Source organism: Drosophila navojoa, chromosome X (assembly GCF_054131105.1).
Source record: "Drosophila navojoa isolate 15081-1374.11 chromosome X, UAZ_NAV_1.0, whole genome shotgun sequence".
NCBI lineage: Eukaryota > Metazoa > Arthropoda > Insecta > Diptera > Drosophilidae > Drosophila > Drosophila navojoa.
The window spans coordinates 18,495,134-18,637,521 of NC_142895.1; the positions used below are offsets into that span (position 1 = coordinate 18,495,134).

At 44.0% G+C, this 142,388-nt stretch overlaps 14 protein-coding genes across 18 annotated transcripts; 6 read left to right on the forward strand and 8 right to left on the reverse strand.

The window, feature by feature from the left end:
• Positions 1-1,754: 1,754 nt before the first annotated feature.
• Positions 1,755-3,265, forward strand: Scsalpha2 (Succinyl-coenzyme A synthetase alpha subunit 2). The gene has a single exon (XM_018109969.3). It carries the CDS (start codon positions 1,892-1,894, stop codon positions 2,900-2,902), a length of 1,011 nt encoding a protein of 336 aa, XP_017965458.1. The 5' UTR covers positions 1,755-1,891; the 3' UTR covers positions 2,903-3,265.
• A 10,460-nt stretch (positions 3,266-13,725) lies between these two features.
• LOC108657388 (27 kDa hemolymph protein) lies at positions 13,726-14,946 on the reverse strand. The gene has a single exon (XM_018109970.3). It carries the CDS (start codon positions 14,912-14,914, stop codon positions 13,943-13,945), a length of 972 nt encoding a protein of 323 aa, XP_017965459.1. The 5' UTR covers positions 14,915-14,946; the 3' UTR covers positions 13,726-13,942.
• Positions 14,947-26,754: 11,808 nt separating this feature from the next.
• LOC108657389 (cysteine-rich venom protein 6) lies at positions 26,755-27,269 on the reverse strand. The gene is made up of 2 exons (XM_018109971.3): positions 27,110-27,269; positions 26,755-27,043 (listed from the first exon to the last, which is right to left on the reverse strand). Exons 1-2 carry the CDS (start codon positions 27,264-27,266, stop codon positions 26,838-26,840), a joined length of 363 nt encoding a protein of 120 aa, XP_017965460.2. The 5' UTR covers positions 27,267-27,269; the 3' UTR covers positions 26,755-26,837.
• A 7,653-nt stretch (positions 27,270-34,922) lies between these two features.
• LOC108657384 (uncharacterized) lies at positions 34,923-48,817 on the forward strand. Its single transcript, XM_018109966.3, has 5 exons — positions 34,923-35,117; positions 39,296-42,533; positions 43,302-44,964; positions 45,923-46,650; positions 46,720-48,817. The coding sequence occupies exons 1-5, from the start codon at positions 34,980-34,982 to the stop codon at positions 48,519-48,521; spliced, it is 7,569 nt and encodes a 2,522-aa protein (XP_017965455.2). The 5' UTR covers positions 34,923-34,979; the 3' UTR covers positions 48,522-48,817.
• A 3,663-nt stretch (positions 48,818-52,480) lies between these two features.
• Miox (Myo-inositol oxygenase) lies at positions 52,481-53,912 on the forward strand. Its single transcript, XM_018109856.3, has 4 exons — positions 52,481-52,640; positions 52,731-52,905; positions 52,965-53,541; positions 53,613-53,912. The coding sequence occupies exons 1-4, from the start codon at positions 52,623-52,625 to the stop codon at positions 53,719-53,721; spliced, it is 879 nt and encodes a 292-aa protein (XP_017965345.1). The 5' UTR covers positions 52,481-52,622; the 3' UTR covers positions 53,722-53,912.
• A 230-nt stretch (positions 53,913-54,142) lies between these two features.
• Positions 54,143-59,692, reverse strand: su(w[a]) (suppressor of white-apricot). The gene is made up of 7 exons (XM_030388232.2): positions 59,095-59,692; positions 57,897-58,069; positions 56,874-57,085; positions 55,717-56,806; positions 55,401-55,655; positions 55,176-55,304; positions 54,143-55,118 (listed from the first exon to the last, which is right to left on the reverse strand). Exons 1-7 carry the CDS (start codon positions 59,382-59,384, stop codon positions 54,283-54,285), a joined length of 2,985 nt encoding a protein of 994 aa, XP_030244092.1. The 5' UTR covers positions 59,385-59,692; the 3' UTR covers positions 54,143-54,282.
• Positions 59,693-59,754: 62 nt separating this feature from the next.
• On the reverse strand, positions 59,755-61,120 carry LOC108657295 (gamma-butyrobetaine dioxygenase). The gene is made up of 2 exons (XM_018109854.3): positions 60,525-61,120; positions 59,755-60,458 (listed from the first exon to the last, which is right to left on the reverse strand). The coding sequence occupies exons 1-2, from the start codon at positions 61,118-61,120 to the stop codon at positions 59,825-59,827; spliced, it is 1,230 nt and encodes a 409-aa protein (XP_017965343.1). The 3' UTR covers positions 59,755-59,824.
• On the reverse strand, positions 60,960-62,022 carry Rpp21 (ribonuclease P protein subunit Rpp21). The gene is made up of 2 exons (XM_018109861.3): positions 61,696-62,022; positions 60,960-61,632 (listed from the first exon to the last, which is right to left on the reverse strand). Exons 1-2 carry the CDS (start codon positions 61,863-61,865, stop codon positions 61,218-61,220), a joined length of 585 nt encoding a protein of 194 aa, XP_017965350.1. The 5' UTR covers positions 61,866-62,022; the 3' UTR covers positions 60,960-61,217.
• A 209-nt stretch (positions 62,023-62,231) lies between these two features.
• Cdc45 (cell division cycle protein 45) lies at positions 62,232-64,706 on the forward strand. The gene is made up of 2 exons (XM_018109852.3): positions 62,232-63,472; positions 63,538-64,706. Exons 1-2 carry the CDS (start codon positions 62,544-62,546, stop codon positions 64,352-64,354), a joined length of 1,746 nt encoding a protein of 581 aa, XP_017965341.1. The 5' UTR covers positions 62,232-62,543; the 3' UTR covers positions 64,355-64,706.
• On the reverse strand, positions 64,672-66,322 carry LOC108657296 (mitochondrial tRNA-specific 2-thiouridylase 1). The gene is made up of 2 exons (XM_089265006.1): positions 65,455-66,322; positions 64,672-65,390 (listed from the first exon to the last, which is right to left on the reverse strand). Exons 1-2 carry the CDS (start codon positions 66,112-66,114, stop codon positions 64,908-64,910), a joined length of 1,143 nt encoding a protein of 380 aa, XP_089121132.1. The 5' UTR covers positions 66,115-66,322; the 3' UTR covers positions 64,672-64,907.
• A 374-nt stretch (positions 66,323-66,696) lies between these two features.
• LOC108657294 (uncharacterized) lies at positions 66,697-90,199 on the forward strand. 2 transcript variants are annotated; one of them, XM_089264091.1, is made up of 7 exons: positions 66,697-66,823; positions 67,007-67,094; positions 87,360-87,626; positions 88,218-88,929; positions 88,987-89,130; positions 89,217-89,426; positions 89,589-90,199. In XM_089264091.1, the coding sequence occupies exons 3-7, from the start codon at positions 87,624-87,626 to the stop codon at positions 89,753-89,755; spliced, it is 1,236 nt and encodes a 411-aa protein (XP_089120217.1). In that variant the 5' UTR covers positions 66,697-66,823; positions 67,007-67,094; positions 87,360-87,623; the 3' UTR covers positions 89,756-90,199. The 2 variants fall into 2 exon arrangements, with proteins under 2 accessions (XP_089120217.1, XP_017965342.1); XM_018109853.2 differs by having other exon boundaries at positions 66,706-66,895.
• Positions 84,095-85,178, reverse strand: LOC108657299 (uncharacterized). The gene is made up of 2 exons (XM_018109859.3): positions 84,493-85,178; positions 84,095-84,401 (listed from the first exon to the last, which is right to left on the reverse strand). The coding sequence occupies exons 1-2, from the start codon at positions 85,037-85,039 to the stop codon at positions 84,352-84,354; spliced, it is 597 nt and encodes a 198-aa protein (XP_017965348.1). The 5' UTR covers positions 85,040-85,178; the 3' UTR covers positions 84,095-84,351.
• A 3,607-nt stretch (positions 90,200-93,806) lies between the features above and the next one.
• On the reverse strand, positions 93,807-94,861 carry LOC108655846 (uncharacterized). The gene has a single exon (XM_018107669.2). The coding sequence runs from the start codon at positions 94,700-94,702 to the stop codon at positions 94,139-94,141; it is 564 nt and encodes a 187-aa protein (XP_017963158.2). The 5' UTR covers positions 94,703-94,861; the 3' UTR covers positions 93,807-94,138.
• A 22,876-nt stretch (positions 94,862-117,737) lies between these two features.
• On the forward strand, positions 117,738-122,150 carry c(3)G (crossover suppressor on 3 of Gowen). Of its 4 annotated transcripts, none has more exons than XM_089264460.1 (9): positions 117,738-117,890; positions 118,991-119,125; positions 119,847-120,124; positions 120,194-120,404; positions 120,468-120,644; positions 120,713-121,222; positions 121,278-121,419; positions 121,500-121,738; positions 121,799-122,150. In XM_089264460.1, exons 3-9 carry the CDS (start codon positions 119,910-119,912, stop codon positions 121,883-121,885), a joined length of 1,581 nt encoding a protein of 526 aa, XP_089120586.1. In that variant the 5' UTR covers positions 117,738-117,890; positions 118,991-119,125; positions 119,847-119,909; the 3' UTR covers positions 121,886-122,150. The 4 variants fall into 4 exon arrangements, with proteins under 4 accessions (XP_089120586.1, XP_089120585.1, XP_089120587.1 ...); XM_089264459.1 differs by having other exon boundaries at positions 121,278-121,373; positions 121,439-121,738; positions 121,799-122,149; XM_089264461.1 differs by having other exon boundaries at positions 119,952-120,124; positions 121,278-121,373; positions 121,439-121,738; positions 121,799-122,149.
• The last annotated feature ends 20,238 nt before the right edge of the window (positions 122,151-142,388 follow it).

A 142,388-nucleotide genomic window follows, 5' to 3' on the forward strand; every position in this document is an offset into this window, starting at 1 on the left:
GCGCAAATATATTATTCTCTACCTCTCTATCTCCCTCTCTCTTTCTCTCTCTCTCTCTCTCTCACTCTCTGGTTAATGCAATTTGCATTTAGATTAAAACTGTGCAAAAAATGGAGTTTTTAGCATCAATCATATATAAAATGTTTCTTTTTTTTCACATACATATATGTATATACAGATCCAGCTCCTGCTCCCCCTCCTGCCAGCCAGCTATAAATTTCCTGTTCATATTTTGGCTATTTAAAGAATTCTCGTTAAAAAAAAGTTGAGTGAATGAGTTGAGGCCGTGCCTCCCTGGCCAAACGAAATACTTTTGCATTCATTGAGGAAAGCGCGATGAAGATTAAGAAATAACAGCCGCATTCCTAGCGGGCATCATGAAGCCACAAAGGGGGTTAATTGCGGGGGTGTTCAGCTGGCAGCGCATTGCTTCGCGCTTTTCGTTTACTCTCGCCGTTTTTTGTGTTTTTGTTGGTTCAGGTTTTGGCTTGTTGGGTCAGTTTTGCATACTTTTGTGCGGGGCACAGGAAAAAAATTTGCATTTTCCATTTCAGGGCGGGCGCTCGCGTCAAATGAAAAGCGCCACGGCAGCTCCCTCGAATTTGGGCGCCAGCCAGCAGAACCGCTACAGATAGCCCGCCCAGTCAATGAATGAGCGCGCGGGCGGGCGGTCGCTCGGTCCGTGCGGGTCTCTGTCAAAGAATGGGCGTGGCGCAGGTCAGATGCAAACTGATGATTTATTACGCTTTTGGCATTATTGATATTTTATTTGTGTGCGTTGAAGTCATTTAGCTCCACTGCAAAGGCAATTGCAACTGCACCGGAATCCCCAGCAGTCTATCTGCCAACAGGCTAACGACTCAGCCTGGACAGGCATAATTAATTCTTTGTTTGACATCTCAGCAGGGGCTATACATATGCAACACATACATAGGTGCGCATGTGTATGTGCATATTCGCACTGAGCCATAGGCGAAGCAAGAGAAGATTAAGTTAAATCATTTAACTGCATTTCACGAGAAATTCTCTGGCACTTTGCACTCTTAACGATATACTCTATACGGCTCGATAATCGAGCATTGTGCACCTGAAAATAGTATTCGTACAGCTGCAGGCATGACCTCTTCTACTGAGCATATTTTCAATTAACATTTATGGGAATATATTTAGGAAGACTGGAGAGGAAAAGAAACAGGTTGTTTAACTCTAATCGTTAGCTATGCAACACGTATGTAGGTGGATCATCTCGGGCAAACCTTTTGCACTGAGCTCTATTCAACATCGTATTTGCTCGGGCTCCATATCAATGCACTCGTACCTCGACTGAGGTGCACTATTTGTGTTTGCTTTCTGCTCTCTTCTCTCCGCTCTCTACTCTCCACTCTCCACTCACTGCTCCATAAATGATATTACTTCTTCCCCAAGAGGTGGCTTTTATTCGTTCAACTCAACTTCGTATTTGTTCAGGCTTTATTTATACTTGCGGGCGATCACTCCACTCGATTCGCGTCTGACGTTCCTCTGTAAACAATGTATGCTTTTTCTCTGCGGTCCGCTCTCTACTGTCTGCACTCTGCTGTCCACTATCCGCTCTCCACTCTCAGGACCTGCTAGTTTCTCTGTTCACTCTCATCTGCTTCCCACTTTTCCCCGTCTCTCACTCTGTCACTTTTCGACATTACTAAACACTTTGTATACTTTATTCATCGTGTTTTTCCCAATCAAAGCAACTTCAAAGCAGACGACTACGGCCAGCTTTCATCGTAGTTGGCTCTGGGAGCAGAGGCAAGCAGTCTCAGCATTTGGTTCAATAGAACACACTTATTTCGATAGCTTGGAACAAAATCTGTAAATCAAACGCCGTAAAGCATTTAAATTAAAAACCAAAAAAATGTCCTTGTACAATTGGACTCGTTCCTGCCTGAAGGTCCATCGCCTGGCGCTCTGCACCTCGCATCTGCAGCGCCTCAAGTCCGACTACTCGAAGACCATTTGCAATTTGAAGATCAACAAGGAGACGAAGCTGCTGGTGCAGGGCTTCACGGGCAAGCAGGCCACCTTCCACGCCGAGGAGGCCCAGAAGTATGGCACTACGATTGTGGGCGGCACCTCGCCCAAAAAGGGCGGCACCACCCACATGGACCTGCCCGTCTTCAAGAACGTGAAGGAGGCCGTCAAGGCCGTCAAGCCGGACGCCACGGTGATCTTCATTCCGCCATCGACGGCAGCCATCGGCATATGCGCCGCCATTGAGAACGAGGTGGGACTGATTGTGGCCATCACAGAGGGTATTCCGCAGGTGGACATGGTGCGCATTCTGCAGATGCTGCACAGCCAGGAGAAGTCGCGTCTGCTGGGACCCAACTGCCCGGGAATCATATCGCCCGAGCAGTGCAAGATCGGCATCATGCCCGGCCACATCCACAAGCGCGGCTGCGTGGGCATCGTCTCGCGCTCCGGCACCCTCACCTATGAGGCTGTGCATCAGACAACGAGCGTGGGCCTGGGACAGACCCTGTGCATCGGCGTTGGCGGCGATCCCTTCAATGGCACCAACTTCATCGACGCCCTCAACATATTCCTCTACGACAAGGAGACCAAGGGCATCATACTCATCGGCGAAATCGGCGGCTCCGCCGAGGAGGAGGCAGCGGACTTCCTCAAGGCAAACAACTCGGGCTGTGATGCAAAGCCAGTGGTGGCATTTATAGCCGGCGTCACAGCTCCGCCGGGACGCCGCATGGGTCATGCTGGCGCCATCATATCCGGCGGCAAGGGTGCCGCCTCCGACAAGCTGAAGGCCCTGAAGGCCGCTGGTGCCTTGATCGCCCTCAATCCCAACCACCTGGGCAGCATACTCCACACGGAGATGGTGCGCAAGAAGCTGGTCAGCCCCAAGTAGTGGGCAGCCGGGCACCACCCTACGGACGGCCGAACGATGCGGCGAAAAGCTATCAACTGATGTACCATTGAATTTCATTGCTGATTCGTGATTCTGGTTTTCCACAACGTTTAATTCTATACGAGACTTCCAAGCACATTTTCACACATTTCATTGATTTTCACAATTGGCCCAAAGGGCATCCAAATTAACTAAAGCAAACAAGCCAAGAGAAATGAAAAAAGAACGCATATCAAAAATACGATTACAAAAATACTATTTAAATAATGTTTTAAGGTTGGTAGAACAGCAATGCAATTGCCATGAAATTTACATATTCTGAGTAGTATACGAAGCCATATAATAAAGCTATTATATCACGTTCCCAATGCTGCATGACTGCTTGTAGACATACAGAAGGGTATAGAACATCAAGTGATCTTAACTGAATGATGTCGACAGCGAGCAGTTGTGAGAAAGAGACAGGGCGAGTGAAGTATATGCAGCTTTAGGGGATATATATTAAGTCAAAATCTGATCTGATCCGATGTCTGTCTATATGCATGGCATATGACAGATATAGTATATATGTTGAATATAATGTGATTTGATACTGCAAAGCTTACAGCAGAGTCTAAGAGCAGCGTGTGAATGAGATAGAGATGGAGCGAGGGAGTGAGAGGGAGAGAGAGAGAGAGAGAGGTACAGAAGTAGTATTTGTGAGAGACCGCCTGCTTGCGTAGAACTGTAAAAATATACACTTTAATTAGCACTCTCTGACTGAGTGAAAGAGCGAGAGAGAGAGAGGGAAAGAGAGTGAAAGCGCACAAAATAGGCAATGCTTAACATAGTCTCGGATGTTGCTGAGAGAGTGAGAGTGAGATGCCCTTCGAGGTCAGTCGTACAGAGTCGTTGTGATTGTTAGTGGACGCAGGGAAGAAATGACCTTTGATTTTTATTTTTAATCATGTATTTAATTTTTTTATTTAACGAATTTTCTGCTCAACGCGACAGACAGGAAAATCAGAATAGGAGGTTTCTAATTTGGCAGCCACACTTTCCTGCCTGTTATAATCAATATTCTGTATTATATTGTATTACTTATAGAACTTATTGACCACGTAGATTATTTTAAAGTTGAGTAAGCTGCGAGCTGCTTTCAGATTTTTCCCACTTTTGTTGATCAAGATTTGTTTGATTACGACTAACCCATTATACCACAACGTCTTTTGAGCACTCGCCGTTCTATGTGATTCTCATGAATCTCAGGACTTGCTAATTTCTTTGTTCACTCTCTCCTGCTTCCCACTTGTCCCCGTCTCTCACTCTTACTCTTGTTATATATGTATCTTCTCAATATGCGTTAAATAATCTATATATTGTATGATCCATATGGCATCTCATTATTATTATACATGTATATTCACCATATTCCATAAATATTCCATACATAAGTCATATCATCACATCAGCTGACTTTAGCTCATGTTAGCTTTATCCTTAGTTCAGTGGGTCAAAATTAATTGCATAGCTCTTGCGCCCATTGCTGGATAGGCTGACCTATAATGGCTTTTACTATATATTATTCTACTATATGTTATCTATATCACATATCTATCTCTCTCAGGATAGCCTGACCCACCCGAAGTGCTATAGTGACTTTAATCGCCTTTCTTATACACATGTATTACCTCTATAGTCTATATCATATGTACATATGCCATCTCCAGCAATAATTCAATTAAATTAAAGCGCGCTTTAAGCGTGTGCATCGTTCCAGCCAGTTCAGTGGGTCAGTCAGCGCGGCGTGGATTGCGCTAGGATAGCTCGACCTGCAGCTTGGGGCAGGCAATTACACGAGTTTCATTTGCTTTAGAGCCAAGTTCAGTCAACTTTTGGTGTTATGTCTGTGCGCCAAAAAGCTAATTTTGTTACGTTGTCTGTTTTGTTGCTGTTGTTTGTGTGTGTGTGTGTGTGTTGTGTGGGTGCTACAACCACCTTGCCTGTTGTGGTGTTGTTATTGTTGTTGCTGCTGCTGCTGCTGCTGCATGTCATGTCGTGGCGCTATTTTTCCGTGTTTTGCCTAACTGCCGGCTATAAACTAATTACCGCACACTTTTTGCAGTGCTTTGTTGTTCTTTGCTTTCTTTGCTGTTGTTGTTGTTGCTGCCAGTTGTGGGTGTTACATTCGTGCTGTCTGCGAACTGCGTCCCCGCCAACGATTATGTTGATAATTGGCGTTGGCGTGTCGGCATCACGTGGCGTATGCGCAACGTTGCCAGCTGCAGCCAGCGACAGCTGCTCCCTGTTGGCCAAGTTGCCAGCTACCTGGCCATCTACTTGACAAATATTTAAATCATTTGCTGTCAGGCAAAAGTCAGGTACGTGTGCATGTGTCTCTGTGTGTGTGTGTGTGTGTGTGTGTGTGTGTGTGGCAAGTATGTCTCTTATCCAACTGGCGCATAATTTAACTAAAAGCAATTCAAAAGGCAGCTCGGCAGCAGCAGCAGCACAAAGTGAAGCCAAGTGTAGCCGAGCTTCAGCAACTGCTAAATGCCAGCAGCCATGTACCAGCCACGCCCACCATTTGTGTAGCGACAGAGAGAGAGAGAGAGAGAGAGGAGGGTGGGGATGGGGGTGGTGCAAGCACACACTTGAAAATATACGGCAACGTAAGTTCTTGGCACTGTTTCTGTCGACGGCTTTAAAGTATTTGCCCGGCTTTCTTTGCCAGCTGCTTAGGTGTCAACGGCGCACTCGAGCAGCGTGTATTCCAGTGAGTTATTCCTTTCCAAGCTCTTTACCAAATCCCACAGCATTGCATACACAGAGCGGCTAGACAAGGCACACACACACTCACACTCACCTTCATTTAGCAGTTGGAGCAGTTGAGTTCCCAACAAGTGCCGCACTTCTATGGACGAGTGTGCAGCACAAATGCATTTTCCTTATTAAAAACCCATACACGAGCTTGTGTGCGTGTGTGTGTGTAGGTGTGTGTGTTTCATTTAAATTAAATAGTAGGTGGCAAGTGACAAGTGGGCGGGGCGCGGGCTGGTGTCCAAACAGGGCCAGAGAGCTAGCCAAGCTCTTCAAAAATAATTTTGGGTTTGCTGCGAGGGTCACTCGACCGCAGCTACAGTGAAATGCAATTACAATTGCAATCGAGCTGACAAAGCCACCCACAGAGCTCCTTACCCCGAAATGCATTTCGATTTTTGATTGTGTGAGAGGTGAGAGCCCGGCCCCTGCGAGCAGGTGGTAATTGCTGCCTGCGGTCACTGCGGTTATTAAGCATGTCTCCAGCCAAGCTTGACATTTGATTAAACGAGACTCGCATCGAGTGGAACACTAAAGCCTCAGCATTTTGTGTCACCTCAATTTCGGCAAAAGAATTCCTTCCCATCGATATCTGCTCGAGCGAGTCGTGGAAATTGTCAAAGGGAGCCGAATTCACACAAAGCGATTATTTGCATAATGCAAGCAAGCCCTCATCGATGTGAGACCTAATTCAATTATTGATTCACTCAAGACTCGACACTCGACATTGTTATTGGCTCTGCTCTGTCCATTAAACCCAATCATGGCATTGCTGTGCCATCAACCACAGTTCTACAACCACTCACTGGGCGGCCACATATCAAACTAATTGAAAACCGAAGCCTGCACTGGCTGAGCCAATTCGAAAAAAGCGCAAGACGGACGCACACACACACACACGCACACATAGATGAGCTGCTATGACTACAAACAGAACCCTAAATTGTTGCATTTAATTGGGACGATTGGAAGTTTTGTCGTTTCATCAACAGCAGCGCCTCGCCCAGCCACGCCCCACTTCGCCCCTGGTACGTATGTATAACAATTGTAACCGCATTTTTGTTCACAAAGCCAAATTGGTTTATTTTCTTGCCAAATTCTCGTAGCACAAAGAGAGAGAGAGAGAGAGAGAGAGAGAGAGAGAGAGAGAGACATGGCTGGCACATTGGAAAAATGGAAAAATGGGAAAATTCATGCAAGGCATTTATCCTCAATAAGTCGGAATGAATTTGTCAATTTATGTAGAGGAGCATACGAGAGGAGCTTGAGCCGAGAACATTTACAGAGCCCACCAGATCCACCGCACCCACCGAACCACAAACATCAAGCGCTGAGCCACAGGTCTCAGCAGGCCAAAATAATGTTTTGGCCATTGGCGTTCGTTTCTGTTGTATTCCGAATTTGGCAACGCAACGGCAAACAGCTGAAATGTTGCACGTGCCACGCCCACTCGAGCACAGCTGGCAGCTGTCACTGGATTGACAATTACGAAAATTGTGATTTTATTTGACAAAGTTTCGACTGGGAGACGATTGCGATTGAATGTATTCAATGATTACTAACGATGATGATCGAAACGTTGAACTTTTGCCGCAATTAACGTGGCTTTGACTGCGCGCAAATCGATTTGAATATTCAGCTTATTCGCAATACGCCATTGACATTCGATAGGGCAACTGCCGACTGTAAACTGTAGGCAATGCAATGAATAGCCGAGCAGCTCGTGACACGACCTCTATTTGTTCGCCAATCACTTCTATATGCATGGATATTTATTCATTGCGAAATGCCATATGCATATTTGCTACAAGCAAATAGAATTTATTATATGTGTATATATGCACTTCATCAACTATATGTATATATATAAAAAAAACACGCATTCCTGGCAGACGCCAGCTCTGCTCTCCCCTCTCGCCTGGCTGCAAACTATGCAAATTTGCCAGCACATGGTTAAAAGCTGTCAACTTTTATGCTTAGCGCGCAAATAATTAGAAAAGTTCGTTGACTGCTGACCAAAAGCCCGCAAAGCCCCATAAAGATAACAACAAAAACAAGAACAACAACAACAAACAGCTGAACATCATCATGTGCGAGAGGGATTCAATTAAATATGCAAAAATAAATTTTATATTAGACTAAAAAAAAAAAGATTTGGCTAAATTACAGCCGATAAATACTCTAGTTTATGATAATTATACAATAATAATATTTATTTTATTTAAATATTTGATTTTCTATTTATATATATTTAATTTAATTATTAATTATTGATTTATTTTTATTTTATATTTATTTATTTATTTACTTAGTTCTTTTTGCTTAAACATTTATTGTTATTTATTTGTTATTTATTTATTTTTTATTTTAATTTTTATTATTTTTTTTTAAATTAATTTTTAAATCGTTATTAATTTTTAAATTAATTGCTTAATTTTTATTAATTTATATTTATAAATGGCATATATTTAAGTTAATGTGTAATTAATTAACTAACTTTTTTAAATTAATTTTTTTATTGTATTCATGAATTTTTACTTATTTATTTTTTAAATTTATTATTTATTTATAGCTTACTTATAGATTTATGTATTATATATTTGTTTATATTTGGCATTTAAATTATTTATTTATTTATTTATATATTTACTTGTTTATCTCGAAAAGATCAACAAAATATTTTTGTTTTTTTAATAAATCGAAAATAATAATAATAAAAAAAATAAATTCAATAAGTGCTTTAAATTCACTTGCAAATATCGTTGATATTCAATTCGGATGCCGTTTCCGATTCGCTTTTGGCGCCTGGGGTACGATTCGCCGGCACAATTATATACTCTTTTATAAATATTTCAAGTGTACAGGGTAAAAATAAAATAGAAACGAGAAAAGGGGGAAAAGTAAACATCGCGCGTTTTAATAGTTTCAAGGGTTGTTGGGATTGAATTAGGGACGCTTGCGGCTGCAAACTTCACTGTCGCAATTAATAAAGTTTTGGCCCCAGCGCAAAAAACCACTGAAACAATATTAAAAAAAAAAAAACAAAAAAATAGACAACTACATAGTAAAAATGGCGTACAGCAACAACAATAACAGCTGTGAGAATTTTTGCAATTTGTGGGAAAATGGCTGACATTGCGTATACGCCGCATATGACGGCAAAGCTATTGCCAGCTGCCCCCCTCGAAGGCTGGCCTCTATGCATACATCATTTGCCGGCCAACCCCACGCAAGCGCCGACCACAAGGGATGCCATATAACCTCATCACGATTGTGTTGTTGATTTTATTTTTATTATTTTACCACCATGTTGTGGGCTACCGAAAGCTGTATCTGAATACTGTCAACATATTGATTACGCAGCTTTAATCAAATTACGAGCAGCCAGCCATCTAGAAACAGATGACACAAGCTTCACATATCAAACTGGCAAAAAGTTTCATTTCTCCTCGCACAAATCGATTGAAATATGCATTTTGTGCATTTGCTGAGCAATAGAGATATTTGCTGTCGAAACATGTTATATATTATATTAAATAAATATATTGTTTTTGACGATCTGTTTTCGTTCAATAAGCAACAGATATGCATTAAAAGTTCTGTCTCATAGCACACTGTCTTTCGATCTATCTGAGAAGACTCTCGATATAGTTTTGTCTCTCTCTCTCTCTCTCTTCTGATCACTCTTTCTGTAGATATACTCTCTCTCTATATCTTTGTCTCTTTCTCTCTCTCTCTCTCTGTCTCTCTCTATGTCTTTGCTTCATTCAGCATTGCATTTCTTTGTTTGTTCGCTCAGTCAGCGTCTTTTTCTCTTACCTGACTCCGTCCCTCTTTCTCTTTATCGCTTCCTCTTCTTCCCGCTTTCTCCTTATCTCTACCTCTTCCTCTCCCTCCCTCTCTTTCGCCCTCTCTCTCTATATAGATTCGTTCTCTCATTTTGTTCCCCCTCTCAAATGCTCTATTGCCCTTTCTGTCCAACTCTCTCTCTGTCTCCTCCCGCTTTCTCCCACATTTTTGCTCACTCTGCATTTGTATGTATCCATAAATCCTTGCTAATGACCTCATATCTGTTAACGATAATTATAATTAGAAAATCCAGCGACAACCAACGGCCAATTACTATAGGAATGTGCAGCACATGTTGTGGCCAACACAAAGTGCTGTTATAGCTTATGTTTTATTAAACAATTGGCAGCACTGGCCACGTCGCGTCGCGCCATGGCATCCACCTGCCATATGGACGACGCGACGTTTGTGGCTTGGCCTGCAAATATTTCGTTTGAGACAACTTTGTGTGGAAATTCTTTTGCAAACTTTACGCAATTAAACGCTCTTCAAACTGAGGGCATACCTAGCTGTATGTGAGTGTATGTGTGTGTGTGTGTGTGTGTGTGTGTGTCTGTGGTGTATGTAACGTGGTCAACTGACCGCTGCAACGGGCTTTTCATCCTTTGCTTTCTCTTCCACTTCTTTTTTTTTGGCTAGAGCGCGATTCGACAACACGAAGGAGAATCAGCAGAAGTTGCAAAGTGCATTGGTTACTGTGGCAATAACACTCAGACTTTGTGGCATGCTGAGACTTTGCGGTTTTTATGCTTCACTAAATGACGCTATCCAAAAACGTGAACGTGTGCCAGGCCAGCTGTGTTGGTGTGTGTGTGTGTGTGTGTGTGTGTGTGTGTGTGGGCCAGTTGAGGTGTTTAGGCGAAAGTTTTGTCGACATCTTAATTTCTCACTTGTAAATTGAGCTGCGCCAGCAACCGCAAATTAGACCCCAAAGTATACGTACTTTGTGGATGCCAAATATGGCCACACACACACACACACACGCGCGCGGGCGCACCTAGACAAAAACAAACACACACACACACACTCATGTGTAAAACCAACAAGCACACGCATGTCGCCTCACACGGACACAGACAAAGGCGCTTACACACACACACGCAGCTTTGCTGTGTAACAAAGTTGAAGTGAAACAGGAGCCACACAGAGACAGAGAGAGAGGGGGAGGGAGAGGGAGAGAGCAGGACAGACAGAGAACTGTATTGTCCAATGAAATGCGATTGAATTCAGTTGGAATTTGTGATCAGCCGCGCGCAGAGTTGAAATAAGTTAAATATAATATAAATAGCCTTGTATTAATTGCAGATGCTCAAAGTACAAGCACACACACACACGCACACAGACACACATGAGTGAGCTCTAGATAATTAATGATTTGCTGGCGATTGACAGGTGATTCTCTGCACAATGCCGAGTGACTGTCCGTCAGTTAAATGCCATTTAACGTTAAGCTGAACCAAAAACCTATTGATGATTATGTTAATTTGCATAGAATGTCCATTTAGTATTTATGTATTTATATATATCTTATCCATCATCTATTATCATTAATTTGAGTTTCTTTTTTTTTTTTTTAGCACTAATTTGCTGGCAATTACAAATAGATAACATCGGGCTGGCGTTGGGTTAAGAACCTGTCAATTTGCCAGACGCGCATCGCTGAAATTTCCCAGCGGGCGGCGGCAGGCAGCCTCAGCCTCACACTCAGTTGGGGCAGAGAGAGAGAGGGGGGAGGGAGATACACTCACACACACACAGTGGCAGACAAACATGTTGGCGCTCATTTCACACCGCACACGTAGACAAACATTTACAAATGAGCGCTGAAGCGTGGGACACCAGACGCCGCAAATGCCTCAGGTGCCATCAGCTGGGTCCCACTTGAAGTGCACGCTGCCATGCACGCCCACTGGCCGCCCCTTGCCCACTCTGAATGCCATTTCCATTCTCGCTCGCTCGCTTTCTAATGCGTGCACAATTAGAGCCAGTTGCAGGCAAATTGTGATATTTAATTAAACGTTGGCCACACGCCGAATCTCTGTGTGTGTGTGTGAGCGCTATATTCATGTGAGAGTGCTTCCCATTTGGCTGGCGCAGCTCAGTCGAAAGTTAAATCCGAACTTTGTTGGCCTGCCCGCGGCCCCCATCCCCCCTGGCGCAGTCAATAATTTGGCCAATGACGTGCAATTATTTGCCCAGCCAAGTTTTGAGACAACTCAGCCTCTGACACCGCCATCGCCGCCAAAGTCGCACTCCCAACCCATCTCTGCCAGCAGCCAACACTCTCTGCCTCTGCCCCTACCTCTAACGCTGCCTCTACCTCTGCCTTTTTGCAGTTTCTCTGCATTCTTGCTGGCAACTGCTCGCGCGGCACGTACAAAGTTTGTCTAGTTCGGCCAATGCGGAGCTGAAGCTGAAGCTGAAGTGGAAGTCGCAGTCGAAGTGGAAGTCGAATGATTCATGGCCGCTGCAATTTAGCTGCCAACTCGCGAAAAGTACCGGAAACGCATTCATTTTCCGCATTTTTCACATCAATAATAAAGTGCAACCAGAACAGCGCCAAGCGCCAGCCAATGTCCATTGAGTGGCCCTTTCCCAGCAGACTGCAGACTGCAGACTGCAGCAGAAGCTGAGAGCTGTGGGCTGAGAGCTAAGAGCTGCGCGCTGCCTGAGACAAGCCTAATTAAGTTTGCAACATTTATGACTTGTTAGCCATTGGCCCAAACACTTGGCTAACTAACCAACTGAGCTGAAACAGTTGCAACTGGAGCAAAGCCTCAATCAGCAGCCGCACCCCCGGCCCATCCACAGCCTCGGCCGATTGCAATTTCGGCTGAGTGTAAATGAGAAATGTTGAATCTAACTAAAGAAACTCAATTCATTTACCAAATGCAATGGACAGTTCGTCATTCCGAGAATTTCAATTAAAATTTGCTCCATTCCGTTTTGTCTCGTGCCCAAGTGTTCCAAGGAAACTCAAATTTATTCATTCCAATTGGATAAATAATTAGTTATTCATGAGCTATCCGAGAGAGGAAAAGGAATGCAACGTAGTTAACCTTTTCAATTTCCCTCATTTCATTCTCAATCATTCCTAGCTAAGCTCAGCAATTTCCTTCCGTTCCATTTTAAGCCAGGCAATGCCATTTGGTTCCACAGCTCAAAGTCGAATTGATATTTCTCTTCTTCTCAATACCTTGCCAGTCCTGTTCCCAGTCCCAGTCCCATTCCATTCCATTTCATTTCATGCCACAGCAAAACCTTTTAATTCTCGTTCCAGTCAGAGAAGAGCGAAAAACTACGTCCATAAACTGAACTAAGCCAAGTAAAACTCCATTCATTTCACGCTTCGCCTGCCAGCAAATGCCCGACCCAAAAGCTGTCGGCGTCATCTCCTTCCCTATTCTCAACCTCATCCTCATGCTCATCCCTATTCGCAGCCACATCCGTATCCTCGCTGTCCAGCTGCTACAAGTATTGAACTTTCCTGTACCGCAGTTGTCTCCGTCGACGGGGAAACGATGACAGTTGCGCTTTTTCTTCTACGCTTAGATTTATACGCAATTTTTTATGATTTACGAGACGGACTGAGCCACAGGCACAAGCTCATTTCAAGGTAATCTTTGGGCTGGCCAGCTGGCGGCTGGCCGGCTTAGCTGCCAAATCAATTTGCTTGCCAGACTGATGAGCTGGTCAAAGTCCATAGTGCGCCTCACTGGGCTAAACCTTTTCACATTTTCCAAGCTGTTCTCCTGCTGCTGGTGGTGCTGCAACAGCTGCCCGCCACCTAGTCAATCCCAAGCCCATTCACATTGTTTTGCCAGCGAGTCGCTGATAAGACACCGGCCCAGTCAGCAAACTCAGCGGACAGCGAACGACATAGCGCAGACAGAGAGACAGAGAGACAGGCAGGCAGGCAGCCAGACAAACGAAGAGACAGAGAGACAGGCCGACAGCCAGACAGCTGACCCGGCTGCTAACTACCCGATAAGCGCTGCAATGTGCGGCTGCTGCTGCTGGTGCTGCTGCTGCCGTTTCCTGCTACTGGTGCTGCTGCTGCTGCTCGCGCTGCTCGGGCTGCTCGGGCTGTTCATATTTCAGAGTCGTGTTTATGCAGCTTTGAACTCAACACTTTGCGACTTTCAGCTTGCTGGCGGGCATTAAAAGCGAAGCCGTTAAGCGGCTTAAGAGCACATTGCGCATACGCAGCGTGGACTTTATTAAGCATAATTATAAAATACACTGCAAAAGGAGTAATGCAATAAAAAAAAAAAAAAAACACATGCACTAAGAAATAAAAAAAAGAAACACAAGAAAAATGTTATGGGAACAAGCATTAGCAAAAGTTTGTACAATGCACCGCATTTGAGATAATCTTTAGAGCTAAATTCACTACATTACGGCCAGGGCCAGAGCCAGGGTAATCGCTGCCGCAGCTGCTCCCGCTGAATGGGTCCAGCTGCGCGCTGCGCCAGCGCGCTGGGTGAGCGCCTGGCTGTGGTCCCGGGTGACGCGATCGACGATCTGCTGGCAGTTGGACTCCTTGCGCACGTAGCGGAACATCGACTCCACGATGTTGCTGGGCGTGATGTTGGTGCAGTTCTCCAGGTGGCGCACCACACAGCTCTCGAAGTCGTGCAGCTCGGTGCACTGGCGCGAGCCGAGCACCAGCTCGGGCAGCTCCACCGTCGATATGTTCAGCTGGCTGGGCATATAGTGGCCAAAGGACTTCTCCAGGCAGCGGCCCATGTTGTCCTTGTGCTGCTCGAGGCACTCCGGCCCCTGCTCGGCTATGAAGAGGGCAATCTGGTCGCCGTTCTTGTAGCAGACAAAGTCCAGCAGCTTGCCAATGATGCGCTGCATCACGGCATTGTGCTGGCGCTCCTCGCGCGTCAAGCAGGGCAGCAGCACCGCATTGAAGTCCGTCAGGCACTGGCGGGCCTGGGGCAGGCGCAGGCAGTACTTCTCGAAGACGACGTCCAGGTCGCCCAGCGGCCGCGCCCGCTCCACCTCGTCCAGCACGACCGTGATGTTGGCCAGCCCATTGAGGCACTCCATCAGCTTGCCGCCGGCCTGCTGAATGTCATCGCTCAGCTTCGTCGCATTCACCTCGCTCGCCGGCAGCGCGGCATTCGCCTTGGCGCACTTCTGCTCCAGCAGCCGCTGCAGGTCGGCCAGGCTGACGTTGGCGGGCCCATAGCCAGCGGGCAGGTAGTGGGCGCCCAGCTCATTCAGGTCCTTGATGTTCGACGCATTCGGCAGCTGCAGCTCGGCGGCGGCCAAGGAGCAGCAGCAGCAGCAGCAGCCAATCAGCGCCACGCACAGTGCGAGCAGCCGACGCGAACCATTCAACGTTGTCTCCATGACTGCCAGCTAGCAGCCACTCCGTCCGCGCTCTCACTCCCAATGTCAATCTCAATCGCAGTCGCAGTCGCAGTAACAGTCTCACAGTCTCAGTCTCAGACTCTCTGGCCGTAGCTATGTACATACATATGTTGCTTATCTTATCAGCGGCCAGAGCCGACACACTTAAGAGGCTTCGCCTTAATGCGACTGCGTCTCGCGATTAGCTGCGCTGCGGTCAATGTACGAGATTATCACGTTGTTCGCGTCAAATAAACACGAGTGAGCAGTACAAAACTATACTCAATATATATTCCATACTCTATGCTCTACATGCTACTGGCAAACAATTGGGCAAAGCAGAGCCACAAAATTTTTTGGGGGACCAACGCAGATTAGGGCTGAGCGCTGGAATGTCGAGCATGGGTAATCGAGGGGGAGACTGAAATACAGTTGGTTGAAATTAGAGTTTCTGTGGTACAAAATAGAAATTGATAAGCAATTAATTGGGTCTTCAAATCCAGCCCGTAAATGTAGTCCCCTCTGGCAAATCGAGCAATAAACAATGTGCTCCAGCTGCGATAAGCAGCAGTCAACGTGATCGAGCATTTATAGATTGTATTGTTTTTGTTTCTTTTCTTGGGATCGAACTTGATCCATAGTTCAACTCTCCAAATCAAAGCTGATAGCCAGCAGCCCCTCGATTGCCGATCGATTATCAGGCGAAGCGAGCGAGCCAAGCGATGCGACCTTAATTCTGATATGCCTTCCGATTTCCACGCAGGGCTGGGCCACTGTGCGCGCGCGATGTGGAGCTGAAATTTGAGCTGCAACAGCTGCGGGCAGAGCTCGCATTGGGAAACGCAACACTAACTAACAACAACAGTGGAAACAACAACAACAACAACAAATGGCAAAACAAAAACCAAAAAAATTTAACAATTTATCTTCGTTTGTAACGGAAGTTGCAACGCAATAAACAACACGGCAACAGGAGCGAACGAGCGAGCGAGCGAGCTAAAGCGAGAGGCGTTACCCAAGGAGGCGTGGCCGTCGAGAATGTGCCAGGAAACTTTCGGCTGCATTACACAAAGAATTTTCGGGTTGCTGAAATAATACGGCAAAATTACAGCTAACTGCGCCTCGAGACGATTTCGCTGCAAGTGAATGAAGCGTACGAAAAGGATTCTAAAAAATGATGGCAATTAATTGTTGCTGCTGCAGCTGCCTGGGCGTGGGCGTGAGCGTGGGCGTGGCACTGAATGGGATGGCTTAGCGAGTGTTGCCTGAGCAATTAGTGCGCTGGCATTTCTCAGAATGCGCAAATTTGCATTTATCACAGCCGCAACAGCAAGCGGTGCGAGTGGTGCAAGTGGCGGCAGTGGTGCAGCGGTGCAGCGATGGAATGTTGCTATAACTAAAGTCCTTTCAAATTCCACTTGACTTGGGGCGTGCATTGCTGCAAAGCTAAGAGCGAAACCTCAACTTAAGGCTGAGCCTGACTTCAGCTGCAACAGTAGTGGCCAAAATAAAGTGCATGCTTGACGCTTGACTTTCATTGCTAGTAATTGAAGTGGCGCGACCATTGTAATGGCTAAGCAGCTTGACTAGCTGCAGTGGCTGCTGAAATTAAGTGCACATCAAGCTCAAGTTCGCAACGGCTGCACAGTGGATCAACGTAACGGCTGCAACTGTGCTGCAGCTGGAATTCTCATGATCCGACACACAACAGAGATCAAACATGTCGAGCTGATATCGACAATGGCCGAGTGAGCTCCAACCATGGCTACCGTAATAAAGTATATGCTTGACTCTCAATTACCTTAAAGGGCATCCAACTGACTAGCAACACTGGCATCCCAAATAAAGTGCACACCAGACTCAAGTCAGCAACGGCTGCACCTAATAGCTGCAACTGGGCTGCAGTTGCAATTGTGAACTGATATTGTCAATATCCTAGTTAGAGTGGCTGCCAATATAGGTGCATGCATGACACTCATTTAGTCTAACCAGCAATCCATCGCTAGTAATTGATTTATGCCAACAATCGCCATCCCACATTCAACTGACCAGCAACAGTGGCGGCCCAAATTAGGTGCACACTCAATAAGCTCTGCTGCAGCTGCAATTATCATGATGTGAACCATCCACCACACACGCAACACAGATCAAACATGTCGAGCGGATATCGGCAATGGCCGAGTTAAAGTGAGCTCCAACAGTGGCTGCCGAAATGAAGTGCCCACTCGCTCACTGACTCTCGACTCTCTTGACTGGGCCGCACTGTGGTTCGCCGGCGGGCATCACGTTTGCCTTCGGGCGTAATGTCATAATTTTAATGCTCAACTGGCACTGTAATTGGCGTGGAACAAGTTTGCCAAGTCCCTCGGCTGCCCAGAATCGGAAGTGCGGCCAACTAATTGCAGCTGCCAATAAATTGCAACTGTGCAGCCGATTCGGCAGTGGACGTTGCCGTCGCCGTCGACTTTGGCGTCGGCGTCAGCGTCAGCGTCACCATTTGCCAATTGCTTTTTCAACGTTTCCGTTTCCGTTTTTGCAGTGCGTGCAATGCCATTTAGAAGATTACGATGATGATCAACGCTGATGAGCATTTGGCAAATGAAGTTGTTTTATTGTTACGCACACAATTACAGCAGCTGCTTGTTTGCCTCAGCTCTGTCTCTGTCTCTCTGTGAGTGTGTGTGTGTGTGTGTGTGTGTGTGTTTACGTTGGCTAAATGGCACCCGTATTAGCATGTATGTGTGTGTGCATGTACATATGTATCTGTGTGTGCATTTCAAAGCAAATATTTCATTTTCATAATCAAGCGACGCCTGAGCAGCAAATTGAAGCTCATGCAGAAATTCTATTATATGTGCACATATGTATATGTACATAATTAAATGCACACACACACACACGCACACAGCTATGCACACATACACCTGTCTTATATTAGGCCAATTAAATGCTGATTATTAAGGCACTCGAAAGCACAAACTCTGCGCAATTAATTAGCCCAAATTTTGAAGCTATTAAACCAATGCTCGAACGAAATGCAGATGGCCAACTATATATCTATACATGTACATATATACGTATGCATATAGAGAGATACATAAATATTTCGCATGCTTTTCTCTCCTCCATATGTGAACGAAAGCCGAAAGCCAAATGAAATTTCGTTGACAGCATTTTAAGAAGTTGGCCGGAGCACGACGTGGCTTTTATTGATGGCCGCAATCGATGCACACTGTCCAGGCGGCAACAGCAGAAATCCATTAGGCAACGCATCGCAATTAAATTGAATACAAACCGCAAACACAAATTCCAAATGGCAAATGGCAAATGCCAAATGGCAAATGCCAAATTTGGCCCGCGATGCAGATTATCGTAACGAAAAACAGGCCTGGGCAACTGGAAGGACAACTGGGGCGAAATTTTATCGCCTCAACTGCGCTGCAATCGAAAACGAAAGCGAAAACTATTTCGAGTGAATCGATATCAATGAATAGATGGAGCAATAGTCGCCATTCGAGCCGCAGCGCATTTTTTGTTGTTGCCATCAAAACAAACGGAAAACAAGTAAGAAGGCTATAGTCGAGACTGCTCGACTAGGAGATACCCTGAACCCTTCAAGCTGATATTCTAATCATCCTGCACTTCTATCTAATTCAAGCCTCTAGCTCTCATACACTTTTGAGATCGACTCAGCTCGTCGCCCTGATCAAGAATGTATATACTTTGTGGGGCCTGCCACGCCTCCTTCTGCCTGTTACATACTTTTATCAAAACCATTATACCTCGATTTCCCATTGAAAATGGGTTCAGGGTATAAAAAGTCAAAAATAATAATAGAAAACAATCAAGCAGACGTTCGATGAGCATGGTCAACTAGCAGAATACCCTGTAGGAAAAGCATACCATATTTTCATGCTGCACATATATTGCAGCTTAGCTTTTACATTCCCTGGAACTTAAGTGCCCAATCTAAGTACTGTAGTATAAATTAATATTAGAATATCGGGGAAAAACTGTTAGTTAACTTTAAAAAAAATAAAAATAAAAATAAATAAATTTCAATGAGTTCATTAAGGAAATTTCCCTTATATAAAATAATTGCTTAGGACTAAGACAACCTTCGATTTTCTTAGATGATTGAGATGCAAATGATTTTCTGATTATGAATATTGATATTTATTAATTTATTAATATTAAACATTTATTTTATTATTGAATTAGTTCTAATATACGATATACTTATAACGACGATGATAATATTGATATGCATGCATAGCAGATATCCTCTTCTTCAGCCTTGTCGTGCTCTTCCCACTAGAACGTGCTGCAGCATCAAAGGGCACAAGCGCAAGCAGCATTAATATTGATAACAATATCCAAGGCATCAAAGCAGTTTAGCCAGCTATCACGCCCTCTTCAATCCGCACTCTGTTCACGAGGGCATCCAAAAAGACAAAAATAAACGCATGACAGAGACGAGCCGCATGCAAAGTGGAGGCGGCGGCTGCAGCGGGTCACGCCCATTCACGATAGTTGAGTGCGCGTGACACGAAAGGGGATCAAAATCCAAATCAATAAACTGCCAAACATTGTGTCGAAAGGCTGCGTGCCACAACTATCAAAAAAAAAAGAGAAAAAAAGAAGAAAAACAATTGCATTTCACTTGCAGCAGCTTGAAAATTGCTTGCAACATGAGAGAATCAATGCGAAGTGGAGTGGAGTGGAACGTCTCCTCCTTGCCGCCCTTCGACCACAACCACCATCCCATCCACATGCCCCCCCACTCTGTGTCCATGTCTTTGTGTGCGACAATGGCGTGTGTCAAATGCCATACAACATGATATCTATCAAATTGCTGGGATTTTAGCTTATGCTGCTTTCCAACAGCAACAGCAACGACAAGAGAAACAGCAGCAGCAGCAACAACAGCAACAGCAACAGAAAACAAAAGCTGCTGTGCTTGGCAATCATTATAATTGTCGCTGTCATCAATCGTTGAATGATTATCCACGCCTCCGGCTGATCCTCGTGGTTGGGACATTGATGCCGCTTGCTCCCGCTTGCTCCCGCCATGCTTTACATGCGCCAGCCGATCCGATGCGAGGTGTCTGCCGCAAACATATTGGCCCCATCAATGCATTGCGATGCTGCCGTACAGACCAATTGTGGCACTGCCAGCAGCTGACACGTTCAGCACATCCAGTGGCATTGACATATATGTACGTACGGCTGCAATGAGGCTTACAATGATGAGGCTACACCAATGATACTGGTAGAGTACTTTTAATGGTGATCAGGATAAATGGCTGAAGTCGGGACACTTTCAAGCTAAATTAATATAATTGCATATATACAAAAGTATATTAGATACAAGTATTTACAGACATAAAATTGAAATCAAGCCAAACACATGCGCGGATACCGAGTTAACGCTAAAACAATGATAGCTCATTTCGTTATTTTTTATCGATAGAAAACTTTATCGGAAATCAGTCAAAAAATTATATCTTCTACATCTTTAAAGCTAGAGTCTCCATATATTAAATATGTTTTGTTGAGCTTTGGTAGAGCTTTCTTACTTCCTTTATTTTCATTTTATTTGCAATCTTACAACTAAATTGTACATTAAATAAGCAAAATTTATTAACAATAACTAAGAAAAGGTCAGTCTATACAATTACACATTTACATCTACTCTCCGATTGACAAGTCCAGAACGTGAAATCCTTTTAACCGCCATCGGTTATAATTTTATTCTCTAGGAGTCGTCGCACTGGTCATCTAGCCTTTTTTTTATATATGCCTCTGTGCTCCTCTCATTGGATGCCGAAGTTTGTCCAATACCACAAGGGGCATAACGCTGGTTGACTTTACAATTTGCCAACAGATCAGATGAAGCCAATAGAAAATCTTTGGGGCATCTTTACTCAATGGTCTTATCCAAACTGAAAGCTATTTCCTAATGAAACTGTATTAAAAAAAAATTTCATTAAGAATTGGAACAATTAAACATCCAAATACTATAAATAATAAACCATTCTAAAATACAAATAAATAAAATAATGCAGTAAATTTTCAATATGTAAGTGTTTTATTTTCCAAATTAAATTTCAGTCAAATGTATTTCTGTGAACTGTGTTAGTCAGCGTGTGTCTCCATATCCACATCAATATCCATATCCATGTCCATGTCCAAATTCCAGGTAGTTGGCTCTTTTGTTATATCTGTTACAAGCGTTCAAAACCTCGTCTTTATGAACAGCTGTTTACAATTTAAGTATTGCCGGAAACAGCTGGGCAGACTTTGTAATTGAGTCGATCACCAACCGCACAAAATAAACATCCAGAATTTTCAAGAATATTTCAATGATAGTTCTTGCGACAATTTAAATACAGAATATATTAAATACTTCTTCCACTCAAGTCGACACATTGGTCCCCAAAAGCTGTCGAGCAAACCCTCCATAAAAAGAAAAAGATGAAGAAGGATAAAATAACGACAATGTGAATGTAAATAAACAAAAAATATTCGATCGAACCAATAGAGTATTGATTTGGTAAAACAACAGATGTAATTGTAGAATAATGAATTTTAATTTTAAACACGACTTCGAAGCCCCCAACTAATATTGAGAAACAAGCAGCTAATACATAGAATGCTTAAACACCTTGACCTCCCACCGGAGGACCGCTCTTCACTTTTACCATTATAAAAAGAAATGTGAATAGACTTTTCTTAAGTCCCGCTGGTGGCATGCCTTCAGTGAAAATATTCGAAACCGACACATCAAATGCAGAAACAGAGACTGTCAGCATACTGCAGGAGATATTAAACAAAATTGTCACACAGGTAAAAAAAAAAAAAAAAACATCTTCGAAAACCCCGACTAAATTGTTGATTTGGTCACAACAGCTTCCACTACAATTGCACACACGTACTCAAAATAGTATTCTATTTCCAATGGATAAATTTATACTGCAGTCTATTGGAAATTTATGAATACCTTGAGCGTGGTGCAATTCCAAAAAAGTTATCATTATTATTACAATAATGAATAACAAAGAGTAGAAGTTGTCACAAACCCAATAGGATGGTAAACCTGGCTAGCAAAACGAAGCACAGATTTAAATGTTAACCATCTCATGGCTTGAAGCCATTCAAGGGGCGAGATCTCGACGACTCTTTGGTCTGAGATACTTTTAACAAAACACGCTTATTTCAAAATAAATAAGCAAATCGCCCAAAAAAAAAAAAATGGCAAAAAAAAACCAACTTCCCCTCCCGCTAGCGTACACAAAGTGTAAGATGGGACGGCCTCGACGCTATGGTCGGCTATTATACATACTTGTTTATAATAAATAAACAAGCAAACCGCCAGCACAGTCGCAAGACTGTATGTGGCGGACCTCGACTCGAAAGTCGAAATAATAATCACATTATACATGTAATTACATAATAAGCCGCCCGAAAAGCCAAAATTTTATCTGCGTTACCATCGACGGTGAGCTAAAACCATTTGGGAATTCGAAGGCCAGCACTTGAAAAACCACAGTGAGCTGCGTGTTGCCTACTTTTGTGCGACGAATGTAGAAAAATCTAGATTCAGTTACTCAGCAGTTTTTTTATAGCCTGAACACATTGAAAATGGTAAATAAGGGTATTTATTTAATTTAATTTTTAAATATTTGTTTATTTAATTAAATGAGTTTTCTATTTCTCTTATATTTTTTAATACATCGAAATTTTAATTTTAATTTAATTTAATTCTTGACTAGAGTTTTCTTACTTGTTTCTTTTTTATCCCTGAACCCATTGAAAATGGGAAATCGGGGTATAATGGGTTTGTTGAAATGTATGTAACAGGCAGAACGAGGCGTGGCAGACCCCACAAAGTGTATATATTCTTGATGAGGGCGACGAGCTGAGTCGATTTAGCCCTGTCCGTCAGTCTGTCCGTATGTTTGAACGCGTCGATCTCAGAAGATATAAGAGCTAGAGACTTGAACTTTTTTTAGAATGTCCGTATATATCGTGCGGATATCGAGTTTATCGCTAAAAAACGATGACTCATCCCGTTTTCGAAAATCAGTTATAAAATGATATCTACATACATCTTTCAAGCTAGAGTCTCCAAATTTAAAATACATATTAAGATGCATTTTGTACACTATTGATTTTTGTTAAAATTTACCCCGCACCCAGAGACTACATACGATTAAGCATTATGATTACGTTCTGAAAGTTTCATTAAGATTGTACGTATAGAAATTAAATTATTCAACAAATGAATTCTTATAAAATTGCCAGCACTGCAGCGCAGCCCAAGCGCAGTCGTCTGTGTGTTTGTGTGTGCGCATTATTATTGAAATATCAGTTGCTTCAAGGGTTCAGGGGATCTCGTAGTCGAGCAGTCTCGACTAGAGCCTTCTTACTCATATAGCTGTAATATGCTCCAAAAATAGGCGAACAGCCTCCGCTGCCCTCCTAACAGCTATATTTCGCGAATGTGTGTTGTTGGTAATAAAAATACTTGAAATCAAATTCAAAAAAATTGCGAGCATATTAACAAATGCATTATATTTGCTTACACAGATATTGATGCAGAGCACAACAATGGGGCCAAAATATGTGCGTGTGTTTGTTTTGGCCATAAATCAACATTCTATCGCATTGTATTAAAAACTTAGCATTGGGCACATTCTGCACCCATTTCAATGCCAATCGTTTGACTGCCAGCCTCCCAGATAAAGTCGAAATTATATGAGCATTTTATGGCCAGGGCCCCAGAAATCAGTCAGTTGTGAATTGAAACGTTGCACGCACCAGGAGAGTGTGAGACCGAGCATCTGCCGCCACTTCACTAGCAGAGGAACGGGTAGAAGCAGAGCCAGAGCCAGAGACAGATATAGGGGCAGAGGCAGAGGCAGAGGCAGAGGCACAGGTTGGCCCTTTATGCTCAAGGACTGAATGTCGATGAATACGATATGATACGTTTGATGCGTGCGTGTGTGCGTGGGTGGAGGGGGCAATGTTTGTCGATGTGTCTCTCTGTGTGTGGGTGTGGGCGTGGGTGTGTTGTTGGTGTGCATGCGAGAGAGTGTAAATATGTGCGTTATATAGCAAACGCAAGACTATTACACTCGGGCAAAAGGAGGAGCATTTCAAACAGTTGAATATTTGGCTTACCGAATTTATTATATTTAAGCTTTTGTTGGAGCAGTAAGAGACAATTTAGTCTAATATAATAGGCATATTTAGCAATTCAAAAGAAAGACAAACATAGGCTAGTCGGAAGCTTAGAACTCAAACTGCTATGTTGCTTAGGCTAGATCTATATATAGCAGAATGTCTTATTATATTGAGATAGAATGAAAGAGACATTATATTTTTTTTTTTTTTTCGGCATAAACATATCAAGAGCTATGTCCAAGCACATAAGATTAGTTTAGTGCACTGATACAGACACTTGCCAGACGCGGATGATGTTGTCGGATTAGCTGGCGAACTCATCAAATATGAAGACACATCATATATGCACAGTGAACGATATATTTGCTATAAAGATATTATACGGATCAAAGATATATATATATATATATATATTTATTTATTTATTTATATATCTATAGCGCATATACCAATCCAGTCATTGATCATTCTCCAACTAAGCGTGTATTCGAGTGCTTTTAAGGTCTCACGCATACATATATCATCTATATCATATCGAAGAGCAGTCAAGGACCGGCGTATATCATATTGAACCACTTGATAGTAGTGAATTGTTTCCGGTTCGCTGTTTTTGGTTTATTCGAGTTTTGGTTTTGGTTTTTTTTTTTTTTTTTCATTTTCTCTCTCACTCGTTTTTTTTTGCCACTCCCTTGAGTTTTTCATGTTGATTGCGTTTGAATTTCCGCTAGCTGTTCCGATATACTATGTAGCTATGCCTGCCATTCATCGATGTGTTTCTTTTTCATTTTTTTTACTCTCGATTTTTTTCCTCTTTTGCGAAATTCAATGAATTTGAGGAATACACAAATCTGAAGAGCGCGCAGCCACGCTGCGTCTTTGACACAGTCACACGGGCGCAAATAGACAAGCAAGGTGGGGCGTGTGGGGGGCGAGGGCGTGGCTGTTGCATGCACGATGATACACAGCATGCGGTATATATGGTGTATATACATATATGGTCTATGGTGTGCGGCATACGGTGTATGCTATACGTTGTATGGTATATGGTGTGCGCTGTATGGTATGATGTATGGTGTATATGGGCTAGCCGTGCTGGTACAAACATGTTTGCATTTCAAATTCGACCGTCAGTTCCTTTCAGAGCGACCGTAGGCAGCATGCGAAATTGGAGGCCACATACGAATACGACTACGAAAACGAATGCGAATGCGAAAAAGGCCCAAAATAAACGCAATCACAAAGAAAGAAGATGGAGGAGAGCGAAGGGCTGGCTAAATGTCTGGCTGACTCTCTGACTGGCTGCCGTCGTGTTTGCTCCTGTAAATTGAGCACCCCGCTCAGTGGGCGGCTGACGTGAGTTTATTAACGTTTGGTTTGGGCGCCAGCCAACATTTTCGACTCAATGACAGCAAACATTTACATTTTGCATGTTGTCAGCGCTCGATTCACTAACGCCCCCATTTTGGGCAACCCATTCTGAGAAGGCTTTCCACTCTGCCCACTCTATCACCCAGCCTCTCACCCTCTCGCACTCTCTCTCTCTCTCTCTCTCTCTCTCTCTCTCTCACTCTGTGCTTCTCTGCCCTGACCCCTTTTCACTTTTGAATTCAGAGCCTTTGTAACTGAGGATTTACTTAGCATCAAAGTTCTTTGTTACTTTTGCACCTTTCTTGCTGCTGCTGCTGCTGCTGCTGCGGCTGCTGGGCTGTCAATTGATAAGACTCAATGTATATATGTATATCAAAGCCAGCCAATATTTATTCAGGTCTAGTCAAGCGGCAACTTTATGTGAACAAAAAAATAAAGTTTTAACAAAAATGCTTAACATTTCGTTGACTAAATGGAAAATATTTGTTTGCATTTGAATTCTTAACTGAGGCAATTTATTGTGTTTTCAGAAGAAAAGAAAACCAATTAAAACAATGACATCAAACTAAAATATAATTAAGCGAAATCTTTGGTAAAATTAATTTATAATAGTATAAAGTATTATAATCTTGTTCAGTCTGAATGTCTTACAATTCAAATACTCTTAAGGCTTATATAACGTCATTCGACTGCAGCTCAATAGCCAAGACACGCGCCCTTTTCGATCTCAGTCAAGTAGCAAAGCTTAAGCCTATGCACAAACCACAGCCAAGACATTAGCTCAGTTTGATCTAGGTCGTCATAGCTGAAGCCTGGCCACGAACCACAGCTAAGACACGAGCCCACTGATCAGAGCAAAATGAAGAGAGAGCGCAGAGCATGTCAAACTGTGGCTTGCTCTTGTTAGCTTCAACAAAGTAACAACACAACTACTGATATACTACTGATACTCAACACAAACTGCTGATATGCCTATCTTCCGCTTATCAAGCTTATGAAGCTTGCCCCCATAAAGCTGTGCTCTTCACAACTGAAACAAAACTGAGGCCGTCAAGCTAGTTATCAAATCAGAAGATTTTTACTGGAAAAAGAGCGCTAACTAATTAGACTTATATACAAATATTCACATATACATTCATTTATATATATAAACATATATAGATCTGTATCTGTATTAAAAATGCATTTTTGATTACTCAGATGTTGATTGTAATTAAGCCCCACTTAAGAGCCTATAGAGCACTGTTTAGACTCATAATTAAATCGCGTCATGTGCCTAGCAATAAAAACAATAACACGCTCAAGTAAATAAAACTCAGCAGCTGTTTATCGGATTGGGAATCTTTTGTCATCGATTGAAGTGTGTTTAATTGGAGTAGGAGCCACGTCTGCTGCACTGGGCGATGGGAATGCAGGTGCCAGCGGAGTCGCGGGCAAAGCCTTTGTTGCAGTAGCAGCCGTCGGGGCAGCGAATATGCCTGATCAGGCAGGGCTGGTTCAGCGTAGCGCACTCCGTCTGGCAGCTGGGACCGCAGGGCAGAAATGTCTCGTTAGCCGGGCATGCGCGAGGCGCTGCAAAGGATTATCAATCGTTACGCATTAGCATTAGGCCAAGCAATGCGCCGCTCACGCACTTACTGATGGGCACCTGGGCAGCTACCAAGGCCAAGAGGCAGACACCGAGCAGCAGGCACTGAGCACTGAACACTTTGCACGCAGACATCTTTTGGGCTTCTCTTGATTTCCTGAAATGCTTCCAGTCGCAAAACTCGTTGGCAACTGAACTGATTTGCATGAGTCGAGCGTGTTTTAATCAAGATGTTTAACCAAGATAGTATTGAGTTGCTCGCTGGGGAAGCACCTGGCCAGACAATGACTCATTTTAATCATTTTTATTGTACCGAGCCCGCAAAGTATGCTACAAATCAGAGAAATATACATTAAATTTATATAGGTATAAATATATTATATATAAATATGTATAGATATTTTGTATATTTGTATATTTTTGTTAAACAAGTGTTCTTCTACGTTTATTTTTACATTTAGTGGAAAGGATCTGAGTTAATGTATATAGAAATATATTAAATTATAGTAATATATATACATAGAGAAGAATTATTATTATATTTGCTAAAATTGTTCTATATATTATAGGCAGATCCACTAGATGGACAGTCTGCTTTTCCCTGGCTTGGTAGTCAGATATCTGGCTAGACCGTTACGATGATAGCTGTGTAACATCGTCCACCTGATATACTGATATATTATATTATTAGAAATTTGCTTTAAGATGACTAATTGACTAATTTTTTCTTATTTTATTTTATATAATATTAATTTGATTAATAACATAATTTTCATAATAAATAATATATTTTTAATAGTTTATTCCAGTTTTTTTCAGTTCAATTTATTGCAATTTCTAGTCTTCTAGGCTCACCTTTGCTTCAAGCCTTCAATTTTGCGCCTGTTCGTACCTCAATTCTATTTTTACTGCCTAAAGAGAGTTTGCTGAGGCCCGTCAGCATTACCTTCATTATTAGTAGTTTCTAGAACAATGTCTGTCCACCTGCCTGAAAAGCTGAATTCATGTATGCTAACAAAATCAAAGAGATAGGCAGAAGTACAGAAGTAGATGGAACTGACTGGTATTATTGGTAGGCAATATTATTGCTATACCCTTCAGCAACTCCCTCTTTGATTTGCCATAGGAACATAGATCATAAGATCTTTCATACATACATATTCCACTCTACGATTACAAAGTGCAACTTGAAATCGAATATTCACTGTTATCGATCGTCGTTTCTCTCCAGCAATCTGGCTACACTGAGTGCTGCCAGATCAGCGCCAAATCGCACGCATCTGGCAGCGTCAGCTGAGCGACTCGAACAGGTAAACGGGTCGCAATACTTGTTATAGCTCTGTACCTGTTTTTCGTTTCGTTTTGTGGCGCTCTCTCGCTCTGTTCGCGAGTCGCCGTCTCCTTCTTCGCGTTCGCCTTAGTTGAGTTTTGCATGCGGCGCGTTCAACAACGAGGCAAAAAGCGTAACGCGATTCGGTTCATTTTTTTCATTAATTTTTGTTGTTGTTTATTTATTTACTTACTATTTTTTTTTTAATTTGTGTTCGGGCATCTCGACAACAACAACAACAACGGGATATAAAGTGAATATTTATTTGATTGTGCCGTGTTCTGTGTGCCAAAGCGTGAGTTGCCTTCGCCAAGCCAAATCTCTGACATGGCCGATGTAAACGGTCGATAGTGCTAAAGAAGCGATCAACGGACCTTTGCGGCCTTTGAACTCTGACAGCTTTTGACATATGTTCAGAGCTTTGCTCGCCCACTCTTTGCGAATCGTACTTCTTTGACTCGCTGCTCATTCACACACTCTCTTTCTCTTTCTCTACATCTGCCTCTCTCTCTCTCTCGCTCACTCGCTCTCTCGGCGTCGCTAGCTAAGTCCTTCTCTGTCACTCAGTGGAGTGCTAACCAGGCCATGCATTTTTCTGTTTTCGCAACAAGACGTCAATGGCCAAAGGCGCTGCCAGCATCGTCGCCGTCGCCGTCGCCGTCGTCGTCGTCGTCATTTTTCGAAACGTTCTCGCTTTGTTGCATTCCAAAGTAAATGCTACTAATAACAAAAAGGCAACAACAACAACTATATAGTGGTAGTAGTTGTAGTAAAGAGAAAAAGGAAGGCAATCCAAAGCGGCGGCCGCTTCCAATAAAATGAGGAAAAAATAAAAAAGTTGCCTGACTTGTTTCAGCCACGATTGTGAGAGTGTGTGCGCATGTGTGTGTGTGTAAAGAGAGTGAAATACCACATGTGTATGCATGTGTGTGTGTGTGTGTGACTGTGTGTGTGTGTGCATTGGTTTAAGGCGGTTGGCTCTGGGCATGCCCAAATGCCTTTGTGGCCAGCTCAAAGGCTAAAACCAAATTCGACATCGACAGAAATTTAAGCAACTTAAACGCCAATAAAAATCAACAATAAACTATTTAAATATTTTGCCAATAACAATTTAAAAAGTCAACAACAATTTGAGGCAATTATTTATTATTATGCAAAAACTTTGAAAAGCCAATCGAATATTTGAAATTAGTGAAATTAATGCGGCCATTAGAGTGTCTCTCTCTCTCTCTCTCTCGCACTCTTTCTCCCTCTCTCTTTTACTCTCTTTCTGTGCGTGTGTGTATACAACAAGTTCGTTGCCTAAGTCATTTGTATGATAATAAGCCAAGCAGCAACGACTGCAGTTAATCAAACCAAATCCCCACGCAGCTGGACGTACAGTAGACAAAGAGAACAACAAATAGATGCGAGGCATTAAAAAGTCATCAGCTGTGAATCGGACACAGAATCGAATATATATATGTATATGTATATGTATATACATATATGTATAGCCTAAGTAAATTGCAAGCTACATCTATATATTATAATAAGCAACTGTAAAATCTCACGTCAAGTCTCGGGCTGATCGCAACCCAGAAACCTAAACAAATTAAATACCAATACAAATACACATATGTATATACACACACACACACCACACACACACCACACACATACCTTAGACAGCAATTTACGACGAGGCGTCAGCGACTCCAGTTCGGGACGCTGTCGCCACATTCCACGGCAAGTGGAGGCCATAAATTGTCAGTGAAAATTTGTAGCCCGAAAATGCTTAAACATGAAATTTATTAGACAAAGCCAGGAAAATTAAAAAAAAAGCAAAAATCCAACAAAAACGAAAAGAACCAAAATTAATATGCGCCGGCCCGGTGCGGCGCATAAATCAATTGGGAGAAAACCCAAACGCACAGCATCAATAAAACTAAATAGATACAAACATATATATGCTAATATATATGGGTATGCCTCTGCTTTTCAAGCGATTTGCATAGATTAAGGGCGCTGGGAGCTGGGAGCTGGGCTTCGGGAATCGGGAATTGAAAATTGAAAATCTCGCCCGGTTAGTGGCCGATGCGGTGGGTCAATGCCATGGCATGGCTTGGCTTGGCCTGGCCTGGCATATGAGAACGGTTAGCGCTGATAACGGGTCTTGCGCGCTGGCCCGCCATCCCCCTCGGTGGGGCAGGCCACTTTCTAGCGCTCCTTTTGGCTGAGCTGCTCTGGTCGCTGTTCGCTGCTCGCGCTTTAGTCTAATGATGTCAATTACATCGTGCCACTCGCATTGTGGGCAACAACAAATGCATGCCAGCTTATATGGCAGCAACAATGTGGCCAACAGCAGCAGCAGCAGCAGCAGCAGCCGCAACAACTAGCAACAAGTGTCTCGGAGTCGGCCTCGGTGGCTACAACTACAGCGACGTTTGGCTTCATTAAAATTGCTTTTCATTTTGGTCCACGACTCTCACACAGATACGTTTTGGGTTTTCTTGCACGGCTTGTTGGCTGAGCAGCCGCCGCACCACCAACAGCAAAATGGCCAAAAAATTTTAATGAGATTTAATGAAATTGTACGAGCGAGCGTGTGGCCGGCCATAGACAAGTTGCCAAGTAAAGGCCGCAGTGACCAATCGCAGCAATAACCGCAAGCAAAGATTTCATTTCATTTCAGCTCATTTCATTTCGGTTCGGTTCGGTTCGGCTTTGGCTCGCCACAGACACAAACAAAAGACTTAGGCAACGAACTTGAACAAATCCATTGCTCTTTCATGCACAGAACGAGCACAGCGCGAACTGAGCTACAATTTCAATTGCCTTGAGGCAACACACACACACACACACACACACACACACACACACAAACACACATACTTGATGCTCAACAAATTGATTGCTTTGTTAAAGTCTTTTTTCTTCTCTGCCTCTTCAAGTGCTTATCAAATAGTGCGCTTTGAAAAATATCACCAAATACTTAAGCACTCAAGCATAAGTAGCCGCACATAAATACTTTGTCGCCCCTCAGCGCGGAGCCCGCGCTGCTGCCGCTGCCACGGTGCATCCGCAGTGCGCTTCATGTTAATCAACTTGAAATTTATGGCTCAATTTTTTGGCTGTGCTTAAGCAAATTTTTTTTGGGGCTTGCAAAAGAAATTGTTGCGAAGAAAAACGAAAAAAAAAAAAAAAAATGGACAACAAGAAGAAGAACGTAACAAAATCACTTCACGTCACGCCCACGTTTCTGACTTAATGAGCCTGGGCTGGGCGGCAAAGGACAGCGGACGAGTAGCAAGGGCTGGGGGCAGAGGCAGGGGCAGGGGCAGGGGCATCCTTTTCACTTCGACTGTTTACGCCCAATTTGTCACACATTTCAACAGGTTGCGAGCAGGCATCATCAAAAAGCGAACGGTGATGAGGACGATGACGAAGACGATCAACGAGCCTCCTGCAAGCGGCGACTTGGCTCCAGCTTGCGAGGGGGCTGCCCGTGCTGGGGATGGGGCCTTCTCTCTCTCTCTCTCTCTCTCTGTCCAGCCTGGGTCGGGGTAGGCGTTGTCTTGCGGAATTTTCGGGCATGCCTCACGGGCGTCTGAAGCGTGAGGAATTTCTTTTTCGTCGTTTGCTGTTGCCTCCGCCTCAATCGTTGTTCTCTTCATTGTTGTTGTTGTTCTTGTTGTTGTTGCTGTCCTCTCTAAGTGAAAAATTATGCAAAAGTGTTTTATTTTAATAGCGGAAATCATTTATAGATGTTGTAATAAAGACCCAGATCGTTCGCCCGGGCTCTGCTTGCGCCAACCAATTCCATGTTTTGAGGTTCTCCGCTGCCGCCGTTGCCCAGGGCTGTCTCTTGTGTGCTCGTTGGACGACCGCCAACGAAGCAGCCAAAGCGCAACACTGTTGCCACCATTCTCTGATTCTCCGAGAGACTCGGCCTCAAGTTTATGAGGGTGGACGACTTCTAGTCCGCGTTATATTCAGGTGATAGTTGCCAGGGCTGCAATCAAGTTAACTTGAATGAAATGCATTGGGCATTGTATATTAGTATGTGCATATGTATATACATATATTGATATGAAGAATGCTTTGCTCTGATGACGCACAGTGTAAGTATGCTGTATGTGTATGTATATATATATATGTACACATATACACTGTGTGTCATCAGGGCAATGCTCTCTTTGAAAACTCCTTAATTTTCAATATTTTTAATATTTTAGTTAAAATCTTGAAACTTATTATTTAGTATACTCTGTTGTATATTAATTTAAATCAAGCTAAGGTTGAGTAACTATTTTTTTAAATTTAAAAATCCCTAAAGAGATTGCTAAATATTCCAATGTGAATATTTTGCTCAATAAGTCAACAAGAATATCAAACATATTGACGAATGTCTCAAAATTGATATTAGCACATATTATAATAAGATATGCAGTAGTGGAAATTCAAGATTCAAGTTTATTTCGTTTCTCGGCTATTTGAAGCAAAAATCGCTATAAAAGCTGACAAACACTGCAAAACTTTTATGTGTTTTCTCACACACACCTAATCGAAAGTCGAAATCAGTAGATTAGCAGACATTAGCTCTAAGACATTGTCTTGAATAATATAGTATAATAATAGTAGTATATAATACAACAATGAAATAACATGAAGGAAACTCTGTTTATATAGAGTATGCATTCGAATTCTTTAAGATGAGAGCTAAACCTTGCTGTGAGCATAAATGACTTTTATGCTTAAGGCAAAGTCTAATTCACATGCTCAAGTTTCAGTGCCGAGCAATTCCATATATTATAATTAACTGCTTTGGCTCTGGTGGCAGTGCGATTTCGATTCAAGTGCTAACAATGGCAATGCCAAAACCAAATAAAACAAACAAAATAACATTAAATTAGGCATTGAAAGTGAGATTTATGGCATCGTTGTGTGTGCCTAAGAGCCGCCATTTCCCGTATGACTTCATTTTTGCACGTGAAGCGCACGAGCAAAAAGAGCATCGGAGACCTGAACTCGATCGGCGCTCTGGCGGAGGCAATCAAAGAACGCTCCGCAATCGTCACAGCGCGCTTTGGTCGACTTGGGTTAATATGAGAGCAGGGCCATAAAAACGAGCGGACGGGGCACAATTATAAAGCCATTAATGTGGCTAAATTAGCTCATTTGTAATGAAACCGGGCTTCATAATCGTTAAAAAATGTATATGTACAAATAATGAGACAAATATTACAGTAAAAAAGACAAAATAAATGCCAAAAGGCGGCCGCACACACACACACACACACACACACACAGCGAAAAGAAATAGAGAAGAAAAAACAATCAAAGCAATAAAAGCGCAATTGATAAGCACTTTACGCCGATCTCATAAAGGCGGAACAAACAAAGTCGGCAACGTTTAATATCTGCCGTGATTGCGATTCTCCAGCGGAAACAGCCGGAGCGCAAGAGAAGCAGGCAAAATCAAAGAAATGGTCCATTAGACAGTGTTTAGAAAACTGGAATCTGAATGTCATTCGAGTAGCTGTTAGCATATGTGAATGTGTGTATGCAAATGGACTCTCTATGACATAATGTGGAATTAGAATATCGATGCCAAGCCCTTCTTGGGCATGGCATTAGGAGGCAACCGCAACGAGTTTTGTGTCGCCAGCTTCTTTGTGCGACTTGCGGCATTTCAGGTTTGTCGCCTAAGTCTTTTGTCATCGTGCGTAACATTTCAATTAATATTAATGCTAATGCTAATGCTAATGCTAATGCACAGCAAGAATGCGCACACATTCACCAATCTCGGCATATGGCTTCAGCTCAAGCTGCGGCTTCGGCATGGTGAGCGTGAAACCGAAGCCAAGCAGCTGGCAGCATCAATTTCCGCTGATTATGACAATGGAGATGGAATTGATTTGGCCAATTTTACATTGCGGCTGCTGGGCTGAGTTTTTTTTCCTCTTATTCTTTTTTTTTTTTTTTTAATTAAATTGGCTAATGTAAACTTTCTCTAAAAACGTCGATAGCTACTGCCGAACCCAATTAAATGATAACAAATTAAATACACAATGCACAGCCGCAGCCACAGCCTCGATCGACCATCCAGAATGAATGGGGAACTGGAATCGAGTCGAGTCGAGGACTGCGCACTGACTCAATGCTTGCGATACTGAGGCGCCGCTGGCGTGCTGAGCGGCGGAATTCGCACCGCGCTGCTGTGGCCACGGTGCCGCTGCTGGTGCGGACGACACGTCTCAGCTCTGGGAAATTTATGGCCACATTCAATTGTCAAGTTTATGTGACTGCGGCCAGGCCTAAATTTGCATAAGAGCCGTTGGTCAACAGCAGCAGCAGCAGCAGCAGGCAAACTTCTCTAGAATTCTCTTGTTGAGGCATTTGAAAGTTTTGTTTCACATATCTAGCTGCAGCGTCTCTCTCTCTCTCTTTCTCTCTCTCTCTCTCTCTCTCTCTCTCTCTCTCTCTCTCTCTCTCTCTATCTCTCTCTCAGTACAAGTCTTTGTTTCATTTTTATTTAACTCTGATCTTTGTTTTGTTTCTTACAGATCGCAGCATGCTGAAGGCGCATTGATGGTCCTTGCATACAAATGACGAATTATGAGAATCTTATAAATTTGCCATTAAATTTTAATGCAAATAATCATGCAAATAATAATGAGAACAATGGCAAAATTGCTGTTGGCGAGCAGCTATTGAATAAGATGTCGCAGCGGGACTTCTCCGAGGTGAGTCTGGGCATGGGACTTAGAGGCGAGTGTGAATAGAACTCAAAGCAAAGAAACGAGAGAAGTAGGTGGATTAACATGACTAAAGCCGGATCAGGGCAATTAAGAGTGCTATCAGTCAAGCACTGCAGTTGGCAATAACATAAACGTCGCTCTGCCTTTATCTCAATAGCCATTCACCGAGCGCTGATCATGTTTGCATGCATTTCAAGTTCCCAATTTATGCATCATGACAATTATTTATGGCCTTCATGGGAACTTAATCATCGAGTGCGCTTGAAAATTAAGACGGATAACAACTGCAACAGCTAAAATGAACAAGAAAACGAAAATCAGCAACAGCAAGAAAAAGAGAAGTGGATATAAAAAAAAATAAAAATGAAGAAGAAGAAACAATCAACGAAGCCAGCGCTAATAATCAAAAAGATGGCAAAATGATTTCAATGTTGATTAACTGAGCGGCGAGACAACAAAAGGTTTAAGCAACAGCAACAACAGGGACAACAACAACAACAACAATGAAACACACGCCAAATTAAACAAAGCGCAGAGATAAAAACGCCAAACACACAAACCCTTTTTCAGCTCCGACTACACCCTAGGCCCTTTCATCATATTCCGCGCTGTCATGTCATGGGCAACAGCGACGACAATGTCGAGACTTGGACTGGGACTGGGACTGGGATTGAAACTGAGGACGACAACGTCAACAATGTTGGATAAGTTTGTGGCGCATGTTTAGTTGCTGCCCGCTGCTGTCTCACTAGTTGTCCATTGTGTCCGTCCGTCCGTCCGTCTGTCTGGCTGATCCGCCTGGGCTGGCAGCCGAGCTGCTAGATGACAGCCAATTGAATCTGTGCATTTTGGGCTGCTCAGCTCAGCTCAGCTCAGCTCAGCTCAGCTCAGCTCAGTGGATAATATCTACATCTCGCCCTAAGCTCAGGCGACAGCAGCCGGATAACGACAGCACGGATAACACAGTAGGCCCGGGTCGGACGGGCCGTGAGTGCAAGAGCAACAGCTAATTATTTTATTACGCGTTAAATTGCAATAAAATTCTTGACTTGAGCGCAAAACATGCCAATGTGCGCCACAAGCAATCGTGAAATTGTTAGCATTCCAATGCGGCGACCTTATCGATGGGACCGGGGGATGGCACGGGAGCGGGCATGGGATGGGGTGAGTGCGGCGCGCTACTGGCTCAGATATTACTCTGGCCAGTTGGCACTTGCCGCCTGCCACAGCCCGCCCAGCACCACCCCGCAGCGCACCGCACCACCACTTCACGCACATTAACATCGACATGTGGTGCATGTGGCATGGCAGGCAACAACCTGAAGCCTGATCTGCTGCGGTTGCATCTTTGGGTGCTACTCCTCCCCACCCCTCCCCTGCTTGTACACTGTTGTCCGCCCAGGCAGCCAAAGCACGACCAGTTCTCCAGTTGATGCTTTTTTATTTTCTTTAAGCATTCCTGCTCTCTCGCTGACTCTCTCCTTAATCTCGCTCCTCCTCCTCTCTCTCTCTCTCTCTCTCTCTCTCTCTCTCTCTCTCTCTGTGTGTGTGTCTCTCTTGATACAAGATTCTTGACTATTTTTCTAAATAGAGAAGGCTCTTTGACTGGTGTTGCTGCTCTTGTTGTTGCTTTAGCTGGAATCGTTCGAGCAGGACAGCAGACGTATCAGCTTACATGACTGCTCTATGTGGCATTTGGGCGCCAATCCCTAAATTGATACACAGCACAGTTGAATGCAATGGGCTCGCAACTGTCCCTTTGACAAGCCAAGCAAAATGTTTATCCGCACAGTAAGTGCGGAAAAGTGTTCAAAAAAATAGAAAAGGACTATTCAAAAGTATGCCAGAGTCAGTCCTACAAAGATTTAAAATATATATATATATGTACTTATCATTTACTTAGATCAACTAAATTGGCTAATTGCTTGAGGATTATACACAGAACTTATCCAAATCTATCCGTGGCCTATTAAGTCTCTTTCTAAATCCAATAGAAATGCTAAACTAAGAGCCCCAACTTTGCCTGAGAAGTAGAATCTAGACAGCTGAGACTACTTTAAAGTTAATGTAGTTAAGAGTCCCTGGAAAGTTTTTGGCATGCAACAGACACATTATACAAATCGTTCTTAGTTTTGGTACGTTTGGCTTAGAAGATTTCTTTTAAGATTCAGCTTAGACTAAGGTTGGCTGATTTTGCTGAAGGTTCGCCTTGGCAGCAAGCAGAACAATAAAAGTCCAACCGATTCATAGACAGCTGTCTGGCTCGATTGTAATCTGAAGAGCATTTGCCGCTTATCCAAACTTATCCGGGGCACATCGTTTGGCTCGGATAAAGGCTAAGGCCCAACTCTTAGCTGTTAGGTACGCTCGCAGCGCGCTGCCAGTTATTATTTTTAGCTGGAACGATAATATCAGCTAATATGAAACGGCGCTCCCTTCCGCTCAGCTTGGCCTTAGACGACTGATCTCTGTTCGCTAGCCCGCTCCGTCCATCCGTCCGTCCGTCCGTTCGTCCGTCCGTTTGTCCGCCTGCCTTTGGGTTAGCCTGAGCATGTTGGATGCGTGTTTATTTGACTTTGACCATTGGGGCTGGCTGTCTTGGGCCAATCTGTTTGCTGTGATCTGCGCCAGCAACGCCAACGCTGTGCAAAAATTTCATTTTGCTAAGTTATGCGAGTGGTTTTTAAAGTTGTTCGACGTTTCTCTCCATCTCTCTCACACACACACACACACACTCTCACTCTCCCTCTCTCTCTCTCTCTAGTTTTGCGTGTATTTGCTTTTGTTTTTAGCTTTTGATTGTTTTGTTATATTCCGCTTCATCTTCTTCTTGTTGTTCATTGTAACGCCCACTCCATTTGGCTTATCGCCTGGCTGTGGACGGGGGCAGGGGACTGGACGGGACGGGACGGGACGGACACGAACACGGGCTTTAATGGTTGCATAAAACATAAATTTCGTTCTGCATCTGTCAGATACACTTTGTGGCTGCCACTTGTGTGAGTATCTATGTGCACGTACATCTGAATAGCTGCATGTATCGACGAGTTGATTTATTCGCATTAGCTGGACCCCAAAAATAAAAGAGAAACAAATGAAAGGAACTAGCAACAACAGCAGTCATAAGAAGACGAAGAAGAAGCAGATGAAGAACGGACAGCGCAAGCCAGCAGGCTAATCTAAGCACGTTATCCGTAGCCCACGCCCCAACTACCCCTTGCCACCCTGCTGCCACACGCTTCACTCTTCGACAACGGCACTTGGCACTTGGCACTTGGCATTTGGCACTTGCTGTGCACGTTTTCTAGGAAAGAGCTCAACGCTCTGCTCTCGCTTGGTTTTGGATTCGCCTTTACTGCGCTGCTGCGACTGTGGCTGTGCTAGTGCCAGTGGCTTTTGTGTCTTGAAGCTGGGCTAATGCATTTGCATACTCATTCCATTTAATTGCTTTGAAAATATGTAAAAACTCTACGCTCTTGTCACGGCCTCGTCCTCGTCCTCGTCCTCAACCTCAACCTTAGTGGCAGCCGCGCCGATCCCGTTGCCGTGTTGTGTTCGCAAAGGCTGGCCAGCCTGCTTGTCTTCGCCTGGCTTATGCCAAAAAAGGCTCAGAGAGTGAACACTTCGCCTGGCCAGTGGCTCCCTCCGTTGGCTGCACAGCTCTTGGGCCACGAATTCGTGGAATTGCTTCCGCATTTGACGAGCCGAGCTGCTGCGGCGGAACAGCAACTCGATGTTGGCTGCTCAGCATTCGCCAGTCGCCAGTTGGCAGTTGGCAGTTCACCGGGAAACGTGACTCAGTGCTCGCATACCTGTAGCCATGGATCTGAAGTGGAACTGCGACGGCGATTACAGTGGCGGCAATTTAACGTAATTACAGCCCAGTGCATGCAGGTAGAGGCAGAGGTAGAAGCAGGGATAGAAGCGGGAGCCGTGTGGCAAGTAGACAATGCGCAGTGGAGCACATCTAAACAGCGCTAAATATGCAAACAATATGGAAAGGATGTCCCCTAGGGATACCACAGAGGCACAGCTGGCAAACTCATGGAGTTTGTATGTATTATTATATAGCAGGCTCTCAAAACTATTTAGATCTACTCCAGCTACAATTCAATCAACCCAAACACATATACCTAATAACGCGTACCATGCTTCGCTTACAGAACGAGCCGGAGTGCACGCCGGAGCTGCCCGCTGCGAACCGAGCGCTCTTCTTGGAGAAGGTGCGCCAGTCGAACGCCGCCTGCCAGAGCGGCGACTTTGCCACCGCGGTGCTGCTCTACACGGACGCACTGCAGCTGGATCCGGGCAATCATATACTCTACAGCAACCGCTCGGCGGCGCGGCTCAAGCAGGGACAGTTCGCGGCGGCGCTGCAGGATGCGACGCAGGCGCGTGAGCTGTGCCCGCAGTGGCCCAAGGCGTACTTCCGACAAGGCGTGGCGCTGCAGTGCCTGGGCAGGTACGGCGAGGCGTTGGCCTCCTTTGCCGCCGGCCTGGCCCAGGAGCCGACCAACAAGCAGCTGCTGGCGGGCCTGGTGGAGGCCTCGCTGAAGAGTCCGCTGCGCGCCGCCCTGGAGCCGACGCTGCAGCAGCTGCGCGCCATGCAGCTGCACGAGTCGCCGTTCGTGGTCAGCTCCGTGGTGGGGCAGGAGCTGTTGCAGGCCTCGCAGTACCAGGCGGCGGTGGCCGTCCTGGAGGCGGCCCTGCGCATCGGCAGCTGCTCGCTGAAGCTGCGCGGCTCCGTCTTCAGTGCATTGAGCTCGGCGCACTGGGCGCTCAATCAGCTGGACCAGGCCATTGGGTACATGCAGCAGGATCTGGCGGTGGCCAAGTCCCTGGGCGACACGGCCGGTGAGTGCCGCGCCCACGGCAACCTCGGCTCCGCCTACTTCAGCCAGGGCGCCTACAAGGAGGCCCTCACCGCGCACCGCTACCAACTGGTGCTGGCCATGAAGTGCAAGGATACGCAGGCGGCCGCCTCGGCCCTCACCTCGCTCGGGCACGTGTACACGGCCAGCGGCGACTACCCCAACGCCCTGGCCTCCCACAAGCAGTGCGTGCAGCTGTTCAAGCAGCTCGGCGACCGGCTGCAGGAGGCGCGTGAGATCGGCAACGTGGGCGCCGTCTACCTGGCGCTGGGCGAGTGCGAGGCGGCCCTCGACTGCCACACGCAGCACCTGCGGCTGGCGCGCAAGCTCCACGATCAGGTGGAGGAGGCGCGCGCCTACTCCAACCTCGGCTCCGTCCACCATCAGCGGCGGCAGTTCGGCCAGGCGGCCGCCTGCCACGAGCAGGTGCTGCGCATAGCCCAGACCCTGGGCGACCGGAGCATCGAGGCGCGCGCCTACGCGGGACTGGGACATGCGGCGCGCTGCGCCGGCGATGCGGCCGCCTCGAAGCGCTGGCACGAGCGCCAGCTGGCCATGGCGCTGGCGGCACGCGACAAGCTGGGCGAGGGACGCGCCTGCTCCAACCTGGGCATCGTCTACCAGCTGCTGGGCGCCCACGACGCGGCGCTGAAGCTGCACCAGGCGCATCTGGGCATTGCGCGCGCCCTGGGCGACCGGGCGGGCATGGGGCGGGCCTACGGCAACATGGGCAACGCCCATGCGGCGGCCGGCGCCTACGAGGCGGCCGTCAAGTACCACAAGCAGGAGCTGGCCATCAGCCAGGCCGTCAACGACCGCAGCGCCGAGGCGGCCACCCACGGCAATCTGGCGGTGGCCTACCAGGCGCTGGGCGCCCACGATGCGGCCCTGGCGCACTACCGCGCTCACCTGGCCACCGCCCGCTCGCTGAAGGATGCGGCGGGCGAGGCCTGTGCGCTGCTCAATCTCGGCAACTGCCTCAGCGCTCGGCAGATGTACGCCGAGGCGGTGCCGCACTACGAGAGCTACCTGATGCTCGCCCAGGAGCTGGGCGACGTCGCTGCGGAGGGCAAGGCCTGCCACCTGCTGGGCTATGCCCACTACTGTCTGGGCAACTACCGGGCCGCCGTGCGCTACTACGATCAGGATCTGGCCCTGGCCAAGGACGCCCAGCACCGGCCGCACATGGGGCGCGCCTACTGCAATCTGGGCCTGGCCCACCTCGCGCTGGGACACACAGCCGCCGCCCTGGAGTGCCAGCAGCTCTTCCTGGCCGTGGCCCACGCAACGGGCCAGCTGCCGGCCAAGTTCCGGGCGCTGGGCAACATAGGCGACATCCTCATCCGCACCGGGGCCCACGAGGAGGCCATCAAGCTGTACCAGCGCCAGCTGTCGCTGGCCAGGTCGGCCGGCGAGCGCGCCATGGAGGCGGCCGCCTGCGGAGCTCTGGGCTTGGCGCACCGCCTCCTGCGGCGCTGGGACAAGGCGTTGGGGCATCACACGCAAGAGCTGACGCTGCGCCAGGAGCTGGGCGATCTGGCCGGCGAGTGTCGCGCCCATGGACATCTGGGCGCCGTGCACATGGCGCTCTGCAGCTGGACGCACGCCGTCAAGTGCTACCAGGAGCAGCTGGAGCGCGCCCAGGAGCAACGGGACGCAGCTGTCGAGGCACAGGCGCACGGGAATCTGGGCATTGCTCGACTCAACATGGCACACTATGAGGCGGCCATTGGCTGCCTGGAGGCGCAGCTGGGCACCTTGGAGCGCGTCTCGCTGCCCTCGACGCAAGCGGATCGCGCCCGGGCGCTGGGCCACCTGGGCGATTGCTATGCCGCCCTGGGCGACTACGAGGAGGCGCTAAAGTGCCACGAGCGGCAGCTGCAGCTGGCGCTGGGCCTGGCCAGCCATCGGGATCAGGAGCGCGCCTATCGCGGCCTCGGACAGGCGCGACGCGCCCTCGGCCAGCTCTCGGCGGCGCTGGTCTGCCTGGAGAAGCGTCTGGTCGTCGCCCACGAGCTGCACAGCCCCGAGATCAAGGCGCTCGCCTATGGCGACCTGGGCCATGTCCACGCAGCGCTCGGCAATCATGCCCAGGCGCTGAACTGCTTGGAGCATCAGCGGGAGCTGGCGCGCGGCCTGCAGGATCGCGCCCTCGAATCGGATGCGATGTGCGCCCTGGGACAGGTGCAGCAGCGCATGGGACACTACGCGGAGGCGCTGCAGCTGCACGAGCAGGATCTGCAGCTCTGCACGGAGCTGGCGGCGCCGGCCTTGCAGGCGCGCGCCGTGGGCAATCTGGGCGCCGTTCACGAGGCGCTGGGACAGCAGCAGGAGGCGCTCAAGTGCTACGAGCGCCAGCTGGCGCTCAGCACCGATCGACTGGGCAAGGCGCTGGCCTGCGGCGCCCTGGGGCGGGTGCACCACCAGCTGGAGCAGCATGCACAGGCGGTGGAGTACCTGCGGCAGGGATTAGCCAGTGCGCAGTCCATTGGCAAGTCAGAGGAGGAGGCCAAGATAAGACATCAACTGGGTAAGTGATGCGGCTGAGATCGCTCGCTTTCTCTCTCTCTCTGCCTCTCTCTCTCTCTCTCTCTGTCTGAGCCCTGTCTTTGGAGCATTATGATGTAGCATATAGTAGATAAGAACGAGTTGAGTTGATCTAGGAATATCCTTTCGTAGCAGAGCTGAATCAACCCTCAACCGGGTCCAGGCAACCATCAATTTGGGGGTAGCTTTCTTCACTTTTTTTCGATTTTAAAAGAATCTTTCATACTTTCGTTTGCATACCTTCTAATCCGCCCCTTGACCGCACGTCGAATGTGTGAACGCGTCGATCTCAGCATCCATAAGAATGAGAGACTTGAATGTTTTTTTATAGCTCCTTGTATAGCAAGCGCAGATGGAGTTTATTTTCCAAGAGCCAATAACTATCGGTGTTTACTTTTATGTAAAAAGCAAATCGAAATCCATTTATAAAATTCGATTTTTTATTAGAGTTTGGATACCAGCTTAAAATGCCCATTCTCTCCCATTCCCACAAATTAGCACAAATATCAGAATTATACATACATATGAATGGCTTTATCACATTCTTAAAGTTTGATATGATAAGTCCATTTTGTTAACAGTTATTGAGCAAATAGTTGCCTATAGTAGAGCCCCTAACAGCATGTATAGAAGAAGCGTAAAAGTATTGGTGTATAAGCTCTTGAGAGTAGTCTCAACTAAATGATTTTCACTTGTCATGCTCTGTGCTAACTCTCTCTCTCTCTTCCTCACTCACTCTCCTCTTCTGCAGGTCTTGCTCTGCGTTCCTCTGGCGACGCTGAGGGCGCTCGCATACAACTGGAAACGGCGGCACAGCTGCTGGAGTCCGTACGGCAGGAGCAGCGCAGCCCGGAGGCGCGTCTCGCCCTCTACGAGCTGCAGACGAGCTGCTACCATCTGCTGCAGCAGCTGCTCGTGGCGCTGCAGCGCAGCGAGGATGCACTGGTCGCTGCCGAGCGCTGCAAGGCGCGCAACGGCGCCGACGCTGCAGTCGGCTGTGATGGAAAGGGCACTGGGACAACGGCGAACGGCACGGCGGACATCGAGGCCATTCTGGAGGCAGTGAATCGGGGCCGCATGCCCGTGCTCTACTACAGCCTGGCCGGGGAGCAGCTCTATGCGTGGCTGCTGCAGCCACAGGCGGGCATTGTGCGCTTCCATGCGGCGCGCATCGATGCGCAGACGCTGCAGCTGCCGCTGTCGCTCAGCGAGTGCCATGAGGAGGAGGAGGAGGACGAGCAGCAGTCGGAGCAGCAGAAGCAGCAGCGTGAGGACGATTCTGAACCAGCGGGCCAGCAGCTGCTGGAGCGCTATGTGAACATGGTGCGCGACAATCTGGGCGTCAACTCGCAGAACCTGCTGCACGAGGGCGACGGCAGTGGATGGCGCGCCAGCAGCGAGCAGCTGCTGGAGGATCTGCCCGGAGCAGGGGCCGGCGGTGGCGGCTTTCTGCGCATGGTCAGTCGCAATCAGCTGCTGAACTCGTCCAACTACTCGCTCAGCTCGCTCTTCTCGCTGGGCTCCGTGGCCAGCCTCCAGGGCTCCACACGGTCGGTGGGCAGCCGCAGCTCCCGGCGAGCACCCGCGCCGCCCGCCTGGCGCGGCCCCGCCTGCCTGCACACGCTCTACAACCTGCTGCTGGCGCCCTTCGACGATCTGCTGCCCAGTGGCGCCAGCGTCTCGCGGCAGGGCAGACGCGAGCTCATCCTGGTGCTGGACAGCGCCCTCTACCTGGTGCCATTCGCCATATTGCGCGCAGCCGGCGACGACGGCGAGTATCTCTCGGAGCGCTGCGCTCTGCTAACGGCGCCCTCGCTGCAGGCGCTGCGCGGCCGTTCCAGGAGCCGGCGCGATCGTGGACGCCCGCCCACGGCGTTGGTCGTCGGCGGACCACGCGTGCCCGCCGCCTTGGCGGAGCGCTGGGGCTGGGCGGGCGCCGAGTCACCGGCGGCATTGCAGGAGGCCGCCATGGTGGCGGACATGCTGCAGGCCAATGCTCTGGCCGGCTGCAATGCCACCAAGGAGTCGGTGCTGGCCGAGCTGCCCGGCGCCGAGTGCGTGCACTTTGCCGCCAATCTCAGCTGGAAACTGGGCGCGGTGGTGCTCAGCCCAGGCGATGTGGTCACCGCCGAGCAGCAGCAGCAGAAGGAGCCGCACGAGCCGCAGCTCTCGGACTTCACACTGGCCGCCTCGGAGCTGCGCCACCTGCGCCTCGGCGCCCGCCTGGTCGTGCTCAGCTCCTACCAATCAGTGGAGCCCATAACGGGCAGCGGCGTTGCCCAACTGGCCGGCGGCTGGCTCCTGGCCGGCGCCGGCGCAGTGCTCATCTCGCTCTGGCCCGTGCCCGAGACGGCAGCCAAAATCCTGCTGCGCGCCTTCTACTCGGCCCTGCTGCAGGGTGCACGAGCGGCACGGTAAGTTCAATTATTGATTTATTTACATATTTTTAGTATTTTATTTATTCTTCCTATAAAAATATTATGTTTTTCTCATATATTTTTTATTTATATATATAGTTGTTTATTTAATTATTTATTTTCAATATTCAGATTATTAATTCTTATAATATTATGTTTTTCTCATATTTTATTTATTTATATATTTAGCTATTTATTTCATTATTTATTTTCAATATTCAATTCTCATAATATTATTTTTTTCTTATAGCTTACTATTTTCCAAATATAATTATTTATGTTCCTTATCTGATTTGGACTCAACGTTTTTTTTTATATTTTAATTTTAATTTATTTTTTATTTTTTGTTAATATCTGACTCATTTACTATTGTATGTTTTTCTTATTATTACATAATTTATTTTATAATATTTTTTTATTCGCCATATTAAGTTTTGATTATTTATTTTATTTTTTTATTTACTTAAATCATTATTTTTCAATATTTCTTATTCATTTCCTATATTCTTGTTTTATTTAAAGCTTTTTCTTTTATTTATTTAATAATTTATTTTTCAGTACATAAATTATTGCTCATAATATTAGGTTTAGTTTGGATTTTTTTTTTATTTATTTAATTATTTATTTTGAAAATTTGATTAATTTTCCGTATTTTAATGTTTTATTTAATACGATTTATAATCTCTATCCAAATAATTTGTTTTTCAATATTTTATTTATTACTCATTATTATTTTATGTATTTATTTAAGTAATTATCTTCAATACCTTATCTATTTCCCCATATTTTTATGTTATTTATTTATTTATTTAATAATTTATTTTTAAATATTTTACTTATATTTTATATTATTATGTTTCGCTTATAGCATATATTTTTCTTATTTAATTATTTTTGATTTATATTTTATTTATTTGAATGATTAAGTATTTATTTTATTCTGTCGCCCTCACAGCGCCTTGGCCGAGGCCATGCAGACGGTGCAGCACACAAAGCACTTCGCCCATCCCGCCAACTGGGCCGGCTTCCTGCTGGTGGGCGCCAATGTGCGTCTGTCGAACAAGGTGGCTCTGTTGGGCCACGCCCTGTGCGAGCTGCTGCGCACGCCGGAGCGCTGCCGGGATGCGCTGCGCGTGTGCCTGCATCTGGTGGAGAAGAGTCTGCAGCGGATACATCGCGGCCAGAAGAACGCCATGTACACCACCCAGCAGAGCATTGAGAACAAAGCCGGGCCGGTGGCCGGCTGGAAGGATCTGCTAATGGCCGTCGGCTTTCGCTTTGAGCCGGCCGCGAATGGGATACCCTCGAGCGTGTTCTTCCCGCAAACGGACCCGGAGGAGCGACTCTCGCAGTGCTCGGCCAGCCTGCAGGCGCTGCTGGCCCTGACGCCCGCCACGCTGCAGGCGCTGGCCAAGCTGGTGAACAGTGCGGAGCACGCGGATGACATTATAGCCGTCGTGCGCAACATCCTGGCCCAGTTCCCGGCCAAGCCGGAGGCCGAGGCCTGCATCGAGATGCCGTTGAGCGTGCGGCTGTGGCGCGTGGCCGGCTGCCACGAGCTGCTCGCCTCGGTGGGCTTCGACCTGACGGAGGTGGGCGCGGACCAGGTCATCTTGCGCACCGGCAAGCAGGCCAATCGCCGTCACTGCCAGTTCGTGCTGCAGGCGCTGCTCGCGCTCTTCGGTAAGCTAAGCGGATCGGCCATTGGCGCCACTCAGCTGACACTCAACTGCTTCTCCCCATCCTTTGCAGATACCCATGAGGCGCCCAAGAGCCTCAGCCTGGACTCGTCCGCCCACAGCAGCAGCAGCAGCTGCGAGTCCCTGGCGGAGCCGGAGCTCACCACGCCACCCGTGCAGCCGGCCGCCTCGAATGGGAACAGCTCCACGCCGGCCACGGCCACCAGCTCCACGCAGTCGCCGCTGCCGCTGCATCCGCGCAGCGCCTTCATCTCGTACGTGCGGCGCCGCGGCGAACCGGATGGCGGCGGCGGCCTGGACTCCAGCCTGGCCAACACCACGGACAGCGAGCACTCGCTCTCCGACGGCTATGCCACCCAGGCGGGCAACAGCCAGCCGGCCCCGCGCCTGGGCTATGCCAGCCTGCGCGGTCCGGTGCGCGTCTCGCGGCCCGGCGGCGGCGGCGAGAGCGATGCGGCCTTCACGCCCAGTCCGCCGGTGACCGATCCCAGCCTATCGCTGGCCTTGGCTCACCAGACGCGCATCCGCTGCCTGTACGCCCAGCCGAGCGCAGTTGCTCCCTCGACTGCGCCGCTGCCCAATACGAGCCGACGACCCGACAGCTCCAGCTCAGCCAGCAGCACGACCACGGACTGGGAGGGCTCCGGGCATGCAACAGTGCTGCGCCGTGGAGCCGCTGCTGGCGCCCAACAGCAGCATCAGCAGCAACAGCAACTGGCGACGCAACAGCAGCAGCAGCAACCGCCGCTGCCGCCGCCCCGCCCACCCGTCTATCATAATTTGGGCGCGGGCGGACGCAGCAAGCCGAAGATCAAGCTGGGCAGCGCGCAGAGCTCGCTGGCGGCACGAGTGAACAAGGAGCACGCTCTATTCATGGACAGACTGAGCGTGCGCACCGAGCTGAATGCTCCAGCGGTGGCCCATGGAGCAGCGGGCGGAGTGGGTGGCGTCGCCGGCAGCGGTGTGGCAGTGGCCGGTGGAGGACAGCGCAAGACGCTGACGCTGACGGAGGAGGAGGCTGCCAGCGTGGCCTTCAATCCGTCCAGCCTGTACTTCTCGCCGGCCGACAGCGAGCTGCTGGGCGAGCCCAAGCAGCCGATGGAGGAGACGCCGGTGAAGCCGAGCGCCAAGTGCATCCAGGACAGCATCATGCGGCACATGAATCGTGAGCTAACGCCCAGCATCTCGGAGCTGTACCATGAGCGCAACTTGGGCCTGGGCCTGGCGCCGCCGCTCTCCAAGCTGCTGCTCAATCCCAACTACGAGGAGCAGGAGGTGACCGCCATGGTCGAGGCCAACAATCCATCCGCTGGCAATGCGGCCGCCATCAAAACCCTCGTGGATGCAGTCAACGAGCTGGAGCTGAGCGGCAGCTCCTCCGGCGCCACAATACCAACCGTGGTCGGTGGCGGCGTCGGCGGTGGCGAATCGGAAACCAATCCAGTCTCCGGCGTCGTCGACACCGAACGCTTCTGCTCCATCTGCGGCGAGCACGCAGACGTTGTCTGCCGCTGCAAGGCGGCCACCATGCAGAAGAAGTCCACCCTGAAGCCCTGGCTGAGCAATGTGCCCGCCAGCAGCCTCGTCCAGGCCAGCGAGCTGACCACCGCGGACATACTGGAGCGCCGTCTGGAGACGGTGGCAGCCACCAGTGCTGCCCCCTTCACCGCCGAGCTCTGTCGCCGCGACGAGGGCGACGGTCGCTCCGTGGCCGACTCCCAGTGCAGCAGCAACTACAAACGCGTCCTGGCCACCGCCGGCGCCGTCGGCCTGGTGGTTGGCATCGGCGCTGGCGATGCGGAGGCCCAGAACACGACATCTCCGGCCACCTGCTCAGCGGCGCGACTCGTCTAGATGCCAGAGATACCCCAACCCACCACTTGCCACATGCCACATGCCACATTCCGCTCTTCAACTGATATTAGATTCTAGCGTACATCTATCTATAGGCTTAATCGGAGACACCCTGTACTGATCATCGTAGCGTTAGTTATTGCATTTTATTTATTTATTTATACAGAATATGCGTCAGCATTAGCTTAATAGGGCCTGCTTAGACACACACACCCACACACACACACACACATGCGTTCTGGCATTTGTAATTTGTAATGTTTCAACGAAGCCACAGACTAAATTTTATGCATTTATGTGAAACGTATCTTAGTAGAATCCATTTGTATAGTTCAGCGGAGATATCTATGATTAAGTGCAAATAAATATGAATTTACATTGAAGTTGTTCTACTGTTAACCAACTGTTATACGATGGTCATACCAATGTTATACAGCTCTCGCATGAGTAAAGTGTGACTGTTATACGCTGAAGGAAACTATTAGTGAATTCGACAAAAAAAAAAAACGATTAATTCTGTCATACAGTTTTCATACATTTGATATACGGCTGTTATACGTTGAAAGCTAAAGTGAATGATTTAAATGCGGACTTCAAACTAATTATGAGAGGAATAAGCGTATGCCTTCAATGTATAACAGTAGAAATAGCAGTATAACAGCCGAATTCTCCAATACTGCTCTCGCTCAACTGTCATATGATTGTTCCTCAAATAGCCCTTAGAAACGATGATATGGCACACTGTTATACAGATTTGTAGAGCTTGTAGAACTCTCCTGCAACTGGTATACAATGAAAGCTAAATCATATGCCTCAAATATGATTTAACCACATATAGCAGTACTGTATAGCAGTGTGTTATACAACTGTCATACAGCTTTCATAAAGCGGAAATACAGATCTAACTTTCCGTCGCGTACAACTATCACTGACCAGGCTGCGACCTCAGCTGTCAGACATAGCCCTGGCATGAATTATTGCAAGCATGTGCAAAAATCTCACCGAGAAAAACATCGAAAAAATTAAAAATACATTCCACACAAACAAGCCGAGTCGAAGAGTTCGACGAGCAGCCAGCAGAATGAAAGCAGACGAGTATGATTTATTGCTAATATACTAAGTATGCTTGGGCCTTGCGTGAACCTTGATTAGCACAGTGAAGAGTGGCTATGACACACCGAGCTCAGCACCGACACGCGAACCTCATGCAAGGGGGGCACACTGTGCGTGCCTGCCAAAGATCTGGCGTTGACCCTCTTTTCCCAGCTGCCGGCAAACCGATTGACGCTTCTCGAATTGCATCAACATCGTGATTCTCGCTTTGCTGCTCCGCCTGTGAGTGAGCCGCGTGCGCTGCTGGCCTTTGACCCGTGCGTGTGATCTCTCGTTAATATCAGCGCGCACGTATTTATGACCATCTAATGAGGCATGCCGCATTCATTAAAGTGATTGATATGGCTATGGCAGCGAAACGAACCCGAAAATTAGCAAAACTCATTTATAGACTTGACAGTCGAAACTGTTATACGTATTTATAAATAGATGTTTTTGTCTTTGAGTGTTAATTTGATTATTAATGAATTAATTATTTATTTGATTCACTTTAATCTATTTACTTATCAATGCTGATTACCAGAATACAAAAATATCTACATATACCATATTATACAATACATACATATATGTAATTATATTATATTACATATTTTTGAGCTGGAAATCACAAATTTAGATCTTTGGCTGTCAATTGAATCGATTGCTTCAATAACTTATCTATTATTGTACCTTGGCAGGCAGTTGAGTAATCAAAATAAAAATAGTCCGCTTTTATACGAAAATGTCTGACTGGAGGATACCCTAACCCTTCCTTTGCATACTGCATGAAGAAATACCAATAATAATGGTATATAGAGCATATACTTATTAGGCCTTTATGTTGATATGCAGATGTGTATATTTAATTATCAATTTTCTACACTTATTGGTTTATGAGATTGGATCAATACTCTATAGAACCCGTAACGCCTCCTTTTGCCTATTATATACATTTTCTACTTTCAGAGTATTATACTCTGAAATCCCACTTACAATATCTATAGGGTATAAGCAACTACTATTAATATACTCTTATTGCAGTCGATCGATTCATACTTGGGCGTTTAATGGATGCTATTTGAGTTTGCATCCCAATCTATATTCAGTGCCGTTGCGTTTCAATGGTGAACGACAACAACATCGTATACAAATATTATGAAACATTTCCATTGACTTCAACACCCCAAATATGTACCTATTTAATATTGCTCGGACACACTTCGTATTGTTTGCAACAACACAGCACAACAAACGATAAGAAAATGGGCATTCTAAAGAGAACTGAATACTATACTAATTAAATGAATACAAATAAATATTTATTCTCTCAAACTATGAATTTGACTCTGGTTTCATATTAATTTCGAGCTTAATTAATAATTTCGTTACGATATTCTGTCGTCTAGTGTACTCGGTGGCTGGGGGCACGTGTCTATTAATTGATAAGATTTATTGACGCCCAGCACTCGATCGTTACAACTTGACCTTTTTTTATGATCACAATCGTGCCAGCGTCGTACTGCGTCGCAGGGTAACAACGAGCCCCTCGCCCAGGCAGCCCGGCCGTGGAACAGCACGGAATCACGCACAGAATCCGGAGACGGACACCGACGTCATTTCATATGGTGTGTGCCGCTTCGGCTGACTGATAACTTTTCTCTGGGCAATCCCCCCCTTGATGGCACATTAATTTCGCGTTCGATGACGATGTACCCAGATTAGACGGCATTATTGCGATTTCGGCGTTACGCCGGAACGCTCGAATCTGGAGCGCTTGCCCTTGCCTGCGATTTGCTCAAGGCCAAAAGCTATCGTAGTCCATGGCATTCGAGGCTCATAATAACAGCAAAACTAAATAAATACATTTCAAGCGAAACCAGAACATCTCAGAGTTACACCAAATAGTCTATGAGATAATACTAAAAAATTTAAAAACGTAATAATTAGATATGAAAAATAATAGACTAATAACAACAAAATGTGAGCGGCTAATCAGTTTATAGATTTACTACCCAAAGTCAAAGTGATCTTGGAAGATTCCATTAAATTGGAATTAACGCTAAACAGGCTTATCTAATCTTGTAAGCCCTTATGCAATTGTCTCACCTCTACTAAACTAAAGTTCCTAACTCATACCATATCTATACTAGACATAAAATAAAAATTACGACGTAGGCTTATTTCAAAATCAACGTAATTTAAAGGCAGACAAACAAACAATAAAACTAGAAATCAACAAAAATAAACAAAAAATTGAATTTTCGTAAATAATAAATACTCACATATATAATATATTATATGAATAAATGTTCACAAAAAGTAATATAACTCTTTCTCAAAAGAAACTATGTTAATAAGCTTAGAGCAGTTTCGCGTAATAAAATTTGATATATTGGTTTCAATTTGAACGGACTTGCACTTGCTCCAGTTAAAATTCTTATCGGTCAAGTGCAGCCTTTAGTTGAATATAGTATATACAAAATAATATATGTACATAAATATTAAATATATAAATTATATATATGCTATATATATAGAGACAGATAAGCGAGCACGTGTTAAGGCAATGCTCGAGTCGCGGATATGGCTCAGACTTGAGCTTCAGATATATAACTTTGGGCATGCACTTACGGGACTTCATGCAGCCGGAACGTTGAGTGAGCCCGAATCAGACGTATTTCCTACAGCCACAACTTCTATGGGCGATGATTTAAGTGGGGTCCCACATTGATAACTGATTAGGTATATATATTATATATATGTATATATAAATTTATGTGAGTGTATTTGCTTTGAATAACAACAAAAGTGCTATAAATCATATAGTATACCATAGAAGTACTGTATGTACCCCAGATGAGAGCAACATATAGCTCGGTGATCTATAAAAGTGTGCGCCCGGACTAGCTGGCGATTCAATAGCATCTTGTTCGGCCAGCCGTACGGTACTTGGAGCCGACAATTTGAACTTTATTAGTTTTTCGAGCAGTTTCTATTGTTTCGAAAATGAGAATCTTAAAAGAGGTAGTATAACTTAGAATCGGAGTAGTGTTTGCTTCTATTGAAATACTTTTATCTCATTTTCTCTCTCTCTCTCTCTATGTTCTTGCTTAGCATGAAATCTTCTTTCTGGATCCTTCGGAGCTGCTGCGGCCGGAGCCCACATTTGCCGATAAGAGTCCATCGCAGTTTCGAGACTACAGCGTCGATACCGAGGACCCGCTCAAGGAACGCGTGCGCCGCACTTACCGTGAGATGCACCTAAACCAAACTGTGGACTTCGTTATGGGTAATTGCGATCCTTAACTGCATCGCAAGTCATTATTCAAGCATTGTTTCCTTGCACAGGACGTCGTGAGCACTGGCTGAAGTTCAACACCATTAAGATGACGGTGCGTGAGGCATTGGAGAAGCTCAATGATTTGGTGGACGAGTCCGATCCTGATTTGGATTTGCCCAATATCATACACGCCTTCCAGGCAGCCGAGAGGGCACGCTCCGAGTTCCCCGAACACGATTGGCTTCACTTGACGGCGCTGATCCACGACCTGGGCAAGATCATGGCCTTCTACAATGAGCCCCAGTGGGCCGTTGTGGGCGACACCTTTGTGGTGGGCTGTCGCTGGGGCGACAGCATTGTCTATCGCAACGATAGCTTTGTGGGCAATCCCGATGGCGACAATCCCAACTACAACACTGAGTACGGCATGTACGAGCCGAACTGTGGCATCGACAATCTGCTCATGTCCTGGGGCCACGATGAGTACATGTACTCAGTGCTCAAGCACAACAAGACCAAGTTGCCCGATGTGGCCTGCAATATAATACGCTTCCATTCGTTCTATCCCTGGCACAATGGCGGCGACTACAAGCACCTGGAGGCGCCAAAGGACGCAGAGACCAGGAAATGGGTCTTGATTTTCAAGTGAGTCGAATAGTTACATTAAGCTATTAATATATACATTACTATATTGGTAAAATTTGTTCTGCCCACAGCCGTTACGATCTCTACACAAAGAGTGAGGTGGTACCCGATATTGAAGCTCTATGGCCCTACTACCAAACACTTATTGATAAATATTTGCCTGGCGTCTTGGAGTTTTAGAGCTGTCCCTGTAAATTGTGTACATTCAATCAGATATACATATATACAGTTTACTATTACTATTAACTATATTAACTACTTTGTAATTCCCCCTACTACTACTATTATAAGAAAGCCTTCATATACTATACCAAATCTACAACGAATGTTGCTTATGATAATGCAATGCATTGTATCTATAACTAATCTCCAAAAAATACATACGTTAGCTATATGCATAGAACAACTATTATAATATAAAGATTTTTTCCTAGAGGACTTTTCTTTTTCTTTACTTATAATCAACGAAATGATGCAACAGACCTCGAGCAAGTACTTAGAACTCCAGAGTCTTTAACACATTTCCCTTTAGTCCATGTTTGGTTATCCTTCCAATAAGATAGTCTCCAACTTAGCAAAATATCTGAACTCATGTGAACAATTTTGTTTTTATCTTACTCTCAAATTTTATTATTGACGACCAATACCGCCATCAAAACAATTGCTGAACATTAAAAAAAAAGAAGGAAATGTACACTCATTAGAACTTAGACCCTAGTATACTTAAGACAATGACACAGTTCATGGGGAAGCGGAGCCGCAGCTGCTGCGTCGGCGTCGTTTGTGCCGCTTGTGACTCTTTTTGGCCGGATGGCGCTGATGATTTCTTCGCCGCGATGCGCTTTCCTCCTTATCCCGATGATGATGATCACGATGACGACGTGAGTCCGAATGGCTGCTGCTACGACTGCGACTGCGACTACGACTGCGCGTCAAACTGCGACTGCGACTGTGACTGCGACTGTGACTGTGACTGCAACTTCGACTGCGACTTCGACTTCGACTGTGTCGACGACGTTTATGTTTTGCTATGGAGCTAGCTTTGCGGCTGTGCCGCTGCCGATGCAAGCTACGACTACGACTGCGTCGGCTGGCACTGCTGCTGGATGAGGTCACTGAAGCATCATGGGATGTGGAGCTGCTGCTGCGCCTGCTGCGACTCCGACTCCGACTCCGAATCCGAATCCGACGGCCCGTCTTACGATGCCGCACACCCAATGATGATGACACCAGCTGCACATCATCGTCATCGGAAAGCAGAACGGACGCTGTTGCTGCAGCAGCAGTCGGCACTGCCTTGCTGGTGAACGTATTGGTGCTATCATCGTTTAGCAGATTGTATTTCTCCAAATCCCCGTCGTCGTCATCATCGTCGTGCATGCGCGAGCTCTTTTGCGCCCCGACATCATTTTCGTCATCGTCGTCGTCATCCTCATCAGGTCCAAAGTAAGTGATGGGTATGGAGCGTACCGAGTCGTTGGAGTCAGTATTTACGCTGTCAGCTGTCACAACCGATTCATTATTTGATGCAGCTGTCGCATCCGATCCAATTGCCTTGCCAATGGCACTGCCCTCAGCTAAATGCCAACACAGAGTTATAGACGTGGGTATTACATTTTCTATTGCTAACTCACATTTAATTTGATTGAGAAATGCCATGGCCTTGCGCTTGCGTTCCAGCTGCAGTTGCTTCTCGCGCGAGACCATGCCATTCAGCTTGTCTCGCGCGATCTGCGCCAGCTTATCCTTTACACGCTCCTCAGCTGTAGTGGAGAACGAAATTAAATCACAAATCAGTGTCTCTCTCTCTCTCTTTTACTCGCCATCTCTTTCTAATTGATTCGATAGCCCATACACACCTTGACGTTGCTCTTTGAGTGGAGATGGCGTTGTTGCTGCCAAGCCTGCTGTTGCGCTTTTTGACCCGCCCGTTCTAGCTAGCAACTGCGTCTCCACTTGCTTGATGGCACGTTGCACGCTGTCCGGCATGCCCGGCCGCACTTGCTCGGCACTCGATTTGGCCTTTTGCTCATCCTCATCGCTGACTTCCTGCGGCAGTGCCGGGTGCAGGGCTGTGTTCTCATCTCGGGCACGTATAGCGAAGCTAACGTGCGCTGCAAGAGAGAAATTGTGCAAATGAGATGGATTTCTATATATATAGAGCAACATACGCACCCTTCTCACTAGTGCTGGCAGCAGCAGCAGCTGTGCCGCCGCCCAGACCTTTTTTGCTGATCAGTGCAGCGGCCACAGCAGCTGCCTTGCGAGTCTTCTCCTCCTTGGAAGCGGCGTCCACGTCGCCAGTTATTTTGTACATATAATACGCATAGTACTTGTGCTCTGGAAGCAAGAAACTGAAGCGTTCGACGCTCTTGGTGCGCAACGTCTCCTCGAACTGGCGGCCATTCTTAATGACATAGGTGGCCGTCTTGTCTATGATATGACGCAGCGTCTCTTCGGGCATTGGAAAAGTTAGCAACGGTGGTGGTGCCAGCACCGCAGCGGGTTTCGTAGTGGCGCTCGTTGTAGTGGTGCTGGTCGTAGTGGTGCTGCTGCTGCTGCTCGTAGCGTCTGATTGTGTGGATCGTTGTGACCGTTGCTCAGCTGTGTCATCGTTCTCATCCTCCTCTTCGTCACTGTCCGAACTGTAGTTTTGAGCTAGGGCCAGTGCGCTGGTGTTCTTCAATAGCTCCACCTTGGGCGGCGCATCGTTGGCGTTGTCCTCCTCCGCTTCGTGGGCAAATGTGCTACCATTGTACTGGAGCAGGACAGGCGTAAACTCGCCATTGGATGCTGTGGCGGTAGTGCTGCTTTGGCTGTGGCACTCTGACTTGGCGCTGGGCGTTGGAGAGGCAGTTCCGGCGGAATGCTGTGATGCGGCGTCATCGTCTAGAACTGTCTGAAGCGGCACCCCTTTGATTTTGCTAATGAGTTGTGTGTAGGCGCAATTGGCCGACGGTTTGTATTTGATGGTGGGCACCGTAATAACTTGCTGACTGCGCTTCGGACTTTCGGATGCCGCGTTGGCGTCGCTTGTGCCGTTGCCTTTGTCCAGTGGGGTCTGCACAGAAGCCGCGAACTTGCCCTGCTTGATGGCGGCCAGCAGATGGCGATAATATGGCTGCAGCAGACTGCCCTGCGACAGGAAGTCAAACTGTGCATTGTTGGCCTGCTTGGCTTTAATTAGGATCTCCATCTGAGCGCCCTGGGTGGCAATGAATCGTGCCGTCTTCTCAATAATCGCATGCTGTTTCATTGTCTCCGGCTGTCCGATGAGGGTAGAGATGAGTTAGAATATATAATGTAATCATATTCGACTATTGCCGGCTTACCAGCTGCATGCCCGGAGCGGGCGGTACGAGAAGAGTGGGTGGCAGTGTGTAGGGCAACTCGGATTCCTCAGTGAGTGTCGAGGACTCCGATGTTGGCGAGGTTGCATTGTCAGCACCGGATGAGCTGCATGTGGACTGGCCATCGTAATGGAAGTCTACTTGGCTATAGTTGCCGCCCGATGTCTCCTGCTGCAGGCGCTTCAGATCCTCCTCTGTAGGTGAGTGTATGTTCATGATGATTGCGGTTGTGTGAGTGTGTGCGTGAGTATCGGCGTGTGTCAGTGTGGCAATATGAGCATATGAGTGTTGGCAAAAATAAGAAAACACAAGACAACGTCGTGACTTTAGTACAACAATACCAGTGAATATCAAAAAGCGCGAGCCACTAGGGCAGATTAACGGAATACTCTGAGTCAAAAACTTATGAGATTCATAGATTGAGTTTCTGGAGTTTTGGGGGCTTTTCATTTGATTTAAAGCTTATTTTTATGCTGCTTTTTTTTTTTTTTTTGCTCTTGACTTTCACATTTTGTTTGCTCTCTTTGAGAGTTTAATTTTTGTATATGGAGGCTCCAAAGAGTGGAACTTATTATTATAAAGATAGAGGGCGATGTAGAGTCCCAGGTTGCGGAATCTGTAAAAAATGGTTTAATTTGTTAAATGTCAAGTGGTTGCTATTTACCTGAACCACGGCGGTACCACCCACAAGGCATTGGTCGAGACTTACGTTGATATACGCATTAGATGCGGCTGTTGTCGTTGGTTTTTTGAATATTGGTGCTACTTGCTTTTCATATGATTTCTATTTTTCTATTCGATCGTATTCTTGTTTATATTTTGGGCTTGAATTAAGGTCTTGATTTTTTTGTCGTTTGTTTGTTTTTTTTTTTTTTTCTTTTCTTGATTTTGATCTTTTTTTCGTTTAAATATCGGTATTTCTTGGCACTTAGAATTTAAATAGTAGTACATTCAATTTGCATTGAGAGTAAGCTTTGCATACGCAATGCCGGAGGCTGTACTTACCTTGCTGCAGCCGTAGCTCTTCTTCGTTGTTGTACAGGAACAGGTAGCGCTCCTCTTCGCACAGCTGTTCCGCTCGCTGCTCGTCGGCGCTCAGGTATTCCAGACGATTGCCGTAGCCCCCGGGTGGCGCCTCGTACGTCGATAGATCGCACAACGCTCCACGCACGTCATATCTATATACACACATATATATAGATGTGTGTGTGTAAGTGTGTGCGTGTATGTGTGAATGCGTGTGGGTGGGTGTCCAAAGAAAAGAATAAGAGAAATATAAACGGGAAAAAGAACGTTGTTAGTTGACAGCATCGACATCGATGAGAAGGCGCTTATCACTCTCAATCACACGTAAACACGCATACATAGACGCACAAACACATACACACACGCACGCACGCACGCAAGGACACAGTTGAAATCAAATCAAAAAATCAAAAGATCTGTCGATCTTTCGGAACCGAAAAGAAATTTGCATCTCGATCAAATTGCTTCACACAGTTGTTAAATAAATTGGTATTGGTTAAATTAAATGTCTATAATTATGTATATGTATATATATATTTTATCAATTATTAGGTAGGTCTTAATCTTTCATACATACCGCTCCGGTTGCTAAAAAAAAGTTAATTGTTTGACGATTACAGTTCAAGAATTTGTTTAAAATTATATTACAGTTTGAGAAGCACTGAAAAGAGCTGTTATTACAATGAGAAAGCTTTTACAGTTGCAAGGTCTAGGGCTAGGTCAGTCAGGTCTCCCTTCCTACTACAATATATTATTTATATACGTTCAGAGTTTGGCTAAAGGTCGTCGTCTACGAAAAGGGTCCTGGACTCTAACCGAAGAAACAAGAAGAGAAGCAGCTGTCACAATTTTTCGTTCAGTTGGAGCCCTACGGTTCGGGTCTCGGTCGGCGTCTCTGTCAGGGTATCGGTTGGGCCGCGCTTATTTCCGTCGTGGGTTGCTTCATAACTAGGTGTGTGTATATTGTTGAGTAAGTATGATAGTTATGGACGGCTAGTGAACTGAGCCAGTCGTTGTGTTTCTCTCTTCTGCTACATAAACATATGGGATCCAGATGTAACATACATATATGTATATATATATATACACACATACAAGTAGAATATGTATGGTTGTATAGTGGCATTATATTAGATATATATAAGCTGAGAGCCGCCGGCAGGCAACAATTATTAACCTGTCTATTTTGAGATTTACATCGCCCATCCAGGGTATCAGCTGTTTGCCATGATCCATCTCACGCGCCTTCTCATCGTCCCGAAAAATCTTGCACGCGTAGCCAAACACCAGCAGCTCCAACGGGGGCTGGCGGGGATCGGCTGCCACGCCATTTGGGCCCATGCCCAATGCTGTTGCCGATGCTGTTGCAACGCCTCCCGTTTTGCGCAGAATGCCATTGATGCTGCCGCCAGCGTACTCACGTACCATTGCGTTGCTGCCGCAGGCACGCATATTGTAGGGCATCATTTATTTTGATTTCGCAACGTGCCTACACACTTATAGATATATACACACACACGCACTCCCACTTCGATTTGGCTTAAGCACTTTAATTTGTTGCAATTTTCATTTTATTTTTGCCACCAAATGTGTTTTTCTTGTTGATGTTGATATGCATGTGCCAGACAAGGGTTAAATGGAAATATATCGATGTATTCGCTGTGTCGATAGTTTCCAAAGCAGTTCTTTACAATGGCACAGAATGGTCTAAATGTTTACGGCCGAGAAATATCGATATCGATATAAAATTTTTTGGGCTATGTCAAAGCGGGTTTTCCTTTTCAAATCTAAAAATATACTGAAATGCCAAGCAATGGAAACTTTTCATAGTCAGATGCATATAAAGAAATACAAAACTTTATTTTATCAAGAAGTATTTTACTAAACATTCAATCATAATAAGGTGTCTAATTCCTTGGATTTGGGAACTTAAGGGTACGTAACTTTGAGTAAATAATATCCCAGTCGACATAGGCTCCTATGAGATGCCGCTTATTGTCTGGCGAGTCTTCGTACGCAGTACGACCGTGTAGCATGCGAAGATTGTTAAACACAAAGACATCGCCCGCACGAGTCTTGAACTCCACAGCTTCAGCTTGGGCCAGCTGAAGAAACTTATCGTAGGCCTCGTACCACAACATGGCCTGGTCCAACGGCACAGTAAAGCGACTGTCGCGCTTAGTAGTGTTCTGATTGATCCGCGCAAACTGGCCATCAACGTCCAAGCAGATGACGGGCGCACGCCACAGGCTGTGGAACGGCTTGCCCGCGTCACCATCGTGTCCAATGTCGAACCAATTCACCGGAACGGTGCGCAATATCTCGTAATAGTCTGGATGCTCGCGGCGCATCTTATCGGCAATGAAGAATCCATCGGTCATCATATTGGCTCCACCCGGTGACGACGATTGAACCAGTGTATGCAAAATATTGATGCCCGCTTTGTACTCATAGTAGGGCATGTCCGTGTGGAGCGGCAGCGGGGTCATCAAATACGCGTAATTCTTAGCATTCGGCTTCGACTTCACCTCAAACACATCCCTTGTACAGACAACAAACAGATTGCAATTGATTTAGGGAATATTGAATTGAAATGCAGACTCATACCCATAGGTGGTGCGCTTTATGTGGCCTATGCGTTCGGCCAGGTGCCGTGCGACTTCCGTATCGTGGGGCGCACCACGTAATAGCGCGAAGCCCTGGACGGCCAATGCCTCGAGCCAGTCGCGCAAAACTGTATCCTTCTTGAGCACATCGTCATAGGAAAACTCGCGTGTCACCTCGCCAAACTGTGACTTGCCCCAGAGCTGAGCCGGCGGCTTGTAGACTTCATTTAGATATCGTTGCCTCGACTGCTGGCCAAAGTCGCGCTCCTGTAACCACTCCAAGTCATAGCTGGAGTTGTGCGCATCCTCCCAGTTGACAATCAGCTGTTGGCTCTTCTCGTCATAGCTCACGCGTTTCGCCTGAACGTGCAGCGGACCGCGTTCCCAGTGGCTTTTGCGTGCTCTAGTCTCTGCATGGAAGCATTCCGGGCACTGACAATTGTCTCGCAGCCAAATGCTTGGGTACTTCAGCCTTTGTCCATCGGCCTTCGCCAGCTCCACGTATCGCTGGTCCAACAGCTGGGCCGTAATGCCGCTGGCATGGCGCTGAAATTGTCGAGTTAGCAGCGGACCAATCAAATGCTTGCAACTCAGCATGTTGACAAATACTAAAGAGTGAACAATGAACCAGGAACAGCCGATGGGTGATAGTGTTCATCGCTTATCAACAAATGTTGCTGCACGTGTCATCCGCTTATCGCTGCTCTTGAATTACTTCGCTCTCTCCCTTATTGCCATCTGAGTCCGTTTGATTGGCCAGTTGTATTACATGGACAATCGCCTCAGCACGTTCCGGCCAGCACTCATTGCGTGTGTCGACATGAAACCGACGATTTGCACCGCACAGACCGCACTCCATACTCAACTGGGTTTTCTCATCTATGCTGACAGCGGGTACGGATTTTTCTGAATTAACGGCGTTCGCATCTTTGTGGCACTTGTTGCGCTTCCCACGCAACCGGCGATGGCGTCGTTTACTGGAACTGGTTGCTGGCCTCTCCACTTCTTTGGGAGTTGGCTGCTGTTGCCCAATCTCTAACGTGGTGTTAATGCCCGGTAGCAGCGGCAAGGAACAGCGCCTGCAAAGCGTGCGTTTCACTCCCGGTGATCTAGAATTAAGAATGAAACTGTTATTAGCTATCATATATACACAATATCGGCTTGGAACTCACATCTTAATCAGCGCCTTGGTGCCCACGTTGCGGCAAAGCTTGCCATAATAGGCGGCCAGCGTGTTGTTGTTGCTGTGCGCCATTAAATTGGACGCCTGGTACAAGAAATTCATTCTGGAGCAAACGTGTTGCTGGGACAAAGTTTTTCGATTGGCCTTGTTGTTTCCCATGACGGAATGAACTTTAATTCATATAACTTTTGAACTGCTAATTTTTTTATTCAAAAGAAGCGATTTTAATATTTAACCCTAGTACACACGAGACGATATTAGATATTCGAACTGTTAATCGTGGTCACTTTCGATGTATTGACTAATCGATCAATAAGAATAATCGTTTTTATACATTTTTAACAATAATTATATACAATATTGAATATTAATAATGTTGAAGTGTAATTATTTGTTAATACTGATTTTTATGACAAGTATGCAAAATAGTGAATTCACAACTTATAGACGCCATCCACAAGTGGCAGCCCGCAAAAAGAAGTTGCCACTCACAGGGGCTCGCAGACACAGTGAACAGCTGTAAGTTTCCCGCCTTAATTCGATCCCGCAGCTGTGGGGCATGCAGTCCACAAAGACCTGAATGCGAAACTCTGTGCGAAAGAGCGATCAAAAGCTAATTCAGCAAAATGCAACGCGCAATAAAAGCCAACTAAAAGCCGAAAAAGCAACAGCAATTAAGTGAAACGCCGCTGAGCACCGACGCGTTTAGCGATTCGGCCTTTTTAATTATTTATTTGTATAATTTGTTATAGTTTTTTTTTTTTTTTTTTGTGTCTCTGTACCGATCGATTTGTTACTAAAGCCTCGCGCTGGGGGTATATTGTGCGCGCAGCAAACATGTTCATACAGGACTTGAAGAATGACTTTTATAGACAACTGATAGGCAAGCGTATTTTGATTATTGTCAACTATGACGTCGACGCGATCTGCGCCAGCAAAATCCTGCAGTCGCTCTTCAAATATGATCACATGCTCTACACTGTGGTGCCCATAATGGGCGTGACGGGATTGAAGCGCGCCTACTCGGAGCACCAGAGCGACGTTAAGTATGTGCTGCTGATCAATTGCGGCGGATGTGTAGACATTGTGGAGCTGCTGCAGCCAGCGGAGGATGTCACCTTCTACATCTGCGACTCTCATCGACCGCTGGACGTTTGCAATGTCTACAGCGATCGACAGGTATGCATTCTGGGTGATCCAGCTCTGGAGGAAAACATACCAGGATTTGACAGCATATTCTACGATTCGGACGGTGAGGATGACGACGAGGACGACGACGATGAGGATGAGGATGCGAATGGTGATAGCGGCGCAGGCGAATCTGATGACGGCAATGGCGACGGCGATAGCTCCGAGAGGGTACGCGCTCCCAAGCTCAGCCGAATGCAGAAACATGAGCAACGCATTCTGCGCCAGAGAGCCAGACGTCAATGGGAATCGGAGCGGGATCGCATCATGTTCGACTACACACAATTCAGCTATTATGGCCGATCGACGGCGCTGTACATTTTTGAGCTGGCCTGGAAGCTGTCCAAGGACAACATGGATCTGCTCTGGTGGGCAATAGTCGGCATCACTGAGCAGCTGCTGCTGGGCAAGATCGAGAGCGCCGCCTACACACTCGAGCTGGAGAACATACAGTCGCACGTGTCGCGCCTCACCAACAAGACGAACGATCAGAACACAATGAGTGCATCGAAAATCAGCTTCGAGAACGACTTACATCTGGTGCTCTACAGACACTGGACGGTAACCGAGTCCATGCGGTAAGTGTAGCCAGTAGAGAGTCATAAAATCCTCGATTGGACTTAAATATTATTTTGATTGCCAGCTACTCTCGCTATTCCGCCTGTAAGCTCAAGCTGTGGACCCTGAGGGGTGAGAAGCGTCTCCATGAGCTGCTGGTCGAGATGGGCCTACCGCTGGTGCATGCGCGACAAACGTACAGCGCCATGGACTTGATTTTGCGCAAAGAGTTCTACTCCATGGTGGAGCAGCTGGCCGAAAAATATGGCATACCCGACATCGTCTATGGCACCTTTACGCTCAGCTATGGCTATCGTAGTCGGTATGCAGCGGCCGACTATGTCTACGCGCTGCTGGCCATTCTGCAGTCGGTGAAGAAGCATAAGACGCCAGAGGATTGCTTTATGGAGGCATCCGATGCACTGTCGCGCCAGCACAAACAGCTGCTCAACGTGGGCATCGACAATGCCAAGCTGCTGCATGCTGCCATCTTCCGGCAGGTGCAGAGCTGCCTGGAGGCGCATCAGGTACACTCGACTGGCTCCTTCTTTTACTATGTGCTGCAGGAGGAGCATGCGTTCTTCTCGTATCCATATGCACTGGCGCTGCTGGCCAAATTCGTGCTGCATGGCCATGTGGCCACGACGAGAGTGCGTCAAGCTCCGGATCTGCCACTGATTGCCACCTGTCCACTGGATGCGTCGCAGGGCATGTGCCTGCTGGTGGGCATTGCGCCGGTGCGCGAGGATTCCCCAAAGAACTTCTTCGGCAAGGCTTTCGATCAGGCGGCACAGAAGAGCAAGACGAACCTACTCCAAGATTTCTTTGAACCGTCCATTGTGCAACTGCGCCAGAGCGACTTGACCCGATTTCTAGATGCGTTGACCGTGCTTCTGACCTAGGCACAAATGCGCCACCCCACAAATATAGCCTAGTTTAGCCCCTAAGACAGTATATCCATCTAACGTAACCCCAGACCAGAACTAATTTAAGATAATCTAATTTATAAACAATTGTTTTTTTTTTACTAGCATAGCAATTCTGTTCGACATTGCCTTTAAGACTACTCATAGAAAATAATTATAAAAATTGTACATCGATTGTCAATAAGACTATGTAAACTATGTTAAGCCGACCTACAAATTGAATATATGGAAATAGACTTAAGCTATGCGTTTGTGGCATCCGATTTGAAATTGTGTAAAACAGACAACAAATATATAATAATAATAGCACATGTGTTTACTATACAAATTGGATGTTTTCTTATATTTATATGTATATGTATTGCTTGAATCTCAGACGAGATTTTCGTCTCTTCCGTCTGGCAGTTACCCTATCAAAAGTTATAAGCTTTGTATTCCATCTATGTAAATATATGCACACATTCATATAAAATATAAATATATTCATATAAAATATATATTATACATCATCTAACTATCTACTTAGCTACTATCGCTCCATGGCCACTTGCTGCTCCAGGCACTGCAACGGTTCGCCATGCAGAATGCGCGCAGCTCCCAGGCAAGCCACGTCGTCATAGAAGACAGCGTATTGACCTGGTGTGATGGCGCGAAGTGGTGCATCCAGCTGCACCTCGAAGGGTCGCAGCTGGCAGTCGACGAGAGGCTTGGTGTGCTGGAAGCGGAAGCGGCAACGCAGGCTACCTTCAGTGGCCAGCTGCTGCCGTGCCCGGCTGCACAGCCAATTGACTGCATCAATGTGAATGCGGGTGCTGTGCAGCGCGGGATGCTCATGGCCGGCGGCTACATAAATGATATTGCTGGCTGCATCTTTGCGGGCCACAAAGTACGGCTGCAGATAGGAACTGAGACGACAGCGCTGACCCACGGTCCACTGGTGAACGCCCTCGTGGGTGCCCACAATGCGGCCGCTATCGATGTCCACAAAGTTGCCCGGCTTGGAGGTAATATACTATTTGCAGAGAATAGGAATTGTGAGTGAATGCATGGAATTACTTGAGTATAAAAGTATTTACCTCCCGTATAAATGCCTTGAAGTCGCGCTTGCCCACGAAGCAAATGCCAGTGCTTTCACGCTTTTCGGCTAGCCGCTGCAGGCCGATGCGACGCGCTAATTCCTTTACGGCAGTCTTCTTCAGTCCACCCAGCGGGAACATTGTACGTCGCAGTGCCGCCTGTGCTATGCCGGCTAGAAAGAAGGTCTGATCCTTAAATGTGTCGGCGGGTATGAGCAGGCGAACATCATCCGTTATCTGACCGCCGGCATGCTCTAAAAAGTCACCCAGACTATTGCGAGCATAATGGCCAGTGGCTACGGCATCGTATTGAAGCGTCTGAAGAGCGTGCTGATGGAACAGGTCGAATTTGATATGCTTGTTGCACAATATGTCCGGATTGGGTGTCAAGCCCTGTTGATAGTCGTCCAAGAACTGGCTAAATACCGATGTCCAATATTGCTTCACATAATTGACCTGGCGTAGTTCAATATTTAATTTCCGGCAAGCCCATTCCGCATCCCTTAAATCCTGCTCTCCACTGCAGCGACCGGCCTCATCGTGCTCATCCCAGTTGCGCATAAATACGCCGAGTACATTAAACCCTCGCTCCTTGAGCAAATGGGCGCTGACTGCACTATCCACGCCCCCGGATATGCCCACCACAACATTGCGTATCATTATGAAACATCCAGCATTCCACCTGTTTATTTTGTTCACTCCAAACGTATTTTTACATTCGGCTGTTGCTGTTTCGAGTGTGACCAGCTTGGGAAGTGCAGTATTTTTCGGAGTCAATATATGCCAACGACAATGCAGGCTAGTTTTTCATTTGTGGTGTTCCCGAATTGTTCTTAAATTTGAAATTGTATAGAAAACTATATGGATGAAATAAATTGAAATTTATTGATGCCATTTATTTACATTGATGAAACTCTTATTAAACACTATAATTTGTACAAAATATTTTTTTTTTTTTTTAAGTTTAATTCATTATACAGCTGCATCTACTAATGTTGCTTTACCATGTTAATGCTCCGTATTCGTACATTTATCATAGGAACTGTCTTTTTTTCGATTCTTTCACTAAAAGAAGCCCCAACAATTCAAAAACAGCATAACATATTTTTGTTTGTGTTTTTTCTAACGTATAAAGGATGAAGCCTTTGTTTTGTTTTTGGAACGTCCCATGTATATTTGTAAAATACCGTTACTTTCGGTATTTTTTTGCTTTGCACCGGATGGTTACACTGCCGCAGGCTGTGGCTCCATATGCCGTATTTACAGTTAGTTCATTCGTCGTCTTTGTCGCGTTCGCCTGCAGCGAGATTCCGTGCAAACTTAGATTTTGTGTGTTTTGAGAAGTTCAACGAGTTTCTGAGTTTTCGAAGTGCGTGCACACATGTAGATTAAGGTGTTTTACCTTGCTAAATATACACATATATTTTTTTCGAGTGCTTGGGTATGTGATTGGTCGAAAGAATCGTGACAAACACAAGTAGAGTGCGGCCCTATAATTGTAAATCAGCGAACTTACATATCTCTTATATTTAATGCTTGTAATTCCTTTTAGAGCGCCACTCGTACAGCTGTTGGTATCGTAAACTTTGATTGACAGCAACCAGCGTTTCAGCTGCAGAGTGTATCAGTCAATACAAGAGGTAAGCTCACTTCTAAGTTTCTATCCAAAATTGTGTAAACAGAAACTGTTGATCAAGTCCAATGCAATTGAATTTTTTTTGAGGTTATAAAGGGCGCGCCACCAAATTCGAAATGAATCAACGAAAATTATTTGTTGAATTAAAGTTGATACCGAAAGTAAACATAATATTATAGGGATAATCTTAAGCCTTAAGATCCAAATTTGAAATGCTTAGCTATTAAAGAGCTTGTAATTCTTTGGGCTTCATCTACAAAATGTAATTATTTGCAGTGCTTTATACGTCCTTAATAAGTTCAAATCTTTCGCTTTGCCCAGCTTCTGTCAAAACCAAACAAATCGTTTTTTATTTTTTATTGTGCCTCGCCTTTCCGTTTGCTTCCTTTCTTTCGTTCTTAGAATATTGTCCTGAAAGGTAGTTAATAGCCAACAATGGTCGAAATAGCAGCCACAAAGGAAAATCTCTAATTAAAAAATAAACCCAAATAAAATAAACAATTAACTCTGGGAATAACGGTAAGCTGAGTCGTTGGGCCTTGCGTTAATTGTTAGCCAAAAAAAGAAAAGGAAAATGAAACTTTTGAAAGTTCCTTTCGTGTGCAGACAACATTGACTTGATTGGCTATCAAAGCGGGCTAAATAGCCCGCAGTACATTTGACTAAAATGATATATAAAAATTGAAGGAAAATTAAACATTTCATCATTTGGGCGCTGCTCTCTGGGCACTTTTCTTTCTATTTACTTTTAGTGCAATGCAACTTGTGCTTGAACCTTGCCAAGGCTCTCAAAAGGAGGCCACAGACATTTGTCAAGGTTTGCTCCATATATAAAATATATTCTCTAGCTGGGTGTGTGTGGAGATACCTATGTATGTGTGCATGTGTATATAAATATGTCAAAATATTTGCAAGAAACCAAAGAGAGTGGGGGGCGAGTGGGCGTGTGGGCGTGTTTTTTGGCGCAAATGCATAATAATAAATGGCTACAATTTGCAATGGAAACGGAAACAATTAGGAAATAGAAACAGCGAGCGGAAATGTAGGAGTGTCGAGTGGAGGGCGGAGATTGTAGAGAGCGGGTTTATACGCCAGTACGCCAGTTGGTAATCTGTGCAGAGAGCAATGCGAGCCGAGGTGTGTGGGGTTCGGGTTCGGGAAATTGTTTTGGTCACAACAATTAAGCCAAACTGAAATGGACGCAACATTAATCAAGTGAGCTGGCCAGGAGGGCGTACGGAGCGTGGGTGCCTAGGTGCCTAGGTGCCAGGGTGCGAGTATGCCTGACTGCCTGGCTGTTCGGGTGCCCGGGTGCCAAGTGACAAATAGGCATAGCTGCAGGTCATGCAGCATAATGGCGGGTCGTTCTCAGTCGTCAGCTAAATGAAAACGGGAAGCGGAAACGGAAACGTGGTTGGCCCTACAAAAAAAAAAGGAGAGGAAAACGAAAGAGTAAAAGTAAAGCAAAAAAAAAAGAGTGTAAGAGAGGATGGATGCCAATCTGTTGTGCAGTAAGCGGCTTTGGGGCCACTTTGCGTGATTCATTTTGCAATTTGCAAGAGATAACAACATGAAGACTCTATTGCTGCTCACAGGGTTTTGGGAACACCGAGGCCGGCACTCGACATCCTTTCGCCTGGCTGGCGAACCTTTTTAAGCTGATTTCGTCTCCTTTGGCTTTTGCTGCGTCTTGACTTGCTAACGCATAAAATATACACACATATATACATATATATACTATATGTATAAAATGAAACAAAGCAAAGCGAGGCGAAACAACAACAAAAATAAATAACAATAATAACAAAAACAAAGTGAAAACAATTTCCGCCAAAAATTTACGAATGTTTTTGATTATGAAATGACGCACGTGGCGGTCGATTGGGGACTTTGGGCATTGCAGGGGGTCTGGGTATGGGGCTTGCACTGTGCACTTGGCACACTGGGCGTGGTCGCACTTGAAACTTTGCCAACTCTTATTGTCGTTGTTGTTACTGTTGTTGCTGTTGCTGTTGCTGTTGCTGCTGCTGCTGTTTGTTGTCGTTTGTAGCTGCTACGCTTATTAAATTTGTTTGCTCTGTTTTTTTGAGGATGCTGTTGCTGGTCGTAAAGATGAAGGCAGCAGCAGCAACAGCAACAGCATCCACTCCACCTCTCATCCCCGTTCCACTCCGTCTCCTCCTCCACCCCCTGCTCCATCTCCTGCTCAAAACTTTCAGCTCGGATCTTGATGTAAATGCTGTCCCAAAACACGGCTGGGAAACGCTTTCAACCTGAAAACAGGCGCTCGTTCCTTCAGTTTGTTGTTTTCTCATTTAATTTTTTACCCACATATACCTACATGTAGATGTGTATGTATGTATATGCAGAGCATGTCGTGTACCGTTAAGCTCTTTAGACTTGATTAAAGTTAATTGGCAGTCGGTCAAAGCTATTGACGCCGGGGCGTCACATGACGAGCTCAGGAGCGCCAACTTTTTCCGCTCTCATATTCTTAAATTGAGTGACACAGTCATGGCACATTCGGAACTTTTCAGATTCGTTTAGCAATAATTACATAATTGCGAGTGATTATAAATATTTTAGTATATCTTAAGAGGTTAGAGTGCTTGCTAGAGCTTAAAATGAAATTTAATTTTTTAATTTTTAATGTACATATAATAATACCTATGTATATGTATAATTATATACCATTTCTAATGCATACTAGCATTACTACTACTACTTATTGCAATCTTTGGCATCCAATTTGATTATTCTTTCATCGTAATGCCGTCTCTTTTCACATCCTACCGTCTCCTCTCCTCCCCTTATCAACATAAGACTTCAAGTCCTCTTCTTATTTCGTCTGTCCTTTTCGTTTCGTTCACGTTGGCTAGTTTCTTATCTCTTGTTCCTCTTCCCACTGTTCTACTTTCCTCGTCCACTTTCAGACTCGCTCGTGTCCTCTCATCACTTCTAGCTGCCTCTCGTCTTCTCTCATCTGGTTCCGTTTCCCTGCCTCCCATGTTCCCTATGTCTCTTTTTTCTTCTCTCAGCCGCAATCATCTTTAAGCTTGTATTTTCCTTTTGTAATTAAATTCGATTATTAAATCTAAAACAGAAAACTAATTAAAAATTGTCTAGTAACATATACTCATGCCCATCCAGGGTGTTTTGTAGTCAGGCAGAGCTGTTTGTTTTCAATTAAGATAAAAGTATCAAAAGAGAACTTGGTTATTCAAAACAAGTTTCAGCTTACGAAAATTTCACTTAGCCCAAATTGCACTGCAACGAAAAAATCTGAAACGTTGCAGTGCACGCGTAAAAGCACACAAATACATACAGAAGCACACACATGCACACACACACACACACACATGCACACACACACACACACACATGCACACACATGCACACAAGTTGAGTATGCTGGCTGTCATTGGGCTGTGAAGCTGGCGAAAATGTAATTTAAATCATAAATATAATTTTTATTTAATGAATTGGATCATGCAGCAAGTTCCTTGAGCTGCCTGCTCATGTGTCTACGTGCTGTATGAAGCACACACACACACACTCACACACACACACACACATACACATATGCATGCACATGCCGCTTTCTGGTAGCAACGCTGACGTGCAACAAATATTTTACATGACTGACTCAAAGACGGCAACGGAGAAGAAAATTGTTGTAGCAACAGCAACAACAACAACAAAATGACTGCAAAACTTTTCACATAAGAAATTTTCGCATCGTCCTTTGCCCCGCACCGTCCCCTCAGAAAGCACTTTATCGCTACTGTTGGCATCATCAAGTTGATTAAGTGCATAACTTTGCATCGATGTTTGCTGCAAATATGAATAGTTTGGAATCTGTCAGAAAGTTTTGCCAATTGCAACTGGCACGGCCACGACGGCAAGCATTCATACCGCTGCTGATAGTCCCGATCGAGCTGTGCTGCTCCGTGCTGCCCTGGCTCTGGCTCTGGCTAATCCCGAGCTCGGCTTATGGCTGCTGCTGCTGCTGCTGCTGCTGATTATGCAATACAGTAACTGTCAACTGTCGCCCCAACAGTGGCCATCTCACCATCTCGCCATCGCCATCGCCTGTGGCCTGTAAGCTGTCGCCTGTCCAGGTGAGGCGGCAGTGCAGCTATGCGGCAGGCAGCAGGCAGCAGGCAGTTACGTATACAAAAGCGCAAAAGCTGCAACACAATGGCCACCGGCGGGCTGAGCGTCAAGCGGGGGCGTGCTTGTGGAATTGCGGATGGCCTTGCATGTCCGTGTGGCATCCCGTCCCCCTCGTGCCGCCGTCCCGCCGTCCTGCACAATGTTGCACCCCCGTGTGCCACAATGTCGCCTGTCATTGTTTGGGCGTCGTTTGGGGACAAGAATAGCAGCAGGAGCAACAACAATAAAAATAACAGCGAGCACAACAAAAACGAATGCCATTCAGCAAAAATGAAAGAGAAACATACGAAAATTTTTGGCCAAGTGTAATCCAAGTGGGTAGCGCTACATCTGCCCCACACAGCCAGCCAGCCAGCCAGCTCGTCCAGCAGCAAGGACATGACACGGTTAACGATAGCGGAAGCGGAATTGACGACTGGTCGACGGCGATATGGTGAGATGTTGCCCCAATTAGAATCTCTCTGTAATTACACGGATTCCATACGAAATCGATAGACATTATGACTTGTTCCATAAATGAAAAGACATTTATTGCGCACAGTATGCAAAAGAACTGTGTAGCGCTTTAATTGTGTAAGGCTTTAACTGTGAATTTATCGATAGCCGATAAATGTTATATATACATAAATGTATATATCATTAACGCTTTTTGCATTAATCAACTCTAAATAGCATTTACATTTATATGTATAACTTTGTACTTAGTTTTCTTTTACTCAACTTCAATCTTATTTGAATTTCGATATAATTTTCTTTATTTATAGATAATTTATCGGTAATAATGTACCACTTTTCTTTGGTTTATCAAATTTCCATCTGTTTACCTAAACTTACACTTAGCTTATTGACAGTGATGTGCGCGCTTTAGTCTTTCGATATGTTATCGATAACCGATTGATTTACTTTTTAAGTATGACACTGATTAATTTACACTTGAGTTGCTAAACATACCATATAGAATAATATACTATGCAATGAGAGTTCTCTAGTGTGATTGATTTTCAACCATCGATATTAACTCGTCGTACTAATGCACTCACAGCTCGCCTCTTGTGCTGTGAATTGATTAATTGACCGCAATTTAAGCAAGCTAGTGATAATTATGAGCGAATGAAGTGTGGGCTACAATTGAATTTATTGCATAGCAATTAAATCTCTGTGCTGATTGACGTCGCCTTCCATTTAGTCAGGCAAACAGTGTGAGAGCACTACCTCCTCCTGCCGCTGGTCACTACCTCCTGCCGCTGTCCATCTATGGCAAATCAGTTGTGAGCTGCACCTAAAATGCATTCCTCACTCAATTTAGCTTTCCACCTCAAACTGTGCATGTTCTCTCGAAGCCCAAAGAGCAGGCAAACGGCCTTGCGGGCCACCCACTGCACTCGTTGTGAATCAAAGGGCGGTGCTAGGCGGGCGGATGCAAATGACTGCACTTTGAGCTTTTCAGATTTGCATACATAAGATATGATTGAAATTGGTCGGCTGGGGCAAACGGGGCGGGCCGTAAATTACAGTTAACTGCAACCTAAGTGCTGTCAAACGTACTCTCTCCCCTCTCTCTCACACTCTCTCTGTCTCTCTGCCCTCCCTTAGCTCAGTATGAAATTCAGTCAGGCTCTAGGCATGCCGTACTGGGAATGTACTTTGCCTACTACACGGAGAATTCACTCCAAACTAAAATACTCACACAGAATAATACACACATTTTTGGCTGCACTGAAAAATATAAGGAAATTCTTTTAAATAGCTCCCGAGAGAGCCCAAGAAAGCGGGTAGACACAGACAACGGACGAACAGAAGAGTGCGAATGTGATGTTAGAGGCATGGAGCACAATGAGCCCCAAAACTGTGCCGAAACATTACGGAGCATGCGGCAACAGATCGCGCTGGCCAACGCACAGCAGATGTTGGGCAAGATAACGGTGAACTGCTTTAGGAAATGCATCGACAGGCCGGGCACATCGCTGGCCAGAGCCGAGGAGCGCTGCTTGGTGCAGTGCATGGACCGGTTCATGGACTCCCTCAAGGTGGTCTCCATCACCTACAGCAGGCGACTCATGCGAGAGACCAAGTAGAGCCCCCAGCTGAGTCAAGCCACCAATTCACAAATAGATTCTCGACGCATGTAAACTTCAAGTGAGATTTTGTTAATCGCTACGCATCTTTGTCCAATGGATGTCCTCGAGCATGGTTCGCTTTGGTTCTACTTACAAAAAAATTACAAACAAATACATTAATTATCAATTGCTTAATTAGTCTTTGATATTCATCGAATGCGCTGTACACTCAATGTAATACCCCGGAAATTTCGCTTGCTCCCGAAACAGAGCAGACTGAGAATGCTAAGGACAGCATCATAAGGATCACAAAAGGAAAGCCCATATATGCAGATGTATAATATGTATATATCTGCTGGAGATTACTTTAAAGGAATCACCTAATTCATAAAGAAGTATATACATAGAATATATACATATATGTATATACACTTGTCAGTGAGAGGAAACCCTACTCTTCAAATTTATATGTTGTCGAAAACCTTTTAAAAAAAGATTGGCATGGAAACACTTGCGAAAGGCAATCAAAGTAGAATTAGTCCATGGCATCAAGGCCCACTTCATAGGGCTCACAATGTGCCCGATTCTCAATTGTTGAAGTTTCCATTATACTTTATTCATATCCTTCATACCTTTATGCCCTGGCCTAACTGCAAATCATGTCAAATGGATCTACTTCATGGCTTTCACAACATGAGTACGGAATCTGGTGTTCTATACAGGTTTTTATTTTTGATTAAAAACTCAAGTATTATGTGCGGTTCTTTTATCAGCTGTCACATGATTATCCCGGTACGTTTGCAAGACGTTAAAGTCTTCTACAAAGGAATATAAATGATATTCCTTTGGCTTGTGAGCGTGAAACCGTCAACAGTCGATTAGATTTAACATGTTAAATTTGTTGACATCCAAAGCCAACAAGTCGCCCTACATACAACCTTTTGATCTCTGAGATCTCGTTGGCCCCACTCCCCCCCTCCCTATACACCCCATCCCTCCCTTTTCAGGCTGTCTCTCAACGAGTACGCACCAAAGCGAGCTGAGCTGAGCTGAGCTCTGCTGTGCTGGTGCGACAAATCTACTTGCCAGAAAAATTGTCAGTTTTGGAAAAGTGTAATAAAAGTAACTCGGATGCCACAAAGGGAAGGGAGAACCACGTGCGAGTGGGTGGATGCTTTATGTGTGTGTGTGCGTGTGTGTGTGTGCACAACAAATAACGAGCAAGAAAATAAAACGCATGCAAATATGGCGATGAATACGTAAAATAGATGAGGCGCGCAAAATGCAAATCCACGCACAGTTACTACTACTGCGTGTGTGCGTGGAGTGTGTGTGCGTGTGTGTGTGTGTGTGTGGAGTGTAGATTGTGAGCGCACGATGACGTCAGCAAATAAAAGGCTTAAAAGGCAACGCGAAGCAACCATAAAAGGGACAACAAGCTCAACAAACACACAGACAAACATTTAAATTTGAGCCACACACACACGCGCACACACACACACACGCACACACACTACCACTACATGCATGACTACAAATGTGGCATATGCATATGCGTACATATGTCCCAACATATGTAAAGCCACCTCAACAGGAGCGAACACTTTTAATAGGCCCACTTGCCAGCATACCCTGTAATAAAGCGAATAGGGAGACTTTGCTGTTGATAGCAATCCCCATAGGAGAACTCTTGACTCTTGCTGTCTGAATAAATTCCGTTTCATTTCATTCTGCATTCCTCAGTATTACGCCAAGCAGGGTATCTCAGGGTCGCTCATACCCTCCTTCATTTGCACATTCACAAAGTTTTTGTGTAGTTTCGCCATTTTCGTGTTGCCTTTTTGTAAGTCGCTTAAGCCACATTCGTGTCGGGCTCTAACTGTCTTTTTGGTCCTCTTTTGTTTTTTTTTTTTTTTTCACTGTCCATCCCCAGCTCATGTCGACCACACGCTCCGTACTTCCCCCCCATTCACCATTTGTTGACTGCATTAAGTCAACATTTAAGTAAAATTTATTATAAATGAATGCCTCGTGCTTAGCTGGAAAAATGTTTGTTTGCCTTCAAAGCAGAAATTGTATCTCAATTCAAGTGTCTGGGGATTTCTGAAGTTTATTGTCATTACGCAGGTTGAGCTGAGGTGGTTATATATACATACATATATTGTAGTCTATACATGTCTGAGTATCCAAATTAATTTCATCTAAACTTTTGTAATGAAAATGAATTCCAATTAGTTCTTATGGATTCAAAAGTTAAGTAACTTTTATGACTTTGCCCAAATAAATATATTACAGACATATAAATGATAAAAAAACTTGCATAAATACCAGGCTTCATTCTCCTAAACAGTCCACAAGAGCCGCCTCTTCAGACCACCTGAGCCATAGCCGCTATGAAAACTTTCAAAGCCTCATTCATTAGGCTCAATCGCATCGCACAAGTGGCCAGCCTTAACGAGGCGACATTTCAATAGTATCTTGACGAAAGTTTGAAGCGCTTGGAGTCGACACCAAATCAAGTGCTAAGCGTGCCTCAAGTCAAATGACTGTCCGATAGCCGGGCTAATAAAGCCATGAGCACTAGAGCTGCCAGACGAACGTGTCAAGTCCGCTTTGCCCCATAAAGCCTTTCGGATCAAGTTGGGTTATCATGGCTCTACTGCGCTGCCAATATAATATATATATATATATATATATATATATATATATTTGCTATAGAAGCTAGCAAAAACTTAAACACTTTATTTCATTTTTATATATGTAGCTGGTTCATTTCCTTTTTTTTATCTTCATATTCATATATGTATATAAAAAAGCGTTTGCATTTTTTTATTATTTTATTCTAGATTAACAGTTTTGCCGTTTAAAGTGAGGAAACTTTGGCAGATTGCAGAATTGTAATAAATTGATTTCATTTTGAATTGCATTTGATTGGATTATGCCCAATTATGGGCTGCAAGATAAAAGTGTCAAAAGCTCTTGTTTAATTAAATAATAAACTCAACGCCAATCGAACGCACTCAATTATTTATTAAGGTCGTAATGCGCATTGCATGTAATTTGATTTCGTTTGAATGTCACGCGACAGCCCATCCATTAGCTTATATTCTTATGCGTTTAGTATATCGGCTAGACAATTGCAGTGAATCGGATTGGTTTCTGTGCTAAGGGTAGATATCTAGATAAGATACTATTTTAGATCTCTAAAGACTTTAATCGAACTTTATTGCTGTATCCATGTTTGGGATTAGTTAAACTAATGCAAATTCTTTTCTATATATATATCTCTCTTATATTTGAGCAGTCCCTAGAAAAAGACTGGGAATTAGAAAACTTTTCTTGGCATTTTGTGCGCACAATATAACTGAAGATTCAGCATTGCCAAGTGCTAAAAGTTTGTCTTTACCACACACACACATAAGCCTAGTACACACACAGCTCGATTCACATAATTAAAGTTGTATATCCACTTTGGTACTTCGTTTGGGCACTGGGTAGGCGAATCATTTGTTGTTGTACACTTTAAGTTTGGCTTTCAGATTTCGATCTAAACACATTGTACACAGTGAAGTGAATTCAATTCGGGCACAAAATTACACACAAATTTTTTATATTCCGTTGAGAAGGCAACACCAAATTTCTTAGTATCGTTCACACTCGTTAATTCGGAATTTAGGACTTGGGCAAAATTTTCAAGTGAAGTCATGTCCAGTGCGAATGTCAAAGGCGAAGCCTGTCCAGAGTCCAGTCCCGTGCCACGACCCAGTAACGTGCGAAAACTGATCCAAATGTTCGAACAGCTAACCGTTTACGGCGGACAGACGGCGCCGCCACCTGTGCTCCGGGCTGACCCGCCGCATCAGGCGCCGAGAGCTGTCAAGACGCTCACCTTGCTGGTGAATGGACGACGCGTTGCCCAGACCAGGCACGAGAGTGTCCAGCAGACGAGAGCGGGACTGGATGCAAGTCCGTGAAATGTTGCCATGTTCGAAATTTTAGTGATGATCTATTTTGTGTAGCAAAATCGATGTACCGATAAACAACAAGTAACTGCGATGGAGCTATGGGTTCCTATTGGTCTCAGCCAGTCATAGACGCCGCTCTGATGTGTTTGCTGTGTTGTAAGAAATAACCCCAAACCTGCGAGTATTCAAAGTGAATCCCCTGAGTAAAATTATTTATATAATATAGTATCAATAAAAGTATCAGTATCAATAAAAGTAAAGGCAATGTAAAACCCAATAATCGATGTTCACATAATAGATAAATATCAAATTGAGTGCCTTACTCATAAATTATAATCGATAGTGCTACAAATTGTTTTATATATATAGAAAATTGCGATATATATAGAAATTTTATTTTATGTATCAAAATCACATTCAGTACTATCAATTGATAGTACTTTAGAATTTTTTTGAGCTTAAGTGAATTAATTTTGGTTTCATAAACACAAGCTCTTCGGTTATGTCTAAGCTTATCGCTAAGGCTCAAGTGCTTCTTGCTCTTCATTTATCGATAGTCTTTGCTTCGCTTGACCGATAAATGCCAGAGTGCATAAACGTTAATAGCTCTGGCAACTCCGCTAACTGGCACTCAAAACTTTGCCCTTGAATGCCAATTGAAAGACGTTGTGTAACCAGAGTCCACTCAAGTGTCCCACTCGACTCTTTTGTGGTCGAATGCTGTTGCAAGTGCTGCACAATGCCCACGCTGATTGCACATTCAAGGCGCATTCACTCGATGCCTTTCTTCAGCTCGAGTTCGAGTTCGAGTTCGAGTTTCAGCTGGAGCTCTTGGTCTGGTCAGAAGTTTGGTCAGAACTTTTCAATTGGCTAATTGTTTGTGCATTCCGTTTGAATGAAATTCTTTGCCCGGCGGACGGCCAACCGGATTTTTTGTCCGGCTGCACGAACTGCCTGTGCTATACATGGATATCTGCAGTTGAACTTACATCTTTGCATTTGTTTCAATGGCCATTTGCATATTTTATTATTTTATTTATCCTCGTTATTGGCATTTCAGTGAAATTCAATTACCCCCACCACAACTCCGGCCGGCCCTTGCCAGAGCACGGCAAATTATCATCGAGTAGGTCGCTGTCAGAAGCAGAAGCAGGCAAAGCGCATTGCCGCCCATCTGTTTGCATTATTTACAACAAATAATCCCATATAAATGCTGTGCATACCGTGGAATCAACATGTCACGCACACACACATACTTACACATGTATTTGCATTTGATTAGTTTGACCATTAGTTGCTTTGTTTAAACTAATTAGAAGCCGCTTTATGTTATGCCATGCCATTGCACAACCTGCACAGAGGCCAAAGGCGGATGTAATATACCAATGGCCAATGGGCGGTAATCAAACGAATGCTGTGCTGAATGCTGTCCAACTGACTGCACAATACTCGTTCATGCTCCAGCAAGCAGCTTAATTTATTTAGAAATCAATCGATATACTGCATAAACGGGGTCAGCCATGTCAAATAATCGCATTCTGGTGCGAAAACTGTCAAAGTTATGTATGCCATATAAATATATGTATACATAGTGTATACATATATACTATACATATTTATATATTATATAAATACTCAATATATTTGCATATGTTGACTGTATATTTGGCTTTATGGCTCAGATTTTTCGTTTCTGACTTTGCATTCGTATAGAATATCAATATGCCAATATGCTCTCTTCGCTTGCTGAACGAGTATCAGCAATTGTTGCCATTCCTTACAACTATGCTGTCCCTATACATAATTATTCCTGCTATCTATTTATATGTACAGATATATATATAAAAATGAATATATTTTAACAATAAAAAAGAGTATAAATAAAAATATTGTAATACAATAAAAATTTATATAAAAATTAAAATCACAAAAATAAAATAAAACAAATAAAATATATAAAACAAAATGCTAATTAAATTTTTAAAATTGAAGGAAAAAATTCGTCCAATAAAATTTATCTTTACATTTAATAATGCAAAAAAAAAAAAAAATAAATAAATAAAAAAAATTAATATAAGATTAAAGTAAAATAAATTTTAGCATACATATTATAAAATTTCATAAAAGAATATATATAATAATTATATTACCCTAATCTGATGCATTTTTGTATAGTAATAAAAATAAATGGGTATAATAAATAATAAAAATAAAATTAAATAATAAAATTCTGGCAATTAATAATATAATAAATTTTAATAATAATAAAAACAAGTTTTAGTAAAAACTAAAAAAAAACATAACATAAACATGACATTAAAAAAAAGATGCTTTTATTATTTATATATTATATTTTCATCATATTTTTCCCCCCAAGTAATTCCCATCATCATATTGTGGTCCGATTGTTGCAGCTTATTGTCTTACATACATATTACTTTAAATCTTAAAGTATGTGTGTGTGTGTGTGTGTGTGTGTGCAAGCCAGCATATACACTTATCACAAATCTACACTCAGTTGGTCCTTATTCGATTCTGTTCGACACTATTTCAAGTTCATCAGATTCCCCTATGGTTCATCTCGGCCTTTTCCTCTCGCATATCTCTTCGGCAATCGCGCCTAGTTTTTTTTTCCATTTTCTTGTAGAATTTATGACGTCTGCAGCATAAGTTAGCGCTGAGCATGCCTCTTCCAGTTTATAGTTTTTACTATAACACTTTTCAGGCTGCCTTTGTAAGCTATATGCTTGGAAGGTTTTCCCTAAAGCCTGGCTGCATCCCATTCAGCGTAAAGCTCGACATGCTCATAAAAATCTGGCCAAATATTGCACATATGCACAAGGACACACACACACACAGCTATACATATATGTATATGTTTATATATATGTATATATATGTATGTACTTCCATGTCTGCCAAGTTGAACAATCTTTTATTTGCGTGGCTTTGTTTTGCGTTACGCTTGAGCTGTTAAAATTTTATGTGCCAAAATTTACGTGTTGCACACTGAATGGGCGTTAAGGGGCGTGCCGCTGCTCCAATGCACACACACACACATATATATGTATATCTCTGTGTATATACACCCACCATGTATGTGTGTGTGTGTGTGTGCTTATACTGTTTATTTGGCCCACATGGATGTACATATATGCGATTGAGTGCGTGTGTGTGTGTGTGTGTGTCTGTGTGTGTGTTTATTCATTTATTTGTTTGCTTCGTTGGTTTGTTTATTTGTGTGCACCATGTGATTTATGCGTTGGCAATGTGTAAACTTTAGCTGCGCTCATATTTCCATTATTGGTTTATCCCCGTCGCATTCTTCCTCTTCGGCAACTTTCCACAGATGAAATATTGCGTATACGGAATGTGGGACAGCCAAACAGCATCAGCATCGGCAGTCGTTACGCGCCAGTTAAACAACAGCCAACGTGTGTAAACTAATAAAAAACAAAAACTATTCCAACTGATTTACTACAACACACTGCGGTCACGCCCACAAGCCGCGAACCGCAGCTCAGCTTCGGCAGCGGCAGCGGCAGCCGCAGCAACAAATTCAAATTAAACAATAAAATGGGCGCCAAAAAAAGATTTGCGGCTTTCGTTCGTTGTTGTTGTTGTTGTTGTTGTTGTAGTTCACGCAACCCTTTAAGGCTTTACGGCCTTAACCATATTCATGCGGCTGAGTCGCATTGCGGGCAACCGCATGCCAATTTGCCAGGGGCGTGCCAACCAATTGTATTTGGCTCCATTGTGAATTGGTTGTATTTTATTCATACACTAGCAAACGCCACTGCCACTGCCACTGCCACTGCCCTTTGTCTAGAGCACTAGGTATACCGTCGAATACTTTGTCAGCTCGCACTGCACATAAGTATGCTATAAAAAATGTATATAATTTATTCCATCTTGAAATTGACTCAGTTCGCTGTAAATATGTCCACACCCACCCACACACACACACACATACATACAGATGGCATAATTTATGCATGAAAATGCTCAATGTGTGATAGACCTGAATAGAGATGGGCATAAAAGAGAGAAAGCTATATTTATTTAAATTAATATTTATGCGATTTCAATGTCTTTTGTCATGCTTGACTGAAGGCGTCCAAGAGCCGTCTTTGCTTTGGGCTGACTATAGTCATGACCTAAGCTACATTACAGAGAGCAGCTACTAGGTAATTGTTATTGCAATTGATATTGTCATTGTTATTACTAAAAGTTAGTATAAACTATGAGTTTCAAGAGAATCGAGGCATTCTATACGCCTAGCGCGGAGTTTTGTGCAAAAGAAGAAGCAGAAGAGCTTAATAATATATAACAGAGAAAACAAGCTTGCTCTCTTTTCATTTCAGAAAAGTCTCAACAACTAAAAGCGGCCTCGATCTAAACTCTGCGCTTCTCTCAAGCATAGATAGCAAGCACACACATACATACACAGCGTAACATGGGGGGGCTTACCATGGTAACTTTTTGTGGAATAACTTTTCCTGCACAGAGAATTTCTTAATTAAACTTTCAAAATCTTCTAGTGACATTCGTATGTGCGTATTTCCCAAAGTCTCTAGTGTGTGAAGGGAAGGGAAACTCGGAATTACAAAATCTCGGGATTTATTACACGGATTTCATAAGGTCTAGGAACTTTGGCTTCTACGGTACTCGCAAATGCTTAAAAGACTAAATAAATTGATCGACTCTTATGAATAATAGGGATTCACGAATGAACAGACGGCCGACTAGACAGACACTCAGACGAACAGGGGACCACGAGCTCTGCTCACCATTCTAATCCAGATACTTGAGAGTATCTGCGAGGCCTCCAACTTCAACAATGTTGTACAGCACTGCGAATGCTTCGCACCACACACACACACACGCACACACACACACACACACACACACCTAACCCCACACATATTGCTGTCCGTTATGCCACATGCCACCACACAAAAGTTGCTAATTGGAAATCAGCTGATTGAAGAGGCTTTTGGGGGCTCCACTTCTGTCACTTTCGAACTTTTCACATCTCAACTTTGTTTCATTTATCAAGGGCTCATCACTTAGCCATGGTAGCTGCTGCTGGTGCTGCTCCTCCGGCTGCTGTGACATGACTTGTAGCAGCTGGCTTCAACTTGCAACGTGCAACTTCCAGTTGCAGCTTGACAGCGGCGGTGGCAGTGGCGGCGGTGGCGATGGCGGCGCTAATAAACAAATCAACTGCCGGCTGACTAAGTTATGTAAAGCGCATTAGTGACGTGCCACTTGGCACTGGTGGCGTGGTGGTATTGGTGGTGGTGGTGCAGTGGTGCACTGAAGTGGCGCTGCCTTCATTTATTTCGCGTCAGTTGCGCACCATTTTGATAGACTGTCTTTGCAGGTATATGTGTGTGTGTGTGTGGGTGTTTGTGTGGGTGTGTGTGGCTGGGTGTATGTGTGTGTGTGTGTGTGTGTGTGTGTGTGTAGAGTATGGCTCTTGATGACCAACAGTTGACAATTAAAACTTTTTGTTGTTTTTGGCTCTCAAGCAGCTAGCCAAAGGTTTGTGTGTGTGCTGTGTGTGTAATGCAAATTGAGATGACACAAAGTTGTTGCACATATTGTAATCATGATGATGCTGGCGATAATGATGCTGCGAGACAGCTGAGAATGATTTGAGCTGACTGAGAGAGAATCGCTCGTCGCTCAAATGCAAATGCCAAGGTCCACAAATTCAGTTGATGGCACGTTTTAACGGCTTAACGAGCAGTTTAACGGTAATTATATACATATATACATGTATATGTGTGTGTGTGTGTGTGTGTGTGCGACTGCCACGTAGAAATCCATCAGCGTGAATGCATGCTGTGCAGCTGCGCCGTGTTAAGCGAACAGCCCCATATGCTGCCAGCAGAGCTGAAGCTGAAGATAGTTTATATGCTAGTCGACAGCGATGGGCGGTACACGACAGGCATCGATGCATGGACATGGCCATGGGCGTGGGCGTGGGCGTGGCCATGCTAGTTGTCCTCGTGCAATGACCTCGTCTCTCTCTCTCTCCTGTTCTCTCGCCTTGGCACTTCCTTTTGGCCATTTATTTTGCGGTCTGCCAGCCAAGCAGCCAGGACTACGGACTAGCAGCTGCATGTGGGCCATGTTGGTCACATCCTTCCGCTTTGGACGCATGCAGGCATTTTATTGTTCAGCCAGAACTGCAGCAGCTGCTGCTGATAATGATAATGATAATGATAATGTTACTGATGCTGATGCTGATGATGATGATAATGCTGCTGATGATGTCCTCGGGCAGCCTTATGAGGTGGCAAAGTGTGCATGGAATGAAATATGTTGCAACACTCGGCACATCCAGCAATTGAAATCCAATTTAAATTTTTGCCCCAAATAAATTTCACTCCTGGGAGCCTGAACTCAATTTCTATGCTGCTTCTACCTTGAACTCCTTCTAGTGCTTACCTTTAATTTTTCAAGTTTTTAGCTCGACTTTATTCGGCAAATTTTACTTATAAATGAATGTATATGTATATGCCTCTGGCTATTTCCGCTAATTACTTCCAATTGGCTCTTAATTGCCTTTCATTTATCTCATTTTTGCTTTTGATATTTCCACTTTGAACATTTCGATTAAGACGCCTGAGCCCAGCCCAATTAGCAGCAGGAGTTGGGGCGTCATCAAGCTCCTAATTTGCGATAATTTATCCCAGCTTAAAAGCGTGAGAGAGAGAGAGAGAGAGAGAGTGAGGGAGAGACAGTGAGGGGAGTAGAGCTCCATTTGAAATAGAAATGAAAAGAGCAGAGACCAATTAATGATATCATAGATTTATAAGCATTCACACTAGGAATTTAATTGGTCTAACAAGACGTATGTACATAGAAATGATTGATCGCCCTCCACTCGTGACCTTTTGCATCCCATCGAATCATGAGGCAAGCTGCCAAAACGCGGACTATGTACGGTGGCGAGAATTTCGGTATAGCACTTGCATGGAGGTGGAGCACACGTCTATGCGTCGGTTGGTCGGCAGAATGCGGCACGAGGCGTTAGCGAACCAATTGAAATTTACCAATTGCAACTAAGGCTTGGCCGCAAGTATAGACTTTCCTCGTCACCTGGCGAGATAGGGAACATATCAGCACTTGACTAGCTGACACTAGTCAACTGGAGGCCAGTGGTGTGAAGCGATAAGCTAGAGATATTTACAGAAGTCGAATCCGTTGAAGCTGGGCACCTGTGGCAGCTCAGTGTTTGGGTTGTAGACACTGGTATCCGAGCATTGCGTCAGCAGATGCTTTGACTTGTCGCCACTCAACTCGTCGGCGGCGGACGGAGGCGGCACCGGCGGCATCAATGACGGGTCTAGCAAGGGCTCCTGATGCCGCAAGTCCACTAGCTCCGACTCGTCGTCGGGCTCCGATTGTATCGAGTTGTCCGCGAGCGCGAGCTTGGCCTGCGATGCTTTCATGACCTCGTTCATCTTGCGTTTCAGTTCGGCCAGCCAGCGCTCTGTGGCCTGATCGCCGCAGGTGTGCTGGAGGCGTGCCTCTATTAGCTTGTGGCCAAGGAAGGAGCTGTGCTCGAATTTGGCCACAGTGGCGGCAACACGGCCAGAATTTGCCGGTAGATGCCAGTCCTGCTGCTTGCCAGCTACTTGAGATTGGCTCTCGCCCATGCACTCGAATTTCTCGATGAGCAGCTTCACGGACCGCTTGTTGTGCATGTTCATGCAGGAGACGTGCTTCTTATCCATTGCAAGTGATACAAGTCCTAATGGAAACACAATAACAACAAGAAATTAATACAACTATTAATGTAGAACATATAAATCGAAAGACGAAAAAATAAATAACAAAAGTCTGAAATAATACGTTCGAATACAGTAAGTGCCAAATGCTGAAAGCACTCACAATTCAGTCACAGCCTCCTCCGATCACATTTCTCTCTCTCTCTCTCTCTCTCTCTCTCTGTCACTGTCTGTGTCTTTCTTTGCGCTTGTCTTGTGTGTCTCGACTTGTCCTGCCAGCGCATCAATCACAATCACTGTGCCAACATTTATGGCTGCTTGTTTGGCTGTCAGCCTTGGCAGATTACACATACGCCCCGTTCGCCCTCGGGCAAACAGCCGCGCCGCATCGGCAGCAATCAAGAGTCTCTCTCTCTCTCTCTCTCTCTCTCTCCCTTCCACTCCCCCGCTCTCTCGTGTCACGTAGATTAAGGACATTAACAAAACGTGTCAAGTCATCGCCCCAAGGCAGCCAAGCATCGTGGGCTTACCTCAAAGAGCCAAAGATTATCGTCAAGCAACCAGGCGTCTGAAGAGAATGCAGAACTTCCTAATGCGAGCATTTCATTTGAATGCCGATTATTATCGTTCAGCTCATTCAGTCCATGAAATGCGCATTCCAAGCCAGCATTGCTGCTTTCATGTTCTTTTCAATTACACTCAAGTGACCAGGGCGCTCGTCGTCGGAGCAAAAAAGTTCGAATATGCTAATCACAGCCCTCCCCATATCGGCATGGAGCAAGTGCGAAATTTGCCCTCCTTTATTTCCAGCTGAATTTCCATCGAGTGTCAGTGTGCTCTATGCATAGCCTTGAGTGCTCTAAAGTTTACATTAAGTTAACATAGCATGCAGCATGTAAAACAATATGCTTCTATATGGCCTTGAGTGCTGTAAAGTGAACATGTTGGATGCCTACTAATATGCCCTGCTCAGACTCCGAGCATTGCGGGCATGTGCCAATCATTTTTGTGTAGCCTCGAGTGCTCTAAATGTAATATGAATAATTAAGAGTGCTCTAGGCAGAGAACTGCTCGACTAGCAGATACCCTGAGCACTGAACACTGCGAGGAGAGAATATTCCAATCATTGTACGCAAATCTCACACACACATAGCCATCCATATATACAGACGCATGCATAGACTCACGCCTTTCGAGTATACAGAATTTATTAGTAAAACTTGTAATACTTGATCATGATGCTCTTAGGTAAGCACATACGCCTATGCGGAAGTCTCTAATATTTTGTGCGCATCAAATCTAACAACTCTAGCTCTTACGATACTTGAATAATGATTAGAAAGCGAAGTCAAACTATCGATATTTATCGGTGATAATTATATAAAGTGAGTTATCACAAAATTAAAGAAAAGATCAGTGATTAAATCCAGTTTTTGTGGTTAGCGAGATCTCTGCTGATGCGGACCTATCGATAAACGTCTTAATTAAGAATGTTATATTTATACGTATTTATATGAAATATTAAATGCAAAAATAAAATATAAATAATATATCATAATTAAATTGATGTCATCTGTATCCACATCTTCTGCCTGTTACGTATATATCGCAAAGCCCTGGTATCGTTCAGGTTATACAACTCCACATGGCAATGTTTACTTGAAGAGTATCAAAAAGTTATTTACCTGGTCCATTATGCGCCTTTGAACTCATGGGCCAGCTGCACCTAGTATTTCTACTAATGTATAGATAATAAAACTTTTTCCCATTGCACACATGTGTAGCTGGCCTGCGCCTGGCTCGGCATACATGCGTTGCCAGTGAATGGGCATAGTTAAAGAGAGCTAAATGCATGCGATGCATTCAGCTGTTAAATTAACTGCAGTCGCACTGAGCTTGTGGCTGGCAGTTGGACGAGCCAAACCAACGAGCAACGACCACGTTTCCCAGCTAGATGGTTAATTCCGACATGTAATTGTGAATTGCCTGTCATGCGATTTGCATGATGGTTTTCAACTTGCGCCTGATTAGCTCGACAGGTAGACATGTGTGTGTGGGTGGGTGTGTGTGTGTGTGTTTAGGGGAGATGAAAGGACTCCCATCCCTTGGCTGCCTCCCTCTTTGGGGCTGGGCCATATGCGGGCACGTCGAGGCCGTTAGCCAGTGGCAGCAAATTCGAAACGTGCCAATTTAAATGTTTAATGCTAATGGAATTGATCGGCGCACGAGGCTGGCATCGATTGCACGCAGCCAATTGAGTCGCGTCGAATGCGCGTACGAGTGAATTGCTTAATTATCATATCACTATTTCCCTTCCATTTTCCAGCCGAAGCCCCACTCTGGCCAGGACAACAGCAATAAGTGCGCAACGCCAATGCGTCCCATCAGCCCAGCGCAGCATGGAGCAGTGTAACTAGAGCGCGCACATCCAACAGTCGGCCAACCAGGTGGACAGTGAATAGCGGAAGCAGTACCTTCAAAGTCTAAAGCCGTCGCAACCAAGGCCGTCAAATTGGAAGGAAAACGCCTTTTCACGGCAGTTAACAAGTTTTTAACTGGTTCAACAATTGCCCGCGAGCTGAGGCAGCTAATGGTAAGCCAGATGCATAGAGAATGTCTCTCGAATGTGGAATGTGTGGGTGTTTAATGTAGTGTGTAGATCAGACATCTTAAATCGTAGAGCGTAGAGTTTAGAGCGTAGACGGGTAGAGCACAGAGCATTGAATGTAGAACGTAGCACGTAGAGCGTAAAGCTTAGATCGTAGAGGCTTGAGCATACATCGTAGATCGTATTGGTTAGATCGTAGAGGGTAGAGCGCAGAGCGTAGAGCTTAGACCGTCAAGGTTAGATCGTAGAGGTTAGATCGTAGATCGTAGAGCGTATGGGTTAGATCGTAGAGCGCAGAGGAGCATAGAGGTTAGATCGTAGATCGCTGTGGTTAGAGAGTAGACCGTAGAGCGCAGAGCCTGTAGAGTATATAAAGAATGAAAGGTATTCTGGTCTATGTGGCGAAAAATCTTCAGGATATTCTTTGCCTATATGTCATTCCGTTATTTCGCTCGCATCACGAAATGCAAAAAAGTCTCTTGCTATAATTTGAAGTCGTTCTTAGATATTTTTATTGATTTCGCGTCGCGTTTCCATTAAAATTTGATACCGTTTTGTACACGCTCTGCCCGATAGACGAAAAACGCGCCGCTCAGTGGCGATGAACCCGACGAGGAGCAGACGGCGGCGGGCACAGACAATGAGCAGGAACAGGAACAGCAGCCAGTAGATGGCCAGAGGCAGGCTCAGCAGGCACAGCATACAAATGAGCTGCAGGCACATCAATCGACGGCGAAGCCACTTCAGCGGCGTCAAAGGCAACGCAAGAAATTGATAGCCCAGCAGCAGAAGCAGAAGCAGAAGCAGCAACAACAGCAGCAGCAGCAACAGAGGGCCGCCCTCTCGGATGCGGACACGGACTCCAGCTCGTGCGAGGCGGCGGGCACGACCAGCACACGGGTCAGCTATGCGCAGCGCAACCTTAGCGACCAGGTGGTCTACGAGCAGTACAACGACGATGACGACTACGACGAGGAGGATGAGGAGGAGGAGGAGGAGGACGAGGATGGGGATGGGGATGGGGATGGGGAGGACTACGATGACTACGAGCAGCTGGCCACGCAGCGTGCACCCCTGAAGACAGCGCTACGAGTGCGAACCCATGCGCCCGCCGGCACAGCTGGCGGGGATCCGGGCAGCGAGACCGGTTCGGTGCGGGCCAAGCGCAAAACGAAAACACGTCAATTCTCGCAGCGCACCAGCTCCTATGCGGTGGACGCGGGCCACGGTGAGCCGGATGCGGAAGCGCTGGACAAGCGTCGTTGCATCTCCAAAGGGCAAATGCGAGGTGAGTGAAGCCAAGCAGAAGGCTTGGACAGTCATCAGTGTGTTTGCTGCCTTCCAGAGTTCCGTGAGGCGTTCCGTCTGTTCGACAAGGATGGCGACGGCTGCATCACCAAAGAGGAACTCGGCACAGTGATGCGCTCGCTGGGACAGTTTGCGCGTGTCGAGGAGCTGCAAGAGATGCTGCAGGAAATCGATGTGGATGGTGTGTAGGCCCGTTCTCTCTCTCTCTCCCTTTCTCTATCTCTGTCTGTCTCTGTCTCTTTTTATTTCTGTGACTTCCCTCCGCAGGCGATGGCAATGTGAGCTTCGAGGAGTTTGTCGACATTCTGTCGAACATGACATACGAGGACAAGTCGGGCCTGTCCTCAGCCGACCAAGAGGAGCGCGAGCTGCGCGACGCCTTTCGTGTCTTTGACAAGCACAATCGTGGCTATATAACCGCCTCCGATTTGCGTGCCGTGCTGCAGTGCCTGGGCGAGGATCTCGACGAGGAGGATAGTGAGTAAACCAATATCTATAATCCTAGTAGCATATAGATATAGATAAGACCATGCAAGTCATTTACATCGTCTGCCCAGTCTAGTGCTATCTACAATTCCTCTCTCATATCGTAGCCCTTAGTCTATACCATATTGCTTTACTCCCTGCTTTTCCATATAGTTGAGGACATGATCAAGGAGGTGGATGTCGATGGTGATGGACGCATCGATTTCTATGAGTTTGTCCATGCCCTGGGCGAGCCGGAGGACTCGCAGGAGAATGACGATGAAGAGGAGACATCGCCATTGCCCACGCCCAAGTCCACGGTCTCCTTGAGCTACGAGTGAACGTTGCGATCGCGCTCAAGATTTTTGCTCCAATTCCAAGCAACGATATGTGGAATATATCAAAACGCCATTTGCTCCGAACGCACAGCTAAACAAATTTGCAATGAATAAATTAATACGAAATTCTTTCAATAATAATTCAACTAATACATAAAATACATAAAAATAAACAACTTTTACTTTACTAATATGATAATATAATGATACAGCTATATATATATTCCAAGTAAATTAATTATAGATAATTCTAGTCTCCCCCTCTCTAACTCAATTTCCATTTTAATTCGAACATTGAATCAAAAGGTATCTAAATCGAGAATCTTAGCTTATATTCTATTTAAACTTGACTTTAACTATATACAATGTTATAATTAACTGTTGTTTACACCACACAACGTCGATTTGTCAAAAAAAAAAAAAAAAAAAAAAAAAAAAAAACATAAACATATCAAATTCGCCTCTGATTAAGTATTTTCCTCTCACAGTCAACCACCAAACACCAACCACCAAACAGAAAAACTCTATATCTCATCGAAATACAAATTCTCTAACAGATAATACCGAAAATACCAACAAACTACCGAAAAAATACCAATGCAATATTGAGAAAATACCACAAAAATACCAAATTGTTGCCCAGTTCTGCGGCGCTTTTATAGATATTCAAAATAGCAAAAGAATGCAAAATTGTAGCGTTTATCCATTTTGGGCTAAGACTTAATAATAAAATGTATTTAAGCAATTCTTTTCTTCCACGATTCAACATTTAAAAGGGATGCATATAAATAATACTAATTACGATTTACGATTTACGCATTACGAATATATATATATATACATATACATATATACATATTTATATACTTAACATATATACATATGACAAATTTATTTAGCTAATGATACGAATATTTGCTCAATTATTGTAGCAGCTGCGCCGACAAATGGCAAAACTTTAATTACAATCTAATGTAAACTTTTTATTCCATCGAAAACGAAATCAAAATCAAACAAAATAAATACAAAAAAAAATCAAATAAAAATAAAAATGAATTTTAAAAACTAAATAGAAAAGCAATCTTCTTTTATGTGAGGGGAAGGGGAATAAATTTATTCTAGTATATTGATATAAGAGTTCTTTGAGTATATTGGGGATTTATTTAATATTTATTAATAGCCATCTGACAGCACAATATAATTGGGGCATATTAGTTCGGAGGATATATACTAATAATAGTCAGAGTATATGCTAAACATAGTCACGGGAAATACCAGCTCTATGAGCTATACAATTAATATAATAATAATAATTTTATAATTTTTGTTTTCTCTTTCTTTCAATATGTTTTCCTATACATATAGTATATTCTATATATACGAATAAATTTATTATGTTATATTTATTATATATTCTAGTAACCTTTTCTCATATTTTCCTACTCTTTCTTTCAGTATTTTTTCGTATAAATATATAGTATATTCTATATATACGAATAACACTATCCACTTTCACTTTCTCTAACTATAATTGTCAAGCAACGGCCAAAAGATGATGAGCTGCCATCAGTCTTAACTATGTCTGCAGTACTGAGTATGTGCTAGTCGAGCATTGCCATTTTCAGTGCATACTCAACTTGTTTAATTATCACAGGCCGAGTTAAGCTTATTGCTATTTCATATGGTTACAGCTGTAATGTGGCCCTAATTAATCCTCCATTCTAGCTAATTCATGTTTAAGCACGGCCCTTATATATACATATACACATACATACATGTGCACACGTGTGTGTATGTTGCTCTTACACGAGCTGCCCAATTGACAGCAAATCAAGCCGAAAACCTTTTGTCCACAGCTGAGCCAGATAATTTGCCGAAATTTAAAAACTAAATTACCATATGAAATTCCCATATATGTATATATATATATATAGAAGAGCATGTGTATGTGTATGCCACACAATATAAGGCAACAATCAGTGCAAGCAACAGCTATGGGCCGCTTTTCACTCGAGCTGCGGTCAGCAGCAGTTGGTTCCCAAGGCGCAAATTTAGGCGTTGGCTCGGCTCGGCTTGGCTCGGCTCGGACGCTGCGTTGGCAAAAGTCACATTAATGGTCATGTAACGGAAGCCAGTCAAGTGCTCAGCCAGCAAATTATTAGGGGTAGCCACACACACACACACACACACACAGCCAGCCAGAGAGAGAGAGAGAGAGCGAGAGGGAGAGCCTCTCAACGAGCTATGCGGCGTATGCGTAATATCTGTTGTCAGCTCAGTCGAGGGGCGAGGCCATTCAATTTAAATACAATATGTTTATATAAAAGCATATTTGTGTAGCGCTTAGTTATATATGTAAAATATGCCTGATTGCTTTCCACTATTGTCCAAAAGCTATTTGGGCTCCATTCAACTTCAATTCCTTTGACAGTTTAGCTCGTCGAGCTGTGGTTGCGTTTGCTTTGCTTTGCCTTGCTTTGCTCGGCTTTTGCCTTTGCTGTTGCTTTGCTGTGGGGCCTGGCGCCACTTGAGACTGGCAAAAGTTTCTCTTTTTATTTTTAATTAAAAGGCCCGGCTCGGGCTTTTGACTGATTAACAACGTGGGCCGGCCTTTGGGGATCCGGAAGCTGCCAACGGCTCCGCTCCCCCCACTTGGCTAACTCATTTTGGGCCAATTTGAGCGCCCGGCGGCCGCAGCTCCATTTTGTTATCCACAAATTTTGATGTGTTCGTTCCTATTTATTTACTTATTTATTTATTTATTTATTTATTCGCATATCTGTTTTTGATGTCTGTAAATTTTCGCATTTACGGCCGTTATTTCTAATTAATTTTAATGAGCGCTGAACGGCCATAAAGGCTGGCCCCAAGAGGGACGCCCCATCGACCCACGCCAGCCCATCAGCCAGCCTTTGTGTGTGCGCTCTTTGTTATCTGGCTGATTGATATATAGCTAATACTTCAATACTGATATATTGAAGCTGCCAGTGCGTGTGTCTGCCATATCCGAGCGGGGTCCACATAAATCATAAGCTCTGCCCCCTCCCCTTTTTATTTTGCAGTCATCCAAATACTCTGCCCGTCTGTGGATATGGAAACTCTTGCACTGGCTGACTGAATGAAACATGTCCAGGATTTGTTGACTTGACTAGAGTCGATTACGAACAAACAAATAAATCGGCATATGAAATCATCAGCTTTTTTACTCTATATCGAATTGGATTGGGAAACAAATAAGACAACCATTGAAAAATAAATATGGTTTTGTTTTCTCTTACATAAGAACTCTCTAACTCAGAGAGATGATCCTTGAAGGGCGCCTATTCGAGCTTCACACAGAGCCACATAGATCTCGCATAGTATATGGAATATTTATATATATATACATATGTATTCATATGTAGCCACAATCTCATATAAATTTAAAAAGTGTATTTAATCTTCGTTCTCTTATTTACTCACATTATCATTATCATTATCATTATCATACATATGTACATAATTACGTTAATATAATAGGAATTGTCGTTGGTTAAACGACGATAAATCAGTTGAGTTTCAGCCTGAATTGTAGGGGCCATTGATGCTCTTGGTCATTATGGGGGTCGACTAATGTAATCGCAGTCATTAAAATGTTGATTTTATATAGTTGATACAAGAGGCAAATAATGCTGAAGGAACTATCCCAACAACCCATTGAATGAGTGAGCTAAAGCGATCGATGCGAACATCCACTCGTCTTATTTCAATCTCTGATTATATAAGCTTTACCTATTACCTTTATTTTTAAGTAAACTTCTACTTTAAATACTCATCTAATCATTTTTGTATATTTATAGAGTGCAAATACATTTCTTTTGTACCCATACTCGAATACCCTTATTGCTGAGGATGATAGATATTTCACATGTACCTTACCTATAATATAATACCTATAACTATAATACCTATAACTATATAATATAAAATAAATATATTTATATTCTATATTTAATATTCAACATAAACACATTATTGACTGATTGAATTTTCGAGTTATTTAATTTTATTCATGTCTCTATGTAATATAAAATATAAATCGGTTTTCCGAACGGGTTGCGAACTGTTTCGCTCGACAAATCATTTTGGTGTTTGCTGCCTGCTGCCTCAATATCCAAATTTCATTTCATTCAAAATTTATTGACTGCAATTTCGTTTTGTTTGGTGCGATGATCGACGTTGGAGTTCAACTGTTTTTCTGTGTGTTTTGTTTTGTGTACATACTATATATATATGTAGATAGATATCCATGACAAAGACTGCGACTTTGACTCTCAAATTGAATCGTTTGCGAATTGGCGTTTTTCTTTTGTTTTCTCTCAAATCTCAAATTCGGTTCGAGATCCGCTAATCCTTGACAATTAACTTGGCCCGCAGCAGCTTCTCCAGCTTCAGGCAGAACTCCGACTTGGCAATGCCCGCATCGAGGAGCACCTCGCCGTCCCGGCGCTTCCGCACCGACAGCGGCGGGTCAATGTCGAGCGGCTGCTGCTGTTGCTGCTCCTCCATGGCGCTGTTCAGTCGCGACGGCATCGATGCTTGCTCAGCCGAGCGCCTAACAGTGCCGCCGCCGCCACCGCCGCTGCCAACGCCGCTGCTGCTGCCCTTGGCGGTGATGCCGCGCAAATAGCTGTAGCCGGGCAGCCAGCGGCGCAGCAGGCGATCCAGTCGGGCCAGCGGACGCAGCTTGGACATGCGTTGGCTGCCGCTATCGTTGATGCTGTCCGTCCCATTGGAGCTGTTGCTGTCGCAGCTGCTGTTGTTGTCCCTGTCTAGCCTGCTGCCGCTGCGGCTGCTAGCCGCCATAACTGACGCCGTCGCCGTCGCCGTCGCCGATCGCCCTCCGCCATCCGTACCAGCGCTGAGTCGCCCGAGCGTGAGATCGGTGCGGCGTGACATTTGGTTTGGCATGGAAGTATCCTACGGGTGGTAGTTAAGTTCCAGAAACAATACGTACTGTACCGGCCTAATTTGTATTGTAAAAAATATAAACAAAAACTGAGCACTGAAAAGATTCGCAGGGAGCTACCAAAATTCCAACACATGACAATTTACGCCCAGGGCAGCCTGATTCCGGCTGTCAATTCAAGGGTACATAGACAACAAATACATGTGTGTGTGTGTGTGTGTGTGTGTGTGTGTGTGTGTATTGTGGCATATTTGTGGTCATGCACGTGCTGACATATCGGAGCGTACGTGCTGCCATTGCTGTCCAGCTTCCTGCATCCTGCCAGCTGCATCCTGCCAACTGCATCCTGCTGCTTGATTTGTCGCTGGGCATTATAAGCTTAATGTGTGTGCGTGTGTGTATGTGTGTGTCTGTGTGCGACCCTTGAATGACAGGGCACTTTGGGGCTACAGTTGGAGCTACGCAGCGACAGTTGCAAGCGCAGCCACCCCAACAGCACAAAAACCTGCAATCCCCATGCAACTAAATCTCGCACAGATAAATGACAGCATTGCGACTTTAAGACTCACGCCCCAACTGCACCACCAGCACCACCAGACAGAACAAGGAATAAGTAAATGAACTAATAAATGTGCTTGCAGCTCAGAACCGAAATATTTTATAAATTGAGCTACATTTGCAGCAATTGCATTTCACGCTTGATTCATGTAAATTGCTTTCTCAAGATTAAAGTCCAAAGGCCAAGACGAGAGCTCAAGCACTGGCGCCAGCCAGCTCTAAGAACACAATTCTGTGTTGTTAATAAACCCAAATACTCTGACGAAAACGAATGATTCAAGAGCAAGTGAGAGAATGAGAGAGCTGCCGTCGGGTAGTATCGACTGTGCAATACTCATGCACAGTGCAACACGAGTTGAGTCAGATTGAAGTTTGGGATGTATATATAGCATATAGCATATAGCATATAGCATATAGCATATAGCATATAGCATATAGCATATAGCATATAGCATATAGCATATAGCATATAGCATATAGCATATAGCATATAGCATATAGCATATAGCATATAGCATATAGCATATAGCATATAGCATATAGCATATAGCCGATTTGCAATGGGAAGAGATCTTAATACCTTATAAGAGGAGGTTGCCCACGAGTAGATAATCAACATTCCACTCTTTAATCTCAGACAGACAGTCGAATAGCCAGCAGATCTAACCCTTGTGAAAGCGTATAAGAAGTTATAGGAACTTCAAATTGAGGTATTTTAGACAAATCCAATTTCCCTTGGAGATCTGGAACCATTTCTCTCCTTTCTGTCTTCTGGCTATAAAAGACTTTGCAGCGTTAAGAAAACAAAAGTTGCATAAAACTAGCAAAAGTTAAATGAATTTAACTCAGATAAATGCGAGGCGTCAAAGATACTTTCGCGTTGGCTTTAATGCAAGTGGAGCAGGCCGACGCAGCTGCGCAGCGTGAAATGGAATCGGAATTAGAACTTTTTGTTGTTGGCGAATGTCTAACGACTTGCAGATGAATGGAAAAGTATAATGAGGCGCAGGGGCAGGAGCAATCAAACAAAGCATAAAAACTCATTTGCCAAGGCCAAGCACACACATGTGTGCGTGCGTGTGTGTGTGCGTGTGTGTGTGTGCATGTGTGTGTGTGCGTGTGGCATAAGGATAAATAATAATATTCAATTAAACATCACGCTTGCATAATACATAATAAACTGCCAAATGTGGGCATTGTGGGACAAGAATACTCAAAGCAGATGTTGATGCTGCTCCTGCTCCTGCTTCTGCTGCTTCTGCTATTCCTGCTCCTGCTGCTCCTGCTGCTCCTGCTGCTACTGTTTTATTTGTTGCTTAGCTTATCTGAAAGCGTTTATAATTGAAAAAGTTTTGCGCTACGCTGTGTGTCGCCATGGCCGTTGCGTTCCACTGCCACGGCTCCTGCTCGGCTTCCACTCGACTTGCCGTTCACACTTCATATTTCACTTAGAGCTGCCGCAGCAGCAGCCACAGCCGCATTTGCAGCCTATTTCGCCTCACGCTATGCAAAGACGGTTGCCTCTTGACTTGGATCGGAACCTGGCCTTTGACACCGGCTTGACTGAGATTGCAGATAGGCTTTGTAAGCTCCCCCACCCCTCTCTCGCTCCCTCTCTCTCTCTCTAGGGAGAGACATTGACAGACAGCCGCGGCACAATGCGATCTGATCTTACCTAGCTTATAGCTCCGCCTGTGCCACGCCCCCTCTGGCTGTATTTGGTCTCTATTTGCTTTGCGTGTGCGTGTCTCTTAACGTGTTTATCATGTTCATCTTGTTATTTATTATTTACACGCAGCACGAACTGCTGCTCCGGCTGCTGCCTCCAAGTTCTTGGCGCCAATTTGCATATTTCAAATTAAATTGCTACACGATGTTCTGGAAATTGAGCGCAATGCCAAAATTAATCAAATAAAACGAAAAACATGCGAAAACCGAAAAACAAATGAGCTGAAACAGCTTCAACAACTTCAAGATCAAGCTAGATTTTAATTTAATTCGGTTCATTTAAGAACTTTAGACTAGCCAAATGAATTGAATAAATATTTGGTATATATATTTGCACTCATTCTCGTAAGTGAAAGGAGTATATTAGTTTTGTGGCATGCCCGTCTTGCTATTCGTCTGTCCATAAACCATGCCGACGCTATTGAATCCTCCTGAATATACTGCAATTATGGGTTGTTAAGTGTTTCATGATACGCCCACTAGAGGCGTGGCAAATCGCAAAATCCAGAGACCATGGCAGTTGAGCTGCTACAGAGCTGAAATATCGGAATACATGCTCGGATTAATAGCACAAGTTCTATAAGATATGGAGGCGTGGCAATTCGGCTAGAACTGTATCTTGGGGGCGCGGATCTGACAGCCGTGAGTGAGTATTCAACAGTCGGTCAAGCCCGTCCCACCTGCTCATGTTTCAGACTATGCAAAATTTGTCCTTGAGTAATTTTTGCACTTTCTAAATGCTGCAGTAAAAATGAAATATTTTATTTATTTTGCAGTAAATAAAATTTCCATTTAAATGCTATCAAAGGGAGGTTGCGCTGTGTAATCTGCGTAATTTACCAGAATGTCTCATAACTTTGCAAAGTCTGTCGCCAATCAGAGGCGAGATCTCTAAAGGAACTTGTTTTCATTTCATTTTCATCATTTTCATCAGCGGTTGCTTAGGTGGACGGCCAGTTGGCCAGTTGGCCAGCAGCAGAAAGAGAGAGAAAATCGTTTTCAATTATAAATTCGTATGCACGTGGCTAATTAGTCCGCTGTGCAGCTGTTAATGGACTTTAATTAATTTATGCGCAGGTCGCATAATAAAGCATTGACAATGCTCGAATGGAACAACACTCAATGCCAATGCGAATGATTAATGCACAACTTGTTTTCACGTAACATGCGCAGCATGAGTCTGTGTGTGTGCCGTTTCCGTTTCCGAGCAAAAAAAAAAAAAAGAAGAAGAAGACAAAAATAAAAGAGGAGGAACAAAAGTGACGGCCAACTAGGACTGGCTGCAGTTAGTTGTCAGCTGGCAAACGGAAAATATTAAGCTGCATAGCCGCTAAGGCAGGCAGGCAGGCCGGGAGGCAAGGACACGCCTGCCAGGACACAGCGCAGCGGAAGTTCAGCCCACGCACACACACACACACACACATACACACACAGAAAGAGAGAGAGATACTTTTGAAGGTTAGCTGGCTGCGCTGTCTGGCCGCTTTGCCGAGACACTTGCAGCTGAAATTAACTAAAGTGCTGCCTACTTTGCGGCGCGTGCACAAGGGAATGCCCCTACTGGGACTAAAACTCGCATAAAATTAAGTGGAAATGCCGTTTATTAAAAAAAAAAAAAAAATGACACCACTCTGAGGTAGGGTTTAACTTAGGCCGACTGAATTCAGATCTATCAATTGAGCTAGAATATGAAAGTGTAAGGGCGTGTCGCTGCTCTGATCACTGTATATACATATAAGATGAGTACGCTCTATATTACATATATTCATGAATTAGACATGAAGCTAGCTCGATTTGTGATGACTAAAAGGTGTGAGCAACGGAATTAAGCTTGACTGAAATGCTAAGGCATTTCGTATTCCCTCAGCTCTTCAGACTGACTAAAGATATATCGTATTCCATCAGCTCTTCAGACTGACTAAAGATATATGCAGATGTAAGCATATGAATGTGCATTAATATTTTCAAATATATTATATATGAATTCAATAAATATTACAAATTTCTTATTACATTTAGCTCAGTAATATTACTATCCAGAAATTCCACTAAATATTCAAAACTTCCCATAATATAGCATGCAATATATGCACTAAATTTAAATCTCACTTAATTTATAAAATATCTCGAGTCTATTGAGCTCTACTCACACCTGCTATTGTTTTCTGAAGCTCCATTGAGCACACTTATCATAAGTCAAACCCAACCCCATGCTCCATGCCCCACTCCGATTTCAAGGCGAATGCGTAACACTTGACTACGGAAGCGAAGTTGGATTTGGGTCTGAGTATTAAATTAAATTTCAGTTGCCTTGCAGCTCTCATGTCTAATAATCAAAAAGCCGAACTAATTTACCACAATTCTGCTCAACAATAAATGTACATGGGTGGGTCCGAGAGCTCTAGGGGGAGGGACAGACAGGAGGAGACAGCAAGGAGGATGGTGAGAGGGATTTTCTAATGAAGCGTTCACAATTTGCCGGCGCATTGGCTTATGAAAACCACAAAATGCAACCACAATAAAGCGAAAATAGAAGAAAATGCAACAAATATTTAGGAAAATAGCTGATTTTGTTTAATTAAGAACAGAAGCAGAACTATTAAGTTGTAGATTTATTTAATAAACTCTAATCTGATAAACTTTATTATGTTAATAATGTTCTTCATTATTTTATTTCTATAAAATTTATTTTATTTCTATAAAACACATTCTTATCTGGCTTTCTCAAGTTCAGTCACGTCGTTAACCTTTTATATGCTTTATTTTACTTTCATTAAACTGAATTCCTTCTATAGATTTTTGGGGCCTAGATAATATAAGAATAAGGTATATGAGTCCTCTAGGCACATCTTATATGCTCCAAATAATTTTATTAAAATTAAAATAATTGGATAATTGCTAAAATAAATGCCAACAGATAATAAAATATATGCTCAAAATATCATCTTTTTAATGAGCAAATAAAACTGTAGTTCAAGCAAGTTCAAATATCCTTAAGCTTTTGCTTCAAGCTCACTTTAGTTGAAGGTTCTAGAACTGGCTGAGCTTCCTTACTTTTATCGTAAAGAATGTCCCCTGCTTGTGTAAGTTTCAAAAATTTCCCTACGACGGATAATCGAATTTCGTAAATTGTGTGCAAGTCACAGGGAAATATGCCATAAATCCCATCAATTTCCCAGTGTTTTAGTCAAGACATCATCAACGGATAATTGTATATCGTAAATTGTGTCTAACTTACAGGGATGTTTCAGAAAATTCCAGTACGATATATAAAATTAACCTGAGTTAACTAAAGCCATCACACACGAAAGCTTCACAGCGCTGCAAAAGCTCCAGATGGCCATCAGATTCGTACTCAATGTGCAGACTCACCAAATGTGCCAAAATCTGGGGAAATTGAGGGGAATCGAGTGAGAGCATGTTGAAAGGTGAATAGCAACGAGTGCACTCAACACTCAGGCCAGACTCACTCCGAGTGACAAATTGTAACGCGCTCAACGTTGAGTGAATTCCTGGCGCCGGCCGATGCGATCGGAACAGGTGTCGAGCTGTGACCTGGCTGGGAGGAGTGGCTAGTGGGGTGACAGCATCTAGTTCATCTTTCTTATTTATTGTACTTCCGATATGGGGCCCTGAGAAATTAGAGATTCAAGTTGGGGGCGGGGCAGCATCGTCGAAGATGCGAGGAAATGAGTTGTCAGGCGAACGAAGGCGGCCACCGGAGCACCGGAAAAGCCAATTAATTTGACAGCGGCCATAAACGAGCAGCAGCAGGAGCAGCCGCTGCAGCCCAAAACGCAGTCATGCGGAATGCAGAGAAATTTTTTAGGCAAGAAGCAGTAGAAGAAATTTCGGCCTGGGCAAAGATGGGGGCAGGAGTGTCAGGGAGTCCAGAAGTAACAGGAACTATCAGCACGACTTGGGACTGTGTCGCCAGTGAAGCTGCAACGGGCGTACATTGAACTCCAACTCAGGGTCGGTGCGGGTCAACACACTACACACACGCACAGGAAATTATAAGTGTGTGCGTGTGTGTGTGTGTGTGTGTGCTTGTTCACAACGCCCTTGGGCAGCTCTATGGAAATGTTGAAAAAAGGTCCCCAAAGAGACGGGCCGAGCACTCGCTGCTGCTGCCACGCAACACTTTTGGGCAGAGAACGTCGTTAACTTTGCGGCCGTGCCTCATTTGATTCTGGAGCACTCGCCCAGTCCAGGTTACCCAAATTAATGGAGTCCATAGACAGACGACAGACGACAGACGACGGACAGCCAAGAGGCGAGACAATTGTTTGCTTCCAATCTAAGGCACACTCAAGAGCTGATTAGCACAGCAAATGTCTCGGCATTTAAGTGATTTATTCATGCTCAATGCACAGAGAATTATTCAATTTCCATTTCGGTCTTCGGCTCAGTTTCGAGGCGGCCCAAAATTAATTGTCTGTGTTTTGCTTCTCTGTTTGAGCTTCCATTTCCAAACTGCAAATCTCAAAGTTTGCCTTCAAATTCCCAGTTCTTCTCACATCATCGTCCAGCTGCACTCCGCTTCGATTAGAAAGTAAAAAAAAAAAAAAGAAGAGAAATCAATTTTCATTCCATGCGTAAGACGATTGCAGTCGAGGCAGGATTGCAGTTTTCTTTTTCCGAGTCTCTGTTTATTTATTGATTTGCAGCAAATTACTATTTTGAGATGTATATCTCCAGTACATTCCTTCCGTCTTCTTCTTCATTTTGCTCCGTTTCCCCTTTTACTGCACATCCTTCGGTCTTTTTTCTGTCTATTTAAACTTTATTCTATCATGCATTCCTTAACTCTCTGACTCCCTCTCTCGTTCTTTTTTCCTATCTCTCTCCCTCTCTTTCTCTCAGTTTTTGGCGTTCTCTACTTCTCATTTCCTGCCTTTCTATCGATCTCCCTTTTTCTTAGTCTATCGTCATTGCTACGTCTCTCTCTATCTCTATCTCTCTCTCTCTCTCTCTCTCTCTCTCTCTCTCTCTCTCTCTCTCTCTCTCTCTCTCTCTCTCTCCTTATCGCTCTTGTTTTGCTCTTTCTCAGTCCCTCCATTTTCACATCTATTCACACTATTGCAATTTACTTTACCTTATCTAAATTACACTCTATTTAGCTCCATCTTCACCTCACTCTCTCTCTCTCTCTCTCTCTCTTTCGCTCTCTTCCTCATTGAATTTGATTTGCTATGCACAACCTGCTTGCATTATATCCACTTAGCTCTTTGAACTGAACTTTCAAAGAGGATTCTTGATTCGGTTGCCTGTTTTCTTCAAAGTTTCTGCTCTAATTGTTTTTTATGCTGTTGATGCTTCGCCTTTCGCTGTGACTGCAATAGGAAAATAGCATCGGACGAGTCGCTGAGCGACTGCGGAAATCGGATAACTTGGCGAATACACTTAGCCTGTTTAGCCAACATCCAAATGCGTTGCTGCAGCACCAGCTCCCACACAACCCCCCTCCACCACCCCTGCTCCTTCCACTGGCTGTATGAGATGTCCTGCTGCTGTTGTCTGAGCTGCTGCTGCTGCTGCTGCTGCTGCTGCTGGCTGCCGCGTAGATGAACCCACTCGCATTTCAGCTCGATTTTGGAAAACTAAATGGAAGACATTGCAGTTTATCACTTGGCGGGCGCTAAACTGCAAGTTTTGGTTGAAAACTTTTACGGATGCTATCATAAATCAACGGCTGCTGCTTTCGCATTTTCGTACTCTCGCATTCTCGCATTCTCGTATTTTCGCATTTTCTCATTTTTCCAGTTTGCATTTGCCTCTCTCATCTTGGCGCCCGTGCCAAAGGCCTTCGTCCGCTTCATTTCGACTTATCATTCGAGCTACAAGTTATGCACTAAAAACGCGTTCGCCCCATTTTACGGCTTTTCATTTTTAGCTTTACGCAATTCCTGGGGTCGTGACTGTCAAAAATACTTATTGTCCTTTTGGCCATGGCTGACTTCTGCCAGTTGCTTGCCATTGTTAGAGGTTAGTCGGCTGATCGAACGCTAGATAGCCTCTAAATGTGACGCGCTGGGCAGCCTTATGAATAGACGACAAACGCCGGGGCCAGTGTTGTAAAACACCACATTGTTGTTAAATACTCTTAGCTGGGATGGAATTCCACTCGCAGCTCAAGCAAATTGCTGCATAGTTTTTGGCCAACATTTTGTGCCCGGCTCCGTCGGCCGTGAAATCATTTTCACTCGCTCCGTATTACACACCTTTGGCAAAGCGAAAGTTGTGCGAGCTTAAGTTACATTTTTGGCTACAAAAAACTTTTCGCTTAAGCTCCGCATTATAAAATAATAATTGCACGCTTTAGCGTTACATTAAAAGTTGCCTCTACTTTAATGTAGCTGACCGCAAAACTTTGATTAGAACTTTCATGCGGTCGACTTTAGGCGCATTCCAGAATTAGGATCCCGACATTTAAGCAACTTATCGGCCAGCCTGAACTAATTGGCCCCACCTATCGAGCCGTGATGCATCGCCAGATGCTTATAGAGGGTATGAAGAAGCGAAAGAGCATTCTGTTTGTCGTTCACAGTTTCCGCTTACAGTGCACAGTTTACAGTTTGCTGTTTACAGTTCGCAGTTCGCAGTTTGCAGTTCGCAGTTTACAGTTCGTCTAGTGTCGAGTGTTGGGCTGGGTGTCGTGCGATGCCCTGACAGTCAGATAAGTCACATTTGTGAGTTGACTCAGCCGCAGGTGCTGCTTGCGCAGTTGCCACAAAGTAGGCAACGAAATTCAGCTGAATTTCGCTCACGACAGGACAACAGCTCCTCTGACAGGAGCTGCTTGTTATTGTTGTTGTTGTTGTTGTTGTTGTTGGCTCTGCTGCAGTTTCGCCACTGCCGGCCATTGTTTGGCCAGTTTTTTGCGTAATTAACAAACAACAAACGCGCTCGCCCTGCGGCAGATAGCATTAAAAAAATTGGAGTCAACCAATGCAATGCAACAATGTTGGCTCTAAGAGAGTTTTTACCTTAAATATAAGGAAACATTTGGCATTGTGGAAGTGGCAGTGGGGCAAGCAAAAGTAACAGTTGTAAGAGCAGAAGTCCTTTTTGAACAATAGTTGTATAAAAGAAGAGTAGTAAAAAAAGTATTGGTAGTAGTAGAAAATGTAGTAGCAAAGTAGTAAGATAAAACAAATCATTAGTCGTGGCAGTTGTTGTCGTACAAGTAGTAGAAGTTGTAATAAAAGTAGTAGCAGTAGTAGTAGAAGCTGTAAGAAAAAAGCAGTAGAAATAATAGTTTTAATTAAAATTTATAAAAGTTGTAGTAGTAGAAGTTGTAGTAAAATTAGTAGAGTAGGAATAGTACAGTAGGAAAAGTAGTAGTAGTAGTAGTAATAGTTAGAGTAGTAAATGTACTAGCTAAATGTAGCACATGGTACTACAAGTAGTTGAAGTTGTAGTAAAAGTAGTAGCAATGGTAGTTGTAGTAAATCTACTATTAGCTGTAATACATAGTAGTAGTAGTTGTAGTGATAGTAGTTGTAGTAAAAGTAGTAGTAGTAGCAATGGTAATGGTAGTAAAAGTAGTAATAGTAGTTGTAATAAAAGTAGTAGTAGTAGTAATGGTAATGGTAGTAAAAGTAGTAATAGTAGTAGTAGATATAGTACTAATAATAGTCTTAATGGTAGTTGTAGTAAAATTAGTAGTAGTTGTAATGGTAGTTGTAATAAAATTAGTAGTAGTCGTAATGGTAGTTGTAGTAAAATTAGTAGTAGTTGTAATGGTAGTTGTAATAAAATTAGTAGTAGTCGTAATGGTAGTTGTAGTAAAAATAGTAGTAGCAGTAATACATAGTAGTAGTAGTTGTAGTGATGTTAGTTGTACTAAAAGTATTAGTAGTAGTAATGTTAGTAAGAGTAGTAATAGTAGTAGTAGATATATTACTATTAGTAGTCGTAATGGTAGTTGTAGTAAAAGTAGTAGTAGTCGTATCGGTAGTAAAAGTAGTAGTAGTAGTAACGGTAGTAAAAGTAGTAACAGTAGTAGTAGATATAGTTATAGTAGCAATAGTACCAGTTGTATTAGAAACAGTACTACTTGCAGTAGAAATAGTACAAATAAGTATCGTAAAAGTGAAAGAGAATAATAGTAAGAGTAGCAATAGTAATAGTAACAGTACAAATAGTAGCAAAAATAGTAGTAGTAGAGACAACGATTTCATGTCACTCTTAGGAGTAGTTACAGCAGCAATAGTAGTAGCATTTAAAGGAATAAACTTTAAATTCGATATTGACCAAGGACTCTAAACTATTTCTCGCCTTTTGCCGCCTCATGAAATAATAATGCCTGCAGACTTATACATACATACATATGTACATGTATATATACATACATATGTATTTGGGTGTATCTGATTGCTTGAATCAGAATAATATGTAAATGGAGAGAACTATTTATTGACAGACAATTCCATCCGACGTGCCAGTAAGTATTTGCGCTCGACTCGAGCACGCCTGGAGCGACAGCTGCCAAGATGATCCTTGAAGATGTGCGGGAAATGTTTGCTTTATTAACAGTGTTGTCCGGCCCGGGCTCGGCCTTGAACCGAATTTCGAACGGGTTGTTGCTGAACAATTTGTTACGGATATATTGAAATTTTCATAACTCTCTGCGGCTGCATTCGAGCAATGCCAGAAATGAACAATAATCATCAGAGGAGAGCGTGAAGCGTGGAGCATTGAGTGTGGAGCAGCAGCTGCTCCATTGGTCCATTGTAATTCAAATGCCAGAAGCGTTGCAGCAAAAACAGCAAAATAAAAAAATAAAATAAAATTCGTGTAAAATAAAAATGGAGAAAATTAAGCAAAGTCATATAAAATAAAATAACATAAAACGAAACAAAATAAAATAAAATAATAATCATGGTAGCCAAAAACGTGCAAAGCGGTAAAAAGGGAAAAGGCTACAACAGCAACGAACCGGTTTCAATTATTTATTGGAATTTTTACCTACTGACAGCAAACAGTAAAAACAGAATCTAGCAAATAACAAGAATCAGTCGTGACATCAGGCACCGCACACCGAATACCCTAAGTTCAGCCGACTAGATGAGAGATTGCAGTTCAAGTGGAGGTCACTTTGGATAATCAACGCAATAAATGAAAAGAGTTCTATGAACGGAGTCAGAAGAATTTCGATAAACCAACTGCAAATTGCAATGATATAGAAATTGCTATAAATTGGAAACTACCTCAGCTGTGCCACTGCCAATGATCTATAGTGGCCATGGACAACATTTCATAAACTTGTTACAAATTTTATTCAATTTCGTGAAACGATAATGCCATCAACCGGGGGGGCGGCGGGGCGGTACGTAGCTAGACAGCAGCTTAATACTAGATGCTTGCCAAAGGGTATAACGACGACGGCAAATGGCAAACCAGAAATCCAAAAAAAAAAAAAAACAAGTAAGAAGACTCTAGTCGAGACTGCTCGACTAGGAGATACCCTGAACCCTCCAAGCTGATATTCTTATCATTTACACTTCTTTTATGCACGCACACATACATACACATGCATCCACCCTCACGCGCCCGCGCTCTGCTAACTGCGCAGTAAGCAGCGACTGCGCCTGGGCTGCGCTGCAGTGTGGGCAATAGTATGAGAATTTATTTGATAAATAACTTTTTTTGTAGACATGCAATCTTAATGAAATTTTCAGAGCGTAATCATATGATCAAAATGTATGTACATTCTAAAGCACAAGTCTCTAGTACTTGAAATACGTTTTTTGCAAATTGGGGGCGGAGGGGGCGTGATATCCAAAATCTGTTGATTACAAAATGTTTGTATTCATCATATATATATACACAGTAAATCTGAAGTCTCTATGTCTAATAGTATTCCAATGAGGCTCAAAAAACAAAATCAATTTTTCGATTATTCTCGATAAAAAAGTTATCGGATGAGTTATCGAAAAAATAAAGCAAACTCGTACTGCGTATGGTATACACGAGTATGCACAAAAAATTTCAGCTCTCTAGCTCTTATATCTTCTGAGATCTCGGCGTTCATACGGACGGACGGACGGACGGACGGACGGACGGACGGACGGACGGACGGACGGACGGACAGACGGACAGGGCTATATCGACTCAGCTCATCGTGCTGATCAAGAATATATATACTTTGTGGGGTCTGCGATGATTCCTTCTGCCTGTTACATACTTTTACACAAAAACATTATACCCTGATTTCCCATTTTCAATGGGTTCAGGGTATAAAAAGTAAAAGAGAAAGAGAGAAGAGAAGAAACGAGAGAGTCCAAAATGTGCGCACACACAAAGATTGTTAAATATATGGATGTAGGCAACAATAAAAATAACAGCAGCAACAGCAACAAGAGTATCAACAAAAGCCATAGCTGCCAACAACAACAACAACTACAGCAACAGCAGCAACAACAACAACAGCAATTGCAATAACATGCAGAGAAACGACAAACAACGGCACAAGCTAACGTCCGTGTGTGGGAGCAGGACCTGAACATGACTGTAGCTGTAGCTGTAGCTGTCTATGTATCTGTGTGTGTGTGTGTGTGCATGTAAACGTAGCTGTGTATGCGAGTGTGTGTGTGTGTGCTGCTGCTGCTGATGTCGACGAGCAGCGACAGACAGGGCAAAGCCAATGCACAAAAAATATCAGCAGGTAAAATGCAGCTGGCAAATATTTTGGACAGCGCAATGCACAATGGGTATTGAGTGGCCTATTAGATGGCTCAACTTTCAATGGCTACGATGGTCATGCACACACACACACACACGTACGAGCATTACAACAATTGTTTTCAATTGCTTTTCCCCGCTTAATTGTAAGCTGCAAACATAACATTAGAATTAGTTAGATTATTTTGGAGTATAATCTATTCAAGAGCTGTAATGCGCTTTATAAGCGGCCGTATTAGGGTTAAATTAAAAAGCTTTCATGCGATATATGAGCTGAAGTATCAATTTATGTCAATCTCTGTCTATATGGATATAGAGATGAGGCATTCTATCGAAAGCTCAAGTTGATGGCCAATTTGCTTAATGAGCTTTTGGCTGGTAGCTTTCAAGTGCTTGATTAAGCTTGACTGATTTATTGTACATTTTTAAAAGTTAGTTTAAGCTTTGTCTACACATGTGGACTATTTAAACAAAAGCTCGGCTAGATCTATAAGATTTGTGTTTGACAAGAATCATGCCCAGATTTATGATTATTTATTGCATATATATTATTCTTTATAAAGCACAAGTTTTATGTAATTCTTAAGCTCAAGTCCTCATCTACTAAATGTACATAAATACAAGATCATTTTAAGAGCTTTTCTAAAGCATATCCATGTGCGTCTACCAACTTTCAACACTATTAACGCCAACTCGGCGTCAACTTTAACTAAACATTTTCAATTTCAAACTAAATTTCAAGTCAGATAATTCGATAGCCCTCGCAGTTAGCCGCAGGTGCTCTTCCCAGCTCTGAGTGTCTTGAACTGACTTTTATTTTAATGCCGCCGCCAAGCAACGGAACTGCGAGCTGCTCTTCTCTGTTGTCTAGCTGAACTTTCGATTCAATGCCAAATTCAATTAAAATCGGTTGATCGACCTTTGCGAAATTGAACTTAAATTACTTTGACAAGCGAATCTGACTATCTCTCTCTCTCTCTCTCTCTCTCTCTCTCTCTCTCTCTCTCTCTCTCTCTCTCTCTCTCTCTCTCTCTCTCTCTCTCTCTCTCTCTCTCTCTCTCTCTCTCTCTCACTCTCTGTATGTGTGTGAGCACACAATATAAACGAATCCATACATACATATGTATATTTGTCATAATCGTCTAGGAATGAAAAATGATGACGATAAGAGCATAGCCCGTTGAATGGGTTTTATTTCTTTGGCTATTGTGGAGCCACTTTGTATTTTGGTCAATTTCGAATCGGGCATTTGTAACATTATGCAAAATGGACCCACACTTTTGTCTACTGTGCGTTTAAGCCGTTTTGCTGCTGGCTGCTATTGTTGGCCATATTTGGGGCTCCACTGTGACTCGCTGATGCTTGCCGGCGCCAACGATTGCGTCCATTGCCTCTCGCATTGGCAACAGCCACAAAATTGGGTTCTGGTTACGTTTTTTGTTGGCTGCTGCTGCTGCTGCTCCTGTCCGCTGTCCCGCTGTCCCGCTGTCTGCTGTCTGTTGCAATTCGCTCTTAATATAATTTTTTTTTTTTTTTTATTTATTTCATTTCATTTTTGCTATTTTCGCTGCTTCAGCTGTAGCCGTGACGGGGCTTTATGCTTGCCACATATTTTATATGAACGGGATGATGGTGAAGTGTGTACATAAGGGGGAGAGCAGAGAGAGAGAGAGAGAGAGAGCAAACGAGTGTGCGTGTGTGTGTGTGTGCATTTGGCATACCTGCCTCGGCAAATATACACGGGAGATTCGCTACTATAAAATTGCCCTTTTAATTGTCTTTCATGCTGCCTCGAACTGTAATAAATCCACCATTATCGACAGCTGCTGCTGCTGCTGCTGCTGTTGCCTATCTATAATACCCCTCCCCCCCTCACTCTCTGTGTGAGTGAAAGAGTAAGCCCGGCTCTAAGCACATAATGCTCGCTCTCCCCCTCATTTGAGCTGACAAAAGTGTATTCAAAACTATGCAAATTTTTGCTTTGATTATGAGTATTTTGGGCTTGACTTGCTCTGACTGTGACTGTGTGGGCGGGGCCGCTAGCTGGCTGGCTGACTGCTTGGCTGCTTGTCTGGTTGGCTAAAAGTTTGCGTTTGTTTGAATTGCGGCGCTTCGGATGCCGTTTCTCCAGCCAAGTCCAACGGCTGCTGTCAGGCGAAACTTTAAGCTAAATTTTGGTTTCGCTTGCCTCGTTATGGCCAGCCAGGCAAATCACTTACACACACACACATGCACACGCACACACACACACATACACACATGCATACACATACCACACAAATAATCAAAATTTATTGTTCAAATTAGTGCAAATATTTCACAGCCAAGTTAGAGCGCCGCAGATAGAAAGCCACGGACGGGTTGTGGAGGGAGCAGGCGGTGGGCAGTGGGCGGGTCTGAACAACAATTTGTATGCAGCGTTGCAATTAGAAATTTCTGACATTAATAAGCAGCAATTTGTGAACATGACACCCCGAAGAGCAACAACAACAGCAACAACAGCAGGAATATAGGTAGAAGCCGTCGATGTGAACGGACAACGAAGCTCAAATCCTTGCAAAGAAGCTGAGACTAAAATGTGGCAATTAGTTAGTTGCTGGCCTCATAATGTTGTTGTTGCTGTTGTTGTTGTTGTTGTTGTTGCAGCTGCTTGTTGCTAGTGTCGTATGCAGACTTTGCTTCATTCTCAGCCACAGCTCAACTCACATTTAGCTGCAAATTTAAATTTTAATTATCACCCTAGCAGCCCATGCCACGCCCATGCCAGGCCGATGGCCAGACAATGATAGTATTAAGCCGGCTGTTAAGCCTCAAGTTTGCGTCCAAGACCTGCAAATATTTTAATACAATGACTAAGTTGGTTGCAACAATTAAGAATATCAATTACTAAGCCAAGCAGATGAGAGTCTCAAGTGCTGTGAGAGAGCGGCGAATTTCGCAAATGAGCACAATAATCATATTAGTTACCACGACGGCCAACAGGTGGCGCCAGGCAACCGCAGATAATAGCGTGCGCAAATTCAGCATGCAAATTCATCGACAATTCGAACATCAAAGCGAACTCTGTTCGCATTTCAGCTTATTATCAAATTTCGAGTAATGTAATCTGTCCCACTCATCCTCTCTCTCTCTCTCGCTCTGTGTGTCTCTTTTGTTGGTATCTTGTACAAGATTTTAAACATAAATACATTCATGTGTAAATATATGTATGCATTCTGAGAGTCTGTTGTTGTCCTCATTTATGGACGCCGGCAAGCTGGAGCAAGCATATGGGTGTCCTCTCCCCCCTTTGCTTTTGATGCTGATATTTCATACAGCGCTGATGCGTGTCTCTTTTTTTGGGAACATATGTATGTATGTATGTACGCTGCGGACTCTGTTGTCGATGGAGCCACCGAACGAACGAACGTTCGTTCACTCCTATCGGCTGTCTCTCTCTCTCTCTCTGTCGCCGTGTCTGCCCCTGTGCCTGAGCCTGGGCCTGGGCCCCTCTGTGCGTGTCCTTGTTGCGGGTATTATAATTTTATCAAGAATTCTTTGACTGCACATAAGACGACGCGTCGTCTACGAAATCAAAAAGTATTTACATATACGTATGTATGTATGTAAGCATGTATGCTATATGTCAAAGTAACCATCGATTGCATGAAAAGTCTTACGCTTCTCTTATGCATAATACTGTTCTAGAACAAAAGGTTCGTTGACTGCTTTCTTATTTGGGTAATTTTCGATCTCTGTTGAGCTTATTTTTATAGGATTTCTTAAACAATACGCGCACACACTTCTTGGAACTGACTAATAAAGATTGCAAGCGAGCCTTAATGTGCACACCTCCAGCATTATGGACTTTCAAATTTGAACAGATTTGTTCACGCAATTGCTGGGTATTTTATGTACGTGTACGTAGCTGGAGCAGTTGCAAACTACTTCCAGAAAAAGGAAGCCTCATAATTGTCATTCATTTGCATACATGCTCACACTCTACATTTTGAGACGACTTGGGAGTATTTTAGCTGAGGTATGGTATTTGCCTTATTACTTAGAGCAGTGCTTATGAGAAGGAACTACAATTTCATTATTACTTAGGGTTTTGCTTAAGACCCAGGTATTATTGATTGTACATTTGGCATGTTATATATATATATAAATATTATAAGTATTATTAAAAGTAAATATATAATATATATATTAGTAAAATATATATTATATTAGGGTTATGCTTAAGACCTAGGTATATCGTTATCGAATATTAATTGTTTAATAATTGTACATTTGGCATGTTGTATATATAAATATTATAATTATTATTAAAAGTAATTATACGGTAAATATATATTATACAAATTATGAGTAACTATTTGAACATAGTATACATATATTTCAGTAATTATAGGTAATTAAAAGTAATTATATATTATAATAATTATAAATAATTACAACTTCATTCCAATATGGATTCTATAGAAGATAGAGGTGACGGTAATTATAAAGTAATTATATATGTATATTAAAGTAATTACAAGTAATTAAAACAGCATTTGAAGGTGCAAAGGCAATGTCGCTCTCTGCCTCTCTCTCTCTCTCTCTCTCTCTCACTCTCTCACTCTCTCTCTCTTTCTGTGTACTCGATCTCCCTGTGCTCGCCTCCAACTGAGCAAATGAAGAAAAAACACATTGTTAAATGGAAACCAAAAGCGAACACTTGCGCTGTTGCTGTGTGCTGGTGCTTCCGCCAACGTGGAAGCCGCAAGTTGTAAATTGGATATTTGGGAGCTTGTGACAGGGCCATCATGCTTTAATATTCTGCCAGATGCCCGAAAGTAGGTGCTCGCATCTTCTGATGATGTAGTCGTTCCGCCTGCCGTTTCTCGCTGCAGTCTTGATACGCTTCAACCTAAAATCAGACATATACACACATATATATAACTTTAAAAATAACTTTAATTTTAAGTGTATATTTGCTTTTATATGAATTTGAAATTAAAGTTCATTTTCAGGAATTGATTATGAAATTTTAAAATAATTTCTCGTTAAACCAATTACTAATTTCTAATGTATCCAGGGTCAAAGTGCTTTGTATTCCTTTGTTTTTTTTTTTTTAATAAATGATGTAGTGGTGGGAGCAAAGGCTTTCAATGAGCAATTCCGGTGGGCATCGTTTCACATACAGAAATGGCCATCTCCTGAGATTGGCCTTTAAGAATGCCTCTCAATTTGGCGCAGAGCCTCAACAATTTACGTTACTTATACAAGATGTAAGTACTCAGTGTTTACGCGCGCGTGTGTGTGTGTGTGTGTGTGTTTGTGCGTGTATTTGAATGTTTTGCGGGAGCCTTGAGGACAAGCTAAATGAAACGCGTCGCGGCTCCTAATCACGCGGTGGCGACGCCAATTTTATGGCCCCCCGGCACAGTAGGCGCCAAGCAACAGCAGCAGGAGCAGCAGCAGCAGAGCGGGAGTAACGGGAGCGGCATCCTCCCCAGCCAAGTCAAAGCCCTCGTATTTGTCTGTGCGACGAAGCAGCTGCTACCGACGAGCAGCCAAAGAGTCGCAGCGACTGTAGAACACCCAGCCCTGAGCGAGGGGCACAGTGCCTCAGCCGGAGCCAGAGCCAGCTAGGAGTGTGATGACGTAAACGTTGGCAAGTCGAGTACAAAAGACTTCATCCGTCATATGCCGAGCTGAGTTGCACTTGGCAGCGAAGTCAGTCTCAAGTTGATGCAGGAGTTGCTGTCACACACACGCACACACACACACACACACACACATGGGTTTCAGTATCAAGTATCACTCATACGCACGCAGCTGGCTGGCAACCAATATGCCCCATTTGAGCCTCACGCACACTGTATAGCGAATGAAAGCCAAACCCGAAGTTCGCCAGGCCAGGCTGGCCCAACTTAGAGTGTCCCTAAAATAAAAAGCAAAGTTAACAAGTTGTTGCCTTTTGTGCTACACATAAAGTAAGTATATTTATGTGTGTGTGTGTGTGTGTGTGTACTTACTATATATACATTTCAATGTGGCTTTAGAGTTATGGGGCGATGTGCAGATTTCTGTTATCTCTTTGTTGCCGCGACCGACCGGTAAATGGCGAGCAAGCAAATTTTTGAGCTCCTCATCTTTCGGTCCCACGACCACCCGACTCCTTGACTCCCCGGATCCCCGCACAATAGCCATTCTCGTCTTTTTGGCATATTTTGTCTTTTTATACCCTGAACCCATTGAAAATGGGAAATCAGGGTATAATGGTTTTGTTAAAATGTATGTAACAGGCAGAAGGAGGCGTGGCAGACCCCACAAAGTATATATATTCTTGATCAGGGCGACGAGCTGAGTCGATTTAGCCCTGTCCGTCTGTCTGTCCGTCCGTCCGTCCGTCCGTCCGTCCGTCCGTCCGTCCGTCCGTCTGTCCGTATGTTTGAACGCGTCGATTTCAGAAGATACAAGAGCTAGAGACTTCAACTTTTTTTTAAAATGTCCGTATATATCACGCGGATATCGAGTTTATCACTAAAAAACGATAACTCATTCCGATACTTTTTTATCGATAAAAAACCTTATCGAAGATCACTAAAAAAATTTTATCTCCTACATCTTTCAAGCTAGAGTCTCCAAATTTAAAATGTATATTAAGACGCATGTCATACAATTTCGGTTTTTGTTAAAATTTACCCCCCACCCTTAAATCCACCCCCTCACCCTTATCTTTGTAAAAGTCGTATATCAAATACTAGAGACTTGTGTTTCGGTATACACATACATTTAAACAATATGAATAAGTTCTGAAAGTTTCATTACGATAGTACGTCTAGAAATTAAATTATTCAACAAATAAGTTCTCCTAATATCGCCAACACTGCAGCGCAACCCAAGCGCAATCGCCTGTATATGTGAGTGTGTGTGTGTGCGTGTATTTGTTTGCATGAGTGCGTGTGTGTGTGCTAATTATTATTGAAATATCAGTTGCTTGTAGGGTTCAGGGGATCTCGTAGTCGAGCAGTCTCGACTAGAGCTTTCTTACTTGTTATTTCGGGCGTTTTGTTGGTGGCCTTAATATAAATTCGTTAACGTTAACCTTTTGGCAGCTGGCTGGCGTTATCCTAAATCAACAATGCCTGCAACAAGGACTTAGGACCAGGGAGTTGCCTTCAATTGTGCCAATTGCCAGCCGCTTGTCAGTTAATCAAAATAAAAGCCCCCAGCCAAAAAACGAAAAACCAAGAAGAAGAAGACCCAGATGGAGATGGAGAATATAAAGCGAAAAGGTGGAGGAAGAAAAAAAACAACTTTTAAATAACAAAAGAGTAAACGCAGCCAGAAGACTTTCAGAGGACTCGATCAGGACTATGGCTGGCTATAGGCGTGGCTGGTGTTGTTTCTGCTTCATGATGTTGTTGTTGTTGTTGTTGTCGTTGTTGTTGTTGTTGTTATTTTTCTTGTTATAGTCTGGCGCGCCGCCAAATACAATTTTTTCCCTTTTGCTTTTTTGGCACACAAAACCCAACACGCTGTGCTTCTTCTTCTTCTTCTTCTTCGCTTTGCTGTGTTAGAGGTTTTCTTTAGTTTTTTGTTGTTGTTGCTTTGCATTTCTCGCCTGCGATTTGGCGTTCGCCTCTCGCCTCTCGCCTCCCTTCTCTATCCTCTCTCCTCTTGCCACGGACCATATTTTAGTGCATCGATGGCGAAATATTTTTCAATTTTTCAACACATTTGGCTGGTAGCAGCAAAACGTTGCTCATATTTTCACAAGCTGTCAACATATATCTTGTTGTGGGTGGGGGCCGTGTAGGTGGCGCCACTGTCGACGGCGGCTCCTGCTGCTGCTGCGTGTGCATTTCTGGCAGCACTGTTGCTGCGGCAGGCAGTGGCAGTGGCAGTGGCAAACGGCAAACAAGACTTGTAGCAAGTGCGCTCACGCCATGGCCACGCCCACTCACATATGAAAGTGACTGTACACACACACACACACTTACACAGAGACAGAGACAAACACACACACGCACACTAACTCACGCTCCTGCTCACTGATTGACAAAGGCAAAGCAGACAGCGGGGCAGCGAAGGGACTGCTTCTGCCGCTAGGTGGCGTCTGGCGGCTAGCGGCAGGCGTTTGCTTGACAGTCAGCGCCAAACATGGCATAAAAATCAGCGCCGACGCTCGACGAGCTCGCTGGCTCGTAAATGGGCAAAACACTTTTACAAAGTGCAGCACATAAGCACACACACACACACACACACACACACACACACACACACACACACGCACACAAACAAACACGCACTCACGCACACAAAGAGAATAGAGCGTATGAGGGGAGAGTTAAAGCGAGAGTAGTGAAGATTTGTTAACGCAATGGCGGCGCACTTAACACTCAGCTTAATCTCCATCCATCTCCACCCCGCCCGCCTAGCGACAGAATTGATGGCGTTTTTGGCGAGCGACGCTTGATGCGCGCGTTTTCAGCTCGATTTGATGGTGCTCTTTGCAGTGCCTTTTGATTGCCGCTCCTGACCTCAGCAATTAAAGTCGCCACGTAAAGCCTAGTCTAGCGCCCGACTCGTGACACGCACGTGCGTGCGTTCGGATGTGCGTGTGTATGTGTGTGGGCTGGTGCGTCTGGGTTTGATTTCAATTTAGTTGTGCTATTGCCTTGCTTGGTCTACCACAACAAAAAATAAAAAGAAAAAAATATAAGCCAAATAGGCATAAAGTAGACCGAGTACATACCTCTGTCTCCCCCCCTCTCTCTCTCTCTCTCTCTCTGTTTCAATTACCCTGGAAATCCGGCCGAAAATAAAACCTCGTATTCGGCAAGCATTTGCCTAGTCTCGGTCGCGGTCACACATTGCATGCCAATTGATGATGATCCTGATGAGCAGTGGAGCGTGGGCTAGGCAGGCAGGCAGGCAGGAGGCGGAGGTATGTGGGCGGGCGGCTGGTGCATTGGAATGTGAAAACGCGTTCAATTGAAACTGGGTTACAGCTTTGGGGTTACGGGTTATGGGCTGTATGAGCTTATAGGTTATATGGCTAATGGCGTAGATTGGGTGCGTATGTGTGTATACGTATGCGTGTGTGTGTGTCTGTGTGTGTGTGTTTGCTTTTTGTTTTTTGATTATACGAGCACATATTGGCAATGGCCATGGCCAAAGAGCAGCCCAGACATCGAGGTCAGCTGATTGAATACACATACATGCATGCATATGTACATATGTACATATGTATGTATATACGTACATCGCACGATTGTTGCTGGTGATGCTGATGATTTGGAGCAGGTCCTGAGCGGGAACTAATTGATTGCCTGACAAAGATTCCATAGACATACATACATGCATATACATATATACATAAACACACATATACACCTATATGTGTATGTATGTATGTATACATATATAAATAGCTGCAGTTGGGGCTTTTGCGTGCGCTCGGTGACATTTTGATTGATTGTTGATTAATTTTAATTGCTTTGGCAGTGACTGAATGGCCTTGTGATTAATTGTTTGATTGTCAGCCTAATTAAATATATAGACATATTAATAATTGTCAAAACAAGTTTGTAATTCAGTGAAATTACCTTAGCGTAGTTGATGATTGAAATGCAATTTTGATTGATACTTTTCTGATTCGTGGGCGACGCATCTCACATCGTTTGATTAAGTTACTTGTAATTTCTTAAATACACAATGATCGATCAGGAGCAGTGAAGTAATTGATGATTCTTAACGAATTCCATTTAAAAAATTCTTATTGTTTTTCAATACGTATAAGAGATTTTGAAAGCAGAGCTGCCAGGGTATCCACCTGCAAATAATTTAGTTAAATATCAAAAATTCATATGCTATCGGATATTGCAAACTGAATAGGTGTATCAATGTATTCTCTAATCATTGTGCTCTTAATTAAATGTATTAAAGCTTAATATTTTATATATTTCAATACATTTTTAACTTCCAGAGATTCAAGACACTTATTGAAAAATGCCATTCACAGTAAACATATGAAAAATATCGGCTTATCGATACTTTACTGTGCTGGCAATGATCAATAGCTGGCTCAGCTAGCTCAGTTCTCATTGTTCAATCGGACTTTCGAGCAGGCGTACGTGAAAGTTTCTTTTTGTTAAGTCAAACTAACATTTTTTAAAAATACATACATCGTAATTTCATTGGCTAAAGCATTTGGAGACATAATTCTTGTTAAATCAGGTGAGCTTTCACAACTCTTTGTGCAATGTACTTTTATACTAGAGCCTTTAAAACGAGAGCTGCGTAAATATTTCTGCATCGTTCCATGACATTCGAGAACATTTGTATATGTACATACATACATATGTATGTATGTATTTATTTGCATACTAGAGACTTTTATGGGCAGGGTACGTAAGCATACATACATATGTACATATATGTATGTGTCATCGGTAAATCTATGGTAACAAAGACAACTTTCATTTGCGAATAGCTATACATACATACAATATGTACATACTTTACATACATGTATATATATAAGAACATTTTGTGTAAACCATTGAAAATAGGAAATCAGGGTGTTAAAATGTATTTAAGAGGCAGAAAGAGGCGTTGAGGACCACATTCTTGATAATGGCAAGAGCTGAGTCGATTTAGCCCTGTCCAGCTGACCGTATGTGGGCACGGGTTGATCTCATAAAGCAGAACAGCTAGAGGCCTAATTTTATTTTAGGTATCTGTTGTATGTATAAGACTTTTCGCAGACCGCAGCTGCCGGCGTAGCCACATATACAAAACTTGCATTAAAATCAAGCTCGTGATAGCTTTAGGATTATCGATACTTTCTTGGGCTGGCAACGACCAAAAGCTGGTTTAGCTAGTCATTGCACGTTTTCATTTTCGAGCAACAAACACGCGTATCACTTGTGAAATTATATGCATACATAGCCTTTATTTAACAAGCAAAGTACGCAAATAGATCAGCGCATCATTCGATTAAACTTTCGAGAACAATTTCCCCTTAAAACAAGTAAGTTATTCACAAATCTTTGTAATATTTAACAAAAATGAAATACAGCGAAACCTTCGAGAAGAATTGATTTTATAAAATGGGGACAATTTTTTTAATAGGTAATTAAATAAGCATCATGTTGTCTCATAACGTCGCCATAGATAAAGCCAAATAGAATTTTCATTTATGAGCAGACATAATTTTTTAGGAAATTTTTTTTCTAATATGTATGTAAGTTTTCGCAGGGCAGCGTAGCCACCCGAATAAACTTGGCTAATTAACGCTGAAAAACTTAAGTATCGATAATTTCTTTTACTTGCAGCTAACAATAATTGTCGAATTCAGTCGTGTTCTTATTGCACGCTTTCGCTGTCAGCAAACCGGCCGTGACAAATTTCTTGTGGTATTATATTGGAGACTAGAGCAATCGACAAGAAAGTCCCGAGATAGATTTCAAGTAAGTTCGCAAATCTCTGCAGTATGTGTGTTAATACGTTACGTAAATATGTGCATACATACTATGCATGTAAGTACATAGTATGTTCATTGTTCCGCGACTTTTAATCAATTAGATTATTCAAAAATCATTGTTTTTTACATGAAAACCTATGCAATACGCAGTATACGTAAACACGAGTATGAATACGGTACTTAAATTATTGCCTTTTTCAAATATAAAATATTTCATATATAAATTTTTTATCTGTATTAGTGACCCGAGCTGCCAGCGTAGCCATCTGTAGTAAAATTGCATGTGCATAAATTATCGCTGGCACTATCGAATATTGCAAATTGAAAAAATGTATAATTATATTATATAATCATTGTGTTCTTAATTTACTGGGCAATAGTCGCATATTTAGTATTTATCAATTCAGTTTTAACTATTTTCGGCGAATCATAACACAATTCTTACAAAAAATATCAATCACATTAAACACGTGCAAAATATCGGCTGATCGATATTTTGTTGTGCTGGCAATGACAAATGAGCGCACTGACGCGTTCCAATTGTAAATTTTCACATTCAGAGCAACCTTCGAGAAAGATTGTTTGTTAAATCAAGTAAATTGTGAAGGCACCTTAGTTTCTGTGTATTTTGAGACTAAAGCCTTTAATTAACAAGGTGCATAAATATATCTTCATCACATTGTTCCATAAACATGTCGTCGCTAAAGGCAAGTGCTAAGGAAAATTCGTGTAAAAATTTTAAGCACACTTCGAAATCTGGAAAAAGCAAAATGAACAGGACATCTGTAATCAAGTCCATCTCTCCGCAAAAGGTGCCGAAATCTGATCCGACAAGCACCACAAACGTGCTGAAGTGTTTCATGCGCCATCACAAGCGGTCCCTGGAGGAATTGAAGAAGAAGTCGAACGAGATGTCCGAGAAAATGGAAAAAACTGAGATTTACATTGCCGAGAAAAACCAGGAAAACGCTCAATTGAAGAAACAGTAATTTCAACTATTGTAATTGTATTTATAGTAACATATTTGTTGACAATTTTTAACTTTCGCTAACAGGCTGCAAGATATTAAGGAGCAACTGGAGAATGTGAAGGATACATGTAATGGTTTATCTAAGGAAAACTATGAGCTGAAGGAGAAGTACATGTCTTGCCACAAGAAGTATATTGAATTAGAGATTTCCTATGATACAGAATTCACAAATTTGAATGCCAACATGGTCAAACAGAAAGCTGATTTAGAAAGTGCTAACCGTCTAAATGCACAGGTGAGTTAATGGCAAACAGAATGCATAGAAGGCGAATCATATCATCAATCTTATCATGTTTAGCTGAGGGCTGAGCACATCGAGCAACAGCAGGAGGCGGCCCGAATCCAGGCCGTGTTGATGCAGAAGGAAAGCCAATTGATCGAAATAAAACTGAAGGCAGATGAACTGCAGGCCTATAGTTTCGAACTGAAGGCGGCTTTTGACGAGTATAAGAAGAATATGTCCCTGAAACATGAGGTTAGAGAAATCAAATGGGTGTGAACACAATTCTAAAAAAAAGAAAAACCATAACTCTTGTATTATAGCACGACACCACCAAATTGGCAGAAGAGGTGAAGGAGCAGGCGTCTACAATTCGTCAGCTTATACAAAACAACGAGGAGCGTGACGTTGAGTTGCAGTTAGCTTTATCTAATCTGAAAAAGGCTGAGGAGTATAATGGAGATCTTTTAAATCGTAATAATCAGTTGTCGAATGAGGTGTCTGACATTGCTAACCGTATGAGAGTTGAAGTAGAGAATCATAACAAGAAGACTGGGGAATTAAATATGCAGATTGTGCAAATGGTGTCTGAAACAAAGCGTTATCAATCCGAAATTGCTAAGCTCGTAGAGACAAACAACACTTTAAAGAATGTTAATCTCGAGGCTGCTACTGCCATGGAAAATGAGATGGCTAAGGCTAATCAGGATATGCTTGATCTGAAGATGAAGTGTGAACAACTTCAGAAGGAGCATTTGGATACAACCAAAACCTTATTAGCCGAAAAGGCCGACTTGGAAGATAAGTTGCAGGCTCTGAAGGAAGTCCATGAGGTAATTACCAATCAGCAAGGGCCAAGATGTTAAATTAATGCTTTTTAATTCACAGGCAAACATCGTAGCACTGGAGGCTGAAATACGCCAAAAGGAAGAAGTCCGTTCGGAGTTTGAACAAAAAGTTGCCGAACTGGAACGTCAGAAAAATGTGAGTGCGATAATTGGACAATCAAAAATTGAAGACTCTTGTAATTGTAAGCTCTCTTCTAACAGAACACCATAGCGGAACTTACCTATAAAGTAAACCAAATTAAGAATCTCTCTGTCCTTCCAGTAAAAAGCGCTTTGCTAACCACTAACCAGACCCAACCGAATACTAACAAAACCAGTCCATCGAAATCCATACCTGTAAATTCAATAGCCCCCACTGAGATTTCAACAGACGAAGGCACACCTGCACGCCGCAGGCAAATTAAGCGACCTCTTGCTACACTTTACAATTCTGATTATAACACTGAAACCGAGGATGAGTTTGAGAACGAGATAGGTCATAATCCTACAGCCGCTAAGATGGTATGATTCCATAGCATTAATAATGTTCAATTTGTAATGAATTTCTTTACTCTATTACAGAAGAGAATGAATCGCTCAAAGGGTTCCAACAAGAATAAATCTGCTAAAAATTTGAGTGCCTTCGATAAATTGAAAAATAATTTATAAGTCAACTGTATTTGTAATTCATACATAACCAATTCGTATATTTTTCACTTAATACTTGCTCAGCTCAAGTATCTCTGTTTGAAAGCCTCGACGAAAATATTTTAATTTTGTTCATTTGAATGTCTATGACATGTGCTTAAACATACAAATAACTTGAATTCAAAAACTGTACCACTCGTGGTATTGACTCACACTTTTATGGTTTTTAAACTTTATAATCCTATTCTTAATCACGTTCAATAAATGGATAATGTTCTTTATTTATTGTATTTAATTCATTAGAATAATCTGATTTGCGGTTATAATTACGAGCTTAGGCTTCATTGAGGCAATGATCAATGCGTGACTTGGACTAGCTTAAGATGATTAATATTGATGCTGCTGACTGATTCATGTCAAGTGCTCTCAACCCGCTGCTCATCAATTGATAAGAGCCATCAATGGACCTGATTCTTCGCCGCTAATTCAAGTTTTTAACTTTGATTAGCATTTTGCAGACCGCACAATGGAGCACTGTGCATGCGTATACATGCCGTTGCCGCTGGCCAACCCAGAATGATTGATTGGATTCTTACCGAACAAACGCCACCAGTTTGTCCACTTATCCACTTAACCATCCATCACCATCAGAGCTCGGGCCCCCTCGGTCGCAATTCAATAAAGTTAAAGCCGCAACGCCACGCCCAGCACATGACCATGGGCATTGCCCCTCTGCCAGCACAACAACCATTGCTAATTGTATTGCGGAGGAATAAACGCCGCAATCCTTTCAGTCGCCTCGCACCACAGCGGCGACGGCGGTGGCAGCGACAACAGCAGCGGGAGCAGCAGCAGCAGCAGCAGCAGTGACGGCGGCAACAAGAGCAACTGTTTACTGCCATCGCTACAGTTACAGTTACAGCAACAATAACTCATGGGAAACAACGCGCCATTGATACGTTTTGGCGACAATAGCCGCCCGCCACGTCTGCCACGCACCGCAAAAACTAAACAGGCCCCCGATGCTCGGTTTAATCACAAACAAATGCGTCCGGCCACTGCTGACAGAGTGGCCCAACAACAATAAAGTGCCCGGCAATCCGTGCGCCTCACCAAAAACAATTGCTGGCTGGCTGACTGGCTGGCGTCCCACATTATCCGTCCCACATCGCTTTGTACCGCCGAACCGCCTGCTACAAATCCGGACAATGACAGACCGTTACACATTTTAGTCCGCTATTAATTTTCGGAAAAATATTCAAAAACCAAACAGCGAAAGTTTTGGTTTCATCTGTTGTGCCAACAACAGCAGCACCAACATTTTGACTGTACAATTATTATTTGACTATTCTCTGTTGGCTCTGACTGTGGTGGGCGTTGCCTGACAGTGGGAGCCACTTCCATGGCACCCTTCCTGGGCCTGGCCGCCCGTTCGCCTGCATTGAAGCACACTGAAATAATTATCAGCGCTCTGATTTGCGTGCACAACAGCAACAGCAGCAGCAGCAGCAACAACAACAATGTTGGTAAATCACTTACGCTACGTTTATCCAAAAAGTAAAAGAGAATACTTCGACCATGCCAGCAGCACCTAGCAAGTCCTGCTCAATAGCAAAGCGCCTCCACGCTCAGTCCGCACCGAAGGCATTTGCTGATTTGTACGTCCGCCCGGCTGCAGCCGACGGCTGAGAGATGCGAGATGCTGAATGGAGAGCAAGGAGCAGAAGCGACATCAGCGCTGATGATTTTTGTTGTCGTTGTTACGAGTATTTGTTGCAAAGCGCATAAAAAGCATAAGCGCGTAAATAAAGTCAACCTCATTTATTTTGAATATAAACTACATTTTTTACGACTGCCAACAGCCAGAAACCAGCAGCGGCACCAGCAGCACCAGCAGCAGGAGCAGGAGCAGGAGTAGGAGGAGGAGCACCAGCCAGACCCAAAGTCAAAGCACTTTGCAATAGTCACCGTCATCGCTGGCATCGCTGTGGCTGTCGCCGTTGCCGGCAGCCGTCGCCTGATTTTGTTACAGGGCTCCGTGAACAACCTGGCAGACGGCCATGTCAGCTAAGTGATGCAGTTGAGTCGCGCCGCGGCATTCTTTACACATTCTTCAGCGTCTTGTGTGAATGAACTTTGTAGCGCTCAGCTTTTGTCTGGCTTACAGCTGGCGGCTGCTTGCTGTGAAACTGTCGCCAAAGCTGCCTGCTCGGAAACTCCAGCCACAGCTGCTCTTCAAAAGAATCGTAGTTGATAATGATGATTCCAAGTTAGAGTATCTGCGCGGCGACTTGCCATCATGTGCCGTTAGCTATTGTTATACACTCTGTAATTAAAGAGCAGACAGGTAAACATCGACTAGACGCGCACGTTATTTGTTTTAACAAAAATTCTGTATGATGAAATTTTTAAAATTACAACAGTAAAAATGTTTTTTGATGCGAGAAATATGCATGCGTACTTCATATCAAGCACAGGCATTTAAATATAGAGCGTAAATAATAAAAATAAAAATATGTATGTATATATTGTTGCATTATTATCGCTGGCAAATATTTTATAGTGGAGCATCAATAACTTTTGCCTGTTTCGAGCAAACGTTTTACATTTTATGAAGCTCTGGCGGGCTTCGAATTCTCCTCTTCTGTTTTTTTGCTGGGTATTTTGAGTATCTTGAGGCTGCATACTCTAAGTTTTGTTTGTTGTTGTTTTCGGGTTGTTTTTTTTTTTTTTTTTTTTGTCAGCTTGCTTATTGTTTTTATTGCATATTGCTGTTGTTGTTGCTATTGTTGTTTTTGGGTTTGTTGTTGTTTGCGTTGGGCGCTGTTATCGTCTCGCCCAACCAAAGGTAAGCAATTTTCGTTGAGCTCTCGACATTAAACGCAAAAATGACATACAGCTTACAATGTGTGGGTAGGGCGGTTACGAAGGGGGGGACGATGGGTTGAAATGGCAGTTGCTGTTGATGTTGGATTGTGTGTTGGATGGGTGGGCGACACGGGGGCAACAGTTCATTGCCGCCAGTTTCTTGTTTGCTCCAAAATACACAGGGAGAGGGAGAGAGAGTGAGCGAGACAGAGACAGAGACAGAGAGAGGGGGAGAGACACAAAAACCAGAAAATAAAGAGAAATGAATGCATTTGTCATGACCTCGAAACGGAAACAATTGAAAAAAGCTTTTCCCATCGCGTTGCGGCTGCTGCAAGCCAGCAGCAAACGGCGACATTGCCAAAAGCGGGCAGCAGGAGGGGATGGAGAAACAGGGACAGACCCCAGCCAAAAGGGCGACCCCTCTCAAACACACACACACACACACACGCACACATACAACTGTAACTGAGGCGTAGCACAAAAATGCAACTGACATAGAAAAACGGCTTTTTATATGGCCAAGCACACACACAAGTATAAATACATATATATATATATATATATACATACATATGCTCATGTGTGTGTGTGTGGCAGTTACATACATACATATAGACAAAGTGTGCCCGAGCTGGTTTCAGCTCAATATAAAGTCTCTGGCTCCGTTTTGCTTAGGTTTTCTTTTCTTTTTTGTTGCCTTCTTTCTGCACACAATGCAGCAGCAAAAACAACAAAAGGTGGCAGTAAAAGAAGAAGCAGATGACGGCAAAACGACTGGCAAGAAAATTCTTTTAGCCATTTGAGCAACGTAAAGTAAGTCAGTTGACTGGCCAAAGGCACATCATGGCCCTGTGAATGGGCCAGCACAGTTGGTCAGTTACAAAAAATGAAAGGCAAAGAGCGAGGGCGTGTCGGTGTATCCGTGTCCGTGTGTGTGTATGTATGAGTGTGGCCTACGGAACAGCCTGGGGCCGAGATTGAGCGAGCTTGTGCCTGGCAGCAGGTCGACATTGACGTTGACGTGAGCGTTAACGTTAACGTTAACGTAAACGTTTACGCTCACGTTTGCGCTTACGTTGTTGTTGATTTGGCAGCTGCTACGGCTACGGCTGCGGCTACGGCTGCTGCTGTGCCTGGTTAGGCCTGGCTGCGTCAACTTCAAATTAATTGCGCTTCAACTTCATTATTTTGCATGCCTGAGCATGCCTGTTGGCCCGGCTTTAGCTTTGGCTTTCGCTTTCGCTTTGGCTTTGCCGTTTTAGCCTTTAGTCGCTGCTGCTGCTGCTGCTGCTTGGCACTTTTCGGCGCCTGCCTGACACCATTTTGCGCTTGGTCAATATTTCAAACAGATTAGGAGAGCAACAAAATGCGCCTTAATTGAATGCCACAAGCCGTCGAACCCAGCCCAGGCCCCAAGCTCCAAGCCCCAACCCCGTACCCAAGCCCAAACCCAAACCCAAACCCCACCCAGACCAGTCAAACCCAAGCCAGCTGCTGCTCGGCACAAGACATACATATTTAATGAGCCTCGACACGTCTTGCGACAGGCTCGCAGCCTCCTGCTCCTGCTGCTGCTGCTGCTCCTGCTGCTGCTGCTCCTACTGCTGCTGCTGCTGCTGGTTATGGAGTCGGAGTTGGACTTGGAGTGGCAGACGCTGCTTGTGACTGGTGGCAAGTGGTTCCAGTTGCTCCACAGCTTCGTTCGCGTCCGTCCACATGGCATCGTTAGCGTTGCTCGCTGCCGCTGTCGCTGTCGCTATCGCAGTCATAGACGCAACCGCACCTTGGCAGCGGCACGCACTCACACGCACACACACACGCACACACGCACGCACACGCTTACACATATACATACATACATATATGCTGGTATAAGCCGAACCATAAATTTCGTTAATCATTGAACTGGAAATTTAATAGCCAAGCCATATACACAAGCGGCATTAAGCGCCAGGCAGTCTACGCAGCCATTTCCGTATGCCCTTCAGCTGGCACTCCGGCTTAAGGTAGCCCGTAGTCCGTAGTCCGTAGTCCGTTGTGCCCAGCTTGTTGCCCCTTTTGGCTGCCTCATTTCTGGTATCCTGTATGCCCAGCACTCAACGAGCATTGCAGTTAAAGTTTCGTTGGCTTCCAAAGCCAGCAAAGCGCAAAAATTCCATTGCACGGAGCACGTACCAGCTGGGGAGGTATAAGTGTATGAGTGTATGTGTGTGTGAGTGGGTGTGTGGGTGTGGGTGTGTGGGTGTGACACTTAAAAACTAAAGAGAGAATATAATAAGCATTTTGCTAAAAAGACGACGACACTTCTGACCCCTAGCGTGACTTTAGAAACGAGGCGACCGACCCACCAACGCCCCCTACCCCTCGCCCACCTGCTCCCACTCTGTCGGCTCCTGCATTGCGCTGCTGGCCAAGCTAAAATACATAATTATATGGCTGTTGTAATAATGCGAGTTGGCGCAAAGTTCAAATAACAAAACAAGCAACACCAGCAAAAAAGGAAAACAAAAAGAAGAAAGATCGAGCAAAGCAACAAAAAAAGAAAGAAAAAGAAAGTGAAAAGAGCGGGAGGAAATGGCTTCAGGGTCGAGCCATGCGCCATGAAGATTCCCATAGATCAGAGATAGCGACCTAAATGGCAGCACTTTTCCTTTCCTTATTTTTTTGCTATTTTTTTATATTTTTCTTTAGCCACGCCCTTTTGCTGCCCTAGCCACTGGTATTTCGGAAATAGATTAAGCTTTAAATGCCACAATGTGTAACCGTAATAGGGTCAATAGCTGCTGCCACAGCCTGCCGGGGCGCCTCGCCACCTGCCACATTAGCATTCCTCCTCTTTGTTGTTAGCGCTCTCACAATGTGCCAATATATTTAAATGGCTGAGCAGTGAACAAGTTAAAAGCAATTGCCGTTAGGAATTTTCACCCCAAACACAAACACACACACACACACACACATACACACAGGCACACAGATACATACACATAGAGCTGCCACAGGGCATACAATGATGCATCACTGTTGTTGGCTCCGGCTCTGGCTCCGGTTCCGGCCCTAGCCTCCGCCTTGTCGAGCCAGCCGTACACACAAATAACATTGTTTTTATTCAATAAATACTGTAATTAAATTGCTCGTGGTCATTTATAATAAGCAACACTCTCTTGTCAGCCTGATGAAAAAAAACACACACACACACACAGAAACATATTCAAATAGCGCCAGCTCTATGGATAATACATTAATTAATTACACTACAGATATTGTTAGACGAAACAAATTCTGATTATCATCAAAATGCAAATGAGCCACAGACAATCAAGGAGCAACTGGCCCCAAAGGAAGGTTCAAGGAAGATACCGACCTGCTAGTACCCTGAACACTTCTCATTCCATTATAGATGTATATTATATGTTTTTTAATGTAATTTGAAATTATAAAATGTTTTCTTTAAGATTTATATGAAGGTAGATCTTTCATTTCATTTATTAAACGGAATTTCAGTATACATTGGCTTTCTGAAAATGTATGTAGCACCCGGATTGAGGCGTGGTTGGCCTTGTAAAGTCGATCCGGCTAAATATGCCCGTCCTTTCGTAGCTGGTATGCTACCGCACGCAATCCGAGCCTATCTGATTTGATCGATAGCCAATCCTTATCCCTGTTCTTTTTATCGATATATCACAGAAGCGTACTGGTATATCAGCTCTTCGCCGAGTGCAGGGTATCTCCTAGTCAGGCTAGGAGTAGCTCACTCCAGCGTATTTTAGTTATTCATACTTTACAAATAACAAGTACCTTTTTAAAACAATCGATTATCGATTATTATCGTTATATGTATCGAGTAAGTATAGAGAGTAATCTCAGAAATTCAAGAAGTTTCATATCCCTCACCTGGCTTCGATTCTTTTTAATCACTTTTAGTCTTGGAGAATTAGATACCTTAACTAATAAACTCTGCGCCCTAGTCGAGCAGGGTATTCATGTTAGCTCTTGAACTAAACATGTGTCAGTGGGAGTCAGCCTAAGGCATTTGCCAGGCAACATTTTAATGGCCCTAAGCCATTCAAAAAAAAAACGCACAAAAAAAGTGAGATAGAGAGAGGAAAAAATGGAGCAGAAGGTATAATAAAGTTGTGCATGAGGATGCGCCAAGCATGTGTAATCCAAGAAGGTATTTAAAGTCCTCATCAGGCAGCAGCTGTGTCTTAGTGGGCTTAAATTTGCCAAGAACTTTGAGAGCTAGAGGAATAAAATTGGGTATGTCGTACGCATATAAAGTGTATTACCTTAAGCGCTCCTACGGCTAATATTTTGAAGGAGCACTGATCTCTCTGCCCGAAAAGATGAAACAAAAAGTTTTACTCGACGAGTCTCGGCGAGTCATTTTTATGAAGCTCACAACAAGCTTCATGCCTGGCGGAGAGGAGCTCGAGTAGCTGTAAACCTTTTTTGATTTGGCCCTTAATATATGCAGGGCAAGGGCCAACGGAATTCGGAAGAGGCCTTAAATAATATACTCGAACGTTCAGTTGTGTGTTTTATGCGGCGCCTTCCGTTTGTACTTAGGGATATTCCAATAACCGAGGACATGTCCTGCAGCCAATACGGCTTGGTGTACGCACATGGATGGGCATAAATATTATATGTATATCAGAAATTGTTATAATTAAGAAAAGTATAATATTGATGTGAGTGCGAGACAGAGACAGAAACAGAGAGAGAGAGAGATAGAGAGAGACACAGAGACGGAAAGCTAAAGGGAAGGTGATGGGCATGGCGGATGCGACGTAAAGCAAAATCCGTTTCAACTTAAACACATCCGATTCGATTCGTTTTATCGCTTTCGTTGTCGTTTGTCCCAGCGCAATCCACTCCTGCTCCTGCTCCTGCTCCTTCTCCGCCTCCTTCTTCTGCTGCTGCTGCTTTCATGTTCGGCTCCGGGGCGACAAACCTGCGCCCGGGCAGCTGGCGGGCCATAAAGTGAACCGTGCTAAATCCGACAACAATTGCAGCGCCAGCTTGCGGCAGTCAAAATGGCTCGAATGAAAGAATGGACGGACCGAAGGACGAACCGGCAAACGGACGGACGAACGGACGGACACTGCGCTCCGCCTTGGCTCAGAAATGTTGCACAAAACTTTTGCAGCGCGCAAAGCCCATAAATGCCAAGCACCCAACGCGGAATCAGATGCAGTTTCAGCTGCAGACAGTTATGTGGGCGGCAGCAGGGGAGTGGCAAGAGTGGGCGGCGCGAGGGGGATGGCAAGGGCATTGGCGGCTAGCTGAGAGAAACAGTTGGCGCGGAACTGTGAATGTTTCTGATAAAAAGAGATGAACTCACTCGTTGTTGTTGTTGCTGTTGTTGTTGTAGCAGTTATGTCTTATTAAGCTAACTCACCTAAGTGCCCCTAAGTGCGGCACTATCAAAGCCAATGGGCTGCCCTGAGCTGAGCTGGGCTGCAACTGAAGTTGGATTTGGCCACAGTGGGTTGAGTTTAGTCTAAGCTGGGCCAATGGCACGAATCAATTTGCGCCACACACAACAAATGTCACAAAAACAACGAGGAAAAATGCAAAGATTGACAATGTACACACACACACACAAACACATGATAGTCAGCAAATAGTTTAAGTAAACAGCAACAACAAGAACAAGCACAACAATGAGCACCACAACAAGAAACAAAGGCAACTAGGGTCAACGCTACTCTACATGTGTACAAAGCACTTTATATCCACACACACACACACGCAGGCACACGCAGCCAAGCACACACACACACACACACACACACAGAGATAGAAACTCTCGTGCAGTATCTGTAAAGTTAGTTAGTTATATACAAATATGTGTACAAGTGGCTGGCCAGAAGCACAGCCCCGTTTGAAGAGGAGCGGGGTCAGAGTCGGAAAGTCAGAGGGCAGCAGGCAGGCAGGAGGAGGCAGGCAGGAGGAGGCAGGCAGGAGGAGGCGGCAGGAGGAGACAGGCAGCTGGCAGCTGGCAGAAGGCAGCTGGCAGAGTCGGCAGTGGCTGTGGAATCGAGTTCAGGCGAGCTGAGGTGAGCCGAGTGAAGTGAGCTGGGAATTGACAGATTGAATGCCAAGTTGAATACACAAATCCACTAATAGCAGGGCCTGTTGTAAACAGATAATGTGCCATCGATAACTAATTGTTGGGCTAGTTTTCGCAGTCATTGGGCAACGCAAATTATTTGACCATGACTAGACATTTGCCTAGCAACTGTATCGAAGCCACTCGAAAGCTGTGCCCATGATGTAAAGGGTATCAAGTTTATATGGATGTGCATTGCTGGCATTTGCAACAATCTATTGTCAGTTATCGACAATCGTACAGCGATGACGGTGTATCGATATCGGTATTATAGATAGTTGCTGATTTATTTTAACCGACATTGAGTCATAATTAACATCATTTTTGAATAAAGATCAATAATCGATAGCTTCGAATCGATAACAATAGTTACTAATCGATAACAGTAGGTCTTGATCCATTATTCACCAAAATCTCAAACATTTTCAGCAACAGCAATAAGTCGATAGCGTTCCATTAACATCTGGTAATAGAGTGCGAGAGATAGATAGCACAGCTCTCCGACGCTCGCTTTGAAGCTATCAACTCAATATCGATTCGAGGAGGCAAAACTTAAATGTGCTTTTAATTTGACTGCTGATAAGTCAGGCGGTAGTCAAATGGCTAAATTTCTAATTGAGTGGCCAGCTGCACTTGGAAAGTTTTTGCACTTGATAAGCGAATCAACTGCTGACAGGCATCGCAACTTTAGCAGTTATTCCGCCTGGCTTGGGACTGGCTCGATGCAACTTGAAGTGGACTCTATTAAAGGATGTTTGAAGCGCTCTGCTGTCCCATTTTATATATAATTCGGATTGTTATGCACTTGCTGCTGCAATTGAAGACCCATTGTAGTTCCTCACTTGTTGGGCGACCGGCTTCCTGTGGTTTTGACTTTATTAAAATATTCTTTTGTTTTTTTTGCAAATTTGATTCTATTTTTTCCGTTATTATTATTATTATTTTTTTTTTTTTTTTGCGTTTTGTATTTTAATACAGTTTGCTTTTTATATTATAATACAGTTGTTTCTGGGCTCTCGGTTCTATTTTGCTTTGTTTTTTTCTCTATTTTGTTTTTAATTTTATTTTATTATTGTTGCTCCACTTGACGGTTGCTATGCGATTTTCATTTTAAGCGCTGGTTTTACGGCTCCGCTCTTCTTTATGGGCCAAATGCATGGCATAATTTTTACAATAAAAACAAAGCACACCAAAAAAAAAAAAATATTGTACATATAAAAAATAAAATGCAAAAAAAAGAAACAGAAAACAGAGCACACAAAACAACAAAAACTGAAACAGACACTAGCACAACGGAACTACGGCCATAGACTCACACAAACCCAACCAGCTCTTACACAATGATACAACGGAGCCCAACAGCAGCCAGCAGAGTCGGCAACAGTCAAAACAACAAGTTTGCGCTGTTGGCAGCGAGGTACGCCGACACCCGAATACCCTAACACCGACTTGACGAGACAAAAGATAGATTTTTCTTTGAATTTTGTTATCATTTCTTTTTTTGGTAATGCCTTGTAGGGCATCAAGTTGAATTAATTGATTTTCCCTCAGAGACAAAAGCAAGAGATTAATTTCAGAAAAAAAAATGCGCAATATAAATGTGACGCAAAAAGAAGGAAAGCTCGATACTTGAGACATGAAATGCTAGACGGCTGGGCAGGGCTCAGCGTGGCGCTATGAAATATAGGCAAAGAAAATGTGTATATTGATTTCGTTTCAATGGTAAGATTTATGATTTGTTTAACTTATTTAAGTGAGCATGGAAAAACTAACAGAATATACAAGTGCTCCAGTTCGACTTCTAGTTAAAGATCGATTCGATAGAGAGATCTATGTCGACTTCCTTCGAGCATAGAGCGCTCTAAGTTAAAGTTCAATTGCGAGTTCGAAATCAACAGAGAGGTCGACGAGAGAGACTTCCAACTTAAGATCGTTTCGACAGAGAGATCTATATGGATATGTCAGCTCAGTTCGAGCTTGAATCGCTCTTAGTTCCAGTTCAACTTCTAGATCAATTCCGATAGAGAAATCTTTGTCGACACAGTTCGAGCGTGGAAAAACGGGGAGTTTGACTTGCAGTTGAAGATCGTTTCCACAGAGAGATCTATGTCGGCTCAATTCGAGCATGGCTTGCTCTAAGTTCCAGCTTTATTTCGAGAACGAGTTCGGACTGGACTCCGAGTGATAGGCGCATGTCATCTCAGCTGCTCAGGTCATGCCAATGCCAATGTACCCCATTAAACCACTTGAACAGTGGGCAGTGTGTGTTTGGGGGGGAGGAGGCTAAAAATGAAGACGTGTTTTACAGTTTTTATAGTTCCTGCAATGACCCGACGCGGCGGCTCGGACAACCGGGCGCACAGCAATTAAATGTGACTTTTTTCTTATCAAAATGTAATTAAACTAATTTGCAATTATATGAAACGTGCTTCAGCGAAAAATGTGAATATTTAAATTGTTCACAGGTGAAAGCAGCGTTGTAGCTGTCTATGGAAAATGCAGTTTGACTATGTAATTTAATTAATTTGCAAAATGTTCAAGCAATATTTGCTAGATACTTAACTAGCCTACGATGTTAGAGTATTAAAACAATGCGATGCTAGCAATAATAGCAACAACAACAATAACCGCTTGAAATAATAACAACAAATGCGAAAAGCGAAAACACAATTGTATTACGACTTTTATTCGCACACTTTTTTTGTGCGCCCACAAAATGATTTAAAATGATAATTTCGGCGTATATATAGACAAAAAATACGAAATAAAAGAAGAAAAAAAAGAGAACAGCAACGAAAAGAGAGAGAGGGAGAGAGAAATAATAATGATAAAAAAATGATAGAAATAAAACAAACAGAAATGAAGAGGAAGCATAATAAATGCAAGCCACGCCTCCGCCCCAAACCCCAAGCTAGGCTGAATGTAATTTAGCGGCATTTTTTTTCTCTCCTTCCTGCTCGTAATTTCAATTAAAATTATTCTAGTCGCCGTATTACATACGCCTGGTTTGTAAGTACAACGCGTCGGCAAAGTGGGCGGGGCGCGGTGGGCGGCGAAAGCCAGGGGGAGCGATTGAGGGGCAAGTTAACAGCTAAGTAATACGCACTCGTCGGCTAATGGTCCGGCACTGCATGGACCGCATTCATGGACTAGCTGGAGCTGAGGGACGGGGCCAATGGCAGTGGCAGTGCCCAGACGCCAACGACAAAGTCAGCAACTCCTCCGCAAGGACGACGCCAGGACAGTCCATCAGCGGCTGACAGGCAGCGCGCTGTCCCTGAGCGCCATTACCGCAAAACTTTAGCGCTGAGTTGTTAGCAGCAGCGGCAATAGCAAACGAACTTAGAAACACAAACACGCGCCACACACACACACATATATATATATACATATATTTGTATGTATATTTACGCACACACGCGCTACACACATACACACGCACACACTCTCACATACATTATGATGTGCCTTAACCTAACCAAAAATAAAGCAAGAGTTAACGGCAACAGAACGAAATGCGAATGCCCTAACACAGATGCACATATGTATATATATGTATATACGAAGTTAATATCGAAATCGAAGCTTACTTTCGACTTGCACGCGCGCACACTTCGGTGTTGTCTTTGCCTCAGACAATATGCAAATGTTCTCTTTTATGAATTCCAAATATTTCGAATTTAAATTATGCAGCCCTGGTTTGAATGATCGATAGGTCGCAGCCCCTCAATATCGATATGAAATAATCGCGTCTCGTAAAATGAATAACAATTAATAATAGAACAAACGTCTAAAAATAAAGGTATGTAAATTATACGTATTATATAAATTTTATATATATTAATTATATCAATTCATTTTCTCTTTTTTGTGTTCTTGTGCTGCACACTGAAGCTGGCTAACTGGAGTGGCAGCAGTCTGACATGAATAACAATGACCTAGGTTAGGGTATTTACGCAGAAGTTGAGGCAATCCCAATGCCACCATACCTAGCGAGCTAAACCCATCGTTAGTCCCCTAGTCCAAGTCCAGGCTCGTCGCCGAGCCGTATCAAAACGCTTGCAGCGAGACGAAGGCGACATTAACTTAGCGCGCCAAGCCTGAAGCGCCAGCTCGACTCCGCGTCGCGCCGCACTTGTCGCACACACACAAGTTGAGTTGAGTTGAGTTTTGTGGACAGAGCAGAGCACTGCTGAGAGAGGAGAGAGCGTAGCGAGCGTGAGAGCGAGCTTCACGCACTAGACGTGAGCTTTGGCTGCAAAGAATTTATTGCCTACTTTTGAGCGCTTTTGTTTTGAGTGCATTTTGTCGCTCGACTCGGGCCCATCGAGCCGAGTCCTAGCGTGCGTGTGTGTAGGTATGTGTATGTCTGGGTTGTTTCTTATTTTTAGCTGCTCTTCAACGGCAACTCTTCCATTTGATTTCTTTGATTCTTTTTTTAGCAGCAGCAGCAGCAGCAGCAACAGTAGCCGGCGACAGCGCTTGGCCCACGCCAAAGACCAAAAGTGGGTCAATTTACGTGCCGTCGCCGTCGCCAATGGTACGCTAAAAGGCACTGTGCGTGTGCGCTACTCATCTGTTGTTGTTCTTGTTAAATAAACCATGCTGAGCACAATTGCTATGTACCACTTATATACATACATCTACTAGAGAATAGACATACATGTGCATCTGAGCTGTGCAGTGTGCATAGACAGCGTCAAGGGAACACTGTCTCGATTCTCTTGGGCATTTAATTTGCAAGTCAAGGAAATGTATGTAATGATGACAAACTTTAAATTTTGATTACGCCAACAACAGCAGCAGCAATGGCAATGGCAACGGCAACATCAGCAGCAGCAGCAGCAACAAAAGCCAAATACAAAAGGTTAAATACAGCTGCAACTCTTATCTGAAGTGGCACAGACACATCTATCTATATGCTAGATATAAGATATATAAAATGCATGGCATGCAGCGTATGCATGCACATCTATCTCTATCTATGCCATCTATCTAACCAGCAGCAGAAGTAGCAGCAGCAGCAACAGCATCTGCCACTGTCACTGACAGCGGGAGCAACGGCAGCATCTTCATCGCCTGTACCAACGGCTTTGCCTTCCTCAATTTTGCGTAGTTATTTTCGTAAGTGCAAACGAGCAATTTGAAGTGCTTAAATATTTGATATTGGTTTTGCTTTGCCTGTCGTCGCAGCAGCAGCAGCAGCAGCACTAGCATCAGCAGGAGCAGCAGCAGGAGTAGCAGCAAATACAACATAAGCTCTGTGCAACATTTTAATGAAATTGTCTGTGTGCATCCGCAGCAGCAGCAGCAGCATCCGCATCAGAAGCAGTCGATGTGCATCATAGCTGGCATAAAACGTTTAAATAAATTTATCAATGCCACGTTTGGTAATAACTGTAATCAGTAAATGCTTGGCCAGCAGGTGTTGCTGCTGAATGCAATAGCAGCAGCAGCAGCAACAGCAACAGCAACAGCAGCAGCAATTGCAATATATCTGCATATTGGCTGCTTGCATTGTTAATGCAAATGATTTGAAAATTCAATTTAGTCTAAGACGCCGTTGCAGCTAATGCAATATCAATTAGGTAATTGCGTATGGGCAACTAACTATTTAATTTGAAATGTTGATGGGGTAATGTTAGCTGAAATTTGGGCGGTTGGCTTTGGTACGGGCTGGCATGGTTGAATGCTTGAATGCTTGAATGCCTGCCTGCCTGCCTGCTCATGGATTAAAGGGGCAATAAATAGGCATTAAGTGGGCAAACAGCAGCAGAGTGCAGCACAGTGGCTCCGGCGGCGGCGGTGGGGCAGAGCGCGCAGACAACAGCTTGAAGAGCACCACAAAGAAATGTAAGTAAGTCGCACGAAAATGTTTTTGCTATTTGTTGTAGTGCGGCTGATGTTGATGCCGTAGCTGAAGCCCCGTTGCCTCGCTGCCTCGTTGCCTCGCACTGAGACGGAAGCTGCTGCGGCTGAGGTTCTTGCTTGCGGCCAAGGATGAGAGCAAGCAAAAATTGTGGCTGCCTTCAAGTGGATTGCTGCTAGACGGGCTGAAATGAAGGCGAATAAAAGGCCATGAAGTGCAGAAGCAAATGCAAAGGCAAAAGCAAAACCAAAAGCAGAAGCAGCATCAGTCGAAGCAGTCGGCGAGGCCATGGCAAACGCAGCTGCTGATGCTGAAGAAGATGAAGGAACAGCAACAGCAGATGCCACAGACATGGCCATAGCTCAAGTACAATGCCTGAGCAGGCTGGATAGTGTATGTGTGTGGTGCGTATGTATGTATGAGTGCAGGCGATGCTGAGCTCGCGATGGGAAAAACCTATTTCGCAGCAGGAATGAAGCTGAATCTGAATCTGTTAAGACTTATAGGCACAAAAGTTTTAAAAGATGAAGCAAAAACCAGAGAGCGCACTCTGACAATCTAAAGATTAAATACCCTTGTAATATATGTATGAGTGTCAAGTGATTTATATGAACATATAAATCATATCATATATACTCTCAATTAGTTAGTTGGCAACTGAAAGGTCAAAAGAGTTTTTTCATCAATTTCCTACAGTCATCTTAAGTTTTTATGTTACTAGTATATCGATTATTATTGTCTACCGCTATATTTAGTGTTTATCGATAAGATCTGTTATGTAAGTCCTTAAAAAAAAAATAGAGCGTATCCAATTCCCATTTGCAACTGATCTCTGGAAGTCAATTAGACTTACTTCCGTATTGAATACTATAAAAAATTCGCAGATGTTATAGTATAGTGTATTAACATGTTAATATAGGATAGAAGTATTAGCATTAGTATTAAGTAATACTACGATAGATGTAGAGTATGCGAATTCGATTAGATCATGACATTTACCATTTATTTGCCAATACTCTATACATATTTATTCTCATCTTTATCGAATTTCGCAACACAATTATAACACCCTTTGAGGCCGAGGCAAAGAGCTGGTTAACTACTTATGGTAATTTGCAGTAAAGTTTCGGGCTGTCTCGCGTTGCAAAGTTTCCCTTTGCAGGCAGTAACAAAATGAAAACTGAAATTTGATTCAAAGATTAATGGCTGCAGCGGAAAATAAAATAAAAATAAGCTCACTTGGGACATCATGCCCTGCCATAATTTAGCGCACAGGCGAATTCATTTTGAGCAGCTAAAACTAACGAAAACAAATATGTATATATGTATGTATATATTGACTGACCGTCAGCCCAGAGAGTGAGGGCGTGACGAGTTCAAGGCTAAAGCGCAGCACAAAGAGATGGATAGACTTTTATAGAATTCGAACAAAAACATTTAAAACTCATGTTAAATGCACAAAACCGAGAGCATAATCGAATTTAGTCCAAACAAAGGAGCTCTAATGGTGGGAAGCGCAAGATTCACGCAACAATCCATAGAGTTTGCGTAGCCAAAGTTAATAAAATTGTACAAAAGTAAATAAAACAAATTGAATTAAATGGGAAATGGTTGGTTTTGCAAGTTTTTGTGTTTTTAATCCAATTAGAAGAATATCGAACAATATACGCTTTGAATGAAGTCAAGAGTGCTTTTTATTTTTCAAAGACAGCCATGGTCGACTAGGCATTACCCTGTAAGCAATAAAGAATGGCTAGCTGATATACATAAATACATACATATATTTTAATGAAGTCTTCGTAAATTGAAATTCGATGTATGTATATGTATATGTATGAGATGCATCAAAATATTAGCTGAGGCATATTCGCCTTTCCTTTCGCTTACAAAGCTTGACAGGGTACCTAAATAGGCCATTATCCGTGTGTGTGTGTGCGTGTCTAGCGACTATCTCGAAATGAAATCAATGAGCACTGAACAATGATCTCATGATGAATATACATAAGTGGAACAAAACTAAAAGCCTCAACCGACTTGCCAAGGCGAAAGAATTTGCTCATTAGAAAACTTTGGTGAAAGTCTTGTGAATGCCGGCACTGTGGAACGTACAGCTTAAAATGCACTCTCCGAATCAGTAGCGAGGCATCGTTGAATGATAGACAGAGCAAGCGCGAGTGAGGGAGGGGGCAGCGGGCACAGTGAGCAAGAGATAGTGTGAAGGAGAGCGACGGGTACTAAGAGGCTCTTTTGTATGCTGCTCGCACAATTGCATGCTGACTGCTATAAAACTCGCTGCCACACATGCATGCCACGCACACATCATATTCACTCTGGCTTACCTCTCTCTCTCGCTCTATGTGTGTTAGTGAGTGCCAAGCATGTGGAACAAAACGTAAAAGTTGTGCAAACTTTTGCGGCGATCTCTGGCTGCGAATGCTAGAGAATGTTGGGGTATGCCAGTATATATGCCAGGAGCGACCAACTACGGGCAATCCTACTGCCAGAGCAAATGAAGCATACGAAGGAATGCACACACACACCACCACACACTCACACACGCACATTGACACGCATACACTCCACATGCAGCGCTCGCATGCATTCAGGGCAAAAAACAATACATTTAATTAAAGTTTAAGATGAGTTGGCACAACACAGCGCCTGCCACAGCAACAACAATAGTGACAACAACAACAACAACAGCAACAACAATGGAGGCCAAACACTTCACACTTTCCACGTTTCCTACAGTGTGTACGAGCTTTAACTAAAACTATGTTAAAAATTGTTAACGCTCTGCAATAGCATCCAGATTTAATTAAAATTATAGCCTCAACAATATCTGAACAGCAAAACTTTAAGGCGTAAATTCTGTCTGTCTGACTGTATGTCTTTCATTCTCTGTCTTTTTCTGTATACCCTCCCACTTCCACTCTCTCTCACTCTATCTCTCTCTATCACCCTGCCTATGTTTCCGCCTCTGTCTTTTGCTCACTGGCTTGGGCCGCAACTAGTTGGCCGGGTTGCAATTTATATCAACGTTCCGTGCAGCGCAGAGGAGAACTTTGGTGAAAGAATTATTTGTGCTACACTGTGAGAAAAAGCAGCTAACCCGGCCATAAATTTCAGCTGCAACCACCACATTGAACTAAGAGCAGCCGGCTTAAGCTCAATTAAAAGCGAACTAAACCAAGCTTAGCTTCAGAGTAAAGTTGTTTTAGAAAAGTATTTATGTATGCATATATGTACTATATATTTTACTTCCTGTTATATGTGAATCAATCTTCATTTCTTTTGCTGTTCAGTCGGCAGCTTAAATTGTGTTGAGCAAATTTAAATAGGATTATCAAGTAAAATTATATTCTTATTAGAGAAGCGAAACCGACGATAGTCAGGGCACTCGATAGTTGGTTTCCGCAGCCGATATTATCGTTTGGCTTATCGATCTACTTAGCAGCTCTAATTCTTATAGCAAAACAAAAATCATTTGCTTTCAGTTTTTCAAAATGTTTCATATTAACTAAATAATGAATATCAAAGCAAAATTTGAGATAACATTAAAAATGAACTATTCATAGTTTTAACAGCTGTAATTATCAATTGCAACACAAGGAATAAGTGAAAGTGAAGTCTCTTGCTGGAAACAATACTCAGAGAGCGCCTCGAGCTGATGAATGTATATACATATGTAGATATGTATGTATGTATGTACATGCATACATATGAAGAGGGACTATAACAAATGGTAACTCATGCAAGCAAATTGTACATACTTGAGTGCTTATTAAGCTTAGTTAAATTTAGCAATTCATCAATAACAAGTAAGAGATATACATACATATATAATTTTATTTCTTTTAACTTTATTTTTATTCCAGCATCATTTGACTTGAAATAAATGATTTGTATTTGATATGCATGTCTCAGGCCTGCAGATTAACATTCCTAATTGAGCACAAAATAATCTCAATTTACATAAATTCCATTGATCTGCAAATTAAGATATACACAACGGTGTTGAGGGCATGGGCTGCACCAGCTTGAGCTGCTCCCTGCCCATTCCCACCCATTCGCATTCCCATTCCCATTTCCATTCACTCCCACTGCCACTCACCTACTCCCTCCACACCGTCAGTTCGTGACAGTATATCACGGTCGCTTTTCTCGCTGTGTGGCAGCTCCCCGTCCGTTTCGTTGTTGCGCTGTCGCTACTATTTCAGCTTGTTGTTGTCGTCCCGCTGCTGGGCTGGCGCTGTTAAACAACGCTCAACGTTATCTAGTTGATGACTAAAAACTTTTGCACAGTAGTCACGTCGAGAGTGAGAGTGAAAGAGAGAGAGAGAAAGAGAGGGAGAGAGATGGAGCACTGTATTCGGCAATGCGAACCGCCCGCATCCACGCCTTTGGCCACGCACACGTCCACGCCCATGCCCACGTCCACATCCACGCCTACGCCGTAAGCCAAGGCCCGGGACCAGGCAACCGGTGCGTGATTGTCAAGTCATGTTTTAAATGTTGCCCAACCAAATTGGACAAACATTTTCGAAGCGCATTCGCGTTCGCATTCCAAATTAGCACATTTCGCACAGCGCTTTACAAATGGTGGGCGTGGCCGAAAGCCCAGCTCGTTTGATATTGAGTGCGCACACAGTTGCCAGATGGAGCTGCCCAACGACGACGACGACGACGACAATTGCCTGGCTGCGAGTGGATTACAGGCGAGGACATTTGTAATTCAAAGTGCGCCTTGCGTTGATTTCTGCTGCGTCTTTTCATTGCAATTGTATATGCACTTGCAGCGCCACTGCACCAATGGCACACTTGGAGGTGGAGGCTGGAGGTTCGGGCAAAAGCCTGTCTGCCAGGTTAAGTGGCCGGGGATGCGGAGGTGTGGAGTGGTCATGCGGGAGTTTCAATCGCAAAATGCCATTTCCGCCAGCTGCCAGCCATTTTCAAGATGCCGTCGATGCTGTCGGAAGGCGCAATGCCGAGGCAATGCCTCCAGCAAAAATAATCGAGTTTCGCTGCATATATGTACGTGTCAGTGTGTGTGTGCTTGTGTGTGTGTGTGTGTGCGAGGCACAACAATAAATGCTAATTTCCTTTTGCTGAACATAAAACATCCTTAATTGAAAAATTCTGACAGAAATGGCCGCAACTGGAGCGTTTGCCGCTCATTGGACTTATGATCGACACGTTGGGCACACCTGGTTAGCACTAGGAGGCGTGCCAATGGGCGGCGAGTACACACACACGCACACACAAATACATGAACATATGCGCGGCTCAAAATTGACAGCTACTTTAAGTTGAAGCGAGATGCTTTTGTTTCATTTTCCTTTGGCGCCCAACCGTCAAGCGCAAGACAAACAAGCAATAAAAAAAACCTGCACAACACATACATACATACGCACGCAAAGCAAATAGAGAGTGGGTGCGAGAGGGTTTGTGTGAGTGAGTGGGCGAGTGGCAGAGTGAGACAGTGAGAGAGCGCTCGCAAACAAGCGACACACAAACTGGCAAACAAGCTAACAAACTGAAGGGAAAAACAAATGGCCAAAGTTCGCACATGGAAACGGAAGATGTTGACGAAGTCGCGGCCCAAATACCAAGCCGTGATGACGACGTCGACGGCGGCGGCGGATGGGAGAGCGGGTGAGCGGGTCAGGCGC

Coding starts and splice junctions, on each gene's coding strand:
- Scsalpha2 (XM_018109969.3), top strand. CDS start 1,892: ATGTCCTTGTACAATTGGACTCGTTCCTGCCTGAAGGTCCATCGCCTG.
- LOC108657388 (XM_018109970.3), bottom strand. CDS start 14,914: ATGGAGACAACGTTGAATGGTTCGCGTCGGCTGCTCGCACTGTGCGTG.
- LOC108657389 (XM_018109971.3), bottom strand. CDS start 27,266: ATGCAAATCAGTTCAGTTGCCAACGAGTTTTGCGACTGGAAGCATTTC. Junction 27,044..27,109: donor AGCTGCCCAGGTGCCCATCA/GTAAGTGCGTGA, acceptor AATCCTTTGCAG/CGCCTCGCGCATGCCCGGCT.
- LOC108657384 (XM_018109966.3), top strand. CDS start 34,980: ATGACGAATTATGAGAATCTTATAAATTTGCCATTAAATTTTAATGCA. Junction 35,118..39,295: donor CGCAGCGGGACTTCTCCGAG/GTGAGTCTGGGC, acceptor CTTCGCTTACAG/AACGAGCCGGAGTGCACGCC. Junction 44,965..45,922: donor CAGGGTGCACGAGCGGCACG/GTAAGTTCAATT, acceptor TCGCCCTCACAG/CGCCTTGGCCGAGGCCATGC.
- Miox (XM_018109856.3), top strand. Junction 52,906..52,964: donor AACTGTGGACTTCGTTATGG/GTAATTGCGATC, acceptor TTCCTTGCACAG/GACGTCGTGAGCACTGGCTG. Junction 53,542..53,612: donor AAATGGGTCTTGATTTTCAA/GTGAGTCGAATA, acceptor TTCTGCCCACAG/CCGTTACGATCTCTACACAA.
- LOC108657295 (XM_018109854.3), bottom strand. CDS start 61,120: ATGCTGAGTTGCAAGCATTTGATTGGTCCGCTGCTAACTCGACAATTT. Junction 60,459..60,524: donor ATAAAGCGCACCACCTATGG/GTATGAGTCTGC, acceptor TGTCTGTACAAG/GGATGTGTTTGAGGTGAAGT.
- Rpp21 (XM_018109861.3), bottom strand. CDS start 61,865: ATGGGAAACAACAAGGCCAATCGAAAAACTTTGTCCCAGCAACACGTT. Junction 61,633..61,695: donor ACCAAGGCGCTGATTAAGAT/GTGAGTTCCAAG, acceptor TCTTAATTCTAG/ATCACCGGGAGTGAAACGCA.
- Cdc45 (XM_018109852.3), top strand. CDS start 62,544: ATGTTCATACAGGACTTGAAGAATGACTTTTATAGACAACTGATAGGC. Junction 63,473..63,537: donor ACGGTAACCGAGTCCATGCG/GTAAGTGTAGCC, acceptor TTTGATTGCCAG/CTACTCTCGCTATTCCGCCT.
- LOC108657296 (XM_089265006.1), bottom strand. CDS start 66,114: ATGATACGCAATGTTGTGGTGGGCATATCCGGGGGCGTGGATAGTGCA. Junction 65,391..65,454: donor TCAAGGCATTTATACGGGAG/GTAAATACTTTT, acceptor CTCTGCAAATAG/TATATTACCTCCAAGCCGGG.
- LOC108657299 (XM_018109859.3), bottom strand. CDS start 85,039: ATGGATAAGAAGCACGTCTCCTGCATGAACATGCACAACAAGCGGTCC. Junction 84,402..84,492: donor CTTCAACGGATTCGACTTCT/GTAAATATCTCT, acceptor CTATCTCGCCAG/GTGACGAGGAAAGTCTATAC.
- LOC108657294 (XM_089264091.1), top strand. Junction 88,930..88,986: donor CTCCAAAGGGCAAATGCGAG/GTGAGTGAAGCC, acceptor GCTGCCTTCCAG/AGTTCCGTGAGGCGTTCCGT. Junction 89,131..89,216: donor GCAGGAAATCGATGTGGATG/GTGTGTAGGCCC, acceptor TTCCCTCCGCAG/GCGATGGCAATGTGAGCTTC.
- LOC108655846 (XM_018107669.2), bottom strand. CDS start 94,702: ATGCCAAACCAAATGTCACGCCGCACCGATCTCACGCTCGGGCGACTC.